The sequence below is a fragment of the Jaculus jaculus genome, unplaced genomic scaffold (genome assembly GCF_020740685.1).
Source record: "Jaculus jaculus isolate mJacJac1 unplaced genomic scaffold, mJacJac1.mat.Y.cur mat_scaffold_110_1_198054_arrow_ctg1, whole genome shotgun sequence".
Classification (NCBI taxonomy): domain Eukaryota; kingdom Metazoa; phylum Chordata; class Mammalia; order Rodentia; family Dipodidae; genus Jaculus; species Jaculus jaculus.
In genome coordinates, this window is record NW_025423392.1 from 36,397 (window position 1) to 180,575 (window position 144,179).

Sequence of the window (144,179 nt, forward strand, 5' to 3'; positions counted from 1 at the left end):
TGGATGGCTAATTCCTATCATCCAATACTTGGGAGGCTGAGGCCAGCAGGTTGCCATCAGTTGGGTGGTCTGGTTTGGTATACATAGTAAGTTCAAGACAGACTAGGCTACAGAGTGATATTCTATTTCAAAAAAAACAACACCACACCATCACAAAAAGTCCCATAAGATATCAAAACAATCCAACCCAAAGCAGAAACAAAAGCTCCTTGAGATCATACTTCCTAGTGATATTTTGGCAGATTAGAATAAAGAAGTTAGCAAGGCATGGTGGCCTTTTATCCCAGCACTCTGGAAACCAAAAGAGGAGAATTGCTGTGATTTAGAGGCCAGCATGAGAATACATAGTGAATTCCAGGTCAGCTGGGCTAGAGCAAGAGCTTCCCTCAGGGGGAAAAGTGGAAGTAAGAAATTAGTAATAGATTCTTGATGATTGCTTAATTTAACTTTAAAACTTATTATTTATTTATGTATGTATGTATGTATGTATGTATGTATGTATGTATGTATGTATGTGAGAGAAGCAAATCCTGAAAGAGAGACAGAGAAAGAGAGGTTGGGAACACCAGGGTCTAGCCACTGCAAAGGAACTCCAGACACATGTATTGCCATCTAGCTTTATGTGGATACTGGGGAATTGAATGTGTGTCCACTGGCTTTGCTGGCAAGCACCTTAACCACTAAGGAACATCTTCAGCCTTTCTTTTATTAGCCTTAGGTATTTTGTATGAAGAACAGCTGTTCTGGTGATTTTACAAGTTCCATTTCATTGCTCCTAATCAAGTACAGTGCAGCCATACTATGCTCTGCAAAGAACTTTATGACAGGGTTGTTGAGGTCATGCAAATTCTTTGCACATATACTTTCGGATGATTAAGGTAGTTGGCAATTTCAGCAAGTGCTCAGTAGTTATGTCAAAAATGTAGTTATGGAATTAAAATTCTAATATTTTAACAAAATCTGACAGAATTAAGTTGTTTTGAATGCTGTAGTTTTATATGGAAAAATGGTAGTTGTGTGTAATATATGCACATGTATGAACTGTTCCCCCTCCATCACTCATCTGTTTGTTTCCTTCCGATGGAGTTTCTCTTTGTACATACAGGTACCTGTAGTGGTTTGAATAGATGTCCCACAATATATTCAGTTTTTTTAATTTGTTTGTAGTTTGCATGTGAAGCCACCTGACTGGAGGCAGTGTCAGTGGGTGGATCTTAAGATGTGGTGGTGGGTGGTGGGTTTCAGATTTCAATCTAAACTTATGCAAAGTGTGCCTAGCTGGAGTTCCTGAAGTGGGCTGTGGCTTTTGGCTTTTAGGCTTGTGCACCTCTCTCTCTCTCTCTTTCTTTTTCTCTCTCTCTATCTCTCTCTCTCACTTTCTCTTTGGACCTCTGAAGGCAGGCCAGCTTCTTCTGCCACTTATGGAACTTCCCTTGGATCTGTAAGCTTCAATAAATATCCCTTTGTCCATAACTATGTCTGGTCTGGAATTTATGTCAGCGAACCTGAAGCTGTTGGCTACAAAACTTTGTACAGAGGAGTGGGGAGATTTGAACCTGACCATGTTGATGTTGATCTTTCATAAACTTTGTTTTGGAGGAATAGACATGGACTTGGTACTTGCAACTGAAGATGCCTTCTGGAGTGTTAAGCCAAGTTTTGTGGACTATTCTGATGAGAGTTTGAGAATGCTAAGTGCACTCATTATTGTGCTTTCTAAGAGGAAGAAAAGAGTACAGAGGACTTTGTTGGAACCAGGCTACTGGCATAAGGGCTGGCTGTGTTCTGCTGCTGAGGCCCAGAGAGTTTGATCAAGGTTCTATTTGTTATGGACTGATGAGCTTGGCTAGAGATATTGGACTGAGGGATTTAAGATTTTTAAGCTGGAAAACTTCAAGCAAGTTAAAATCACTGGTACAGAGACTGGTTTTAGGTTAATCAAGCTGCTATTGTCAACACATTACCAATCTTAAGGAAGATCATCCAATTTCTTTGCATTAAAACACAGAAAGGATGGCTGAGAAAAGATTCCCATAGAAATGCAAAGTCTTGGAAAGGGTTGACTGCAGAAGGAACCTGCTTTTCAGGCTATGATTTGTTTTGTCCCTGAATTAAGAATATGGCTGAATCCTGTACAACTGGTATTGGTTTCAGCAGCATGAAAGTTGTGAGGAGTGGTTGTGAATTGCACACTGTTCCAGGAACTGCTGCTGAGAGGTACCATGATGTAGGGCCTGATGGCCTAATAGGGTGAAAGAGCCTTTGGAAGATGGACCGTGGTTTGGGTGGAGACCTGAAAATATATTGGATATACCAGGACTGTCAAGGGCTACCATGGAGGGCACCATTGGTCTAGGATGGAAGTGTGCCCTGGCTACTCTGCCCAGCTATAGGGGCAAATTGGAATATCTGGAGACTGTCAGTTTCTTGTTGTATTGAACTTAAACTGCAGAAGTTTGATATTTGTTTCATGGTGGTTGAGTTTGCATTGTTTTAGTCTCTCCGTGCTATGCATTATACTAGTTGAAAATGTTAACTTTGTGAGTTAAGGTGTTAGAAGTGTTTAACTTGTTTGATTTTACAGGTCTTAGTATCTTAAATTGGTCAAGACTGTGGGGACCCTTGATTGTGAACTGAGTATAATTTACAATGGATGATGCTTATAAATCTATTGGAGGCCAGGGGCAGAATGTGGTGGTTTGAGTAGATGTCCCCCAATATATTTCGTTTTTTATTTGTTCTGCAAACAAGTTACTGACCTAAGATAAGTAGGCTGGAGTTCCCACGCATGCCCTCTCTGAAATTCCTGTGTGTGTCCTCTTAGAACCAATCATTTTAAAAGTTGAAATATGATATTAAAACAGTGATTTTTTTTCTATATAAACCCCTTCCCTCTGAGGGTCAGGGCTTTCTCACTCACTATCGCTGTGCCAGACTGTGTGGTCAGAACCCAGGCCCAGGCTTGCATTAAAGAAACATGCTGCTTTTACATTCGAGTGACTCGGCTTCCGTGTCAGTTCTCTGGGTGACTCCTGGGTGACCGGGGATCTTGGCTCTTGGTTAGGGGTCTTGGCACAACAGGACTAGGATGGGTCACAAGCATGTGTGGCAATGCCCAGATGTTTATGTGGGCTCTAGGGAATTGTGATCAGATGTTTTCAGTCACACTCAGATCTTCATGCCTGTCTGGGAAGTGCTCTTATTAGAAGAGCATCTCTCCAGTCTTGATAAAGTATTATTATCCCAGTGTGGTGGTGCATGCCTGTGTTTACAGTGCTTGGGAGGTGAAGGTATACAGGAATTATATGAGTTCAAGGGCTACATGAGACTCTATGCTGAAGAAAAAAGCCAGAAACAAAGGACTTCCTTGTTAGGAGAATGTTTCTTTGTTGATGTGGGGGAATTCATCTGGATATAAATTCTGCCACTTGGCTGGGACTTTTGTAATAACTTGGAAGCCAGTAGTTGAGGAAACCTCCCTGTAGAATTCAACTATCACAGACTTCCAGCACCATGGTTACAAGTTCAGCTCCTGAAAATCCTAGGAGTTCTATAAAAACATGGTCAAATGTAAACTATGCTAAGTAAATGACTTAATTCCTCCATAATATAAAATAGCTTTAGTATGTAGTTACATAGAGTTTTCATGAAAACGCTTATTCTGCCAAGGCTAAATTGACTCAACAGGGAGAAATGAATCTCTTTAAGGGTCATACATGTTTTGTGGCTGATGGACCCATATTGACTCAGCTAGTCCAAATACTTTCCATATGAAAGGTATATGAAGTGAAGACTCCTCAATAAAATTTTCTTAACCATTTCAATAGATGCTGGGAAGGTTCAGAACAACCCTTCAGGCTGTGTGGTCCAAGTGTTGTCTGTTGCTTCTACCTACCTCTGCTGTTGTGGATTGAAAGCAACCATACATAGTGAGGTGTAAACTAATAATCTGGCTGTTTTCCAAAGAAGCTTCTTTTAAACATCAAAATCTGAATTGTATCTCATATCCACATTCATGAAATACTATTCATTTTTCTCCAACATATTGAAAAGGTTCATATCCTACAGACATAAAGAAACACGTGTCTAGTCACATTAGGCTTGTGGCTATAATTTTCAATTCTTCCTCCACTTGGAGATGTGCATTATCAATCAATCTTCTATTTAACTATCAATGTATCTGTCTACCATACATTACATATCATCTGCAGATTTGGTAACTATAAATTTTGTCATACTTTCAAATGCATATACCTAAATTTTCCCAAAATAGTGTGGGTCACCTTGCTACATCATCAATTATTCATACTTTCTTATCACTCTAGTGCTTTCTATATTTATATGCATTAGTTTTCTTTTCCTTTCTCCTTCATTCATCTCTCTCCATCCTTCCCTATATCCCTCCCACTCCCCTTCTTTTTATCTCCCTGTTCATAATATCCCTTTTCTGCCCTTTGTCCTCTCTTTTCTATCCTGCCTCTCACCTCTCTCCTCTCTTTTCTTCTTTCCTTTCCCCTCTCTCCCCTGTCTCTCTTCTTTCTCCCTCCTCTCCTCTCTCCTCCTATAAGGTACACTGGTCTGGAATTTACTATATATGCAAGGATGTTCTTCAACTTCTAATGTTCTGATCTCTACCTCCTGAATGTTGGGCTTGCATATGTGTGCCACAAAGCCTTGCTTACATGCTATTTTATTTAAAGAAATATTGAACTCTTTGAGAACAATTCCAACGACATTTCAGTTTCTGGGAGTGCAAGAACCTTTCTAACCTAGGAAAATATGAGCTAATTCATGTTCATTGGTGGCATGCAGTGGGTGCATTTTATTCAATTCTCTAGCCTGGCTCTGTAGAGGACCATCCTTCAGGCTATTGGTCCTAGCAGTGCCTCTTCAGCTGGCTGTCAGCATCCCTCCCCTGTCAGTTCCTCATCAGTGCTAACTCTGCTAGATCTCTGTTCACCATGACATTTTCTGTGCTCATGAATCTCATCTCTGATGGAAACCTGGAGTGCCAACATGGAGTGATAGAGCAAACACACATTCATAATGTTTCTCCTAGATATATTTTATTTTATCCTTCTTCACTCTGTTCTCAGTGGAGCTTTAGGTAAAACCTCTACTTTCTTTTAATGTATTATTGGTATTAAATAGACTTTAATATCTTCATAAGTTGTCAGGAAGTGAAGTTATGTAATAAATCCACTAAACCATTATCTTTCTTCATGGATGAAATTGTGATGTGTGCCTATATAAATTCATACATTAACTCAATTGAGTAGTAATTAGGCTTCTCTAAATGAATTTAATAAAATTTCTTTTGTAATACTGTAAGCAATTAAAATGGTTTTTCCTTTGGGGTCCCAACTTTAGTGTAATTTATGTTAACATATCTTTTAATTCACACGTTACCATCAGCCTACTGAAAACAAGTTAAATAGCATCTCGTATCTGGATTCTAAAGAATTAACTGAAAAAAAATGTTTAGAAAATTCTTTCATATCTTTTGTTGCTTCAACATTTTCGTGAATTTTATGGTATTGTCTTTCTTACATTATTAATGTTTAGCTCATTTGTGAGCATACATGTTTCCACATTTCATGAGGATAATAATGGCTCTGTCAGACATTGACCTTTAAAACTGAGAAGCTAGACTCTAGTATAGATCAGGTATAACTGAATTATTAGGGTGGCTAATTCTTGCATAATAAAATGAGGGGCTTAGTGATGTTCTGATTCTCATTACTGAATGTACTTCTGTAGGAATTATAATAGCACCTGCACTTCAGGTGGAATTTTCCATTTGTATTTGCAAAAATAAGAGAACTCTTCTGAAAATGATGTAAATATTTATGACATTGAACTTTCTATAGCCCCAGATGATTTTGATATTTTGATTTGTTCTTTGACAAGGTTTCTCATAATCTTTGTTATTTTTTTCCACTGCTGACTTTGTAAAATATATTAAAAGGCCAGCTGATGGGCATTAGTTTTAACATTATATGATTCTATGGTTCCAGGTCCACTTGTGTTCAGTTTTGTGTCTCCCCCCACTTACCCTCCACTCAGGCCCTACTCTCCCTATTGCCCAGGCCTCCAGATGTCCATTAGGGATGTCAATATCTCGTGCTGATCCAGTAGCCATCACCTCACAGCTATTCTACTGCATCTTACGTTTGTATGCTGAGATTGAAGGTAAGCACCACCAAGTCTATCGATCATGATTTTTTCCCTCATTGGTGTTAAGACAAATTAGAGGTATTAAACAGAAAAAAATTGTAGTTTTTAAAAGATTATAATTTTTTTAATATAAATACATTTAAAATACAAATATTGAGTCAGGCATGATGACACATTCCTTTAATCCCAGCACTGAGGAGTCAGAAGTAAGAAGATTATCTTGAGTTTGAGACCATTCTGAGACTACATAGTGAATTCCAGGTCAGCCTGGGCTTGAGTGAGGGCTACCTGAATATATATATTTAAGTTTAACTTCATACTTATTTAGGCATATTCATTTATTCATATTTTAATGAGTTGAAAGTTTTTTATCCTCCATCTGTATTGAATGAGTTTGCATGTACAAAACTTTGTCTATGTAGACATCATAGAAAAATGAGAAGGCTCCAAGAGACAGTAACAAATAATTACACTGCTGTTCTTCTTTGTCAGATATAGGATATGTGTTTGTGTGTTTAACTATTTACAGAGTTAGTTGTACAAAGTTGACTTAGATATTTTTCCTGTAACTATTTGAACTTATTAGTCTCTAATTTGTAAATGAGAGTCTGAGAATCATTGTCTTCAAAGTTTTCAAAGACTCATCTGGTTGTGCATTGACAAAAGTACTTGAATTTTTGGGAGTGGTGACAAGTTTCAATAATCCCCACAGAAGATACTTCAGTATTGTATCTTCAAGGCCACTGCTTCTTTAAAAAATATATTTAATTATTTGAGAGAGACAGAGAGCAAGAGATAACAAAATTGCAGATAGAAAGAAAGTTGGAATGAAGGAACAAAGGAAAGAAAGGAAGAAAGAAAGAAAGGAAAGAAGAAAGGGAGAGAAAGGAAAGAATGAAGAAAGAAAGAAAGCGAGAAAGAGAGAGAGAGAGAAAGGAAGGAATGGTGGAAGAAAGAAAGAAAGAAAAAAGATAGATAGATAGATAGGAAGAAAGGAAGAAAGAAGAAAAGAAAGAAACTAAGAAAAAGGGAATGGGTATTCCAGGGCCCCTAGCCCCTGCAAACAAACTCCAGACACATGTCCCCGCCCCGCTGTAACTAGCTTATGTAGGTACTGGGGAATCAGACCTGTATCTTAGGCTAAGCCATCTCTCTAAGCCACCTTGATACTTTTAACCTTAGTATAATGGCATAGCAAGAATTTGTATATTGCTTGTGGTGGGTGTCTCTTTTATAAGGCATTGTTACTACATGCAGTGAGAGTGAAGGCAAGGATATGTGAATGCTAAACAAAAAGTCCCCTGGCCATATAATTTTCAACACAAATGTCTCTCAGTTCTATAAATGGCAAATTCAAGGTATTTGAGTGATAACTAAATTTGGTATAGATTATCTCATAAGTTGTATAACATGTATCTTTGAGTTTACAAACAACATGTCTGAAACAGCTCCATAAATTCAGAACTGGTGGAAGAGGTCTCTGTACTGGGATTATAGGCAAGTGCCAAAATGCCTGGCTTTAAAAATCTATTTTTAGGGGCTGGGAAATAAACCAGCATTAAAAATACTTTCTTGCAAACCCAAGGCACCATTCCAAAGCAGAAGCTTAAGCCAGTTTGCAAAAAGTGGAACACATATCTGACATGAGTGACAAGATGCCGAGTAATGCCCAGAAGTATAAGTATGTTCACACATACACATATATGCATGTGTGAGCACACACTCACACACACCCCCTAATAAATAAATTAAAAACATGAAAAACAAAATTAACTATTTTTAAAATGTGTGTGTGTTTGTGTGTGTGTGTGTGTGTGTGTGTGTATGCTGTTACGGATATATCCCACACAAGTCTGTACCACTGAACTACATCCCCAGCAATATTTGCATTTCTTGGTCACTTTTACACGATGTGGATCAGATCATGTAAAAAGATTTACATAAAAGTAGTATGAAATTATAATCAAGAAATTCATTGATGTGAAACATAGTTTTATCATACTGTTTTTATTTCTCTTTATCAAGTAGACTCCAGAATTTCCTTACAGAATTACATGCACAGAACATAACAGTTATTGTCCATAAAATGTTTGAATATTTACAACATAGCAAAGAAGAGTTCATCACTGTCAATCTAGATGGCAAAATAGCAGAGTTGCAGAGAAATATCATTTGCTTCAACTTGGGTCACAAATTATCTTTCTGTGGTAGCTTTACAATATTTGGTAAAGGCATGGTCACTTGTGAATTAAGTTCAGGGACACAGAAATAACATGAATTCTTGATTTTTAAGCTTTTGGAAAATAGATATTTTTGTAGATTTATTCAGGAATAGCTAGTTTTTTTTTCTCATATCTTTTATTCATTTGGTATTTTTGCAAAGTATGTGCAGGAATGTCTATCACATTGCTTTTTTCTTCTTCTTTTTTTTTGGTGCTGCATATTAAACCTAGTAATTTATGGAAGCTAAACATAACTCTACTTATCAGCACCTGGATCATATAGTCAGTCTCCATGTTCCTGTTTTAAAGCTGATAATACAACATTTCTAATTAAAATACATATAGGGAACTTTAACATAAGAACATTCCTGCTGTGTTTCTTTCCCAAGTAACAGATTATGCTTTGTACACGAAAGTATGGATACAACCGAATTTCAGGATCCAAAAGTGCAACTTTTATGATAGGGCTTTTATTGGAAAGCTTCACAAGTAAATAATTGAGATCTCCACTTAGAGTTTAATTTCCTTCATTTTTCTTATTTTAAAATTTTAAAAGGTATGTTTAATTTTAAGAAAGAATGAATAATTTTTATTTTCAGTTTGGCCTAAACAATGCTATAGCTTAATAGTGCTTAAAGTGTTGTTTAAAATTTACCTACGTAGCCAGGTGTGGTGGTACATGTGTTTAATTCCAACACTCAGAAAGCAGAAGTAGGAGGATCGCCTTGACTTTGAAAAGACTCTGAAACCACCATGTTAAATTCCACATCACCCTTGGCTAGAATGAGACCCTACATTCTAAAAATTGCCTAAATAGATAAACCATGATATTAGCCTCTCTGGACTACATATAAATTTCCCACCATTAGATAGATGGTTCCTATCTCTCTACCCATCTATCATCTATCTATCTATCTATCTATCTATCTATCTATCTATCTATCTATCTATCTATCTATCCATCTATCTACCATCTAGTACCTGTAATAGATAAGCCTGGTGCTAAAGTGATGTAAACTTGGGTAATTGAAGAAGTATTTATTTAGGACCTTTTTTGCATAAAACTGAGCTATGGATCATTTTATGGTAGAAGGTAAAGATCATTTCATAGTAAAGTAAAAGGGTCATGCTAAGATGAATTGGATCTATTTTCTAAAAGGATGCTGCAAAAAGCTTCATTTGAATAAGCAGCATTAAAAGAGTATGTGTTCTTAACACTGTGGACACACATATGCTCCTAACAATACATGGTTTATCCAGATAGTGAACGTTGTGTTTTTAGTGGGAGGAAATGTAATGCATCCGAGTATTGCCAATGACCTTCTGAGATTGTTAGTGGAAATTGCTAAAAGTTTGTAGAAAAGTCACTGTGGAAATGAGAGGACATTAAGTGGCATTTTAGTTGTTCTGTAAGTTGTGATGAAAAATCAGATCAATGGTGAAGACTCTATGCTGTGGAGTTTTACCCCCACTTACTTGACATGGAAGTCATATTCTATCCACACACATTTCTTCAAGTTATGAGATGGGTGAGCAAAGTACATTACATAATAACATTTGTAACCTTTTAAGACTAAGAAAAAACTACATATGAACAGATTTTCTCAGAAAAGGCTCAGTTCTACTCAACTAATTTTTTATTTGTCAGTTTTCTTTCCCAGTGGATAAGTTCCATCTTTGAACTGTTTACCTAGTGAGTGTCTGTTTGTGTATCTGTGCTTACAATTTATTTGTTGTATGTTCTTTTTATTGAGGCCATGTTAATATGTACCTGTGTCATGGATGTATTACAAGTTATCCCCAAGTTAGTAACCTAAAACCACACAAACTTATTCCCTCAGTTTCTATGTGGCAAGAATCTAGGCATGACTTACCAGAATTCTCTGTTCCTCTCCTATCGCTGGGCTACATCTAAGGTGACGACGGGAACTGAACTCTCATCTAAAGCTTGACTGGTGATGATGTGTCTACTTCCAGACCCAGGAAAACTTTCTCATCTCTTGGGTCTGACTTCCTGTGACTGAGGTTTCAGTTTCCTACTATCAGCTTGTAGTCTCCCTACTTGCAAACTGTACTTAGCTCTTTGAGTGTTTTATTTCTATCTATAGCACTTAAATATACATGTCTTATTCGTTTCATGCTTATGCTACACTTTCTTTTATTTATAAATTAGCTTACATAGTAACTCTTTTATAAGGCATTTTCAGGCATATTTAATTTTGGTTACTATTTCTCTCCCTCTAAACCTCTCTGCATCTCTCTGTTCCTCGTCAGCACTTGTCCACTTCGACATCCACTCTTCCTCCTCCCATGTTCACACTTTATATGTTCTATTTCTCTCCCCGTGTCCCTTCCTTAAAACCTCTTTTCCCTCTCATAGGCTACTTTCTACTTCATGGCCTCTACATGTATGCATTCTCATAACACATGTATATAAAAATTAGAAGCTAGGATCTGCATATGAGAGAGAACATGTGCTATTTGTCTTTGTGTATTTACTTAAACTTAATATAGTACTGGCTAGTTTCATTTGTCTTCCTGAAAATTATAATTTTAGTGTTTATTTATTTTCAAGATAGGGTTTCACTGTAGTCCAGGCTTAGCCTGAAGACTCATGTTGGCCTCAAATCCACAATGACCTTCCTATCTCAGTCTCCATAGTGGTTAAATTAAAGTCATGCATTACCACACCTGGCTTATAATTCCACTATTTGAATAGGTGAATAGCATTCAATGGTGTATATGCACTACATTTTCATTATTCAACCATCTGTTGATAGCTGTCCAGGATGGTTGCATTCCTAGCTATTGTGAACAGAGCAGCACTGAACATGAAGGTACAACCTTGTGGTAGGATTGAGAGGCCTTTGTTTATTTTCCCAGGAGTGATATAGCTGAGTAGTTTTACATGAAGTTCTGGTTTTTTTTTTAGTTTTTTGAAAACACCCTCAGATTTGCATAATGGCTGCAACACTTTATACTTTCACCAGCAGTGATCAAGAGCACTTCATACCCGACATCCTCACAGTAGTTGTTGGTAACATATTTTCTTGATGATAGCTAGCCTGACTGGTCTAAGGTGGAATCTAAGGCATTTTAATTTGCATTTCTTAAGCCTGAGGATGTTGAAAGCTTTAAAATATTTATGGGACATTTGTATTTTTATTCTTTTGTGAGCAGTCCAGTTTATGGATCAATTTATTGATTGAAAGTTTTGGTTATTCTTGTTTACTTATTTAATTTTTGCATTCTCTGTGTACAGTACATATGAGGTGGTGTGTAGTGTGTGTTTATGTGGGGTGAATGCACATGTATGTACAGATGTGTGTGTTTATGTAGAGACCAGAGGAGGGCCTTGGGTGCCCCCTCTCTTTCTTTCTTCCTTCACACGTGGTCTCTCACTCAAACTGGGGCTGCCATTTTTCAGTCAATGTGCCCAGAAATTCACAGATTTCCCCTGACTCCCATATATATGTGTAATAGATGTGCATTGGCCACTTCTAGCTGTTCTATGGAAATTGAACTGGAATGGTCTCAGGCCCCCTGATAGCCTTATATTTAAACAGGAAGAGTTCTTCACTGCTGAGCCATATCCCCAACCCTGGTGTTTAACTTTATGATTCTAGATATCATTCATTTAGATAAATTTTGTGTATTCTAGATATTAATCGCTTACTGACATGCATTAGTCACTCATTAGTACACTCATTTCAGGGACTGAATATTTGAAGTAGATTAAGGAAGGAAATATTTATTTTGGCTAACAATTCCAGAGCATACAGTCCATCTAGACAAAGATATAGCAGGAGTGGGTGGTGAGATGTCCATATTACATCCACAGTCAGGAAGAGATATGAATAATAGAAAGTGGGCTGGACTATCAACCCTCAAAGCCCACCTCCAGTGATCTATTTCAGTAAAGTTTTACCTCTTAGAGGTACCAAAACCTTCCCAAACAGCACACCACCTGAACATCAAGTGTTAAACATAAACTATGGGGTTATTTTGCAATCAAACCATAATCTGAAGTATGGCTTCAACATATCTTCTCATTCATTTTGCTCCCTGTTCACTCTGGTGAATATATATGTATATATATATATTCGCCATATATATACATATATACATATGTATGTATATTTGTGTGTGTGTGTTTGCAGACATTTTCTAATTTCATACAATCTCATGAATCAATTCTTTTGGGATATTTCCTAGCCCAGGCAGACCTGAAATTCGCTATGTAGTCTCAGACTGGCCTTGATCTCATGAAGATCCTCCTACCTCAGTATTCTGATCACTAAGATTAAAGGCAAGCTGTACTACACCCAGTGGGATTTGTGTTTACTTTGAAGAAGGGTTTCATTCAAGTCCAGGATGACCTGAACGCACAGGTGAAGCACAGCATGGCATTAAACTCCCCACTGTTCTCCTACCTCAGTCTCCTGAGTGCTAATATTAAAGGTGTATTGCACCATACCTGGCTAAGATGTTCTTTATTATCCTTTTTTAACTGTGGAATATGTTTATTTCTAAGAGATTTTCAAAAGAAAACTGCCCTCAAATGTGATGAAATGTTGAGTATGAAATGAATTTTTTAAATTATTTATTTATTTATTTGTTTAAGACAAAGAAAGGAATAGAGAAAGAGAGTGAGAATGGGCACACCAGGGCCTCTAGCCACTGCAAATGAACTCCAGAAGCAAGTGCCATCTTGTGCATCTGGCTTACATGGGACTTGGAGAATGGAACCTGGGTCCTTAGGCTTTACAGGCAAGCGCCTTAACAGCTAAGCCAACTTATCCAGCTCTGAAATGAATTTTTTATTTTTGATTTTTTGGTTTTTCAAGGTAGTGTCTCGCTCTATCCTAGGCTCACCTGGAATTCACTATGGAGTTTCAGGGTGGCCTCAAACTCATGGCAATCCTCCTACCTCTGCCTCCAGAGTGCTGGGATTAAAGGTGTGCACCACTACGCCCAGCCTGAAAGGAATTTTTTAATGAAAATAACAGGAATGCCAATTTCACATTGTGTGACACATTTTAAATTATGAGTATGGGCTAGAGATATTACTCATTTGGTAGTGTGCTTGCCAAACAAGCATGAAGCCCTGAGTTTAAGCCCCAACACTGCCTAGTTGGACATGGTAACACATAATGTAGCTATTCGCATCTATACAGGGAATTGGAGGTTAGCCTAGGCTACATGGCCCTGACTCAAAATAAAAATATAATTATGAAAAAACTATGTTTCACTGAAGTGTTGGCAGATTTTTTTCATTTTTGTCATGAAGTTCTTAAGAACTCATTATTTTTTCTGTTGCAGTTCTGTCCAATCTACAGTATTGTTAATATATTGCAATGATATATCTCCCAATGGCAAATAAATTGTGCATGTGTGTGCACGCACACACTCATATGTGAGCATGTTCATGTGTGAGGGCAGGCACAGAGATTAGAGGAAAATTTCAGGTATTGGTTCTTGACTTCCACCTAGTTTGAGGCAGAGTTGTTCACGGTCAAGAGATTCTGAGTTTGTAGGAAATTCTTCAATCTCATGGTCAGCATACTGGAATTATAGAAGCTCACCATGGCTGCTGGCTTTTACATAGAACCCAGGGTTGGACTTGGGCACTAAAGTTTATGCTGCAAGACTTTATCTCAACTAAGGACTTTGTATAATAACAAAATTTCACTGGCTTCTATGATGGTTTGATACAAATGTCCCCCATAAACCTAGGTGCCCTGAATGCTAGGTCACCAGCTAATGGCAACTTGGAAACTAAAGCCATTTGTAGGCAGTGCTGGTGTGGGCTAGCTCATGGTTGTTATAACCAGTTTACTCTTGCCCAGTGTTTGATACACTCTCTTGTTGCTTTTGTCCACCCGATGTTGGACAGGAGGTGATGTCCAACTTCTGCCCATGCCATTGTTTTCCACTGTATACATTCTTCTCAAATGTATAAGATAAAATAAATCTGTTTTTTTTTCCCACTAGCTGCTTTTGTCAGGTGTATTTTGTGAGTAATGCAAACCTGACTGAAACAGTAAAATTGGTACCAGAGGTGGGGCTATTACTGCCAGATACCTGATTCTGTGGCTTTGCCTTTTAGAAGTGCTTTACAGGAAGAATGTAGACAAATTTGAAATCTTGTCCCCAAATACACATTGTTAGTATGTAAGTGAAACTTGATGGACTATTTTGATGAGCATTTAAACCCTACATGCAATAAGAACTATAGAATGTGTGGTTTGGCTTATAAGGGTGAGAAAGAACTTTGTAAGGACTGGGCTACATACAGTCAGTTTGTGTGAGAGTGCTGCTGTTATGCCTGTTCCTGTGAACTTGTGCAGGTTTGTATTTCATAGAAATGGACTGGTGGGAGCAGAGGGATATAGCTCAGAAAGAAATGAAATACTTGTCCTAAAATTTCTGCCTGTTCATCTACAATTGTTTGAGATATTAAAAAGCATTGAGAATGGGCAACTTTACCTGCATTGAGACAACAGGAAGAATATAGACTTTTGAAGCGGGTTGAATGCCAACAGAGTGTCTGGTTCTTCAAGGTCTGCTTTATCACCCCCTCCCCTGGATTAACAAATTGGCAGTCCACCTGGTATTGTTGACTATAAAAAATACAAGAAAGAAAGGGTCATTGAATTTGCAACATTTTTAATGGTCATAGGCAGTGTGAACCAGGCTTGTTGGATTACCTGTGTGGCAACCCAATGGAGCCATGAGGATGAACTGTGGGTTGCAGTGGAGACCCAGTGGAGATGCTGGGAATTTGGGATGGCTACCAAGGAGAACTGCCTGCACCAGATGGAGTTTTCCCAAATTGTTATTCAGCTAGCTGGAGGGGCAGAATTGGAGTTCCAGAGAATCATTATTGGTTAGAAATGACTTGGAGATTCATCTCTGTCTAGAGTTGTTGGACTTGGAGCAACAGAGTTTGATGTTTGCTCTGTTTAAATGTAAATCTTTTATTTGATATCCCCAATGTCATCTTTTGCAGTTTGAATGTTTGTTCTATAACGTTATGGGCTGGGGGCTTTTTTAGTATTGCAACTCAGTTAAAAGACCTTGGACTATGGGAATCTTTGAACATCATTAGGATTGATAAACTCTATGAGGACCTTTGAAGTTGGATGAACACATTGCATTTTACATCATGTATGGTTATCAGTTCATGGGGGCCAGGGGAAGAATGTGGTGGTTTGATTCAGAAGAGAACATAAACATAGATGTTCTGAATGCTAGGCCCCATTAAATTAAGTTAAAGCCTCCTGGATACAGGGTATACTTGGGGGTGGGCATATGGGTATTATAGCCAGTTTTTCCCTGCCAGTGTTTGGCACACTCTCCTGTTGTCCATCTAATGTTGGGCAGGAGGTGATGGCAACCCTCTATTAATGTTCTTTTCCCCTGTCATCATGGAGCTTCCTCATCTCCAGTCTGTAAGCAAAATAATCCTGTCCCCCCCCCCCCCACACACACAAGCTGCTCTTGGTTGAGTGATTTATGCCAGCAATGTGAACCTGACTGCAAAGCTTCCTTTTGCTTCTTTAAAAAAAAATGCCCTAGGAGGGCTGGTGGAATGGCTTAGCGGTTAAGTTGTTTGCCTGCAAAGCCAGAAGACCTCCGTTCTATTCCCTAGAACCCATGTTAACCAGCTGCACAGGGGGTTGAATGCATCTAGAATTCATGTGCAGTGGCTGGAGGACCTGGCAGGCTCATTCTCTCACACACTCTCCCTCTTTCTCTGTGAAATAAAAAAATAAAATATTTTAAAAATCCCTAGGGCTGGAAAGATCTCTTAGTGATTAGTTTGCTTGCCTCCAAAGCCAAAGGACCCAGATTTGAATCCTCAGGACCCACATAGGCCAGATGTACAAGGTGGTGCATAGATCTATAGTTAGTTTCTGTGGCTGCATGCCTTGGAACACTATCCTCTCTCTCCCTCCCTCTCTCTCTCTCTCTCTCTCTCTCTCTCTCTTTCTGTCTCAACCTACCTGTTTTCCTCTCCGATAAATAATTAAAAATAAAATAAAAAGCCTTAAATTGATTACCCTTTGCCTATTTATACTTCCAACCAAATTTTGTATCCGAGTCTCCTTCTGCAGCCCATCATACCTTTATGGAAGCTCTTCTGTATTCCCTGTTTTTGGAATATATCCTTTTGTCTTTGCTAGGATGCTTGTCATATCCTGTGCTCACTTGTTGAAAGCAAGTATGTTTAAAACTTACATCAGATGTCTGTCCCTGTACTGATAATTGCTCAGCCCCAGTTGATCTTCTCTTGTGGCAAGACACTTGCTCCCTCTACCACTGGGTAGAAAAGTGAGGGATATATTGAATTCTGGAAATCTCTTGATTTCATAGTCCCATGTTCTTGTTCTTTTTTTTTTTTTTCTAGTGTGTGTCTGTAGTTTTCTGTGATTCAAATTTCTCTGGCATCTGAGTTCCGCTTTAGATTTGGGATTCCATGGGCTGGAGAGATGGCTTAGTGGTTAAGCGCTTGCCTGTGAAGCCTAAGGACCCCGGTTCGAGGCTCGCTTCCCCAGGTCCCACGTTAGCCAGATGCACAAGGGGGCGCACGCGTCTGGTGTTCGTTTGCAGAGGCTAGAAGCCCTGGCGCGCCCATTCTCTCTCTCTCTATCTATCTTTCTCTCTGTGTCTGTCGCTCTCAAATAAATAAATGATTCCAGTTGTTCACACTCTCCCCATGGCCTGTGCTGCTCTTGGTTCCTGGAGTCCTTCCTCAACCTCCCTGGTGGAATCCAATCCCTTGCCTGATGTAGCAGAAATCCCACCAAATTGTGTTTCCATTTTCTATAGATATTTCTCATATTTTTCTTTTGGTATCTTTTGGGTCTTGGATTACTTCCTCCTAAACTGTTTCCAAGTTTCACTGGTACCATTTCTTTATTTATGTATGTTTTTCAAGATAGGACCATACTTTAGCCCAGGTTGGCCTCAAAATCACAGCAATGCTCATACCTCTTCCTCCAATGGTCTGGGATTCAAGATAAGCAGCACCACACACTCCCAACTCTGGTGCTATCATCTTCACAGAATCCCTCAGGAGTATGGGAACCCCAAAGCAGCAGCAGCACTTCAGTGTCTCATCCCACAGTGTATAATGACCACATGGAATGGGTCACATTATAGTGTTCTCAATTGTTTCCTTTGCTTCAAAGCACTTGAAATGTATTACACTTTAATTTTGGTTTGCTAAATACTGGAAATGTTATGTTATTACATATAATTAATAAATAATTATGTTAAAATCTTAAATATATAATGATTTTAGAGCATACAATTTCAGAGTCACCTCTTTCCAAGTACTAAACCTGTATAACTTCTGAGATCAGAAAAGATAAGGTGTGTTCAGGGTGGTATAACCACAGATTGTATCCTATAATTTGGTTAAATTCAATAGATCACGAATATGTTTTTAATATTCCTTGAGAGATGCTAGAGTTTATGCATTTATTAATGTCATGTATGAGACCTATATTGTTACATTGTATCTGCATTTTGCTTTTTTCTCTCTTTATTTTTTTATAAATTTATTTGAGAGAGAGAAACAGGCGTGTTGGGGAGAATGGGCATGCTGGGGCTTCTAATTACTACAAACAAATTCTAGACACATATGCCATCTTGTGTATCTGGTTTACAGGACTACTGGGGAATTAACCTAGGTCCTTAGGCTTCATAGGCTATCATCTTTCCTGCTAATCCATCTCTCCAGTCCTCTGCCTGCTTTTTATATCAAGTTAATGCAGATTTCCTAAAATAAGTTGTAAGCTAGACAGTAAAGTGCTTGTCTACTCTGCTTGAAGCCTAGGGTTTTATCCCCAAGACTGTAAAAGATAAGAAATGTTGGTGTTGCTTTTGTTCATATTTACTGGAAGAAATTGAACAGAATTTCTCCTAATTCCACCTTAATAATTTGGTAGAGTTATGTAGTGAAACCATGTAGAACTGGAGTTTTCCTTCTTGGGACTTCCTGTATCATGAATGACAAGGGAGGTTTTTATTTTGTTTTCTGTGTTTTTGTTTATTTGTTTTTTTTTTTTTTTTTTTTTTTGTTTTTTTTTTTTTTAGACAGTGCCTCATTTGCTATTGGTATGACTGTATTCAGCAGGGTGCTCAGGAAGGCATCATGTCCGGCTCCACATGCAGCTTGTCTCTGGGTGAGTGAGCAGTGTCAATGGTAAACTGGTCCATCATTGGGCTGGTGACAAATTGCATAGAATGTGTACAAACACATGGGCATGTAGGGGAAATTTTATTTGCTGAGCAAAGACAAGATAGTAGGCAGAGTGTCCAGCCCTTAGTGGGCCCGAGTTCATCCTGCTTTGATGTAACTGCTGTGCCATCCTTTGGTAATTTCTATTTGAGGCCCCACCCCAATTTGTATCCACGCGTGAGACTAAGAGCCATGACCTGTGTCATATAACGTGAGCCGAAGCAAGAATGAGTTTCCATGTTTAGCCTTAACCATAAGTAATTGAATGTGGGAATATTTGTTTGGACAGGAATGAACTGTGGTGACTGCAGACCTGTGAGGGTGATGCAAGATGTTTCAGGAGAACTCGGGCATACTGGGAGCAGTTTACCATCACAGTGATCTTGGAACCAAGGCCTGGGGAAGGTCTAGGAGGAGAAACGTGGGCAGTGGAGGGAATCTCAGACTACAGTGAAACTAGCATAATAAGGACTCTGATAGGTGTCATCCCATTAAAAATAAAAGGTCAATGTGTCTAGCATGCAAATACTGTTGGCAGTCATGAGAAAATATGAGAGGTAGTAGCCTTATTTTCTCAGAGATTGGTCAGCTAGTGAGTGTCTTGTTGGAGATTACTGAAAGATTGAAGTAAATCCTTGTAGAAGTTTTCAGTCAAAACTGAAGGTGCTTGCAGGCTTGCTCTTCCCAAACGTTCCATGGAAGAGTTTACTCTGCCTCTTTCAGGCTTCTCTAGCTCCTGGCTCCTCTGGAGTCGGGGATTATAGATTGTCATTACAGATGCTGTTCTCTCTTCCCTGTCTCTGGTACTTAATTTTTAGAAAAGATCTCTTTGTGCATTCCAGGCTGGTTTCAAAATTGAATTCTCATTCTGCAGTGTATCAAATGGGATTACAAGTGTGCACAATCAGGGCTGGAGAGATTGCTTAGTGGTTAAGGGGGTTGGATGCAAAGCCTAAAAGCTCATGTTCAACTATCCAGGTCAAAAGTAAACCAGACACAGAGTAAAGCAAGTGTGCATTGATGCACATGTGCACAAGGAAGTATGCATGCAGTGGCTGAAGTCCCTTGTGTATCAATGGTGTCACTTCATCCCTCTCTCCTCCCACTTTCATAAAAATATAAAATAAAATAAGTGTGTAAATCAGAACCATCTTCATGTGTCTTTTGTTGTTGTTTTTTGATAGGGTACTGCTCTAGCACAGCCTGACCTGTAATTCACTTTGTGTTCTCAGGGTGGCTTTGAACTCATGGAGAACCTCCTATGTCCACTTCCAAGTGAGAGGACTAAAAATATATGTAACCATGCAAAGCTTATGATATCTTTATGTCATAAATTCCTCTTAAAATGATGCCAGACTTATGGGATTTGGACCCGTGCTAATTTAATTCAGCCATCGTTCGGAAGAAACTCATTGCAGTAGTCAGTTCTAGATGCTGGGTTTTAATATATGAATTTGGAAATCAGAGACACAGTTTGGCCCACAACAAAAGTGCAGGCTAAGAGGCAGAGAGGTGTGAGGGAGAGAGAGAGAGGGCTATCTCTCTCCTTCACATTCTCTCTCACCACCTCTAGTGGTGTACAGACAGGTGACAGCCAGACATGACTCCTGAGAGGCACATTGATCTACTTGTCTTCACTTAGTGTCCTGTGATGACCTGGGTGTCATTTTTCTGCTGAGAGAAATGTCCTTTATAAGCTCCACCTTGAGATCTGAAAAGTGTTCATGTTACATACAGCTGTGAACTCAAAGTCCTCTTGTGGAACTGGTCTTGGGCAGTAGGTTAGCTCACTGATATGAACCCTCTTTTACTACCCTAGATGTCCTCTCTCTTCTATATGGCCTTGATATTTCAAGTGTACACCTTTTCTTAATGTTGCGAAACACTCTGGGTACTGCATATTTTCAGTCTCCACAAATACCCTTCTTCCTGCACAATTTATCCAAAGCCCAAGAAACCCAGCAGCTCAGACATCTCTGAGAAGATTGGCCTGCAGGTGGGCATTATAGTGGGCAAGTGATGGGATAAGATTGAGACAGTGACATTATGGTACATATATTCCTGGAGCCCTGCCAGTGCCATATAGGGGCTTCAGAATGGCCTAGAATTTCCCATGCACCACCATTGACAGGACTGATTTTGCACATCTAGTACTGTCAATGGTTTTTTTGTTGAGGCATTCTTAGAAAATTAGGTAGGTCTGCCTATTGGAGACAAAGCAGCTTCTGGTTTGAAAACAGTGGCTGCATTCTTCATGGTATACCATGGCAGAAGAGGGAGAAAAGAAAATAGATGAGGTGGGATATAGTCTCCTGGGAATTTAGCACTTAGGGGGAGCTTAGTTCTGGTAGCAGTGAGTTCCCCAATATTATGGCAGAAAGTAAGGGGGTAACTTAGTTAGATGAGGGATTGGAGGGGAAAGAAGAAAAACACTTGGGCACTGGGGTTGAAGTTTAACATTGTGGTAGGTGTGCTGAGAGGGGAGAAGACAAAGTACATGAAGCCTTAGTCACCAAAGCTATGGAAGCCACAGGGACCCAGAAGAAGTAGGACCATCTTCAGAGGCATGCGAGTGCATACAACTGACCTTAGCACTTTCACTATTACAGATACAATAGAAAGTTTATGAGCAAAGACGTGCTAGAAGTGCTGTCACATTGTCTTCATCGACACACCTCTTCCTGTAACTATACCTCACTTGTCAAGAACAGGCAGCCCTGGGTCTATGGGATGCACAGTGTGTGAGAATTGGGCTTGGGTAAAAGAGGAAGAAGAATTGCCTTTCAATAGTAGAGCAGGCTTGACAGGCAGGAACATACCCTTAAAAGTTTCCTTCCTTCCTCACCTATGCCTTGTCCCTGTAAAAAGAAAGGATAGAATATGTAGGTGGAGTTATTCATATTGTCTCAAGGATGTGTAAATTTTTATTTACCTGGAATGCAGCATGTATTAAATTAACAAGATTTGTTCCTTCATCTTATTAACTTTCAGAGGTGATTGAAGAGATTCTGATTGCTGTATTGTAACTACAGAGAATCTTGCTTCTTAAGTCCACACTTGGTGTTTTCAACCAGAAGTCTTGTGCTCCACCATGGCCAGTAGTCATGGCACTTCACCCTCTGAGGGCACTGGGACCTGGGGACTAAGCTCAGACTCCAGGCTCTGATGGGGGCCTCAGTGGCTAGCACTGCTCTTCTGTCAGCAGGAAGGTGGAATTGTGCACATTATCAAGTGTCAAGAGTTGCTGTTCCCCCTCAGAGGACCTACCTTCCTTAACAAAGGCAATAAAACTAGGAATCATTGTTGTTGGCTATATTATCCTGGCCTTTTCATTGACAACATTAGAGGTAGCTTGTTGGCTCCAGATGAAAAGCTTAGGTCTCCAGTTGTTTCTCACACACATGCATACTTCTAGGCTTCATGGCCCAGGTATATTTATGCCCTCCTCCCAGTGTCCCATCTTCAAGGACAGAAAAATGCATACATTAACACAAGAACAGAAATGAGAAACATAAACATAAAAAAATAAACCTCTCAGAGGGTCATCATGCTTCTTTACCTTTCTGATGTCCTTACATTCCCAGGGTGGTGGTAAGAATGGTGTGGCTATCAGGTTCTACAGGTAATCAAGAAGCAACCCCACTATTCCAAGTAAGTTTCAGTGGGGGGGGGTCTGTGTCCCAGAAAGTAGACCCAAAGCTCAACCATGGTTCAGTATAGCTATTCAGAAGAGAGAGAGACACTTCTCTATATTCTGAATCTCAAGGCTGTCTGAGATAACTGAATTCTGAAGTTGCCTAGGCAGCAGCAGGTCTGCATCATAGTGCAGGGAAGAGTCACAGTGGGTTTCTCAGGGTGGGGAAAGGAGACACCAGCCCCTCCTCCACACCCATAAGCCCAGTTGAGCCTTCTCCCCAATGCTCTTTCTCCATTATGTATGGATATATGTATATGTGTATGTATATGTATATGGACAACTTCATACTTATAGACAACAAACCATGGTATTTCCCTCCCATCCTCTACTTTCCCCTTCATAACTCTGCTCTCTATCATATCCCCTCCCTCTCTCCATTAGTCTCTCTTTTAATTTGATATCATCATAGTTTTTTTTTTGTTTTTTCCTATTATGAGCGTATTGTGTAGGTATTGCTAGGCACTGCCAGGTCCTGGATATCGAGGCCAATTTCTGTCCAGACAGTGGTATGTAAGCAGTGGTACCCTTCCTTTTGTTCTTACATTCTTTCCACCACCTCTTCCATATTGGACTCTGAGCCTTGGAGAGTGTGGGATGTTTCAGTGCTGGACACTCCTCTGTCCCTTTTTCTCAGCACTATGTTGCCTTTTGAGTCATCCCAGTGGTCATCACCATCTAAAAAAAGAAGCTTCTCTAACCAGAAGTGAGAGTATCCTGCTCCATGTCTTCATTCATCTGTTCCTCATATCATGTTCCTCAGGGAACATTTCCATGTGCAACCAGATGTTCCTCAGTCCCCATTACTTTTGTAGCTTTTGATTTGTAAGCTACCAATTCTGTTGCTTAGAAAGTCTGACATTATGCCTGGAAGTTTTGATTTTTGTCATACATTTGAGTGTCAGGGACACAAATGTCCTCCAGTATATCTTACCTGCTTTAAGAATGGTTTTCCTTTTCACTATCTTGAGAAGCACAACACAAATTATTTTACATTTATATATTTTGGTAACTGCACAATAGGAAATGCATGTGATTCAGTTACTCTGCAATACCTTTAGTCAGAATGATGGATTCAAATCATAAAACTAAAATAAATACAGAACTAATGCACCTGATTAAAATTTCAAGCATGCTTGTGTGTCAAGTTATATATTTTTTTCTTGGTTCAGCCAAACTTCAGGCATTGTTCAACACACATACATGGAAGCACACACAAACACACACACACACACACACACACACACACACACACACACACACATCCTTTGGCAGAGCAGTAGATTATTTTCATACCTAAGAAAAATAAATAATTCCCCCTCCACTTCCATTGTTTCACTATTTTGACCCAAATACTACCTAAAGTAAAGAGTTCTGGAATAGTCACTTCAGCAATTTCTAGGAGCTAGATCATTCTGTTACGGTATTATGAACTGACTATAAGCTAAGGGTTACATTCCACAGTTCCTGGTGTCAGCGTTGGGCACAGATGGGTCAAAGCCTAAGGGAAGACCAATGGGATTGAGAAACATTCCTTGATAAACTGTGAGGACCTTGTAACTCTGATCTTTCTTGGAATGCATGTCACCATGAGAAAATGAGAAGATTATGTCTGCATAATCATCCTGTTGATGTCTGAAAGTGAATAGCCTACCAATGACAACTTCTTTAAGCAGAGCTCCTCTGACTTAAATAAACTCCAAATCCTGATCCCAACACTAGCAGACAGGGGCATTGGGAGGTGTGTGTTGGGTGCACTTTGCACATTATAGTGAGGAGAAAAGGATGTTAGCCTGGTTCAAATTCAAATTCAGTTTTTCAGATATCCAAATTCTTATTTCCATTCAAATTCATCTGGGTGTCTATAGACTTAGCCTCCTACGGAAACAGGAAGGGACACAAGAGAATGGGCCCCAGAAGGCAAATCACTGAAACCAATCATATATAGGAAAGAGAAGACAAGGGCAGGCTTGCTCCCATCCTCCTAAAACTGATTTGTTTTTCCCATTCTATTCCCATTCAGGGAATTGCATATTTGAGAATTATCATCTAGAAGTTAGAACCCACACTGCAATAAAATTTCTTTGTTTGGTTGCAAGGTGGGTTGGGAATGGATTGCATTCTACAGTAATATCTTGTCTTGTAAAATGCAAAATTGCTTGATCCCTCCCCAAGCCCCCAAACCAATGGTATATGACCCTTTCTACATGAGTGCATGTAAATGGATAAGTAAATGGCCTAAGGAACTAACTACTCAGTCTGTCCATAATGTCCTTGAGCTCATTAATAAATAGTGATGGAAAATGCTTGCTTAACTCTGATTCACTGGACGAATTCCAGAACTGTTTTGTGAGGAAGGCACTGAAGTGAAATGTATGCCCCACCTTTCTTTCCGCTTTCTCATCTCCAGACACAAATTCACATTTCAAATTTATTTATTTATTTATTTTTAATTTTTTTCGTTTGATTTATTCATTTAAGGAAAGGGGGTGGGAAAGAAAGAGAGCAAGAGCAAGTGAGTATGCGTGACTCAGATTCTAGCCTCTGCAGACAAACTCTAGGCACATGTGCCACCTTGTGCATATGACTTACATGGCTCCTGGTGAATCCAACCTTGTCCTTTTGACTTTTCAGAACAAAGCTTTAACTGGTAAGACATCTTTCCATACCCCATTTCAAATTTAAATAAAACTGAATAATATGAGCCCTTGGACTCAAGGGTATATGCTCTGTGCACAAAAACAATAGCTAGCAATGAAATTATCTTTGACATGTAATTGATCTATACAATCTTCAAAATAAAATGTATGACTTCTCCCTTTCTTCATGTGAATAATTTTTTCCCCCCTTTAGGTCTCCCATGTAGTACGTTTATGTGAAATATAAACCCATATTAACTTAGCATTCCTCCTATTGAGCTGAAGCACTACTCAACTGCTAAGTACAGGAATTACCTGGACTTAGCAGTGAAGCATACATACCCACACAAAACTGAATATATGGTAGCATTTTTCAAGGTGTGTCCTCACCAGCAGCTCCAGAGTCCCCCAGCAGCAGAGGCCACACGTCTTTCTGTGAGGAGATACGTATAGCAGCTTAGAGCAGGAGAGATGGCTTAGCAGTTAAGTGCTTGCCTGTGAAGCCTAAGGACCCCAGTTCAAGGCTATATTCTCCAGGACCCATGTTAGCCAGATGCACAAGGGTGCACATGCATCTGGAGTTCATTTGCAGTGGCTGGAAGCCCTAGCGTGAACATTTTCTCTCTCTCTCTGCCTCTATTTATCTTCCTTTTTCTCTCCCTCTCTCTCTCTCTGTCACTCTCAAATAAATAAATATGAACAAAAAATTAAAAAAGAATAGCAGCTAAATGTTGGAAAGAAACTTCTCCTCCTTAGATGTGACTAGAGGAACACTCTAGGTTAGCATATTCAGACATGCATGGCCAGAGACTCCAAGCTGCTGACCCTCAAATTTCTCTTATAATGTAAATCCAAATATTCTAATGGCACAACACAACTAACCTCAAAGGGCAGAGTTCTGTAACTGGCCCTGTTGAAACTACCCTAGTAGTGTCTATGGTATATAGCTGACTTCATCAGTAATGCCTGACCTCTCACCTTCGCACCAAATGAGAGGGAAAGGAACATTCTCACAATGATGTGATGAAATTATCATAAAAATAGAAAATAAGGAAGTCCTAGTGGTGCATGTCATTAATCTCAGCAGTGGCGAGGCACAAGTAGGAGAATTACTCTGAGTTTGAGGCTATCCTGGGATGACATTATGTGTTCCAGGTCAGCTCAGGCTTGAGTGAGACCACAGCTCATAAAACTTGTCCCCTCAAAATAAATAAATAAATAGTAGAAAATAAATCCAGGTGTGTTGTTACCTGTCTGTTATCCTTCATTGGAGAGGCATAGACAGAAGAATCAAGAGTTCAAGGCAAGACTTCCTACATAACAAGTTCAAAACCTTCCAAGTCTACATGAGAAACTGTCTCAAAACAAAATGAGAGGAGGAAGGGCTGGAAATTTGATAGGTATATCCACTCCTGCAAAGCATAAGGGCCTGAGGGACTCTGAGACTGCTGAGGTTCAAATCTCCAGATTCCACGTACAACAGTTGAGAGTAGCCATGTATGTTTCTCATTCCTGTCCAGCAGAGGTACAGAGCTCCAAGAATCAGCAGAGACCTGAAAGCTCAAGAACCAGTGAATAGGCGACTCTAACTCCAAACACAAGACCTGGCAGAAGAATGATGGAGCAGGATACTTGGTGCTCCACTGAAGAACTGCAAATGATCAACCTCTGCTGCAAGAGGGCACATGCATGTGCATACACACATCACAACTCATTGCAAACACGTGCCCAGAAATAAATGGAAAAATAATTTCTACAAACAGCTGGGTATGGAACTCAGAGTGTCAAGTACTTGACTTGCATGTACAAACCCTTTGGCTCAATTCTCAGCACTGCATAAACCAGACAAAGTGGTGCAGGTCTGTCATCCCAACACTGAGGGGGTAGAGGCAGGAGTCCAAGGTTATCCTCAGCAACATATTAAATTCTTGGCAGCCAGAGTTACATGAAACACTATCTCAAAAGTAAAATAAAATGAAAGTAAGGGGTTGGGGACAAAGAAGAGCAGCTTAAGGCACTTGATTGCAAAGCCTGCTGGTCTGGGTTTAATGCCCTATTACCATGTAAACTCCAGAGAACAAAGTAGTGGATATGCCTGCAGTTTGTTTGTGGAGGCAAGAGGCTCTAGCATCCCTATGTTCTTTGTCTTTCTCTCTCTCCTAAATAAATCAAAAAAGTTTAAAAACAGTAGAGAGGGAGACACAGAGTTTGGCCTGATGGGATGAAAATAGAAAACATGTCTATTCATCTTTCTCTTATCCTTGGCTTACATCTCATTCAATACCACATCTTGTTCATTTAAGTTCTTGGTTTATTCTTTGTTTTTCTTTGAAACAGGTGTAATACTACAGCTTAGCCTGGGTTCTGACTCACAGCACCCCTCCATCCACAGCCTGTGCAGTGCTGGGCTTCAGCCTCTCTCATATGGAACTACAGTAGCAAGACACCTCTCCCAGCTACTACATATCTTTAGGGTTTTTGTTTGGTTTGGTTTGGGTTTGGGGTTTTTGACATAGGGTCTCACTCTAGCCAAGGCTGACCTGGAATTCACTATGTAGTCTCAGGGTGGCTTTGAACTTATAGCGATCCACCTACCTCTGCTCCCGAGTGCTGGGATTAAAGGTGTGTGCCACCACACCCAGATCTTTAGGTTTTTAAATGTTTATTTATGTATTTATTTTCCAACAGTGTGTGTGTGAGAGAGACAAGAGAGAGAGAGAGAGCATTGCAGGCCTCTTGATACTGTAAACAAATGCATTTGGGTTTGTGTGAATAATGGGGAGATGATCCTAGGCACTCAAGCAACTTTAGCCACAGAGACAGCTTCTGAGCCCTTGTGTAATTCATTCAACATTCTGGAACTAATAATTAGGGTGCATAAATACTAACCATGCTCCTATGACATGACTTGACAACACAGACCTCAGCTGCATCCTGACTCAGCCTGAGCAAGGTGTCCAGGTGAAATATGGGCTGTGATTAGTCATGAGATGCAGATGTTCCATCACACTCATTTCTACATGTAAGGAAGTTCCAATTGGGGGGTTTAAACTGCTTCCTTGCAATGCCTGGTGGCCCAGGCTCAATTGCCCAGTATCTGCAAAAAGCCAGAGGCACAAAGTGACACATGCATGTGGTGTTCATGTGCAGTGACAAAGAAGGCCTGGTTTGTGTTCTCTCTCCTCCCTCTCTCTCTCACTCTCCTCACAAATTAATAAATAAATAATAAATATACCTGAAGTATAATGAAGGTTTCTAACATTGTCCACTAAAAGTAGACCAAGTCACTCAGTTTATAAGCAGTCCAATAAGTTATATATGTGTACACCTATATTTCTGTGTATATGTCTTATGTGACCTACATAACACACTTAGATCAAGATATAGGATCACTCTATTACCCTCCAGAAAAATCCCTCATGCCCTTCTCAGTCCACACCTCCACCAAAACCTCAGTGTTGTTCTTACTGATGATGGTTTATATTGATTATCAACTTTATGGGAGCAAGAATCACCTGTAGGGATGACCTGGACTTGGATGAAGTGGGAAAGCTCACCTTAACTGTAGGCAGCACCTTGCCAATGCCAGACATCCTGGACTGTATGAAAAGGAGAGACAGGGCTGTGCACCAGCATTCATTGTTCTCTGCTTCTGCACTGTGGTCATTTGAATCTATGTCCCCCAATAGACTCAAATGTTTTATTAAAACTTGTACCTTGGATTTCCAGCCACCTAGCTTGAAGAGGTGTCACTGTGCACACATCCTCAAGTCCAGCCCTAAGGTGTTACTGGGGCCAGATAGAAAGGCCAAAGAAGCCAGGAGCCTAGAAATACTATCACACTCCATTCCTCAAATTCCAGGCCCTACTCTCTGCTAGAAAGTAAGTAAAAAGTCACTCTTCTTATTGCGTTAGAGCCCGCCCTCGATATAAAACTAGGTAAAGGGCATAAGACAGGCCTTTGAGGTTGGGAAGTGAGTAATGGATTAAACTGCTTATCTGGCTTCTGTAAACTGCTCGCACCATAGGCCCTAATACCCTGTCTTAACCACACTTTGTCACCCCCACCGAAGAGCCCGTGCAAATGCTGACCACTGAGGTTATAGGAAACTGATTGGTCCACAGAGCATGGACTTGAGTAATTTAAAATGATTGGCTTAGAAACTATGGAATGGCATAAACTGACTGGCCTGCACTGCACGGGCTCCTGATGCTAAGAAATGATTGGTTTTAATGCACAGGCTTTGTTAGATATCATATACAAGCTGTCCCGTTCCTGCATTTGTGGCTCTGCAATCCTTACCCCTGCGTGGTGTACGACTGTGGGCCACAGCACGCTTGGAATAAAATTCCTCATGCTGTTTGCATCAAGGCTGTTTCTCCTGAGTGATTTGGGGTGTCGCCATTTCTAGGAGGAGCGTGGCATACTCATTCTGGGGTTCTTACAAGATCAGTTTCCAATTTAAAGTATGCAGAGTGCATGTGTTCTACCTGGGCTCCCCAGAGTGTGCTTGCCTATGGTACTACTGGTCTTTTTTCTCTCTTGGCACATTTGGTAAAAGGGGCCAGCTTCTTCTGCCAATACGGAACATCCCCTGGGTCTGCAAGTCTGAAACAAATCCCTTCCTACCATAAGGTGTGCCTGATTAGACTGATTTATGTAAACCTTTATGAAGACAGAGTAATAGGGCAATAATGGAAAAATCTATTTATTGGAGGACTCATTCATTTTATACAAATATTATTTTCTGAGTTCTGATTTTATTAAATGCAGAAAAAACTCCCTCTACCTGCATTGGCTGCCATCCACAATGAGCTGTTGATCAGAAAGACCTACAGGATGTCCCAAAAGAAGACACATTTCTGTCAGAGCAATTAATGACCCACCATAGAGTAGTGCTAATACCCTACTGCTGAAGACACCAATGCTGTTGGTATGGACAACATGGAATGACTTGGCTGGAATCTGGAAGACAGTCAGTCCCCAGACAGTTGGCTCACCTAGTGCCAGAAGGTGCTACATGAGTGATGGGGGAATATGACTAACATCTGTCCAAGCAGCATGTGGTCTTAGCTACTCAGCATCAAACAACTTGACATGATGCTCACACAATTGCAATAGTGGAACACAGCCATGGTGGGTAACCAACTGTTCATGATTTGTCTAACTGATCAACTCAATGGAACAGAACCCATAGCTGGAGCTAGGAAGCCAGTCAGAATCACATAAAAAAAAAAGTGCCTTCTCAACATTATCAAGCTCTTATCAATTGTGAGCTACAAAGGGCCTACACCTATTAAATTCTCTCTAAAATAACAATGGTTACCCCATTTATCTGGTGCTGACTTCACTGTCTGTTGGAGAATTTGCTTCTCCTGAGAAGAGATTCAGCCCATTGTACCTCAATAGGGCCCAAGAAGAAACCAAGAGTAATAGGGAAAATGATCAAGAGTGCTGCTTTCTTGGTGGAACAGGATTACAGCAGAGAGATCACAACATAGGTAAAACATAGAACCAATATGTTAGTGAAGGCAAGAGAAAAGTTGATGACATTGTTTGTTATAGGGAAACAGGAAATATTATTCAGAACCCAACATCATGGCTACATAGAGTCTACATTGAAAGTAGGATGTTATTCGTAGGGCCAGAGAGATGGCTTAGCAGAAAGCATTCTGGCCTGCAAAACTTGATGATCCTGGTTCAACTACCCAGTACTTATGTAAAATCACATGCACAAAGTAGTGCATGTTTCTGGAGTTTGTTTGCAGCTACTATAGGTTATGGTATACTGATTCTCATATTCTCTCTCTCTCTCTGCTTAGATATAAATAAATTTTTAAAAATCATTCTTTTGCATAAGTGTATTTATGTAGTAAATTACATTTGTCAATTTCCTTATTTTGAACAAACCCTGCTGCCCTGAGAATAAACCTACTTGGTCAAAGTGCATGAAAATCTTGATGGGTACTTCAAAGGGGCAGAAAGATTGTTACAGCCACAAGTTGTACAGAGAGATTGCCTCTCCCCCATAAGTGCATGCTGCCCATATAAGGCATGACCCACAATACCTGTGGGATTGACCTGCATCCCCAATGAGGAAGTCCTCCTCAGAAAAGGGGCAGGGAGGAGGGAAATATGGTACCAATGTGTGATGTTTACATACAAAATATGCCCATATCTAACAATTAAAAAAAGAAAGAGAGCATGAGTGTGAGAAAGGAAGACCGAAAAAAAGACAAAGAATTGGAGAGCAATAGTCTCTAGCCACTGCAGTCGAATTCCACCTTGTTGCACATGTGTAAATTACTCATGTGTCTCCTTAGGCATCTGACTTATGAGGGATATAGTAAGTCAAGCATGGGTCTTTCAGTTTTGCAGGTAAGCATCTTAATTGATAAGCCATCTCTTCTGCAGTAGAAATCACAGGAATTACCTTATGTAAGCAATGTTATTAATAAATAAATAAATCTGGCTTCCAGTCAAGATGGCGACGGCTTCCGGTCAAGATGGCGACCGCCTAGCTGCACTACAAACAACGAGGGAAAAAAAGGCAAGTATTCAAGGGAAATTAGGAACTTTTTGAAGAGGGAGGGCACAGATTGGGATAAAAGAGAGAAGCACACACCCCCGCGACCCACGCCCTGCCACCCCGCCCACCGCGAATAACTGCATTGGGCACGGCCCCACACCCAGAGGCCCGGTGCCCCGGGCACACCAAGCCCCACGCGCCCCAGCGGCCCAGTGCACCCCACAACACCCGTGCCCCACGCCCGCAGCACCCCCCGCCCCCCCAGCGCGCCCCTCCCCCCCAGCGCGCCCCACGCTCCCTATCCACACACGGCAGATGCGGCCCAAGCGAACCAAGGCTTCCCGCGCCCCGGTCACCCAGGCCTGCCCCGCGCCCAAGACCCCTGCGCCCCACCCCCGCGTGCCTCGAGACCACCCCATGCCCGCCCCACCCTCCCGCGCACCCCACCCCCCGCGCGTTCCGTGCTCTCTATCCACACACAGCAGGCACGCCCCAAGCGCCCTGCGCCCCGGGCGCCCAGGTGTGCCCCGCACCCCCGCCACCCCCCCCGCACGCCCGGAGACCCCCACGCCCCACCCCCATGCACCTCGAGCCCCCCCGCGAGCCCCGCCCCCGCCTCCCCCCCCAGCGCGCCCAACGCTCCCTACCCACACTTGACAGGGGCGCTCAAAGCGCCCTGCAGCACCCAGCGCCCGGGTGCCCATGTGTGCCCCGCGCCCCCCCCGCGTGCCCCGAGACTCCCCGCGCCCCACCCCCACGCTCCTCGAGCGCCCCCCCGTGCACCCCACCCCCACCGCGCATCCAGACTGCCCGCAGCGTCCCGCAGCATCCAGCACTCCATCTTACCTCAGCATGCTCCACGCCCCCTGCGCTACCCGCGACCCCCTGGGCCCCCTCACCCCCCCCCCGCGCGATCCGCCCCCTCCCCCCCTGCGAGTCCAGAGCACCCCACGGTATCCCACAGCGCCCCACGCTCCTAGCTGCCCCCCCTCCCCTCATGCCCTGCTGTTCTCACATCACTTGCCGCCGGTCAGTTTCTGCTGTGTCCTGATTCCGTACCCACATCATCTGCCTCTGCACTACAATTGCACGTGCAGTGGGCCCAGTCCCACAGCAAGAGCCACATAAGTCCACACTGAGTCACTAGCGCCAGCGCAGGTACCATCCCCTACCTGTACATCACCACCCATCCCCCACTCCGCTGAGGCGGAAGAGCACAGACTGTTTACAGACCCCAGTGTACCCAGCCAGAATCTAGGCACCTTCAAGGCTTGCTACCTCAGTCCCTTTTCAAGCTCAAAGGCAGGCAGCTTAGGTGCATTACTGGGTGAGAATTCAGGCAACTTTGGTGCCCCTGTCAGGCTATAGGTAGGCGGCTTTGGCAAGAGTGAGCAAAAACCCAGGCTGCTTACAACTGCCCCAGGCTGCCTTGGATTTGCATTAAGCTAGATCCCAGGCTGCTCCACCCACCTACCTGCCCATACACTGACATGGGTAGACCACAGCGCAAAAGAAATAACACGAAAAATAAAATGGAAGAAAATCCAGACAGATCACCCAGTCCAACAAGGATCACAACAAACCAAAACATAGAAGAGTGTTTAGGATCAGAACATCAAGTGGAAGCAATGAACAATGCAACCCTGACCAAACTACTACTAGATCTGACAGGAAAGCTACAAAGGATAGATAATCGTATGGATGCTACCATCACTAAGCTAGAGCAATATGATAAGACACTGGAAGGAATTCAAAGAGAGCTAAGAGAGTTGAGGGAGAATGAAAAAAAAGAGGACCTTAAAAATCAGCTGGCCACACTAAATGAAAACATAAAGAAATGCAAGGATGATTTCCAAGAATCATCAAGAAAATCAGAAAATGAGGCAAAAAGGGAGCTGGACAAAGCGATGGAAGTGATACATAGGAAAGTAGTAGAAAATGCAAACTTAATTGAACAAGTCCAAAAGTCGCTAGAGGCTCTCAAGAATAGAGTCAGCGAAGTGGAAGATAGAAATTCTGATCTGGAAGACAGGATGGAAGAAATAGTTCGAGAGTCCAAAAATTTCAGTAAGTTCAAAAGTTCCTGTGAACAGAACATGAGAGAATTGTGGGATACACTTAAACGTCCTAATATCAGAATCATTGGAATACCAGAAGGAGAAGAATTTCAGACCAAAGGCATGGAGAACTTATTTAACACAATAATTGAAGAAAACTTCCCCTGTCTCTTAAAAGAAAGGCCCATCAAGATTCAAGAAGCAAACAGAACTCCTAACCGACTAGACCAAAGGAGAAACTCCCCAAGGCATATTATCATTAAGACTCTAAACATTGACACCAAGGAAAAAATCCTAAAAGCAGCTAGGGAAAAACAGCACACCACTTTCAAAGGAAACCCCATCAGAATTACTTCAGACTTCTCAATGGAAACCCTGAAAGCTAGAAGGGCCTGGAATGATACTCTTCAAACTCTAAGAAACTATGGCTTTCAACCTAAACTACTCTACCCAGAAAAGGTCTCCCTTATAATAGATGGTGAAAGGAAAACTTTCCATGATAAAACTCAGCTTTACAATTATATGAACACAAAACCAAACCTACAGAAAGTACTCCAGGAAATTCTCCACAGAGAAGAAACAAATAACCAAACACAAATGCCTACAAGAAGAAGATCACAGCAATCAAACCCAGAGTAGATACAAAAAAAAAAAAAAAAAATTCCATGGAAATGCCAACACACCTCTACCACCACAAAATGACAGGGATCAAATCAAATCTCACAGTCATCACCCTAAACATTAATGGCCTTAATTCACCCATCAAGAGACACAGGCTAACAGGGTGGATCAAAAAATTAGACCCCTCAATCTGCTGCCTTCAAGAAACCCACCTTACCACTAAAGACAGAAACCTCCTCAGGGTGAAAGGGTGGAAAACAATATTCCAAGCAAATGGGAATAAGAAACAAGCAAGTGTAGCTATATTAATATCAGATAAAGTTGACTTCAAACCAAAAACAATCAAAAAAGACAAAGAAGGCTACTTCCTACTTGTAAAGGGAACAATCCATCAAGAGGATATTACAATCATAAATCTGTATGCACCAAACACAGGGGCACCACAGTTCATAAAACAAAACCTACTTGACAATAAAACAGAAATAACCACCAACACCATCATAGGTGGGGACTTTAACACACCATTATCAGTAATAGACAGATCATCCAAACAGAAGCTCAACAGGGAAGTAAGAGAGCTCAACAAAACCATAGAGCACTTAGACCTAACAGACATCTACAGAACTTTCCACCCCAAATCCACAGACTACACATTCTTCTCAGCAGCCCATGGAACATTCTCTAAAATAGACCACATACTGGGTCACAAAGATAGCCTCCACATATTTAGGAAAATCGACATAATTCCCTGCATGATATCAGATCATAATGCTATATTCCTAGAAATCAACAACAAAAAAACCAACAAGAGCCCCAACGGCAACTGGAAACTGAATAGCACACTCTTAAACAATAAATGGATAGTGGATGAAATAAAAAATGAAATTGCAAAATTCCTGGAATTGAATGACAATGAGAACACATCATACCAAAACTTGTGGGACACAATGAAGGCAGTCCTCAGGGGAAAATTCATAGCACTCAATGCCTTCATAAAAAAGACAGAAAAATCCCAAATCAATAGCTTAACCATCCACCTAAAGGCATTGGAAAAACAAGAAAAATCCAACCCAAAGAGCTCCAGAAGGAAGGAAATAATTAAAATCAGAGCAGAAATTAATGAATTGGAAACCAAGGAAACAATTAAGGCAATTGACAAAACAAAGAGCTGGTTCTTTGAAAAAATAAACAAGATTGACAAACCTCTGGCCAATTTGATCAAGCAAAAAAAGGAGAGACTCCAAATTAACAAAATTCAAAATGAAAAAGGAGAGATTACAACAGACATCAGTGAAATAGGCAGAATCATCAGGACTTATTTCAAAAACCTCTACTCCACAAAACTGGAAAATGTGGAGGAGATGGATAAATTCCTGGATGCATATCATCTACCAAAGCTAAACTCAGAGCAGATCAACCACCTCAATGAACCCATCACACTCATAGAGATTGAAAAAGTAATAAAAAAAACCTCCCAAAAAAGAAGAGTCCAGGACCAGATGGATTCCCAGCCGAATTTTATCAAACCTTCATGGCAGAACTCAAACCAATCTTCCTAAAACTGTGCCACACAATTGAAGAACAGGGAAAACTACCCAACTCCTTCTATGAAGCTAGTATCACCCTAATCCCAAAACCAGGCAGAGATGCCACAAGAAAAGAAAACTATCAGCCTATTTCCCTAATGAACATAGACGCAAAGATCCTCAACAAAATTCTTGCAAACCGAATCCAACAACACATCAAAAGCATTATCCACCTTGACCAAGTGGGATTTATCCCAGGAACACAAGGGTGGTTCAACATACGAATATCTGTCAATGTAATACACCACATAAACAAGCTTAAACATAAAAATCACATGATCATTTCGATAGATGCAGAGAAGGCCTTTGACAAGATACAACATCACTTCATGATCAAAACATTGGAGAGAATCGGCATGGCCGGTTCACATCTTAATATAATAAAGGCAATATACAAAGCTCCAAAGGCCCAAATAATTCTTAATGGAGAGAGACTGGAGGAATTCCCATTGAGATCAGGAACAAGACAGGGATGTCCTCTCTCACCTCTGCTTTTCAATATAGTTCTGGAAGTCCTAGCCCAAGCAATAAGGCAGGAGAAGGAAATAAAAGGGATACAATTTGGAAAGGAAGAAGTTAAGTTAGCTCTATTCGCTGATGACATGATTGTATATGTAAAAGACCCGAGAGACTCCATCCCAAAACTCCTGAAGGTGATTAACTCCTATAGCAAAGTAGCAGGATACAAAATCAATGCACAAAAATCGGAACCATTTCTGTATGCAAATGACAAAGACACAGAAAAAGAAATAAAGGACACAGTCCCATTTTCAATAGCAAAAAATAAAATAAAATACCTTGGAATAACGTTAACCAAGGAAGTAAAAGATCTATACAACGAAAATATAAAAACTCTCAAAAAAGAAATTGAGGAGGACTTGAAACGATGGAAAGACCTCCCATGCTCCTGGATAGGCAGAATTAACATTGTGAAGATGACAATCCTACCAAAGGCAATATATAGATTTAACGCAATTCCAATTAAAATCCCTACAATGTTCTTCACAGACATAGAAAAAATGATCTCAAATTTCATATGGAAAGGCAGAAGGCCTCGCATATCCAAACATATCCTCAGCAAAAGAAATACCTCTGGTGGCATCACCATACCCAATATAAAGTTATACTACAAAGCCATAGTAATAAAAACAGCATGGTACTGGCATAAAAACAGGAGTATAGACCAATGGAATAGACTTGAGGACCCGGATTTTGGGCCAAGCAACTATAGCTACTTGATATTCGACAAAGGCCCAAACAATATAGACTGGAAAAAAGATAGCATCTTCAACAAATGGTGCTGGACAAACTGGATAACCACATGCAGGAAACTAAAACTTGATCCACACATTTCACCATGCACAACACTCAAATCCAAATGGATCAAAGACCTCAACATAAGACCAGAAACTCGAAAACTACTGGAAGAAAATTTAGGAAGTACTTTCCATGATATAGGAATGCAAAAAGACTTCCAGAATAAAACCCCAGTGGCTCAAGTTCTTAAACAGTCACTCAACCATTGGGATCATATGAAGCTGAAGAGTTTCTTTACAGATAAGCATATAATAAACAAAGCCAATAGAATACCCACAGAGTGGGAGAAAATATTTGCAGTTATCCAACTGATAGAGGCCTTATCTCTAGAATTTACAAAGAACTCAAAAGTCTAAACAATAAGAAGACAAATACCCCACTCACAAAATGGGGCACAGAGTTAAACAGGCAATTCACAGAGGAAGAGATACAAATGGCAAACACACACCTAAGAAAATGTTCATCATCCCTAATCATCAGAGAAATGCAAATTAAAACAACTATGAGATTCCACCTTACCCCAATAAGGATAGCCAACATCAAAAGGTCAAATGAAAATAAATGCTGGAGGGGATGTGGAGAAGCAGGGACACTCATTCACTGTTGGTGGGAATGCAGGATGGTACAACCACTTTGGAAAGCAATATGGAGACTCCTGAAAAAGCTGACTATAGAAATACCAACAGACCCAGTTATACCATTACTGGGCATGTACCCTAAAACCTTCAAACCAAAAGCCAGAGAGATTTGCTCAACCATGTTTGTAGCAGCTCAATTCGTAATAGCTAAAAGCTGGAATCAACCCAGATGTCCATCATTAGAAGAATGGATAACAAAGATGTGGTATATCTACACAATGGAATTCTATACAGCAGTAAGAAAAAACGACATAAAGAAATTTGAGGAAAAATGGTTGAAACTGGAACAGATCATTCTCAGCGAACTTACCCAATCACAGAAAAAAAATCGACACATAGTCTCACTCATGTGCAACACCTAGCCTGAATTTGCCCAAGACGCCTTACATACCCAGGGCGGGGAGGGAATCAAAGGGTGGAAAACAGTAATCCAGACCCAAACGGCAATGGTACCATAAAATTCTACTTCCTAAAAGACAGACCAAATGACTGAACCTTCACTAGTCCCTTACAGGAAACACCTGAACCACAAGACTCTGGAGAGGGTAGGATCAAGACTGACCTAAATCTCCTACATCTTCCTTCCCTCCCTCTCCCCCTCTCCCCTCTATCTCTCTCCTCTCAAACTCTTGTATATTAGTTATCTTTTTCCTCAATTTCTTAGTGGACACTGACCTGTAACCCCCACTTCCAGCTTGGGCCTACAATCCACAATGAGCTCTTGATCAGAGAAACCTACAAGGTTTCCCAAAACAATGACAGACTTCTGTCAGAGTAATTGGTGAACCACCAAAGGCCAGTGGTAAGACCCTATTGCTGAAGACTCCATATGCAGCTGACACGTAAAATGGAATGACATGGCTGGAAGCCAGGAGAGAGTTAGTCCCCAGACAGTCAGCGTGTCTAGTGCCAGAAGGCACTACATAAGCGACTGGGGGAAGTGACCAAGATCTGTCCAAGCAACACATTGTTTAACCTAAGTAGCAACAATTAACCGGATGTGATACCCACACAAGTGCAATAGTGGTACACAGCCATGGTGAGGAATCAATTGCTCTTGATTTGGCTAACTGATCCACTCAGTGGTACTAGACCCTTAGCTGGAGCTGGGAAACAAGTCAGAACCATACCCAAACACAAGCCCACTCTACAATATCAAACTACCATCAATCACGGGGTATAAGAGGACCTACACCTATCAAACTGTCTATTAAAAAAGTAAGTGTTATCTCAATTTTCTGGGTGCTAACTTACTCTCCGTTGGAGAATCTGCTTCTCTTTTCCAGATAGATGCAGATCCTAAGAAGAGAGCTGCCCCAACATACCTCAGAAGGGGCCCAACTGAAACTAAGGACAACTGGCGAAATAAGCATGGGTGATGTTTTCCTGTGAACTGGATACCAGCACAAAGGGGAAGGAGATCAATGCAGAGAAAAATCTACTCCTACCAAATCAGAGAGCCAGAGCCTCAGAGGCCCCCAACACCTCAGCACTGAAGCAGACCAAAAATGAACCCAACATGGCTCAGGGAAATCTTGCGGAAGAGGGGGCGGAAAGAATGTCAGAGTTACATGTTGGGTGATGATTTTCAGAGACATTTATCATACTAATAACTGGGGGCTAACTCCACAATGCACGACCCATTTTCAATAACAAGGAGGGTCTAATGGGAGGGGGTAGATCACAGATGAGCCTAAATAATGGTACCAAACTGCCTGTATTTACTGAAAAGAAAACTAATAAATTAAATTAAAAAAAATAAATAAATCTAATACACTACAAAAATATTTTATTCTTTTTTTTTTGGTTTTTCAAGGTAGGGTCTCACTCTGGTCCAGGCTGACCTGGAATTCACTATGTAGTCTCAGGGTGGCCTGGAAATCACGGCGATCCTCCAACCTCTGCCTCCCAAGTGCTGGGATTAAAGGCATGTGCCATCATGCCCAGCCATTTTATTCTTTTAAGAAAAACAAAGGATCAGGCAAATATATAAGGTAAGTTAAGTGAATAAAATACAGCTTTGTTAGGCTGAGGGGATTGCTCAGCAGTTAAGGCACAGGCATGCAAAACCTAACCAACTCAGTTAAATGACCCATTATACAGGAATGACAGATGGACAAAGTGGTACATGTATCTTGTGTTTGCTTTCAGTACCTAGAGGGTCAGGTGAACATATTTTCTCTTTGTCTCTTATGAATAAAAAAATAATTTTTTAAAATTTATGTTTATATCACCATAATATGATGGTCTTTGTTAGTTGCCATCACCACTATAGAGACAACTACCTTAATTGTCAATATGAACATGGAATACAAGTATGGCTCATCTCTGAGACACTTTTTATGCAGCGTGCCATGACAAAGAAGGCAATGCTACCACTAATCTGATACTATGCATAGTTTTCAAGATATGGATAAATATGTGAAATGCCCAATCAATCAGTATGCCAGCATAGAGAAAAATCACTGTCTCTAAAAACTATGAAGTTTCTGACTTATGAAGATGCCTTGGGGACGGCTCTACTTGTATAGCCCTGTGCTTCTCTACACTTACTGCTCTTGTACTCGGGACTTTTGTGAAGCACCAAGACACACCGATTGTGAAGGCCAATAATCAAACAAACAACTACATGCTGCTCATCTTCCTCAAGGTCTGCTTTTTTGGTCCATTACTCTTCATTGGAATTCGCAACATGGCCAAGTGCATCCTGAGGCAGATCACATTTGCAGTTCTATTCACTGTGGCTGTGTCCACTCTTTTCACCAGAACCATTACTGTGGTTCTGGCCTTCAGGGTAAATTTTCCAGGAAAAGAGATGATGGGGCTGCTGGTATCAAGAGCATCTAACTTCATCATTCGCATCTGTACCTTGATTCAACTTGTTCTTTGTAGAATCTGGCTGGGAACATACTCTCCCTTTGTAAAAGTAAACAATGCACCACATGCTTCTGTATAATAGGTATGCAACATTATATTTATTCTTCTACTATTAGCTAACTACAGACCATAAGTTTCATCATATTGTCAAGGATTCAATGCACATTTCAGAGGCCTTACTTATTTTCATCACTGTCCAGAAATGTTTCATTTTTCACAACTTGGGCTCTTCTCACTCAAAGCAATTAAACTGCTGACCTTTAGTCCCAAAACAGGAATATGATTATTTCAGGCCAACAAATCAAGACCCTAATATTATAGTGTAAATCTTTGTGTGTGTGCGACTTTAACTTTTTAAAGTGTGGTTTGTATTTGATTATGTAACTATGAAAATGATGTACTTTATTGCTGGCAGCAACTGGCAACTTTTAGTGTAAATATTGTAATGGGCCAAAACGCTGATCATTTCAGCGTTGTGCTCACATGGTCTCTGTGTCTGCTGTGAGACTCCACTGCTAGAGTGTGAAAACAGACCTAGGTGATGCAGACTAGAAGGATGTGGAATGTTTGGAACAAATCTTGAGATAGCAGAGTATAACTAAGATTTAAATAGATCTCACATGTTATGAATTTGAATTTGAGAACTTTTTTCACATATGAATATTGATAATCCTATATTAATGATTGAAAGCTGGAGTTCAAATCCTGTTATTCATTTTATGGATAACTATAATTAAAACATATAGCCTTCCAAAATATGAAAAAATTGACTATTCTGAAACATAAATTGATACAAATTTTGAAATATAATACTGCAAAATATCGATATATAACTGTGAATCTTACATTTTTTAAAATTATACATATGAAAATTGTGAATTCGTCAGTTTTTCACTTAAATATGAATAAACTAATCTTACTCATTTGCATAAGTATGTAAAAAATTCACAATTAACAAAACAATCCATAGAAACCAATGTTAGTTTATGAGCTATGCAAAAAAAGGATCCACAATTTCAATTCTACATTTAATAAAATGAAGAGAATTGTATTTGTGTAAAATGAAAGTATTCTCCAGTAAATAGGGTTTTGCCTCATTGATGTATTAGTCAGTCTACACAAAGAGTTACAGATACCAGCTTGTTTCTTAAAACAGAGTTTAGTGACTAACGTAACTATTCAGTAATTTTTATAGGCTGAAAGTTTTGTCTCCAGGACATGATCCTCTTGGAGATTGTCCATTTAAGTGGGGTGATCTGCTGTCATTAGTAAATGATATTTAACTATGTTCTTGCATGGGATACTGTCACACAAACTGCTCCTCTCCCTCTGTACTATGTGGTGGCACATTCTGCCTTTCATTCCACTAAGGATGTGCTGCTGTCGTCACAGCATAGAAGCACTGGCAGCAAACACGTGAACATAGAATAAACGTGCTTAAACTGTGAAACAAACTCACTGCTTTCTCTACATAATTAGGTACTTTCCCATATGCTACTGAAAAACAATGGGTATTGTGTCACATTTGGATGGGATATTCTGTAGAGGTGTAGATTTTACAGATTTTTAAAGTTTTGGAGAGTTATACTTAAGAAATAAAAATGAAGATTTACAACTTGTTTTAGGTATGCAACTGCCATAGCATATATTGTTTTGGTGGCCTATGTATCCTCACTGGGCCACAACTTACTGGCAGGTATTTCATCACTGGCATAGAATGTTTCTAAAGAATTTTATTTTTAAACTTGTAATCAGGGACAGACAGTAAGGAGAAAAACAGCAAGCTAGAGTAAGAAAATGGCTATACCATGCCGTCTTGCCACTTCTCACAAAGTTAGATACATGTGCCAATGTGTGTACCTCGCTTTATATGGGTACAGTAAAATCGATTTAGTGTCATTAGGCTCTGAGTGGTTACCCTGTTGTCATACCATTATTTGGTGAAAAGCCTTTTTTATCATACGGCATATGATTAAATATTTTAAATTTAGATTTTCAAAAGAAGCAAACAGATAAATTAAATAATAATAACAAGATATTGCAATGGAAATTTATATAGAGAAAAAGCAATGAAAAATAAAACTGAAATGTTTCTGGAAAGACGAATTCAAATTAAAAACTGTGGAAATACTCTCCAATTGCATCCTGTGAAACACAGAACAACAGCAGGTAAGACAAGAAAACTGAATTAATGTTTCATTCAAAATTAATAAGGTCGGGCTGGAGAGATTATTTAGCAGTTAAGCACTTATGTGTGAAGTGTAAGGACCTCGGTTCGAGGCTCAATTCCCCAGGACTGATGTAAGCCAGATGCATAAGGGGCCGCACAATCTGGAGTTCATTTGCAGTGGCTGAAGGCCCTGGAGGGCCCATTCTCTCCCTCTCTCTCTCCCTCCCTCTTTCTCTCTCTGCCTGTAGCTCTCAAATAAATAAGTAAATAAACCAAAAAAATTAGTAAGGTCAAAATATGTAAATGAAATAAGGGATATTTGCAACCATACAGAAGGACCAAGTTTACAAATTGTAGGCTTAGAAAGAAAAGAACCCTTGTCTAAAGGTATGGAATGTTTTAAAAATGTAGAAGTTGTTTTCTATTTCATTGGGGAATACTTTCATCTCAATTATAGATATCAATCTATAACTTTCTATTTTGGGGGGTCTCTGGTTTAGGTATGAGACTAATGGTGACTTCATAGAAGGACTTTGGATCATTCTCTCTTTTTCATTTGTGTAAAATAATTTTATAAGAAATATTTTTGTTCTTGAAAAGTTTGGTTCAATTCAGTAGTGGCTCTGACTTGATTTTTTTTGTTGTCCTTTTTGTAAGATTCTTTTCCATTTCCTTGGAAGTAATATATTTGCTTAGGATGTCTGCCTTTGTAATTTGCTTCTGCACTGTGACATGAATCAAGGAATTCATCTTTTTCTTCCAGGTCTTTCAATTTTGTAGAATACAGTTTTTGAAATATGCCCACGATTCTCCAAATATCATTGGTATCAGTGTGACATCTACACTTTCACTTTTAAGCATGTTACGTTAAGAAAGCTTTTTGTTTGTTTGCTTGGTTCATTTGACCATTGGAATATCAATCTTGTTCAATTTCTCAACGAATTGGCTCTTTGTTTCATAAACTTTTTAATTCTTTTATTTCCAATACATTGTTTCTACTGTGACCTTAATAATTTCTTTCTATCTCATTATTGGACTGTTATCATATTTTCAGCATCTTTAAACTGGTATTTAATTTATTTATTTGAAATCTGTTTTTGTAACATGGGCATTTAATTGTATAACTGGGATGTAATGTTTTACCTTATTGAAAAAAGAAAATTTAAATTACTTTCACAATTACAAAGAAATTAAACATTGGACCTAATAAACAAGTTGCAGACATATACAATGTGTTAGTTTATATGTAATCTCCCAAGTTCAGACTGAGTCCCCTAGCATGTTATGGGTCAATTGAACTATGTGCTTGCTCCAGTTCGATAAGAGAAGTTTCACAGGTCTGATGGTCTCACTTTTGCATGATACTGAATGTTTCTAGAATGAGTTCTCAATACACTTCTTAGTTCTGTATATTAACAATTCTCACTATAACGTACCCTGAATAGTTTCTTTTTTGGCTCATGTACATTTGCTATTTATTATACCTTTTGTACCTAGATAGTATCTTCTCTCCGTGAAAGAGGAAAATTCCTTCCACATGTTTTACAGTGCATTCAATATCTTTTATCAAGGGTTCTTTTATTTCTAAGCCTATAATTTGTACACTTGGTCTTTCTGTTGTGTTGCAGATAACCATTATTTCCTTTATACCTTTTGACCATATTAATTTTGACAGAAGCATTAATTCTTTGTCTTTGTCTTCATCTGCTGATATTGTGTCCTCTATAGGATGCAATCTATTGGACAGGATTTCCACAGTTTTTAATTTGACTTATTATGTTTTTTCTTTCCAGAAACATTGGAGATTGATTTTTCATTGGTATATTTCTATTTATAAACTTCCATTAAAATGTCCTATTATGATTATTTTAATTTCCCTGGTTGTTTCCTTTGAAAAGATAATATAACTTTTCAAATATTTAATCAGATATCAAAACCCCAAATGAGGCAGAAAACCTTTTTCACTAAATAATGCTATGACAACTGTGTAACCATTTTCAGCCTAATAACATTAAATTGATTTTACTCTACCCATATAAAGCCAAGTGCACAAATTGGAACATGCAACTGAAATTTGTTTGAAGAGGCAGGAGGAACTGGGGCATCCATTTTTTTTCTCTCTCTCTGTCACTCTCTCTCTCTCTCTCTCTCTTTCCTCACTGTTTGTCTCCCTTTACAAATATATAAATAAAATTATTTAGAAACATTCTATGCAAGAGATGAGATACCTGCCAGTAAGTGGTGGCTCAGTGAGGCTCATAGGCCACCAACACAATATATGCTATGGCAGTTGTCTTGGTTGCATACCTAACATAAGTTGTAAATCTTCATTTTTATTTCTTACATATAAATCTCCAAAGCTTTTAAAACATCTGTAAATCTACACCTCTACAGAATATGCCATCCATATGTGGCACAATACCCATTTTTTCAGCAGCATATGGAACAGTCCCTAATCATGTAGAGAAGGCAGTGCGTTTGTTTCACAGTTCAAGCACAGTTATTCTATGTTCACGTGTTTGTTGCCAGTGCTTCTATGCTGTGATGGGACAGCAGCACATCCTTAGTGGAATGAAAGGCAGAATGTGCCGGCACACAGTACAGAGGGAGAGGAGCAGTTTGTGTGACAGTATCCCATGCAAAAACATAGTTAAATATCATTTACTAATGACAGCAGATCACCCCACTTAAATGGACAATCTCCAAGAGGATCATGTCCTGGAGACAAAACTTTCAGCCTATAAGAATTACTGAATAGTTACTTTAGTCACTAAACTCTGTTTTAAGAAACAGGCTGATTTCTGTAACCCTTTGTATAGACTGACTGATCCATCAATGAGGCAAAAACCTATGTACTAGAGAATATTTTCATATTACACAAATATATTTTCCTTCATTTCATTAAAAATAGAATTGAAAATTCTGGATCCTTGTCTTTGCATAGATCATAAAATAACTTTGGTTTGTATGGGTTTTTAAAAATTAACTGTTTATTTTACATACTTATGCAAATGTGAGTAATTAGTTTATTCATGTCTAAATGGAAACAATTCTTGAAATTATCATGTCTATAATTTTTAAAAAATGTAAGATTACGAGTTACATATAACCCATATTTTGCAGTATTATATTTAGATAAATTTATATTTTAGAATAGTCAATATTTTCACATTTATTTTCACAACGGATAAATGTTTGAATCATTTGTATAATTTTTGTTACAAGAATGGGATAGAACACACAGTAAAAGCAGTCAAAAATAAAACTGCTGATGAGCTATTCCCTTGGCCACTATGATTTAAACTTCTCTACATATTACATTCAGAATTCCATGATCCAGATAGACGTTCGGGCTTGATATAAGTTCAGGTTTCATGAACACAAAGGCTGATATATTCATTCAAGAAAGACAAGGAATATTCAGCAAAAAGATGATAGGGTAATCATCATAGTTGTACCAGGAAGCATATATTGGATTATTCCTATACCTGACTGTCTTTCTTATTGACCATGAACAACATTTGCACTGTCACCAATGTTTTGATGACATTCTTTTGTATATTCCCTACCACAGAACATCAAATGGGGAGTGATTTAAACCATAACAATTCTGTTACAATTTTCCAGGGGATGAACTATTTGCTCCTATGCATGGATAAACCTTAATGTATATTGAAAACATCTTAAGTAAGGCCTCTGCTACTTGCAAAGGGAGCTATTCTTTTCCCTCCTAATCAAACCCTCACTGTATCTCTGAATATTGTTTGAACACTCAAATACAACCTTTTAAGACATTCTCAAAGACATTGCCCTATCCAGCAAACTATAGTAGGTTTCTTTGAAACAATCTGAAGAAGGTATCAGATACATTTCAGGTTATCCAGAGTAATGGGAGTAAAATACACAGTACATTAGCAATGCTTTCTTCTAAGTGTCTTTATTTACTAATTGGAGAGAGATGTGAGAAAATGATTATTCTTGTTACTGCAAACCATCTCCAGAGGCATATGACAGTGTGTGAAATTGGCTTATGGTAGGAGTTGGTAAATGGAACCTGGCCTGACAGCTGTACATGGAAGCTGATAAACAATGTTGGAATGTAAGAGCCAAAGGCAGGGTAGGACTCCTTACAACGTGCTCCTTCCAGACATAAAATGGCCTGGGTATCTATGACCTCATAGTGCCTGACACTATGTACACAAGACCATCATAAGAGGAGGAAAAGATCATGACATCAAAACAACAGGAATACTGATTGAGATGAGGAGGGGATATGACGGAGAATGGAATTTAAAGGGAAAAGGGGAGGGTAGAGCACAGAGGGTATTACCATGGGATATATTTATAATCATGGAAAATGTTAATAAAAATTGAGAAAACAAACAATGTTAGAGACCAAATAATACTTGTACACATGAAGAAATATCTTAACCTCTTTTTAATATTTAGTGTTTACAATAGTGCAAGGGTTTCTACAGGATATAATTTAAGTTAAGACATATGAGGTAAAATTTAAAAATCAATTGGTTGTACAATATGATTTTTCTTCACCCTCTTTAGAGTATTTTTACTGGGTCTTATCAAAAGGATGTAACACTTGGGGAAAAATATGCAACTTATCAATCCTGTACTGGAGGCCATGATAGAGAAGATTTCCACTATCACCATGGCTATCCCCTTGGAGCTGTGATAGACAGGGAGGAAAGTGACCCACACACTGCAGAACACCAGCATGCTGAAGGTCAGAAATTTGGCTTCATTGAATGCATCAGGCAGGTTTCTGCCCAGGAAAGCCACAGTAAAGCTCCCTATAGCCAGAGATCCCAGGTATCACAGGACACAGTAGAAGGCAGTGTCTGAGCCTTTGTTGCACACAATGATGATGTACCCATGTTCTGAGTGTTCATCAGTGTCAACAAAGGGAGGGGATGTTCCCATCCAGATGCCACAGAGAACAAGTTGGATCAAGGTACAGATGGGAATGATGAAGTTAGGTGCTCCTGATACCAGCAGTCCCCTCAACTTTTGTCCTGGAGCAGTGGCCCTGAAGGCCAGAACCACAGTTATTGTTTTGGCCAAAACAGTTGACACAGCCACAGTGAACAGAAGTGCAAATGTGATCTGCTGCAGGATACACTTGGCTATGGTGGGGTGTCCAATGAAGAGTAATGGGCAGAGAAAACAGCACTCGAGGGAAACGAGCAGGATGTAGCTGTTTGTTCGATTATTGGCCTTCACAATTGGTGTGTTTTTGTGCTTCATAAAAACCCCAAGTACAACAGCAGTGAGTGTAGAGAAGCAAAGCGCTATACAAGCCAGAGCTATCCCCAAGGCATCTTCATAAGCCAGAAACTTCATAGTTTTTTGGAGACAGTGATTTTTCTCTAGGCTAGCCTATTGGTTGATTAGGCACTTCACACATTGATCCATATCTAGTAGACAATGCAAAATATCATCAGATTAGTGGCAGTATTTACTTCTTTGTTGCAACATTCTTGTATTCTAGGTCCTATTTACAATTAAGGTAGTTCTCTTTATAGCCATGATGGCAATTAATAAAGACAATCATATTAGGTGAGATAAACAAAGCTTTTTTAAAAAAGAATACTTTATTTACTTGCTCATAGGCAGAGGGAGACAGAGAAATCCAGAGAGAATGGGTGCGCATGAACCTCTAGCCACTGTAAACAAGCACCACATACATGTACCACTTTGTACATCTGTCTTTCTCTGTGCAATGGGGAATTGAACTGAGGTAGTTAGGTTTTGCATGTCCTTGCTTTAACTGGTGAGCCATCTCCTCAGCCTAACAAAGCTGTATTTTATTCACTTATCTTACCTTATATATTCTCTTGACCCTTTGTTTTTCTTAAAAGAATAAAATAATTTTGTTGCAGTGTACTAGAATTATATAGTGACATTTCTTACATGAGGTATTTCTTATGATTTCTGCTACAGGAGAGATGGCTTATCAATTAAGATGCTTGCCTGCAATGCCTAAGGGCCCATGCTTGATTCACCACATCTCTCATAAGTTAGACACACTTGGTGATACACGAGTAAGTCTCACATTTCCACAAGGTGGCACACGTTTGGAATTCAACTGCAGTGGTTAGGGACGATTGCACCCCAATTATCTCTCTTTCTCTCACTCCCTCACACTCATGCTCTCTTTCATTAAAAGAGGTAGTCTTGTCTCAAAAAGAAAAAAAACTCTAGCTCAGAGTTCTGTATACACTGTAGTATGAGATCAGAGAGGTACATGATACTATGTTGATTTTAACACCTTTGTTAGACAACATCCATAAATTTAGATAATAAAATGTGATTTTTCCCTCATACTACAGTTCTCTGTCTTATGAAGCCTATCTGTCTGTATCAGCTGATGTTTTATGGCTTTGTACCCAAATGTCAGTAGGTACATATAATTGTTCCAACACATATTTTAGGGAATATAAATGAAATTGAATAAACCTAGATATAATTAACTCTAATATGATTATTTCTTAAATCTATCTCCTGGGAATAGGTATTCATATACAAATTTTGAGATGACATATCATTTATCTGTTTCTCCAAATTTACCTCAATAATCCTTGGTCTATGTTTTAGCATAATTTCGTCAAGAAGTTTATTCAAAGAAAGGATTATAAACAAGAAAATTTGCCAACTTTAAAAAAAGAATGAACATGACACACAATAAGGAACTTGGAGAATTCTTGCCCCCTATAGGTTGTATTTTCTATCATGGTGCTTTACAGTTTTGATTGTAATTGCATTGAATCATAAAAGAGGACTTATAAGAAATAAATGGTATCTCCTATTGAATATTTACATAAAGGAATATTTTTCCAATAATTATAATATTACTTCTCTTAATCATGTATTGTAAATTTATGCACATATATTTTATGAATCTTATAGTATAAGGCCATACATCCCACCTAATTTGGTAAATATAACATGGCCAACATGTACAAATTAAAAAAAAAACAAAAAACACTTCAATGCTAATACTGAACTTATCCAACACCACTAAAGTTTGTATTTAATTAATTAGTTTGGGGCTGGAGAGATGGCTTAGTGGTTAAGCGCTTGCCTATGAAGCCTAAGGACCCTGGTTTGAGGCTTGGTTCCCCAGATCTCATGATAGGCAGATGCACAAAGGAGCACACGCGTCTGGAGTTCGTTTGCAGAGGCTGGAAGCCATGGCACGCCCATTCTCTCTCTCTCCCTCCATCTGTCTTTCTCTGTGTGTCTGTCGCTCTCAAATAAATAAATAAATAAATAAAATAAATCTATCTTTAATTAATTAGTTTGGATTGCATGTTGAAGTATTACTTGAATGAACACTGTTTTAATATACTTCTAATTATATTATTTTATTCATTTTGTGATATTATCCAATCATACTAAAAATTCATGTCAATCTCGTTCCTTTTTTACATCATGTATCAATATTACTCTGTATCCACTTTGACTCTGGTACACTGAAAATGTTGTCTGGATGTTAGCGTGTGCTCCAGACTCTAATAGAGGAAAATACTGAGGAATTAATATTTATATCATATTTAAATCCTATTGATAACATTTACCACAGCCTTTAGGTTCTACTTTAACGTGCCACTCCCATTGTATTGAGTTCTCACCTGTAATAGAGAGCAACATAAAATATTACCTATTTTTCCATTCTGTGCTCAACCCAGTAGGTTTGACATATGAGATATATGTTTTATTCTTACTTTTTTTTTAAAATTTAATTTATTAGTTTTCTTTTCAGTAAATACAGGCAGTTTGGTACCATTATTTAGGCTCATCTGTGATCTACCCCCTCCCATTAGACCCTCCTTGTTATTGAAAATGGGTCGTGCATTGTGGAGTTAGCCCCCAGTTATTAGTATGATAAATGTCTCTGAAAATCATCACCCAACATGTAACTCTGACATTCTTTCCGCCCCCTCTTCCGCAAGATTTCCCTGAGCCATGTTGGGTTCATTTTTGGTCTGCTTCAGTGCTGAGGTGTTGGGGGCCTCTGAGGCTCTGGCTCTCTGATTTGGTAGGAGTTGATTTTTCTCTGCATTGATCTCCTTCCCCTTTGTGCTGGTATCCAGTTCACAGGAAAACATCACCCTGCTTATTTCGCCAGTTGTCCTTAGTTTCAGTTGGGCCCCTTCTGAGGTATGTTGGGGCAGCTCTCTTCTTAGGATCTGCATCTATCTGGAAAAGAGAAGCAGATTCTCCAACGGAGAGTAAGTTAGCACCCAGAAAATTGAGATAACACTTACTTTTTTGATAGACAGTTTGATAGGTGTAGGCCCTCTTATACCCCGTGATTGATGGTAGCTTGATATTGTAGAGTGGGCTTGTGTTTGGGTATGGTTCTGACTTGTTTCCCAGCTCCAGCTCAGGGTCTAGTACCACTGAGTGGATCAGTTAGCCAAATCAAGAGCAATTGATTCCTCACCATGGCTGTGTACCACTATTGCACTTGTGTGGGTATCACATCCGGTTAATTGTTGCTACTTAGGTTAAACAATATGTTGCTTGGACAAATCTTGGTCACTTCCCCCAGTCGCCTATGTAGCGCCTTCTGGCACTAGACACGCTGACTGTCACTTTTAAATTCAGACTATTTCCCATTATCTCCTTAAATGCTTCAAATTACATCTAAAATGATGCACATGATATTTTAATTGGAATGTTTATGTTTCCTGATAAAGGATTTAAATAGCTGTGATATGCTATTACCTAAAGTCTTGAAACCAGCTGCTTTCTGAATTATTATTTCATAGATGCTAAGGAGATATTATGCTTATATTGAAAGTGTTTGCAAAATTACATATCGCTAAAGCCAGAAAAGGGAGGAGTGGTGGCATACTGTCTAAAGTACTTTCTTGCGAAGACTAAGGACCCAGGTTTGACTCTCCACATCCCATGTAAACCAGTTCTATATGGTGGCACATGCATCTGAACTTCGTTTGCAGTGGGTAGAGGCTCTGGCATTCACATTCTCACTTTATCTCTCCTTCCCTATCTAATCAATCAATAAATAACAGAATGGAATGAATATAAAAATTTATGTCCAAAAATTATATCTCTGAGCATATATTATTCATCAGCAACCTCTTGCATCCTGGGAAGATAAGGATGTGAAAGATTCTTTCTTTTTAACTTCATTTTATGTCGATTCACAGAGGATTATATGAATATGTGACATTCCTTGATAGAAATAATATATTCATTTACTATTTGACCTCAAAGAGTATTTTTATTGTGGGAGAACCAGTATGTACAATGGATCTAGGTACTAAAAATGTGGTTCATGGAGTAAAGTGAGTATTATGTTTATGGTCATGAGTATTTATCATTTCACCCAAGTGATTACATAAGGCAATGAAGAAATATTATCTGTTTTTTTTTCAGATAGATGGATAAAAGAGACAAACTGGAGAAAGACTCTCTAAACCATCAACTTACCCGATTTGTTAGAAATCTCATTTTCTGGGCAGGGGAAACAATCAAAACAACAGGCTGCGTTTCCCTCATGTCGGAACTTCCTGAAACCAAGCTTGCAAGTCTCACTGCACACAGAAGAGGGAACCTGAGGTAAACCAGAAGTGTAGTTGTAAAAGTTGGTAATGTTATATACTCCATTCAAACGATATGTGAAAATAATCACCCTTACTAAACTCTTTATCCACATCTACAATAAAATTGAGGTGTAACACTCTATTTATTACAATGTATGTTGTCATGTCTGTCAAGATGTTTTTTTTTGTTTTTGAGGTAGAGTCTCACTCTAGCCTAGGCTGACCTGAAATATACTATGTGATCTCAGGCTGGCCTTGAACTCACAGCAATCCTCCTAACTCTGCCTCCCGAGTGGTGGAATTAAAGTCATGCACCACAACACCCAGCATGTCTGTCAAGATTTTGATGAAATATTTTGCCATTTCCAAATATTTTTCAAAAGATATAAAGAAAATCTAGGACATTGGTAAAAGAAACATAAACAACATGTTGCACTTGGCCAAATCGTGAGGGCACACATGGGCCCACATGATTTTATCTATTTATGTTGAGAGTAAAACATCACAGTTAGGTAAATATACCTGCCTACTCCATGTGGCCCACTCTATAGCCTCATCAGACAAATACAATTGTTGACCGAAGGAACCATATGATGTAAACTGTCCTATTTTCACCTTGATTCCAAGACCTTGTGGATAATTTGAAATGTGGAAAATATCATAGTCTGCATCACATTTTCTTTTCTCATTAATAGTCACTAGGTCTCCAATGGGGTTAATAATTTCCATATTCTTCATAGTGTGGTAAAACTAAAGGAAACATATCAGTTCCAATTAAGTAAAGACGAAATGGACATAATATGTGATATGAGTAATACCTTTGTTTTTTAACACCCTACCCAGAAAATGAAACTCTATTGCATGTACCCCATAATGTGAAAAAAATGAATTCCCACAGATAAATGGAGAAGCACCCAAATTCAAAAGTACTCCCAGCAACAGGTTTTAAACATATATGCAGCTACTTAGAAAGTATTACTGATGACAATACATACCTTTGAGCAGTCAGGTACACATAGACTTGTTATTGGGTGAACATCTAACTGTTCATAATACATTGCGTGGTAAGCGTATGCCCAGGCATACACAGCATTATATAGATTATAACTCTCATCATTCATGGCTGTCAAATCCTTGACTTGCAAACCATTTTAATGAATTATTGAGTGCACATTTACTCTGTGTTCTACATTTAGATTCAATGTCCAAACAATTAAAGTATATCCATTGTGATCTCAGAACAGAAATGTCTATTGGATATTGAGAAGTGTTCATTGACTGAATAAATTTTTTAAAATTGGGAACCTCAAGTTGGCGATTAGAAAATGTGAAAGCACCATAGAATGAGTCAAAATTGATGTCTCTTCCTGTATTTGTGATGACATCCCACTGTGAGGTGGTGACCCAGATCCTACGGATGCCTAAATTTGCCCATCTTCTAAAGCTCACTTCCAGTGTGGAATTTAATTCACCATAAATGACCACAACATTTGCCAATGATGTCACAATTTGTTTATAATATTTCTCAGCCCTTGTATTGTATAAGTCCATGTTTAATGGGATCACATTCACAAAGGCTAAACAGAGTTCATTTCCTTGCATCTTTTCTCTGAAGTCTGAGAGAAATTGAATACCTTGGTCATCATCAGAGATGGCCAGCCCCATCCAGGTCCAGTTGAAATGAAGCATTAGGGAGACTATGGCAAAAGGCAGCCTTGTTTCCTTGGGAGCAATCTGATACACATAAGGATACTGAAAACGGTCACTCAGAACAGGATTTAATGGGCCATAGTGAATCTAAAGGACACAGAACATAGAAATGAATGTGAGGAAGAACAATGGAAGAAAACTCAAACTAAGATCTGAAATGTTTTAAACACCATTTGGGAAGAATGTTTAGAAGGATGTTTGCTCACACCATTATTCATTGTATTTCACTATCCATAAGACTCTGGAAAAGTTCTGAACAGTTTAAGAGTTGTAGCAAATCCATTTTTATGTCTCCATAGATCCTCCTGTCAATTTTTGAAAGTTAAGTGCTGAAACCCCACTAAGTCAAGGATTATGATCTCTATTAACTGGATGTAACGATACATGAATAATCCAAATATCTACTGGAAATATCCCTAAGCACATGAGATTCATAACTCTACTCTGTACATAACAAAGTCTCACCTGTCCTATATTAAATATTATTGAGAGAAATGTCCCAATTTTACTACTTCTTTCCCATGATAGTCCTGTAAATGATAAGCCACATTCATTTATTTCACATTTATAATTAGGAGGAAAAATCCGTATAGATTCTGTGGAATGTAGGCAAGAGACAATAGTCAATGAATCATCACATGTGGAAGGATGGAATGAAAAATTAATAGACTTGTTGGGTATAAGTTTGGGATTTCTGTTGATCTCTTCAGTGACAAAAATCATTGTGAGAATATATTGATATTTTTTGGCTGGCACACTGAAATGAAACACAGTAATCATTATGGATGAGGCTTCAAACAGGATAATCTTCAAAACAATTTGAATGGACATGTAATACATGTGATAAGTCATGCTTTTCTCCTGAAATTCTCATGTAATCATGCACCTTTTAGTGAGGATATGATCCTACGTAGCATAAAGATCAACTAGGAATTTTAAATTATTAAATGAATGCCAATTCATAAAGGGATTTATGTTATGAATATATAGAGAGAGCTGTATTCACCTTTGGCTAATGAGAAACTGGTGAAAAGTATATATATATATATATATACTTTATTGGTCATAAACGAACATGGAAGTAGACTTCCTCCACACAGAATATCTTGATGCTAGAATTCTAAATTTTAAGAAATGAAAAATAAATGCAGTAGTGATCGAGTTTAAGGTATTTTGGTGGGCATATGTGGGTAATAGTCACCATTTTAGTGGAAGATCACATTGTTTGTGTTTGTGTGTGTGTGTGTGTGTGTGTGTGTGTGTGTGTGTGTGTGTGTGTGTAAGAGGGCCTGTGCTTGTTTCAGTGTGTACACAATAAACTAGTGTAAGTTGTTCTTCTACATTACTGTACATGTCATTATTTGTCTTCAGTTTTTATTTTGACACAGGTTCTGACTCTTGCCCTTTCTGACGTGGGATTCAATATGTAGTCTTAGGGTAGCCTGGAACTCATGGTGATACTCCTACCTCTGCCTCCTAAACACTGAGATTAAAGGTATGTATCACCATGTCTGATTTACATGCCATTATTCTGATGACTTGGAGTTCACTAATTTGGTCATACAAGCAACCAATATCTAGGGATTAGGACTTTTCAAACTCAGAACATGGGATGACATGTGCTCCAAGTCACAACTTTAGGTTAGGGTCATGGATTTGAACAAAGGACCTCATGTTTATGGGGAAATTCCTCTACAAATTCCTATGTTTTGCTACTTTTGTTAAATACCATCCTGCAATGAGTAAAGCAATTCCCTGTTTAATGGTGAATATACAGTCAATCCTATCTATTTACACAAAAACATGGCACTTATAATGCCTTTGAAGGCATGGGTATCTCTTCTAATTGTAATGTGAACTCTATTTCACCAGTAATTGGAAGTGTCTCTTCATTTTTGGAGTTAATTTGCTTCTTCTGTTAAGTAATTCTATTTTGGAAGGACAACATAGCTGACAAAAATCAGGTTAAAGGAAGGCATATTTGTTGCAGATTATCCTTCCAGGTCATACTAAAGAATACTCAAAATTGATAAGGATATTATTGGCAGCCATAGCATGGTATCTGGGAGTGGCGTCTTTCAGTCCAGCAAGGAGGCCCACAGAGCTATATGAATATTGCACATCAACAGTCATGCCTCTTCCTTTTTATACAATAGAGGATCTCTGCTCTGCTATGGTGCTGCCTACAGTAAATTTGGATATCCCCAATTCAATTACCCAGTCAATCTTATCTAACAGGAATTCTCTCCATGGATAACCTGATCCATATAATTCCTCTCAGATGATTATAAGTCTTCTCAAGTTGAATATAAAAATAAAACTTGACAGTTAAAACATCTTTTCCATCTGTTACCTCAAAAATTCTCTCTCACATTTATTGTACCAATAAATGTGGGCTAACTCCACAATGCACGACCCATGTACATCAACAAGGAGGGGCCATTGGGAAGGTGGTAGTCTGTGGATGAGCCTAATAATCATACCAAACTGCCTGTATTTGCAAATAGAAAACTAATAAAAAATAAATAAATTTAATAAAATTATCTCTCTAATGGTAATGTGAAATATTTTAAAGTGAAGAAGTATTCCCTTTGTCTGATATAATCTTCTACTGTAAGTCTTTTGATCAGAGAACTAAGACCATAAATATCCAGAGTTATTGTTGTTCTGTGAGTTAATTTTTATTGAGTGTCAAAGATTTCTTTCATTATGGTGTTTTAAAACAAGGTTTCATTCCCCTCTTCCCCTTTTCTTTTTTCACATCCCTTTAAGCTCCTCCCTGATACTTAGCTTTTCACCCTTCATCCCTCAGGTTTCCTTTGGTTTGGTGGTATAGCACTGTAGTTGTGCCTCTTGTGGTTGGTCAATAGTTGTAGCTCATGTTACCTACCCCTTCTTTTATTTAGAGTTCGTTGAAAAATCACCTATCTTGAAGGGCTTTTTTTTTTTTTTTTTTTTTGTAGCTTTCCATCAAGAGGTGGCAAAGGTGGTATGAAGGGCAAAGAGTTTGCCTCTACATTCTGACTCACAATTGGAACCCTAGAAGTAATTATTTATCTAGGAAGAGGTTCATGGATCTCAGGAAATTGCTCCTATACTCTTATTGGAACCCAGAAATGGGGAGTGTGGGTGGAAATAAGGACATGGGTAAGGTTAAGTATGCCCAAACTAGCATGAGTGCTTCTGTCCACCCGCAATTATGATCCTTGCCACAGGTGATATAGGAGATAGAAAGTGGTATAGTGACTTGGCGGCTATGCTGAGAGTCATGTGTGACATCCAAGTCCATGTAACAGTGGCAGGAGGATAACATTTGAGATCTGAGGATTTGGATACACTAGAGTGAGGATGTGTTGTGTAAACAAAAATCATTTTTATCAATGGAACACAATGATGCTATTGATAATTATTAATGTAATTCTTCTGACATCCTGCTCTACCTTTACGTTACACTTTTCTATCTCTATGTATCATTACTGGACTTCTAGTTGACCAAGTAAGCAGAAAAAACTCAGGACATAATGATATTTCAGATGTTGATAATTTCATGTTCCCTTAAACTTTTGTATCTCTCTGCAAAGAAACCCTTTGATATCCTATATAATTCTCTTATTATTAAGTCTTTTTTATTTATATTTACTAGTATTTAATGTGCTGAATGATTTCTAGCTCATTAGAGGTATTCTGTAGATGCATTTTGACTTCCTATTTAAAATAGTTCTTCATAATCATTTACTCTATGTGGTCTTTTTGTGAACATTTAATATTTAATTATTTGAAGTGACTACAGCAATGTTAAGTAGCAAAAACATAGCATTCTCAACAAATGTTGCTGGACATTTTGAATAACTACGTATAGAAAAAATGAAACTACACCCATTCCTCTTCCCATGCCAAAAAAATTAAACTCCAAATGGATGAAATTCTTCAAAATAAGATCCAGAAATCTAAAGATACAGGATGAAACAAAAAGGGAACTTTCTACAAAATATGACTAGGGCCATACTTCCTGAAAAATACCCCAGTCATCCAGGAAATTAAATAAATCGTTCAACCCATGGCAACTAATAAAGATAAAATGTTTGTCTACAAACAACATACCCTAAACAGAACCCACAAACTACCTACAGATGGGGAGAAAATCTTTGCCAGTTATACCACTGACAGAGGCCTAACTTCCAGAATCTAAAGGAACTCAAAAAAGTAAACAATAGGAAAAAGAAACACTAAGCTCAAATAATGGGGCAGAGAATTCAACAGAAATTTCTCCAAGGAAGAAATTAAATTCCCAAACTCAACTCTGAAAATATGCAACATTCTTAACCATCAGGGACATTGAAATAAAAAATTCTATGACATTCTACCACACTCCCTAAAGGATGGGAATCTTTAAAAAAATTAAATGAGGGCCGGGCGTGGTGGCACACACCTTTAATCCCAGCACTTGTGAGGCAGAGTTAGGAGGATTGTTGTGCGTTTGAGTCCAGCCTGAGACTCCATAGTGAATTTTAGGTAAGCCTGGGTAGAGAGAGACCCTATCTCAAAAAACAACAAAAACAAAAACAAAAAATAAATGACAGTACATTTTGAGAACACCTAGGGAAAGAGGGCCCCTAATTAACTACTAGTGAAAATACAAACTTGTAAAATCAATATATAAATCAATAAGTAGACTCCAGAAAAGGAGTATAATATTGCTACCAACTAACTCTGTCATTCCTCAACTGAGCATCTACCCTAAATGCTCCACTCTTCACTCCAGAAACATTTGCTCAATAGTAGCTGCTCAAATCACCATGACTAAGAACTGGAATCAACCAAGATGCCTATCAGTTGACAAATGAATAATGAAGATGGGGTACATACACACAATGGAATTCTACTCAGCCCCAAGGAAAAAAATCTAATGAAATTGGCAGGGACATTGTAGGACTTGAACAGATCATACTAAGTGAAATCACTCATATGTAGAAATACAAATGCCTGGTTTCCCTCATCCATGCTTCCTAAACTGGAATAGCTTGAATTGCTATCATACCAACAAGAAACTGATGGTCAGATGAGAGGGGTGGAAAGGTTTCTGGAAGGGAGTGGGAAGGCACAGTGGAATGGAAATATAAAGAAAATGAAATCCAAAAATATATTGGTATCATAGAATACTTTCTCATCAGTAGCAGACTAAAAGATATAATCATCAATAGGAGCATGGGGGGATTGTCTGGTAATGATTAGGCCTGAAGAGAATGGAATGGAGGCTTAATGTAAACATGGAATAAAATGCTGTATGAAAGCAGCCAGCAATACTGTGAGAAATCAGGGGACTATGGTATACCCAAGCAACAATCCTGACCAGTTGTACACACCTGAACAATAGTGTCAGTCACCCTAGTTAAGTAAACAATGCCTATCTCATTAGCTAAATGATGCACTCAGTGGAAAAGAAACCATAGGTAGAACTAAAAGTCAATTCAGAATCCTATGGATACCAAGATAATAGACTCTGATGAGAACCATCCATTAGTCTTTGGTCAAAAGTGAGGCTACAGCTATCAAAATCTCATTGCGGCATGGAGGCAGGGTATTATCATGGGCTATTTTTTATAATCATGGAAAATGTTAATAAAATTGTGAAAAGAAAAATAATCTCTTGAAGTTCATAATTCTTCTACATTTTAACCTATCCTGATCCCACTCTACAATGGAGTATCTGTTTGTCTTTCAAGGAAGCAAAGAGAACAAAGCACAACCAAAATATATCAATAGAACAAGAACTACCTACTGTATTTCAGGAGGTAGGGGATAGAGACACTGATAATACTCTGAATGCAATAAAGCAAAAATCCAGAATGATGAGACTTACACACCAACGTAGACATAAAGCACAGTGAGGATGAGTTTGTGGAAACAATGTACTAGCGACAGGTTGGGCAGAAACATCCAGAAGCATTGCATTCCCCTACAATGACAGACTTTTCAACTCACATGTTATTACCAATCATTACATTGTGAATATCAGTAATCATATTTGGAGGGCCCTCAGTGAAATGGGGATAGGGGTGAGGGCAGTGATGGTAACAACAGTTGATATATCCATACAAAGTGTCCACTTAATAAAAAAGAAAATATTATTAGAAGTGAAAAAGGAAATTTCTGTTTGTAACATGTCAGTCTTGCTATTAAATTGTAATAGCTACCACTGGCCAGTTTAGGAACTCAGGAGGGATATAAGTAATCACAACTTTGAGTGACATCTCCTATTCTACCAAGAGTACAAATATTCCCTGGGCTTTCTTAATTGTGTGTTTCACCCTTGTATTAACTGGAATATAGACAAAACACCTGACAGACTATGTTTCAAATTCTTGCTATTTTTTTCCAAATAAAATGCAGTAACAGGAAAATAATGCAAACTTGGCACCTGTCTTCTCCACATACCCTGTTACTAAAGGAAGAGAATATCATGGAATCACATATACCTATTATCTGAGAGATTAGAATCTATGAGAAAAGTCTGTCCAGGGTTAGAAAGACAAAGACAATGGTTCTCTTTTCAAAGACTTTACAAGTTATGTGCTTATGGGTGAAAGATGAGCAGCTACTTATATAATCCTTTGTCTCAGCCACTTAATAATGAACAAATATGAGTGATGTTTATTTTATCAAAGGAGGGTCTAATATGAAGCAAGTTGTAAAGCCCTGTGTTCTCCAAATTCTACCTTTCTACAGAAACAAAATACTGAAGAAAACCAGGAAGAAAGTCTACCTCTGGACAAAACAGTCAGTCAAGTAAAAACCTCTGGAAAATCTCACCAGCAGAATGGACGGAGGAGAGAACAGATGTCAACTAGACAACCAGGAGGCAGAACTAATACAGTCCAACCAAGAGAAAGGCAAGCTAATAGGAAAATATGAATGAGAATTTCAAGATATCTGGGGTACTATGAAAAGATCAAATGTAAGAATTAAGTATATTGTAGAACGAGAAGAATTTCGATCCAGAGGATTAGTAGGCATTTTCAACAAAATCATAGAAGTAAAATTCTCACAAATTGGGAAATTCCAAGGCAGATACAAGAAACTTTTAGAACACCACACGGACAACATCTGGAAAGAACCTCACCTCGCCATGTTATAAATAAACTACTAAACACACAAACCAAAGAAAATATATTGAAAGTACTTAGAGAAAAAGTGTCACCTAGACCAGCTCTGCAGAAACTACTCAAAAGAATCCTTCATAATGGAGAGAATGCAAAACACAAAGAGGAAGAAAAATTTAAAAAAAAATTACTCAAATAACAGTTAAAACAAGCAAGTAAAGGGAAAACAGGAAGCACTACAAAATCAGAAGAATAGAGAAAATAATATGTACATTTCCATAGTAACTGTTAATAAGAATGGCCTCATTTCACCAACCAAAGCACACAGCCTTGTAGACTGGCAGGATCCCGATATTTGTTGCCTTCAGGAGACTCATCTCTCAATAAGAGACAGACACTGTCTTGGGGTGAAAGGTTGGAAAATGGTATTTCAAAAAAATGGTCCTAAAACAAGCAGGAGTTGCTATCCTAGTATCTGACAGGATAGACTTAAAAAAAAAGAAAAAAAGAAAAAAAAATACTAGTAAGGAAAGATAAAGAAGGTCACTTTTTACTGATTAAGGACCACTCCACCAGGAGGACATTACTATCCTAAACATGTATACACCTAATATGGGGACTCCCAATTTTATCAAACAAACACTACTAGACTTAAGGTCACAGATAACAACAAACACAATTTCAGTGGGTGATTTTAATACCCCAAACACATCAATTGACAGGTCAACCCCAGAAAAAATAAACAGAGAGACATCTGGATTAAATGATGTCATGGAACAAATGAACCTAACAGATATATACATAAAATTCCACCCAAACACTGCAGAATATATATTTTCCTCAGAGTACATGGAACATGGTCTAAAATAGACCATATACTAGGACACAAAGCAAATCTTAACAACTACAGGAAAAGTGAAGTAACCCCTTGTAACCTATCTGAACACAGTGGGATTAAATTGCAAATCAGCAACATGAAAATCTATACAATTCAGATGTATTTCACTATGGCAACATTGTAATCAGTGAAATATAAAATAAATTTGAATTCATTCATAAATGATATGTTTGGGAGAAAAACTGCAAGGGATCCAAAATCTGTTACTGTACCCATATAGAGACTTCTTACACATTGTTTATGACTTTCCAATATAAAGTTAAGTAACAAATCTGACAGTTACCGATAAAGCTGGTTCATTGAATCATAGTCTATCATATGCTTCTTTGATGTTTTAATTGAAAACATACAATCCTTGCACATATCTCCATCATTTTCTGTGTTTTGTTTTATTCTCCAAAAGCAGAATTTTTCTGTTGAACAGCAAAAGATGACAGAAAGCATTGGAAGAAATAAGACAAAAATGAAAATGATTAGCTTCCCCATGTCTTAAAACTCATAGTCTGAGCTCTAATGTAGTAGGCAGCATCAGGTAGCTACACACATCACATATGCCTGTTTATGTGTGTGTATCCATCCTTACTACTATTGCTGAATAGAGGAGATATTTTTTTTTAATTTTTGTTGTTCATTTTTTATTTTATTTTTTGATAGTGACAGAGAGAGAGAGAAAGAGTCAGAGAGAGAGAGATTGAGAACAGGCGCGCCAGGGCTTCCAGCCACTGCAAACGAACTCCAGATGCATGCGCCCCCTTGTGCATCTGGCTAACGTGGGTCCTGGGGAACTGAGCCTCCAACCAGGGTCCTTAGGCTTCACAGGCAAGCGCTTAACCACTAAGCCATCTCTCCAGCCCTAGAGGAGATATTTATATCCGTAATTTCTATCTTTGTTGTCTTTGTCTTCCCTCCTTGATGAGTACAGAACACAGCCCTAGGGCTCTGCATCGGAGGTCTACATCAAGGTCATAACAATGAGTTGAAAAACATGTTGTGAGCATCATCTCTTGCTTCTGGTGCAATGAGTTCATGTATCTCCAGGCATGAATTTCATGGGGATAATCTCCTGAGCATACTTGTTTTCAAACTAATTTCAGAATTCCATTTGGATGAACAGGACCTGAAATCATGTAAGTGGATTGCAATGGAATTTCCAAGACAAGATGTAATGTGAAAAGGTCAGAAAGGTTTCCTGCTGATCATAGCTCATGAAGATATGGGCAGCATTGTTCAAGCAGTGGAGAGATCCTCACATACCTCACTTCCATCAGCATCATAGCATTTACTGAGAGGTCCATGCACTGTTCATAACAGTTTCATGGTTGACATGTCCTACCACCCCTTGTTTCCCATTGTCTGAGGACACAACACAGAAAACAATCATGTAAAGTCCAGGATTGCCAGCCAGTCTCCCCATAATGATGCAGACATTAAGCTTCATACTTTAGTTCTGACACATGACCTACATCCTTGTTCCTCAGTTCCCACAGAGTAATAAGCTCTGATCACTCAGATTCTCATCTTTAACATTGTTTTTACCTCATTACAGGATTCCACACAGAATTTTTATTTTATGTTTGTACAATCCACTTCCAACACGTAAGTAAGGAATTATTATTTGTTGTTGCTTTCAAATTATGTGTTCCAGTTGGATAGTAAATAAATAAGTGTGAGGGGCTGGACACATGGCGTAGTGGTTAAGGTGCTTGTCTGCATAGTCAAAGGACCTCAGTTTGATTCCCCAGGACACATGTAAGCACAAGGTGGCACGTGCATCTGGCGTTCCTTTTCAGTGGCTAGACCCACGGGCCTGCCCATTCTTTCTCGTTCTCTCCCTGTCTTCCTCTGTCTCATTCTCTCTCTCAAATAAACAAAAAAATATCTAATAAGTATATGAGTGTATGATAGGAGTCTGGTTTTTATTAATATGAACTGTATAGAAAGTTGCATAAATTTAGGTAATTCCTTTCTTGTGAGTTGAGATTGATCTTGGGACTTGAAATAAGTCTCAACTGTCCTGATTTATTTCCTTATTTCAAATCTAATTAATATTTTAAAATCATTAGCTGGGCTTGGTGGCCCATGCATTTCTTCCTAGCACTTGGCAGTCAATGTTAGGTGGATTGTCGTGAGTTGAAGTCCATTCTGAGAGTACATAGTGAATTCCAGGTCTGCTTGGGCTAGAGAAAGACCCTAACTTGAAAAAAAAAGCAAACAAAAAAAATCATTACTCGACTTCCGGTTAAGATGGCGGCGTAGGTACCACACCAAAGCAGCCTAGGGGGGAAAAAGACCAAAAAAACTCAGCAAAATACACACTTTTACTAAAAAGTGAGGTGTATAGGAAATTGAGGCGGCAGCGGAGAAGTGGAAGAGTTATAGAGCATCCAGAGCCTGCACAGGCGGGAACAGCGGCTCCGGGGCGGCTCGGCCATGGGTGATTGTGGTCTCAGTCAAGTTGCTGCCTGGGTCGTCGGGCTGCTGTTCTGATTTCTGGAGCTGGGCACTTGCTTTTCCTACGGGGCAAACTGAGCCTCTGCTGCCGCCTCTGCTGCTATTGTAGCTGCCACCTCCGGAGCCACCACCGCTGCTGAAGCTGCCGTTGCCGTGTCCACCGCCGCTGCTCACCCCGAAGCCGTTGCTGCGGGATCTGCCGCCGCTGCCGCTCCTGGGTCCGCTGCTGCTGGGGCCGCTGGTACCGGTGCTGGAGCCGCTGAAGTTGCTGCCGAACTCTGCTCCTGCTTGGGTCCCGCCGTCAGCCCAAGTTGGCGTGGCCGGTCTCGGGCCGCTGCTGTGTTCGCTGGAGCTGGGTTCAGGCGGCGGGGGAGGGGAGGGAGCCGCGGCTGCTCTGGTTGTATCGCTTCTCCACGTGTGCTTTTACCTCGCAGTCTGCTCCTCCCTCCGTTGCTCGCTGCCACTCTCCCCTCACGTTTCCTGAGTTGCGGAGAGCGCGGTGTGAAGGGAAAATCCCGCACCTGGCTTGTCCTGCGGCTCGAGCCGAGAGTCCGGCGGCTATATATCTGATAGAGGATTAATATCTAGGATATACAAAGAACTCAAAAAGTTAACCAATAAGGAATCAAACAAGCCAATCAAAAAATGGGCTAAGGAGCTAAATAGAGAGTTCTCAAAGGAAGAAATACGAATGGCATATAAGCACCTAAAAAAATGTTCTACGTCACTAGTCATCAGGGAAATGCAGATTAAAACTACATTGAGATTCCATCTCACTCCTGTCAGATTGGCCACCATCATGAAAACAAATGATCATAAATGTTGGCGGGGATGTGGAAAAAAAGGAACCCTTCTGCACTGCTGGTGGGAATGCAATCTGGTCCAGCCATTGTGGAAAACAGTGTGGAGGTTCCTAAAGCAGCTAGAGATTGATCTACCATATGACCCAGCTATAGCACTCCTAGGCATATATCCAAAGGACTCATCTCATTTCCTTAGAAGTACATGCTCAACCATGTTTATTGCTGCTCAATTTATAATAGCTGGGAAATGGAACCAGCCTAAATGCCCCTCAACAGATGAGTGGATAATGAAGATGTGGTACATTTATACAATGGAGTTCTACTCAGCGGTAAAGAAAAATGAAGTTATGAAATTTGCAGAAAAATGGATGGACCTGGAAAGTATTATACTAAGTCAGGTAACCCAGGCCCAGAAAGCCAAGCGCCACATGTTCTCCCTCATATGGGGATCCTAGCTACAGATGACTGGGCTTCTGTGTGAGAATGAAAATACTTAGTAGCAGAGGCCAGTAAGTTGAAAAGGAGACATAAAGGGTGGAGAAAGGAAGGGAGGAGGATACTTAATAGGTTGATATTGTATATATGTAATTACAATGATTGTAATGGGGAGGTAATATGATGGAGAATGGAATTTCAAAGGGGAAAGTGTGGGGGTGGGGAGGGAGGGAATTACCATGGGATATATTTTATAATCATGGAAAATGTTAATAAAAATTTAAAAAAAAATCATTACTCATTGATTATATATATGAAAAGAATGATCCTGGAGAATTCTGAGAGGCAGGTGCAGAGAAATTAAGGAGAATCTGCCATTAGTGGGAAGAACATAGAGCAACCTAGAAACCTGGTTATTACCTTATTGGCCATCTATCCTAAAATATTTCAAGTCTCACTACGGAAATATCTGCTCAACCATGTGAACATACATAATCACAGGAAGAAAAACAAACAAACAAAAACATGTTTTCATGTTCTCACTCATCGTTGAGAACAGAAAATAAAATTTCTGTGAACAGTGTTGAGCATATTATAATTAGTATTTACTGTCATTATTTCAGTTTTTATTGTTTTATATATAAATCTTCTTAATTAACAACATATTTTATGTGTGTACACCATGTATTTGTTCCCTCTTATCCTTCATTCTTTCCCCCATTTCTCTGGGGGCCTTCTTACATGGGGTTTCAGGTATTCCCCATGGGGTTGTGGGATATGCATTGTGGGAGCAGCAGTCAGTTATTTCTGTGGGGTGGGAGTGCCTCTCATGATGTTACAACATGTGGATCTTAAAATCTTTGTGCCACACATTCCACAAAATTCCCTGAGCCATTGTGGCTGGGTGTTAAATCTACTTCAGTGAAAAGTTCTTAGGAGCCTCTAGATCTCTGTTTTGGTAGGTGTTGAATATCCTCAGATTCTATCTCCTTCACCCTAGTGCTGGTTATCAGGTTGAATATGGAAGTAGTATTCTTGCAAATCTCAATTCCTTTGGCTTTTCATCTGACGTACAAGGGGTAGCTCATCTCCTCGTGTCTCCCTGCCTTCTAACAAAGAACAGATTCTCCAATTGAAAATGAGTCAGTATAGTTTAAACGTGATAAGCATTATTAATTTAAGGACAAATTGATATATGCAACCCCTCTTTTAATCAAAGACTCATGAGATCTTGACACTGGAAAGCATAATGTTTAATCTATAGGATTGTGTTCTGGTTCTCAAGTCCAGATATGGGTTCATTTACACTGAGTGGATCCCTTAGCCAAAAATAAAGCTACTGGTTACCTACCAAGCCTGTGTGCCTCTATAGCACTGGAGTGTACATCGTGTCAGGGTGTTTGTTTCTGACTAGCTTAGACAACTGGTTGCTCAGACCATTGTTGGCCACTTTCTCCCAGTAGTTCAGGAAGCACTTTCCTGCTCTGGACAGGATAACTGTGTGGGTATTGGCTCTATTCCAGATTGCATACAGGACAATTTATGCTCTGTGTCAGCAGCATATAGTGCCTTTGAATTAAAACAACTATGAGATTCCACCTTACTCCAGTAACAATAAAGATCATTAAAACATCAAGTGAAAACAAATGTTGTTGAGGATATGGAAGAAAACGAATCATTATTCACTGTTTGTGGGAATTTCAACTTGAACAACCACTATGGAAATCAATATGGAGATTCCTGAAAAGGAAGAACATAGAGCTACCAAGAAACCCAGTTATTCCCTTATTGGACATCTATCCTAAAATGTCCCAAGTCTCACTACAGAAATATCTGCTCAACCATGTGAACACACACAATCGTAGGAAGAAAAACAAACAAACAAAAAAATCTTTGCATGTTCTCACTCATTCTTGGTTCCTAATCTGGAACAGCTTCAGTTGCCAACATAGCTGATAGGCCACTCATAGCCCAGACAGTAGGGTTAGAAAGTTTTGGGGGGAGAGGAAAGATAGAATAGGTGAGGTTGGTGGGGGGGACACAAAACTAAATCAAAAAATTATCCCTGGAAGTCAAGTAAAAGATATAACCTTCAACAGGAACATGGGGTGTCCACCTGAAAGAAGGGCTCCGGAGAGGATAGGATGAAGCATCACCTTAATTTTGTTGTTGTTGTTGTTCTTTTTGTTACCATGGGCCTGTAACTCTCAGAACCAGAAAGCAGTTGCTATCCACAATAAGCTGTAGGTCTGTCAGAGCTTCAAGGCCTCTGAACCAAAAAAAACCCTCCCAAAACACGTTTCTCTCAAAGTACTTGGATAAATAACTGAGGCAAAGGTTAATTTCCTGCTTTCATATTTAGTTAACATGGAACAGGATGTATTTCTACATGAAATTATTAATTTTATGACAATGAAATTTGAGCTTGATGCTCTTCCATCACCTATGTTTATCCCTTACCGAATTCTTACCATATCCTTTCCTTACCTGAAATATTGCTCATGCCCTTCATGTCATGTGTATTTATTTATATTTTGCATATGAATGATGATATTTGTCATCTTGTTTTGGGGTATCCCACATTACCCTCATGTTCTCTTCACAGGCAGATGTTAAGCACGTGGGTATAACACTTTTTAAATTATTGTTTTTCTAATTGAACGTATTAATTGTATTCTCCTCTTTAAAAAAGACCATGAGAGCCAGGTGTAGTGGTGCACACCTTTCATACTAGGACTTGGGAGGCAGAGGAAGGCTTATAGTCACGAGTCCAAGGCTACTCTGAGACTACATAGTGAATTTCAGGTCAGCCTGGGCTAGAGAGACAGACGGACTGTGGAACAAAAAACACCATAAGAAAAACCTTGATGATCAGCATACCAATTGTGGCTCAGGGACCACTTCACTGGACAATGCTAAAAGATTACATATATTTAACATAGATTTATAACTCAGTTACTTTTCTCAAGATTCCATAGTAACTACATTTCTATTCAAAATCATCCTGACAAGCAGAATCTGTCATGTGAATTTATTGTTTTCCAAGACAGTAGAATATTTAACATTGACATTTTAAGTCAGTGCTCTCTAGTGAAATCTAGATAGATATTACCAATATCTCCACATCACACTGTGGATATATATCCATAAGTGTAACACAAATACTTTTTAGTGGGGACAGAGTAGACATTTAGTTGAGGGTCAATTACTCAAATTTATACCTTAAGAGAACAGATGATCTTAGTCAAAGCTACTCCACTATGCTCTTATCAAATGAAGGTGGCAATACAAAACAGGTACAATAATGGGTATGACTACATTCCAGTAAAACTTTTGAAACCAAATACAGATCCTTGTTCTAAATACAGATTTGATAAATAAAGTATTATGAAGAAAAAAGGCTGGAATGTTGTAGACATGGTTCAGTGGCTAAGACTGTTTGCTGAATAAACATAAGTACTTCAGTTCACATACCAGGCCCAAGATAAAAGGCATGTATGGCTCTGGAACCCCAGAACTGAGGTGAGCATTGACAGGAAAATCACTGAGCCTTGACTCTCAGCCCTAGCCAAAACCAGCTTATGGGTGTTATAGCCAGTTTTCATTGCCAGTGTTTGGCACACTCTCCTGTTGTCCATCTGAGGTTGTGCAGGAGGTGATGGCCTCTCCCTATTAATGTTCTTTTCCCCTGCCATCATGAGGCTTCCTCACCACCAGTCTGTAAGCCAAACTAATCCTGCCCTGCCCCCCACCCAGACAAACCAAAGCTGCTCTTGGTTGTGTGATTTATGCCAGCACTTGAACCTGACTGCCACAGCTTCCTTTTGCTTCTTTAAAAAAATGCTCTGGGAGGTCTGGAGAAATGGCTTAGTGGTTAAGGTGTTTGCCTGCAATGCCAGAGAACCTCGGTTCTATTCCCCAGGACCCATGTTAGCCAGATGCACAGGGGGTGCATGCATCTTGAGTTCCTTTGCAGTGGCTCGAGGACCTAGTGTTCCCATTCTCTCACTCTCTCTCCCTCTTTCTCTGTCAAATAAAAAATAAAAATAAAATATTAAAAAAGCCCTAGGGATGGAAAGATGTCTTAGTAATTAAGGTGCTTGCCTCCAAAGCCAAAGGACCCAGCTTTAAAACATCAGGACCCACATAAGCTAAATGTCCAAGGTGGTGCACAGGTCTATAGTTAGTTTGCAGTGGCTGGATGCCTTAGCACACTATTCTCTCTCTCTCCTGGTCTCTTCCTACCTATTTTCATCTCAGATAAATGACTAAAACTAAAATAAAAAGCCCTAAATTGATTACCCTTTGCCTATTTTTACTTCCAACCAAATTTTTTAGCCAAGTCTGCTTCTGGAGCCCATCATATCTTTATAGAAGTTATTTTGTATTCTCTGTTTCTTGAATGCAGCCTTTTATATTTCCTAGTATGCCTGCCATATCCTGTGCTCACAAATGGAAAGCAAGTACGATTAAAACTTACATCAGATGCCTTTCCCTGTAGAGATGATTGCTCTGCCCCAGTTGAGCTTGCCCTGTGGGCAGACACTTGCTCCCTCTACCATAGGAGATAAATGTGAGGGATATATTGTGTTCTGGAAAACTCTTGATTTCACATTCCTACGTTTTTTATTATTATTATTCTAGTGCATGTCTGTAGTTTTCTGTGATCCCAGTTTCTCTGTCATCTCAGTTGTGCTTTAGATTTGATTTCCAGTTGTACAGACCCCCTCCATGCCCTGTGCAGCTCTTTGTGCTTGGAGTCCTTCCTGCACTTCCCTAGTGGGATCCAATCCCTTGCCTGATGTAGCAGAAATCCCACCAAGTTGTGTTTCCATTTTCTGTAGATATTTCTCATATTTTTCTTTTGGAATTTTTTTTGTCTTTGATTTCTTCCCCTTAAACTGTTTCAAGATTTCAATGGTACTATTTATTTATTTATGTATGTTTTTCAAGATAGGATCAGACTTTAGCCCAGATTGGCCTCGAAATCGCAGCAATACTCATACTCTGCCTCCCATGTTCTGGGACTCAAGATATGCACCACCACACACTCCCAACTCTAGTGCTAGTTTTGATCCATCATCTTCACAGAATCCCTCAGGAGTATGGGAACCCCAAAGCAGAAGCAACACTTCAGTGTCTCATCCCACAGTGTATAATGACCACATGGAATGGAGGTCACATTAGAGTGTTCTCAATTGTTTCCTTTGCTTCAAAGCACTTGAAATGTTTTACATTTTAATTTTGGTTTGCTAAATACTAGAATTTTTATGTTATTATATATAACTAATAAATAATTATGTTAAAATATTAAATATATAATGATTTTATAGCATACAATTTTAGAGTCACTTCTTTCCAAGTAATATCCCTGCATAACTTCTGAAATCAGAAAAGATAAGGTGTGTTCAGGGTGGTATGACCACAGATTGTATCCTATAATTTGGTTAAATTCAATAGATCAGGAATATGATTTTAATATTCTTTGAGAGATGCTAGAATTTATGCATCTATTAATGTCATATATGAGACCTATATTGTTACATTGTATCTGCATTTGTTTTTTTTCTCTCTTTATTTTTTTTTTAATTTATTTGAGAGAGAGAAACAGGGGTGTTGGGGAGAATGGGCATGCTGGGGCTTCTAACTACTACAAACAAATTCTCGACACATGTGCCGTCTTGTGTATCTGGTTTACAGGACTACTGGGGAATTGAACTTAGGTCCTTAGGCTTCATAGGCTATCATCTTTCCTGCTAATTCATCTCTCCAGTCCTCTGCCTGCTTTTGATATCAAGTTAATACAGATTTCCTAAAATAAGTTGTAAGTTAGAGAGTAAAGTGCTTGTCTACTCTGCTTGAAGCCTAGGGTTTTATCCCCAATACTACAAAAGATAAGAAATGTTGGTGTTGCTTTTGTTCATATTTACTGAAAGAAATTGAACAGAATTTCTCCTAATTCCACCTTAATAATTTGGTAGATTTATGTAGTGAAACCATGTAGAAGTGGAGATTCCCTTCTTAGGACTTTCTGTGTTATGAATGACAAAGGAGATTTTATTTTGTTTTATGTTTGTGTTTATTTGTTTTTTTTTTTTTTTTTTTTAGACAGTGCCTCATTTTCTATTGGTATGACTATTCAGCAGGGTGCTCAGGAAAGCATCATGTCCAGCTCCACATGCAGCTTGTCTCTGGGTGACTAAGCAATGCCAGTGGTAAACTGGCCCATCATTGGGCTGGTGACAAATTGCAGAGCATGTGTTCAAACACATGGGCATGTAGGGGAAATTTTATTTGCTGAGCAAAGGCCAGAAAGTAGGCAGAGTATCCAGCATTCAGTGGACCTGAGTTCATCCTGCTTTGATGTAACCGCTGTGCCATCCTGTGGTAATTTCTATTTGAGAGCCCACCCAAATTTAAATCCACCTGTGGTACTAAGAGCCAGGACCTGTGTCATATAACTTGAGCCGAAGCAAGAATGAGTTTCCATTATAAGCCTTAACCATAAGGAATTGAATGTTGGGAATATTTGTTTGGACAGGAATGAGATGTGGTCTCTGCAGGCTTGTGAGGGTGAAGCAAGATGTTTCAGGAGAACTCGCGCATACTGGGAGCAGTTTACCATCACAGTGATCATGGAACCAAGGCCTGGGGAAGGTCTAGGAGTAGAAACGTGGACGGAGGAGGGAATCTCTGACTACAGTGAAACTAGCATAAAAAGGATGGTGGTAGGTGTCAGCCCATTCCAACAATGAAAGATCAGTGTGTCTAGCATGCAAATACTGTTGGCAGTCATGAGAAAATATGAGAGGTATTAGCCTCATTTTCTCAGAGATTGGTCAGCTAGTGAGTGTCTTGTTGGAGATTACTGAACGATTAAAGTAAATCCTTCTAGAAGTTTTCAGTCAAAACTGAAGTTGCTTGCAGGCCTGGTCTTCCCAAAGTTTCCAGGGAAGAATTTTCTCTGCCTCTTCCAGGCTTTTCTAGCTCCTGGCTCCTCTGGAGTCGGGATTATAGATTGTCATTCCAGTTTCTGTTCCCTCTTCCCTGTCTCTGGTACTTAATTTTTAGAAAAGATCTCTTTGTGTATTCCAGGCTGGTTTCAAAATTGAATTCTCATTCTGCAGTGTATCAAATGGGATTACAAGTGTGCATAATCAGGGCTAGAGAGATTGCTTAGTGGTTAAGGTGGTTGGATGCAAAGTCTAAGAGCACATGTTCAACTATCCAGGTCTTTAGTAAACTAGACACAGAGTAACTCAAGTGTCTGCACATGTGCACAAGGGAGTATGTGCATCTGAATTTTGCATGCAGTGGCTGCAGTCCCTTGTGTGTCAGTTTTGTCTCTTCATTCCTTTCTCCTATCACTTTCATAAAAATATAAAATAAAATAAGTGTGTAAATCAGAACCATCTTCATGTGTCTTTTGTTGTTGTTGTTTTTTTTTTTTGTTGTTGTTTTTTTTTTGGTAGGGTACTGCTTTAGCACAGCCTGACCTATAATTCACTATGTAGTCTCAGGGTGGCTTTGAACTCATGGAGAACCTCCTATGTCTGCTTCCAAGTGAGAGGATTAAAAATATATGTAACCATACATAGCTTCTGATATCTTTATGTCATCAATTCCTCTTAAAATGATGCCAATCTTATGGATTTGGACCCGTGGTAATTTAATTCAGCCATCGTTCTGAAGAAACTCATTGCAGTAGTCAGTTCTAGATGCTGGGTTTTAATATATGAATTTGGAAATCAGAGACACAGTTTGGCCCACAACAAAAGTGCTCGCTATGAGACAGAGAGTAGTGAGAGAAGGAGAGGGAGGGATATCTCTCTCCTTCACATTCTCTCTCACCACCTCTATTGGTGTATGGACAGGTGACAGCCAGACATGACTCCTGAGAGGCACATTGATCTACTTGTCTTCACTCAGTGTCCTGTGATGACCTGGGTGTCATCTTTCTGCTGAGAGAAAAATCCGTTATGAGCTCCACATTGAGATCTGAAAAGTGTTCATGTTACATACAGCTGTGAACTCAGAGTCCTCTTGAGGAACTGGTCTTGGGCAGTAGGTTAGCTCACTGATATGAACCCTCTATTACTACCCTAGATGTCCTCTCTCTTCTACACGGCCTTGATATTCCAAGTGTACACCCTTTCTCAATGTTCTGAAAGATTCTGGGTACTCCATATTATCAGTCTCCACAAATACCCTTTTTTCTTGCACAATTTATCCAAAGCCCAAGAAACCCAGCAGCTCAGACATCTCTGAGAAGGTGGGATTGGTAATGAGTGGCCTGCAGGTGGGCATTCTAGTGGGCAAATGATGGGATAAGATTGGGACAGTGACATTATGGTACATATATTCCTGGAGCCCTGCCAGTGCCATATAGGGCCTTCAGAGTGCCCTAGAATTTCCCATGCATCACCATTGGCAGGAGTTATTTTGCACATCTAGTACTGTCAATGGTTTTTGTTGATGAGACATTCTTAGAAAATTAAGTAGGTCAGCCTATTGGAGACAAAGCAGCTTTTGGTTTGAAAAGAGTTGCTGCATTCTTAATGGTATGCCATGGCAGATGAGGGAGAAAAGAAAATAGATGAGGTAGGATATAGTTTCCTGGTTATTTAGAATTCAAGGGACAGCCTCGTTCTGGTAGCACTGAGTTCCCCAATATTATGGCAGAAGGTAAGGGGATAACTTAGTTAGATGAGGGATTGGAGGGGAAAGGAGAAAAACACTTGGGCACTGGGGTTGAAGTTTAACATTGTGGTAGATTTGCTGAGAGGGGAGAAGACAAAGTACATGAAGCCTTAGTCACCAAAGTTATGGAAGCCACAGGGACCCAGAAGAAATAGGGTCATCTTCAGAGGCTTGTGAGTGCATACAACTGACCTTAGCACTTTCACTATTACAGATACAATAGAAAGTTTATGAGCATAGCACTTGCTGAAAGTGCTGTCACATTGTCTTCATCGACACATCTCTTCCTGTAACTATACCTCACTTGTCAAGAACAGGCAGCCCTGAGTCTATGGGAAGCACAGTGTGTGAGAAAGTGGGCTTGGGTAAAAGAGGAAAGAAGAATTGTCTTTGAATAGTAGAACATGCTTGATAGGCAGGGACCTACCCTTAACATTTTCCTTCCTTCCACAGCTATGCCCTGTCCCTGGAAAAAGAAAGGATAGAATATGTTGGTGGAGATATTCATATTGTCTCAAGGATGTGTAGAATTTTATTTACCTGGAATGCAGCATGTATTAAATTAACAAGATTTGTTCCTTCATTTTATTAACTTTCAGAGGTGATTGAAGAGATTTTAATTGCTCTATTGTAAATACAGAGAATCTAGCTTCTTATGTCCACACTTGGTGTTTTCAACCAGAAGTCTTGTGCTTAACCATGGCCAGTAGTCATAGCACTGCTCCATCTGAGGACCCTGGGTCCTGGGGACAAAGCTCAGGCTCCAGGCTCTGATGGGGGCCTCTGTGGTCAGCACTGCTCTCCTGTCAGCAGAAGGGAGGAAATGTGCACGTTCTCAAGTGTCAAGAGTTGCTGTTCCCCCTCAGAGGACCTACCTTCCTTAACAAAGACAATAAAACTAGGAATCAGTGTTGTTGGCTACATTATCCTGGCCTTTTCATTGACACCAGTAGAGGTAGCTTGTTGCCTCCATTTGAAAAGCTTAGGTCACCAGTTGTTTCTCACACACATGCATACTTCTAGGCCTCATGGCCCAGGTATATTTATGCCCTCTTCTCAGTGTCCCATCTTCAAGGACAGAAAAATGCATAAAGTAACACAAGAACAGAAAGGAGAAACATAAACATAAAAAAATAAACCTCTCAGAGGGTCATCATGCTTCCTTACCTTTCTCATGTGCTTACTTTTCCAGGGTGGTGGTAAGAATGGTGTGGCTATCAGGTACTACAGTTAATCAAGAAGCAATCCCACTATTGTAAATAAGGTTCAGTTGGGGTCTGTGTCCCAGAAAGTACAGACAAAGCTCAACCATGGTTCAGTATAGCTATTCAGAAGAGAGAGACACTTCTCTATATTCTGAATCTCAAGGCTTCCTGAGACAACTGAATTCTGAGGTTGCCTGGGCAGCAGCAGGTCTGCATCATAGTGCAGGGAAGAGTCACAGAGGGTTTCTCAGGGTGGGGGAAGGGAGACACCAGCCCCTCTGCCACACCCATAAGCCCAATCGAGCCTTCTCCCCAATGCTCTTGCTCCATTATGCATGGATATATGTATATGTATATATATATGTATAGGGACAATTTCATACTTATAGACAACAAACCATGGTATTTCCCTCCCGTCCCCTACTTTCCCCTTCAAAACTCTGCTCTCTGTCATATCCCATCCCTCTCTCCATTAGTCTCTCTTTTAATTTGATAGCATCATAGTTGGTTTTTTTTCCCCCCCTATTATGAGCGTATTGTGTAGGCATTGCTAGGCACTGCCAGATCCTGGATATCGAGGCCAATTTCTGTCCAGACAGTGGTATGTAAGCAGTGGTACCCTTCCTTTTGTTCTTACATTCTTTCCATCACCTCCTCCACATTGGACACTGAGACTTGGAGAGTGTGGGATGTTTCAGTGCTGGAATTCCTCTGATGCTTTTTCTCAGCACTATGTTGCCTTTTGAGTCATCCCAGTGGTTATCACCATCTGAAAAGAGAAGCTTCTCTAACCAGAAGTGAGAGTATCCTGCTCCATGTCTTCATTCACCTGTTCCTCATATCCTGTTCCTCATGGAACATTACCATGTGCAACCAGATGTTCCTCAGTCTGCTTTACTTTTGTAGCTTTTGATTTGTAAGCTACCAATTCTGTTGCTTAGAAAGTCTGATATTATGCCTGGAAGGCTTGATTTTTGTCATACATTTGAGTGTCAGAAGCACAAATGTCCTCCAGTATATCTTAACCTGCTTTATGAGTGGTTTTCCTTTGCACTATCTTGAGAAGCACAACACAAATTATTTTACATTTATATATTTTGCTAACTGTACAATAGGAAATGCATGCGATTCAGTCACTCTGCAATGGCTTTAGTCAGAATGATAGATTCCAATTGCAAAACTAAAATAAATACAGAATTTATGCTCCTGATTAAAATTTCAAGCATGCTTGTGTGTCACATTATATATTTTTTATTGGTTCAGCCAAACTTCTGGCATTGTTCAACATACACACATGCAAGCACACACACACACACACACACACACACACACACACACACACACACACGTCCTTTGACAGACCAGTAGATTATTTTCATACCTAAGAAAAATAAATAATTCCCCCTGCACTTCCATTGTTTCATTTTTTTGACCTGAACACTACCTAAACTAAAGAATACTGGAACAGTCACTTCAGCAATTTCTTAGGAGGTAGATCATTCTGTTAAGGTATTATGAACTGACAATAAGCTAAGGATTACATTCCACAGTTCCTGGTGTCATAGTTGGGCATAGATGGGTCAAAGCCCAAGGGAAGATCCATGGGATTGAGAAGCATTCCTCAATAAACCATGTGGACCTTGTAACTCTGATCTTTCTGGGAATGCTTGTCAGCATGAGAAAATGTTTGAGAAGATTATGTCTGCATAATCATCCTGTTGATGTCTGAAAGTGAATACCCTACCAATGACAACTTCTTTAAGCAGAGCTCCTCTGACTTAAATAAACTCCAAATCCTGACCCCAACACTAGCAGACAGGGGCATTGGGAGGTGTGTGTTCCATGCATTTTGCACATTATAGTGAGGAGAAAGCATGTTAGCCTGGTTCAAATTCAAATTCAGTTTTTCAGATATCCAAATTCTTATTTCCTTTCAAATATATCTGGATAGCTCTAGACTTATCCTCCTACAGAAACGGGATGGGACACAAGAGAATGGGCCCCAGAAGGCAAATCACTGAAACCAATCATATATAGGAAAGAGAAGACAAGGGCAGGCTTGCTCCCATCCTCCTAAAACTGATTTGTTTTTCCCATTCTATTCTCCTTCAGGGAATTGCATATTTGAGAATTATCATCTAGAAATTAGAACCTACACTGCAGTAAAATTTCTGTTTGGTTGCAAGGTGGGTTGGGAATGGATTGCATTCTACAATAATATCTTGTCTTATAAAAAGCAAAATTGTTTGATCCCTTCCAAAGCCCCCAAGCCAACGGTATATGACCTTTGCTACATGAGTCAATGTAAATGGATAAGTAAATGGCCTAAGGAACTAACTACTCAGTCTGTCCATAATGTCCTTGAGCTCATTAATGAATTGTGATGGAAGATGCTTGCCTAACTCTGATTCACTGGACGAATTCCAGAACTGTTTTGTGAAGAAGGCACTGATGTGAAATGTATGCCCCACCTTTCTTTCTGCTTTTTCATCTCCAGACACAAATTTCCATTTCAAATTTATTTATTTATTTATTTTTAATTTTTTTTCATTTGATTTATTCATTTAAGGGAAAGGGGGTGGGAGAGAAAGAGAGCAAGAGCAAGTGAGCATGCATGATTCAGGGATTCTAGCCTCTGCAGACAAATTCTAGGCACATGTGCCACCTTGTGCATATATCTTACATGGCTCCTGGTGAATCCAACCTTGTTCTTTTGACTTTTCAGAACAAAGCTTTAACTGGTAAGACATCTTTCCATACCCCCATTTCAAATTTAAATAAAACTGAATAATATGAGCCCTTGGACTCAAGGGTATATGCTCTGTGCACAAAAACAATAGCTAGCAATGAAATTATCTTTGACATGTAATTGATCTATACAATCTTCAAAATAAAATGTATGACTTCTCCCTTTCCTCATGTGAATAATCCCCCCCCCTTAGGTCTTCCTTGTAGTATATTTATGTTAGATATAAGCCCATATTAACCCAGCATTCCTCCTATTGAGCTGAAGCACTACTCAACTGCTAAGTACAGGAATTACCTGGACTTAGCAGTGAACCATACATACTCACACACAACTGAATGTATGGTAGCATTTTGCAAGGGTGTGTCCTCACCAGCAGCTCCAGAGTCCCCCAGCAGCAGAGGGCACAGGTCTCTCTGTGAGGAGATAACTATAGCAGCTTAGGGCTGGAGAGATGGCTTAGCAGTTAAGTGCTTGCCTGTGAAGCCTAAGGACCCCAGTTCAAGGCTGTATTCTCCAGGACGCACATTAGCCAGATGCACAAGGGTGCACAAGCATCTGGAGTTCATTTGCAGTGGCTGGAAGCCCTAGCGTGAACATTATCTCTCTCTCTGTCTCTATCTATCTTCCTTTTCCTCTCCCTCTCTCTCTCTCTCTCTGTCACTCTCAAATAAATAAAATTGAACAAAAAATTTTAAAGAGAATAGCAGCTAAATGTTGGAAAGAAACTTCTCCTCTTTAGATGTGACTAGAGGAACACTCTAAATTAGCATATTCAGACATGCATGGCCAGAGACTCCAAGCTGCTGTCCATCAAATTTCTCTTATAATGTAAAGCCAGATATTCTAATGGCACAACACAACTAACCTCAAAGGGCAGAGTTCTGTAACTGGCCCTGTTGAAACTACCCTAGTAGTTTCTATGGTATATAGCTGACTTCATTTACTCAGTGATGCCTGACCTCTCACCTTCTTACCAAACGAGGGGGAAAGGAACATTCTCACAATAATGTGATGAAATTATCATAAAAATAGAAAACAAGAAAGTCCTAGTGGTGCAGGTCTTTAAACTCGGCAGTGGGAATGCACAGGTAGGAGATTCACTCTGAGTTTGAGGCTAGCCTGGGATGACGTTATGTGTTCCAGGTCAGCCAAGGCTTCAGTGAAACCACAGCTCATAAAACTTGTCCCCTCAAAATAAACAAATAAATAGTAGAAAATAAATCCAGGTATGTTGTTACATGTCTGTTATCCTTCATTGAGAGGCATAGACAGAAGAATCAAGAGTTCAAGGCAAGACTTCCTACATAACAAGTTCAAGGCCTTCCAAGTCTACATGAGACACTGTCTCAAAACAAAGTGAGAGGAGGAAGGGCTGGAAATTTGTTAGGTATATCCACTCCTGCACAAGCATAAGGGCCTGAGGGACCCTGAGACTGCTGAAGTTCACATCTCCAGATTCCATGTACAGCAGTTGAGAGTGGCCATATATGTTTCTCACTCCAGTCCAGCAGAGGTACAGAGCTCCAAGAATCAGCAGAGACCTGAAAGCTCAAGAACCAGTGAATAGGCGACTCTAACTCCAAACACAAGACCTGGCAGAAGAATAATGGATATTAAGTGTTCCACTGAAGCACTGCAAATGAGCAACCTCTACTGCAAAAGGGCACATACATGTGCATACACACATCACAACACATTGCAAACATGTGCCCAGCAATAAGTGGAAAAATAATTTTTACAAACGGCTGGGGATGTAACTCAGAGTGTCGAGTGCTTGACTTGCGTGTAGAAACCCTTTGGTTCAATCCTCAGCACTGCACAAACCAGACATAGTAGAGCAAGTCTGTCATCCAACACTGAGGAGATCGAGGCAGTAGTTCAAGGTTATCCTCAGCTACATATAAAATTCTTGGCAGCCAGAGTTACATGAAACACTATCTCAAAAATAAAACAAAATGAAAGTAAGGGGCCAGGGACAAAGCAGAGCAGTTAGAGGCACTTGATTGCAAAGCCTGCTGGTCTGGGTTTAATGCCCTATTACCCATGTAAACTCCAGTGCACAAAGCAGTGGATATGCCTGCAGTTTGTGGAGGCAAGAGGCTCTAGCATCCCTATGTTCTTTGTCTTTCTCTCTCTCCTAAATAAATCAATTCAGTTTAAAAACAGTAGAGAGGGAGACACAGGGTCTGGCCTGATGGGATGAAAACAGAAAACATGTCTATTCATCTTTCTCTTATCCTTGGCTTACATCTCACTCAATAGCACATCATGTTCATTTAGTTTCTTGATGTTTTTCTTTGAAACAGGTGAAATTCTACAGCTTAGCCTGGGTTCTGACTCACAGTACCCCTCCATCCACAGCCTCTGCAGTGCTGGGCTTCAGCTTCCCTCATATGGAACTACAGGAGCAAGACAACCCTCCCAGCTATTACATATCTTTAGGGTTTTTGTTTGGTTTGGTTTTGCTTTTGCTTTTTTGAGGTAGGGTCTCACTTTATCCAAGGCTGACTTGGAATTCACTATGTAGTCTCAGGGTGGCCTTGAACTTATAGCGATCCACCTACCTCTGCTTCCCGAGTGCTGGGATTAAAGGTGTGTGCCACCACACCCAGATCTTTAGGTTTTTTAATGTTTATTTATGTATTTATTTTCCAACAGTGTGTATGTGAGAGAGACAAGAGAGAGAGAGAGAGCATTTCAGGCCTCTTGATACTGTAAACAAATGGATTTGGGTTTATGTGAATAATAGGGAGATGATCCTAGGCAATCAAGCACCTTTAGCCACAGAGCCAGCTTCCGAGCCCTTGTGTATTCATTCAACATGCTGGAACTAATAATTAGGGTGCATAAATACTAGCCATGCTCCTTTGACATGACTTGACAACACAGACGTCAGCTGCGTCCTGACTCAGCCTGAGCAAGGTGTCCAGGTGAAATATGGGCTGTGATTAGTCATGAGATGCAGATGTTCCATCACACTCATTTCTACATGTAAGGAAGTTCCAACTGGGGGGTTTAAACTGCTTCCTTGCAATGCCTGGTGGCCCAGGCTCAATTGCCCAGTATCTGCAAAAAGCCAGAGGCACAAAGTGGCACATGCATGTGGTGTTCATGTGCAGTGACAAAGAAGGCCTGGTTTGTGTTCTCTCTCCTCCCTCTCTCTCTCACTCTCACAAATTAATAAGTAAATAATAAATATACCTGAAGTATAATGAAGGTTTCTAACATTGTCTGCTAAAAGTAGAGCAAGTCACTCAGTTTATAAGCAGTCCAATAAGTTATGTATGTGTACACCTATATTTCTGTGTATATGTATTATGTGACCTACATAACACAGTTAGATCAAGATGTAGGATCATTCTATTACCCTCCAGTAAAACCCCTCATGCCCTTCTCAGTCCACAACTCCACCAAAACCTCAGTGTTGTTCTTATTGATGATGGTTTATATTGATTATCAACTTTATGTGACCAGGGTCACCTGTAGGGATGACCTGGGCTTGGATGAAGTGGGAATGCTCACCTTAACTGTAGGCAGCACCTTGCCATGGCCAGACATCCTGGACTGTATGAAAAGGAGAGACAGGGCTGTGCACCAGCATTCATTGTTCTCTGCTTCTGCACTGTGGTCATTTTAATTTATGTCCCCCAATAGACTCAAATGTTTTATTAAAACTTGTACCTTGGATTTCCAGCCACCTAGCTTGAAGAGGTGTCACTGTGCACACATCCCCAAGTCCAGCCCTAAGGTGTTACTGGGGCCAGATTGAAAGTCCCAAGAAGCCAGGAGCCTAGAAATACTATCCCACTCCAAAAGGAGCTTTAGTGGGGCCCTGCATTCCTCAAATTCCAGGCCCTACTCTCTGCTAGAAAGTAAGTAAAAAGTCACTCTTCTTATTGTGTTAGAGCCCTCCCTAGATATAAAACTAGGTAAAAGGGCATAAGACAAGCCCTTGAGGATGGAAAATGAGTAATGGATTAAAATGCTTATCGGGCTTCTGTAAACTGCTCGCACCATAGGCCCTAATACCCTGTCTTAACCACATTTTGTCACCACCATCCGAGAGTCCCTGCAAATGCTGACCACTGAGGGTATAGGAAACTGATTGGTCCACAGAGTGTGGGCTTGAGTAATTTAAAATGATTGGCTTAGAAACTATGGAATGGCATAAACTGATTGGCCCGCACTGCACGGGCTCCTGATGCTAAGAAATGATTGGTTTTAATGCACAGGCTTTGTCAGATATCATATACAAGCTGTTCTGTTCCTGCATTCGGGGCTCTGCAGTCCTCTACCCCTGCGTGGTGTACAACTGTGGGCCCCAGTGAGCTTGGAATAAAAATCCTCTTGCTGTTTGCATCAAGGCCATTTCTCATGAGTGATTTGGGGTGTTGCCCACAGGAGAAAAGAGTTCAATGCCTTGCAACTTGAATCACAATATTAATTGTTTAAATCACCATTCCTTTGTTGTGCTGAAGAAGAGAAAATGTGCAGAGTGCCTGCAAAACTTATGTGACAGTGACAGTGGGCTCCTCGTTCTGGGGTTCTTACAAGTTCAGTTTCCAGTTTAAAGTATGCAGAGTGCTTGAGTGCTACCTGGGTTCCCAGAGTGTGCTTGCCTGTGGTGCTACTGGTCTTTTTTCTCTCTTGGTACATTTGGTAAAAGGGGCCAGCTTCTTCTGCCAATATGGAACTTCCCCTGGGCCTGTAAGTCTGATACAAATCCCTTCCTACCATAGGTGTGCCTGATTAGACTCATTTACGTAAACCTTTATGAAGACAGAGTAATAGGGCCATAATGCAAAAATCTATTTATGGGAGGATTCATTCATTTTATACAAATATTATTTTCTGAGTTCTGATTTTATTAAATGCAGAATATAAAATTGTGGACCATTGTCTTTACCTAGCTTATAAAAAAAATTGGTTTTATCCTTTTTATTAATCGTGAATATTTATTTTACATTGTTATGCAAAACATCGCATTTAATTTATTGAAGTCCATATGAAATAACATATTCATGAAATTATCACATATATCTTTTGAAAAATGTTAAAAAAGTAACAGCTAAATATTATCCATATTTTGCGGCATGATATCTCAAAATTTGTGTAAATGTTGTATATTTCAGATGTCAATATTTTCATGTTTTTTTTAATATATTGGAAGGCTATATGTTCTAATTTCAGTTATATATAAAATAAATAAAATGTTATTTAACTCCATCCTCCAATTAGTATTGAAGGATTGTAAACATTCATGAGTGAAAAAATTCTGAAACTCAAGTAATTCATTACAAGTGAATGCTTTTCAAAGTCAAATGATAGTGTGCCCATTAGATATTTGCTCAAAATATGTCACATCTATCCATTACACATCACCTATGTCTGTCTTAACACTATAGCAGTGGAGTGTCACAGCAGCCACAGAGACCATGTGACAATAAAGCTGAAATGATCTACCTCCTGGACCATTACTAATAAATATACTATAGCTAATTTACAGTGAATGTTGCAAGTTACTGCTTGCAATAAAGTAAGTCATTTTCACAGTTAGCTAATCAAATAAGAACCACAGTTCAAAAATTCAAATCACAAAAAAATAAATATGACTGCTCTAATATTATTGTCTTAATTTGTTGGCCTAGAATAATCATATGTGTTTTGGGGTGTTTTTGGAGGAAGGATCAGGCAGTTGATTGCTTTGATTCAGCAGAGAGTCAGTTGTGAAAGATAAGCATTTCTAGAGGTGGTGGAATGGAGCTAAGGCCTCTGAAATGTACACCCAGTCACTGAAAGATGAGAATTATATTGTGTGTAGTTTAAATAGTTTTAGAAGAATAAATATATTGCATACCTATTATAGAGAAGCACGTGGTACATTATTTACTTTTACATATAGCCTATGAATGTCTTCTTCCTATTATTTCATAATAGTTTGGTGGGTGTAGATCCTTATCTTACTCATAAAGGAGAAGCATCCTAGCACAAATATATGCACAGTTTTATAAACCAGCAATGGATACATTATTTAACCTTTTTTTTTTTTTTTACTATGTTTTCAAGAGTGGGATATAACTACAGTAGTCACACAAGTTAAAAATTGCAACAATTAAATGATGCTGACCTATTCCATTGGCCACTATTATTTACAGCAATCTAAATATCACATTCAAAATTGTATTGCCCTGAATAATATTCAGGCTTGATATCGGTCTGTGTTTCCTTGAACCAAAATTTTGCTATATAGCTTCAGGAAAGACAATGCAAAATATTCAGGAGAAAAACAAGAGGATATAGTAAATCATTATCTTATTTTTATCAGGAAGCTAACACTAATGCCAAGGCTTATCTCATTCTCTTGGATATTCCTTATGCCTGGCTCTCTTTCACATGGACCAGGAAAAACACTGTCACTGTCACAGAAGTTTTGCAGGCACTCTGCACATTTTCTCTTCATCAGCACAACACAGGAAAGGTGATTTAAACAATTAATATTCTGATTCAAGTTGCAAGGCATTGATTTCTTTTCTCCTGTGCATGTATAAATCTCTAACCCTCACATTTGAGTTCTAGGTTATGTAACTTTGGATAGTAAGCTAAGAGTGTTAGATGAAAGTATCCAAATGTAAATTCAAAGGTTTTGGTGTGGTGCCTTGTTTTTGATGTGTCTTGATGAATGTCATCAAAAATGCAGATAGCATGTATAAGGACAGAAAACAAGGATAAAAGTAATCTATCTTCAAGAAAGTGGCAAGCAAGGAAGTTCTACTAGGACCAAGTTCTTAACCACATTTCTTCAAAACTACAACATTGAGATGTCAGTCCCCAGCTGTTGAATTTTGAGAGACAACTGGTATCTGTATAACAAGTAATACTCAGGAGAAGTTACATTAGTTACAGTGATGCACCAATAACTTTAGTAATTACTATTTCATAAACTTTTAAATTAGAAACACAAAGAGTTTATTTCATGAGAGATTTTATAATTGTCCAAGTTTTCATGATCTGCAATCCACTAAACTACAAATGTATTAAGAAATATCACTGTAGCAACAAATTTATTTACAACATTGTCAGATTCTCAATGGCATCCTTTTCTTCTTAAATAATAGACTAGGACCTTTCATGGTCCTCACAATCTTACCTATAGTTATCATTCTTTAAGTTATCCAGGAGATTCCACACACTTTGACAATACTAATGTATATTGAAAACACGTTAATGTAAAGCCTTTGCTTCTTAAGTGTAATATTCTTAGATCTCTTAATCATACCCTCAATGTATCTCTGAATATTCTTTGAGCACTCAACTAAAACTTCTTATAATCTCAAAGATATTTGCTCTATTCAGCAATTTATGGTAGGTTTCCATTAAACAACTTGAAGAATGGAACAGATATATTTCATTTGATTAAGACTTTAGGAGAAAAATACATGGTGCATTAACAGTGATTTTCTGAATGTTTTCTTTACTAATTTTAGAGAGATTGAGAAAATGATTATTCTTGATACTGCAAGTGAAGTCCAGAGGTATTTGCAACTTTGTGAAACTGAATTTCAGTAGGTGAGGTGCATTGGAAACTGGCCTGAAGGCTGTGCAAGGAAACTGCAAAACATTGTTATAGGACAAATATACATTAAAGGCACATTAAATTAACACACATGAATTAAAATTTAAACATCAGTTGGTTGGAAAAATATGATTTTTCTTGACCCTCTGAAGAGGATTTCTACTTGCTGTTAATAAAATGTTGTAGGGCTTAGGAGAGAAAATTCAACCTAGCAGCACTGCACTGGAGTCCACGACAGAGAAGACCTCCACTATCGCCATGGCCTTCCCTTGGTGCTATGGTAGACAGGCAGGAAGGTGACCCACACACTGCAGACTACCAGCATACTGATGGTTAGGATCTTGGCTTAATTAAATGTGCCAGGCAGGTTTCTGTCCAGGAAAGCCACAGTGAAGCTACCTACAACCAGAGGTCCAAGGTGTCCCAGAATACAGTAGAAGGCAGTGTCTGAGCCTTTGTTCTCTCTCTGTATCTTTGTCTTCTTAATATAGAAAGGTAACGGATGTTTGTGCTATTACACTGTATCCTGCTACTTTGCAGAAGGAGCTAACAACATTTATGAGTTTTTAGATGGAGATTCTCGGGTTACTTATGAAGAGAATAATGTCATCTGCAAATAGAACTAACTTAATTTCTTCCTTTCCAATTTGTATCCCTTTTATTTCTTTCTTCTGTCTTATTGCTTAATATAAGCCTTCTAGTACTATGTTCAAGAGCAAAGGTAAGAGTACACCACTATCTTGTTCCTGATCTCAATGAGAATGCCTTCAGTATCTCCATATTAAGTATTATTTGTGCTTTAGAAGCTTTATATACAGCCTTTATTATGTTGAGATATAAGCAGTCTATGCCTATTCCCTCCTATGTTTTGATCATGAAATGATGTTGTATTTTATCAAATGCCTTTTCTGCATCTATTGAAATGATCAGGTGGTTTTTGTGTTTAAGCTTCTTTATTATGTGTTATAAGACATTGACAGAATTCTATATGTTGAGCCAAACCTGCATTCCTGGGATGAAGCCTACTTGATAAAGGTGGATAATGCTTTTGAGGCCTTTTTCTGCATCTATAAGTAAATTAAAATGAGTAAGCAGTGTGGTGGCGCACATGTCACTGTTGCACTCATGGCCTGGATGCAGGTTGGCAGCTATAGGCCACATCCAGGTAAGCAATTCTCAGGGAATATGCAAATGCTGTTGTGGAATGTTTTTAAAATGGCAGCAGAAAATTTATTATTGTCTCCTGATATTTTTATTTAACACTTTATCTCCCCTGGTTTTCTTCTGTGTGTGTGCCTGCCTCTTCAGCACAGCTTCTGCTGTGTCCCTGTGGTATCCACCATCCATTCTAAAATGACGATCCTTGTGGTAAGCATGTTATTTTCATAGGATACTATTTATCAAAAGCTTTCCTTCACTGTTTCTCACTTGATCCTACATGTGTCTTATGATCTGAAATACCTGCTGGTAAAAATTTTGAGTCATTAAATCATCTTTCTGTAGGATTCCAGATCTGTGCACCCTCATCTCAAGACATGTTATATGATGTCATGACATGTTTTACTTTATCACAGGTGTCCTTGGACAGCTATTAACGTCTTCTCCAAAATCTCAAATTCCCACTGCCTTATCATTTTTCTTGCTCTCCCAGCATTTGGGTATCCTTCAACTTGTTTCAATGGGAGATTATCTACTCAGAGGAAGATACTTTGGGTAGAATAGCATTTTATTTAATAATTCACTAAACCCGTCCCAAAATAAAAGTGTTAATTCATTTACTTTCCCAACTATTGAGAATGCTAAAGAAACACTTAACTTCATACATATTAAGGTGCACAGTCAAAGATAATCATAATATATGCAAATCAGGTTATGAGGGATATTAACTAAAGCCATTGCTTGAGCAAGATCATTATAGGCATTTATCATTTAAACAAGTACTGGAGGAATATTTGAGGGGGTTTTATTATCCAATTTAACTTGTACTAAATGTACAAAGAAAAAATGATGAGGAAGGACTAGTAAATCATAAAAGGGTAAAGCTGATATTAAGTACCCAATTTATAGACTTGGACATTTTTAGTTTCTGCTTTTTTGCTGATTAAAATGCATACTCTTTAGTTGTCCACATGAACAAACACTTCAACTCTAATTTTTTGTTCCAAAATGCATTAAAAATCTTTTTACATATTACTTAATGATGTGAAAAGTTAGCTTAAGTAAACTAACACTTAAAGGGTATGAGGTTAGCTTCCCTGTTTAAAACCATTTATACACGTCTACATCTACATTTGCAGTTTCCTTGGATCTCTAGCAAAATGTTGACTAAGCATAGCACACTTTGATGTGTATGAACTGAAACACATACTTTAGATTTCTGTGAAATCCAAAATGCAGGACAAATACCTAAAGAGCCAATAAAATGATTTTTAAGAAGTTACAGGGAAACTATATGTTCAAAATCTGAATTGCCTTGAAAAACAACAGCCTGAGGGCTGTGTTAGAAAACTAGATCAAGCACATGAGAAAAGTAGAGTCTCTTTTGTTATCTTGTTTTGAACACTGACTTATTGAGAGGATATTTTAACCAAGCACACACACACACACACACACACACACACACACACACACACACACACAATCTCATAATGGTTTAAGTAACTTTAGAATTCTGTCTTGTCCCACATTCATAGTTATATGGGGATATGACTGCAGCTCATAGGCCAAAAGCTGGACACAAATGCAAGATATACAGGAGGCAGTTTCTGTTCATCATTGTTAGTTCAGACCCGTCCTCTGCTTTTTAGAGCAACCAGAAAAGTACAGTTATAACAATAAAGGTTGATGAATAAGATGAAGGGAAAATGACTTATATCCAAGCAGGATTTTTATAAATATGAAGGCAGTTATGCTGCCTTGTTTCTGTAAACTATTAACTAAAAGTTAGAATTAACATTTTGAATATTATTTACAGTTGACCTGATCTTTTCTTCTTCCTGTCCTGTCCTACTGATCCTGAAGGCCACACATTCCAGATGTCAGAAATATAGGCTAGGGGAAACTTCCTGAGCCAGTGTGAAATTGGACAAACAGTGCTGCTTACCCATGAAGACACAGGGCAAACACTCAGCCAAACTGGGTGACACTGCTTACTATAGAGAATGCTCTAATTGAAAAGAGTTTTAGAAAAAAACTGTTCCAGCTTTAATTGCAAATGCCTAAAAAGGTATCAGACAATGTAATACAAATGACATTTTCCTTAGAATTTTCCTATTGTGCAAAATTTCTTTTTGTAGGAAAATAAATCTGTTTACTTTTTGAATTACATGTCAGAGCGTAACTGTACAGTTTCAGGGTGATGGTCCCTTACACTCTTTAGCATTAGCATATCTCCAGCTCCTGGAAACCTGAGCACTATATCCCTCCTCCAAACCTCATTTACACTACTGGATATGTGCCAATCTGAATGCCAGAGAAAGAGTTCTGCATAGTAATGAACATAGGAAGAGGTAAGTTGGGAAGACAACAGAAATAAAAGCTATAGGATTAATTATGGAAAATTAAATACAATCACTCTCAGAACTGGCAAAGGTAGAGTTAAAATGAAACAATAGATGAGCAAAAGCACTGGTGTGCATCAGACCCCACAGCATCTCATGGAGTTCAAGGAGAAGTCTCTGTTAGAATCAAGAGCAGGGGCAGATCCCATGGGGACTGGAAGCAAGGTAAACCCAGGTCCCATAGATAAAAGAATGTGTTCTACAATGTTTAGGGTCAAGCAACCAAAACAAGATTAGACTGCTAGAGTAGAGACAATGTGTGGTAAGTCCCTGGAATGCAGTTCTTTGAGGGTATATATACTCATTGTATTAGTCAGGGTTCTCTAAAGGAACAGAACTGATACAATGAATTATTTTAATAAGGAAATTTATTGGATTAACTTATAGTACTCCAATAGAAGTTGCAGGCCCAAGAATCAGGGAACCTGGCAGCTGCTCAGTCCATGTGGCCAGATGCCACAGCACTCCTGATCTGCCACTGCAGATGGTGCTGGAAGGCCTGGAGGCTAACTGAGGAGCCACTGGGTTTTGATTCACATAGGTCTTCAGTTGATGCTGGCCTTCAATCAGTGCTGGTCTTCAATCCATGCTGGAAGGCAGCGAGCAGCTCAGGTAGCCAAGTGGGAAGAAGGAAAGGGCTCTTTTCACCCACAGCTTCCTTATATGAAGTCTCCCTCTGTGCAGGGCCACCCACTCTGCGAGAAGGGATCACTCAGAGGGAACGACTTCCTCCTTTAGTTAATCCTTCCTGGAAGCAACCTCAAGGATACACTCAAAAGGGGTTTCTGTGGATTACTAAACAGATCAAGTTGACAACACCCTAATGATCACAAGTCCACCCCTGTCAACTTGACACAAAACCATATCTCCTTACATCATACCAAATTTCCAAATGAAAATAGTAACAGGCTCATAATTTTTGCCTAATGTGGTATCATTATCCCAAGTACAACCGTAACCACAAAATCTTCCCCCCAACACAAAGCTTGGCCTCTCATAAAATAGATCTACTATAAATTCAACAGCAGTTAACTAGTTATATAATCTTAATAATACTTGTATTATAGTGCTTGTAGATATGTACAAGCACTCTGTGTCAAGGGAGGACAGAAATATTGCAATTAAGGTCCACATTTTTGTAACTGGTCACATGGCCTTAGATGGTATTTGTAACTGCCTTCTTCTATTACCCTTTCTGTATTTCTTCCACCTCCAATAAGCACCTCAATAGGTCTTTGTTCTTTACCTGGAGAGGTGACCCATACCTTGAATGATCTGTGCCATTTATCACATTTCTTTTATTGGGTTTTTGCAATCGTCCAGTGACTTTAATAATAGGACAAGGTAATGTTAAGAGATGTCCTAAAGGATATCCTGCACTCCAGACATACTCTTCCATACCTCAATTGTGGAGGAGCAGTCCAATTTCCCTCTGGTAGTCTGGATCAATCATCCCTGCGATCAATGTAACTCCTTTCTCATCCTGATCACTCAAGGGCTTTAGGACCTCAATGCGACCAGGGTGATGTCTTAGCTTCCAGTTTAATGGAATGTTCTTTGTATCTCCTGACAAGAGCATACCCCCTCTTGAACCAAGAGTTGTAGGCCAGCAGAGTAGGTATTGGTATCAGGAAGCAAAAGTATAGCTAATGGGATACTTGGGGTGATGGTAAATGGGATCATTCCCATTTCCACCCCTTGATTCCTGGACCCATGAGTCTAGGCTATAGGAGAAACTGTACCAACAGGATACTGATTCAGGGCATATACACCCTGCTGGAGGACACTCCACCAGCTCTCCAAGCTATTTCCATGTAGTTGTCACTGTGTGTCATTAAAAGGCCATTCCACTGTTCTATCAAGCCAGCTGCTTCAGAATGGTGGGACACATGGTAAGAACAGTGAATTCGTGATCATGAGCTCACTGCTGTACTTCCTTGGTGGTGAAGTGAGTTCCTTGGTCAAAAGAATGCTGTACAATGCCATGATGGTGAATAAGGTATTCTTTAAGCCTAAAGATGGTAGTTTTGGCAGAAGCACTACATGCAGGAAAGGCAAATGCATACCCACAATAACTGTATATTCCAGAATGGACAAAACACTGCCCTTTCTAAGGTGGAAGCCAATGTAGGCAACCTGCCACCAGAATACTGACTGGTCAGCCCAAGGAATACTACCATATGAGGGGCTCAGAGTTGTTCTCTGTTGCTGGCAAATTTGGTCGTCAGCAGTAGCAATAGCCAGGTCAGGCTTAGTTAGTGGAAGTCCACATTATTGGGCCCATACACAGCCTGCATATCTGCTACCATGGCCACTTTGTTCATGGGCACATTGAACAATGACAGGGATGGCTGAGGAAAGAGGTTGACCACTATCCACAGAATGGGACAGCTCATATACTTGATTATTAAAGTCATCCTCTGATGAAGTCACCTTCTGATGAGCATTAACCTGGGACACAAGTATCTTTATATCCTTTGCCATTCAGATTTTTATGCACATACACCATTATCAGGTGTCATTCTCACCAATTTCCCAATTGTGCTCCTTCCAAGTCCAGGACCATTCAGCCAAACCACTGGCCACAGCACATAAATCAGTGTATAATCACACATCTTGCCATTTTTCATTCCAAGAAAAATGCACAACCATGTGCACTGCCCGATGTTCTGCCCATTGTGAAGATTTCCCTTCACCACAGTCCCTCAGAGTTGTTCCAGAAAGAGGCTGTAATGCTGCAACTGTCCACTTCTGGGAGGTGCCTGCATAATGTGCTGAACCATTTGTGAACAATGCCCTAGTAGTCTCCTCCACAGTCAATTGATCCAAAGGCACAATCCATGATGCCATAGGTGCATTCTTGGGAACAGATGGCATTGTAACAGTAGTAACAACCATACGCATTTGGGCAACTTCCTCATGTAACTTACTTGTATCTTCAGTGCCTGCATGAGCCTGATCATGTATATACCACTTCCATGTAAAGATCACTCCTGCTGTACACATCAAAATTTATAGCCTTGACTGACCTGTAACCCCCACTACCAGCTTGGGGCTATCATCAATAATAAGCTTTTGATCAGAGAAACCTACAAGGTTTCCCAAAACAATAACAGACTTCTGTCAGAGTACTTGATGACCCACCAAAGGTCAGTGGTAAGACCCTATTGCTGAAGACTCCATACACAGCTGACACATAAAATGGAACGTCATGGCTGGAATTCAGGAGAGAGACAGTCCCCAGACAGTCAGCGTGTCTAGTGCCAGAAGGTGCTACATGGGCGACTGGGGGAAATGACCAATATCTGTACAAGCAACTTATGGTCTAACCTAATTAGCAACAAATAACCTGATGTGATGCCCAAACAAGTGCAATAGTGGCACACAGCCATGGTGGGGAACCATCTGCTCTTGATTTGGCTAACCGATCCCCTCAGTGGCATGAGACCCATAGCTATAGCTTGGAAACAAGTCAGAACCATACCCAAACATAAGCCCACTCTCCAATATCAAGCTCCCAACAATCATGCAGTACAAGAGGGCCTACACCTATTAAACTCTCTATCAAGAAAGTAAGTGTTATCTCAATTTTCTGGATGCTAACTTACTCTCTGCTGGAGAATTTACTTCTCTTTTTCACATAGATGCAGATCCTAAGGAGAGAGCTGCCCCAACATACCTGGAAAGGGGCCCGACTGAAACTAAGGATAATTGGCAAAAGAAGCAAGAGTGCTGTTTCCTGATGAACCGGATACCAGCACAAAGGGGAAGGAGATGAACACAGAGAAAAATCAACTCCTACCAAATCAGAGAACCAGATCCTAAGAGGCCCCCAATGCCTCAGCACTGAAGCAGACCAAAAATGAACCTAACATGGCTCAGGGAAACAAGAAAGAAAATTCCTAAAGTTCTTTAGAGGTATACCTCACCTCCTCTTGTGTCACACCTTCTATCTTACCTTTAGGGGCCTGCCTAGCCTTCCTTCTGGTTATAGGCCTAGAAGCAAAGATGGGTGAGAATTGAGAAGCACCAGCACCTTTGCTGCTTGCTCAAAGAGGTACTAGTTCCCCCAGGCAAGGGTGAGGAGGGTAATAATTCAGGTTGTGGAGGTGGGGATACAACTACTTCTAAGTGAAGGAAGGTCATAGCTTTATCCAAAACAACTTCAGAATCTGACACATTAATGTCCCCAGATTCTTCAGGGTCTTCCCATACATCACCATCTGAAATCACAATATCCCACTCTTTTCCAATCAATGCTCTCACTTTCAATTCTGATAGCCAGAGAGCCTGGAACTTGAGTTTACATTGCAAGTTGGCCAATCTCACAATGAGACCTTGGGGTTTTGTTTTCTGCAATCTGAGTCCCATTCTGGCTAGATGCCTCAGCAGTCCTGATCTGGCACTGCATATGGCATCAAAAGGCCTGGAGGCTTCCTGAGAAGCCTCTGGATATTGATCCACGTGGGTCTTCAGTTGATCCTGGTCTTCAGTCCACACTGGTCTTCAATCCATGCTGGAAGGCTGCGAGCAGCTCAGGCAGCCAAGTAGAAAGAAGGATGGGGCTGTATTTCCCCAGAGCTTCCTTATATGAAGTCACCCTCTGAGCAGGGCTGCGTGCGCTAGGGGAAGGTCTTACCCTGGGAGAAGACTTCCACCTTCAGTTAATCCTTCCTGGAAGCAACCTCAAGGATCCACCCAAAAGGGATTTCTGTGGATTACTAAACAGATCAAGTTGACAACCATTTAACTATCACAGTCACGGTGATACAAGGGTCTGTGGTGCCTTTATACTTCCAACCACATGACTGTATTGAGCAAGTCTGCCATGCCAAGAAGAGAATGAATAAACTGCCTAACATGTCTAACTCCCAGGAAAGGAAGCTTCTAGAAGGGGATGAAGATATAATGGCTGTTCTAAGAATCTGGGTCCAGGCCTGGCACAAGGTGGCACTCCCCAGAAATGTGTTAAATAAGAAAATACATGCATGAAAGGAATCATAATTGCTGTTCATCCCAACATCAGAACTATGCAATGCTATGCACTACAACAAAGGTGTTGGCAGAGCCTGAACATGAAACCCCCACCAGGTACTCACATCTGTGGCCTTGGACAAATGTGTGGTGGAGCTAGAAGAATTCCTTAAAGAATAATAAGCTCTTCTGTGAGGTGCGGAGTAAGTACCTTGGAATAAACCTAACCAAGGAAGTAAATTACCTCTACAATGAAACCTTTAAAACACTCAAGGGAGAAATTGCAGAAGACCCTAGGGAATGGAAAAACACAGCTGTTCCTGGATCAGAAGAATCAATATTGTGAAAATGGTAACCTTACCAAAAGCAATCTACACATTTAATGCAATCCCCATCAAAACTCCAACAGCATTCACAGAAATAGAAAAAAAAATCCAAAAATTCATTTGGAATCACCAAAATACTTGAAGATCTAAAATAATACTGAACAACAAAAATAAGGTGGAGGTATCACCATACCTGATTTTATCCTATACTACCAAACCATAGTAACAAAACCAGCATGGTACTGGCACAAAAACAGATATGTAGATCAATGGAACAGAATAGAGGTCCCAGATTTAAGTTCAGATAGATATAGCTACCTGATATTTGATAAAAATGCCAAAAACACTCATTAGAGAAAAGACAGCCTCTTCAGTAAATGGTGTTGGGAAAACTGGATATATATCTGTAGAAGGAGGAAAATAGATTCTTCTCTCTCTCCATGCACAAGAACTAAGTCCATATGGATTAAAGACCTTAACATCAGACCAGAAACACTGAAACTGCTAGAGGAAAAAGTAGGGGAAACCCTTCAACATATTGGTCTTGGCTACAACTTTCTGAATACACAAGACAGATAAAAACTAATCTATCATATGACCCAGCTATAGCACTCTTAGGCATATAACCTAAGGACTCATCTCATTTCCTTAGAAGGTCATGCTCAGCCATGTTTATTGCCGCTCAATTGACAATAGCTGGTAAATGGAACTAGCCTAGATGTCCCTCAACTGAGGAGTGGATAAGGAAGATATGGCACATTTATACAATGGAGTTCTACTGAGTGGTAAAGAAAAATGAAGTTATGAAATTTGCAGGAAAAAGGATGGGTATGGAAAGGATTATACTAAGTGTGGTAACCCAGGCCCAGAAAGCCAAGCACCGCTTGTTCTCTATCATATGTGGGTGCTATCTACGGATGATTGGGCTTCTGTGTGAGAAGGAAAAAACTCAGTAGCAGAGGCCAGTAAGATAAAAAAGATATACAAGGGGAAGCAAAAGGAAAGGAGGAGGGTACTTAATAGGATGGTATTATATATGTAATTAGAAGAATAGATTAATAGGGGTTAAAAGGCCCCAAGTGAGATCAGGGGAAGAGATTGAGTAAAGTAAAGGTGGAGGGAGGGCTAATCAAAATCTACCTCTAGCTGTTGAAACAGAATAGATATCTTTTGCACTTCTCATTTGGTTGTCCTTCATTATTTTCTTGATGATTCATCCAGTTTCTCTTCCCACATGCATTCAGATTGTAAGATTTGCCTCTCAGTGTTGTGGAGGAGGCACTCAGAGCTTTCAACACAGATTATGAACATTTCATTCATCTACTTCAGATAGATGTTGTGAAGTCCTACAGGTGGTCTTAGCTGAATACATCAAACAATCCCAGCAATAATAACCAACAGAGTTCCTACCAGGTCTGTAAAATCTGTGTGAAAAAAATAGTGTAGTGAGAATGGATGATAAAGCGATGAATTGAGGACGTTCTGAAAATACAAAACTGCCACACGAGGGGTGCAATGACGAATGTAACACCATTAACAGAGAGCTCTAGAGTAGAGACAATGTGCAGTAAGTCCCTGGAATGCAGTTCTTTGAGGGTATATATACTCACTCTATTAGTCATTAGTCAGGGTTCTCTAAAGGATCAGAACTGATAGCATTAATTATTGTAATAAGGAAATTTATTGGAATAACTTACAGCAGTCCAATAGTTTTTGCCAGCCCAAGAATCAGGGAAGCTGGTAGCTGCTCAGTCCATGTGGCCAGATAACACAGCATTCCTGATCTGCCACTACAGATGTTGCCAGAAGGCCTGGAGGCTAACTGAGGAGCCACTGGGTTTTGATTCACCTAGGTCTTCAGTTGATGCTGGTCTTCAATCCATGCTGGAAGGCAGCGAGCAGCTCAGGCAGCCAAGTGGGAAGAAGGAAGGGGCTCTTTTGACCCACAGCTTCTTTATATGAAGTCTCCCTCTGTGCAAGGCAACCCACTCTGTGAGAGGGACCTAACCAGTAACAGGATGTTGATTATGTTTCCCCTTCCCTATTGTTTAGCACCATGTTGGTCACATCTCCTCATGTCTCATCCCTAATACAGTGATGATCATGTGTCCCCAAGCCACATCTCTAACACAATGATGATGAGGTCATCTTGCCAGGCCATATGTGTATGACAGTGATGATCATGCTTCCCTAGGGGTCATCCATAACACAATGTGGATCATGTCTCCCCAGGACTCACCTGTAAAACAAGGATGATTATGTATCCCCAGGCCATATCTGTAACAAAATGAGGATCATATCTACCCAGGCCCCACCTCTAACACATTGATGATTATCTCTCACTAAGCACCGTCTGTAACACAATGATGATCATGTCATCCCAGGCATCAAGCGAAACACATTGATGATCATGACTCTTCAAACCTGATCTCTAGCACCCTGATGATCATGTATCCTCAAGCCCCATCTAAACACATTGCTGATCATGTCTCCCCAGGTCTCATCTGTAAAACAATGGTAATCATCATATCTGCACAGGCCACATCTGTAAGACACAGAAATTTATGTCTCCCCAGGCCTCATCTGTAACACAATGATGATCATTACTTGCCAAGCTTCATCTCCAAAGCAATGATTATCAAGTTTTTCCAAGCCTCATCTGTAGCAAAAAGATGGTAAAGTCTCCCAAGGTCTCATCTGTAACAAAAAAAAAAAAAAGATTATGTCTCCTCAGGCTTCATATGTAACAAAATGATGATCATGACAACCTTGGCCTCATCTGCAACACAATGATGATCAAGTTCTCCTGGCCTCATCTGCAACAAACTGGTGATTATGATATCGCAGTCCTCATTTGTAAGTCAATACTGATCATGTCTCCTCAGGCCCCATCTGTAACACACTGATAATCAAGTCTTCTAGTTCTCACCTCTAACACAGTGATGATCATGTTTCTCAGAACTCATCTATAACATATTAATGATCATGTCTCCACAGGCTTCATCTGTAATACAATGATGAACATGTCTCCCCAGATATCATCAGCAATCTAATGATGATCATGTCATTTCCACAGACCTCATCTGTAGCACAATGATGATCATGTCTCTCCATGCCTCAGCTGTAGCACAATCATGATCATATCTATCCAGGTTCCTTCTGTAACACAAGGAAGATTATACCTCCAGGCCTCATCTGCAACACAAAGATAATCAAGTGTCTTTGGGTCTCATCTGCAACACAGTCATGATCAGATCTCAACAGATCACATTTGTAATATATTGAAGATCAATGTTCCACTAGCTTCATCTGCAACACAATGATGTCCATGTCTCTACAAGCCTCATCTTTAACACACGGATGATCATGCCTCCTAAGGTCTCATCTGTAACACCATAAAGCTCATTCTTTCCAGGTCTCATCTGTAACATGTCTTCCCAGACTCTTTCTGTAACACAATAATGACCATGTATCCCTAGACCTCATTTGTAACATCACATTTTTTTTTTTTTTTGCTATTTCTCCCCAGGCCTCATTTTTAATGCAGTGATGATAGTATCTATTCAGGCCTCATCTGTAACAAAATGATGATCAAGTCTTCTCAGGCCTGAACTCTAACATAATGATGATCATATCCTGCAGGCCTCATCTGTAACATGATGATGGTCATGTCTCCTGAGGCCTCATCTCTAACACAGTGATGATCATGTTTCCCTAGGCCTCATCTGTAACACAATGAGAGTAAAGTCTCCCCAAACCTCATCTTTAACACAATGATAATCAAGTCTCCCCAGGCCTTGTCTGTAACACAATGAAGATCATGTCTCTCAAGGTGTCATCTGTAATATAACCATGATCATGTCTCCCCGGTCTTGTCTGCAACACAATGATGATCATGTCTCCTCAGGACTCCTCTGTATCACCATAAACATCATTTTCCCCAGGCCTCATCTGTAAGAAAGTGATGATCATGTCTTCCCAGGTTTCTTCTCTAATGCAATGATGACCATGGTTCCCCAGGCCTTATCTGCCACATCTTTATTGTCAGGTTTCCCCAGGCCTCATTTGTAACATAGTTATGATCATATCTCTTCAGTCCACGTCTGTAATAAAATGATGATCAAGTCTTTCCAGGCCTGAGCACTAACAAGTGATGATGATGGCTCCCCAGGTTGCATCTCTAAAGCAAGGATTTTAATATCTCCCTAGGCCACATCTCTAACACAATGATGATCAAGTCTCCCCATGTATCATATGTAATACAGTGATGATCATGTCTCCCAAGGCCTCATCTTCAACATGGTAATGTAAATTTCTCCCCAAGCCTCCTCTGTAATAACATGTTGGTCATGTCTCCCCAGGCCTCATCTGTAACATGATGATCATGTCTCCCTAGGACTCATCTGGAAAAACATATTAGTCATGTCTCCTCAATCCAAATCTATAACATGATGATGATCATGTCTCTGCAGGTCTCTTCTGTAACAACATGATGGTAATGTCTCTCTAGGCCTCATCTGAAAGGAAAATGTGAACATTTTTACCCCATGCCTCATCTGTAGCACAATGTTGATCATGTTTACCTAGACCTTATCTGTAGCACAGTGATGACCATGTCTGCCAGGCCACATGTGTAAAATAATGATGAGAATGTAGTCTCACCATGACACTTCTGTAGCACAATGATGATCATGTCTCCTTAGACCTCATCTGTAAATAAAAATGATGACCAAGTCTCCCCAGGTATTATCTGTAACACAATAATGTTCACGTCTCCCTGGCCTCATGATCTCTAACAATTATGATGACATCTTCCCTTACCTCAACTCAAACATACTAATGTTCCTGTCCCCCCAGGGCTCGTCTGTGGCATGACAATGATCATGTCTCTCCAGGTCTCAACTGAAACATTATGAAGATTATGTTTCCTCAGGCCTCATTTGTAAAACAGTGATGATCATGTCTCCCCATTCCTCATCTTTACCAATATGATGGTCATGTCTCCCTAGGCACCATCTGTAACACAGTGATGATGATATCTCCCTAGGCCTCATCTGAAACACAAAGATGATAACATCATCCTCCCAGGCTTCATCTGTAACCGAATGATGATCATGTCTCCTCTGGCCTCATATGTAACATACTTAGGATAATGTCCCTCATGCCACATCTGTAAAACAATGATGAAAAATTTGTCTCACCATACCACTTCTGTAGCAATATGTTGATTATCTCTCCCCAGGCCTTATCTGTACAATTATGAAGATCATACCTCCTCAGGCGTCATTTGATAAACAATGAAGATCATGTCTGCCAGTGATTGTTGGTAATACAATGACGATAATTCTTCCCACACCTCACCTATAACACAAAAATGATCAAATTGCACCAGTGATGATCATGTTACCCAAGCCTCATCTGCAACACAATGGTTATAAGTCATCTCTATAGGTTTCATTTGTAATAAAATGATGATCAAATCTCCCCAGGCCTCATCTGTAACACATTCCTGTTCATGGCTCCCCCAGCCTCTGCTTTGAAACATTGATGGTCATGTTTCCTCAGTACTCATTTGTATCACAGTGATGATCATGTCCCCCAGGCCTCATCTTTAACACAATGATGATTAGGTCTCCCCAGGTCTTGCCTATAGCACAATGATGATCATGTTACCCACACACAATCTGCAACACAATGATGATCAAATCATCTCCACAGGCCTCATCTATAACAAAATTAACATGTCTTCCCAGGCCTCATCTGTCACACATTAACATTTATGTCTCCACTGGCCTCTTCTCTAAACATTGATGATCAAATCTCTTTATGCCTTATCTGTAGTACAATTATGATCATGTCTCCTCAGGCCTCATCTGTATCACAATCATTATCATGACTCCTTATGTCTTATCATTAACACAGTGATGAAAATGTCTCTTCAGGACTTGACTGTAACAAAAAGATGATCTAGTCTCAACAGAACTCATATAACACAGTGATGAGCATGTCTCCCCAGGCTCCTTCTGAACACAATGATGATTAATTCTCCCCCATTCTTATCTCTAACACAATGATGATCAAGTTTCCCCAGACCACAGCCCTAACAAATTGGTGATTATGTCTCCTCAGGCCCCTCTATAAAGCGATGCTGATTATGTCTTCCCATGCCTCATCTATAAAAACATGATGATCATGTCTTCAAAGGCCTCATCTGTAACACAGTGATGATTATATCTTTCTATGCCTCATATGAAACACAAATATGATCATGTCTCCCCAGAACTCAACTCTAATACATTGATGATTAATTTTCCCAGTCCACATCTGTAACACCATAATGATGATGTCTCCCCAGGCCTCATCTCTAACACAATGATGGTCAAGCTGCCCCACTCCCCTATGTCTAACACATTGATGATCATGTTTCCTCAGACCTCTTCTGTACCAACATGTTGATTATGTCCCCCGAAGCGCCATCTGTAACACAATCATGATCATGACTCCCCATGTCTTATCTGTAAAGCAGTGATGATCATATCTCTTTAGGCCTCATCGGTGATCTAGTCTCCACAGGCCCCAACTGTAACACAGTGATGTTCATGTTTGTGCTGGTATCATCTCCAACAAAATTATGATCCAGTCTCCCCCATCCTCAACCCTAACACAGTGATGTTCATGTCTCCCCATGCCTCATTTTTAACAACATGATGGTCTTGTCTTCTCAGGCCTCATTTTTAACACAGTGATGATCATGTTTCCCTATGCCTCACTTGTAACACAAACATGAACATGTCATCTCCCAAGGCCTCATTTGTAACACAATGAGGATCATTTCTCCCCAGTCCTCATCTGTAACCCAATGATGATTATCGCTCCCCAGACCTGATCTGTAACACAGTGATGATCATATGTTAAAACAGTGATGCTAAATTCATCTCACCACACTAGGTCTGTAGCAAAATATTGATCATGTCTCCCCAGGCCACATCTGAAACATAGTGAAGATTCTGTCTCCTCAGGCCCTCATTTGTAACACAATGATGATAATGTCTCCCAATTCCTCATCTCTCATTCAATGATGGTAAAATGTCCCCAGATATCATCTGCAACACAATGAAGATCCATTCATCTCCACAGGCTTCATCTGTAACAAAATGATGACCAAGACTCCCTAGGCCTCATCTCTAACACATTAATGTTCATATCAACCCTGGCAAATTCTCTAAAACATTGATGAACATGTCTTCTCATGCCTTAGCTGTAGTACAATGATGATCATGCCTCCCCAGGTATCATCTGTAACACAATCTTTGTAATGACTTGCCAGGTGTTATCTGTAAAGCCATGATGATCATGCCTCCTCAAGCCTGATCTTTATTAGCATAAACATCACTTGCATCAGGCCTCATCTGTAACACACTGATGATCATGTTTTCCCAGACTTCTTTTGTAACACAATGATGATCATGTCTCCTCAGGCCTCATGTGCAACATCATGACAATTATGTCTTCTTAGACCTTATTGGTAACACATTGAAGATCAAAGCTCTTCAGGCCTCATCTATAACAAAATGATGATCAAGTCTCTCCAGGCCTGAACTCTAACATAGTGATGATCGTATATCTCCAGGCTACATCTATAACCCAATAATGATCATTTCTCCCCAGACATCATCTCTAACACAGTGATGATCAAGTCTCTCCAGACCTCACATATAATACATTGATGATCATGTCTCCACAGGCCTCAACTTTAACAAGATAATGATCAAGTTTACTTGGGCCTCATCTTTTACAACATGTCAGCCATGTCTCTCCAGGCCTCACCTGTAAGACAGTGATAATCATGTCTCCCCAGGCCTCATAGAATACACAAAGTTAATCATATCTAACCCAAGGCCTCATCTCTAACCCCATGATGATAATGGCTCCCAGGTCTCATCTGTAACATGGTGAAGATCATGTCCCCCAGGTGACATATGTAAAATAATGAGGATAAAGCCATCTGGCCATATCACTCTGTCACACAGTGATGATCATGACTCCCCAGGCCTCATCTCTAACAGTGAAGATCATGTTTCCTCAGGCCTCATTTGTATATACAATGATGATCATGTTTCTCAGACCTCATCTGCAACACAATGATGATCCAGTCATCTCCATAGGCCTCATCTGTAAAAATATGATAAAGTCTCCCCAGGCTTCATCTGCAACACATTGATGTTCATGTCTCCCCTGGCCTCTTTTCTAAGACATTGATGATCTGTCTCCACATGTCTAATCTGTAGTACAGTGATTATCAAGTTTCCCAGACCTCATCTGCAAAACATTGATGATCCAGTCATCTCCATAGGCCTCATATGTAAAAATATGATAAAGCCTGCCCCCAACAATACACTGCCTCCAGGAGGTGTTAATTCCCAAATATCCATCAGGTGGGAACCTAGCATTCAGAAGACTTAATTTATGGGGGACCCCTGAATCAAATCACTACATGATCATGCATCCCCAGACCTCATGACTAATATAATTATGATGTATATCTTCACAGGCCTCATCTGTAACCACATGTTGGTCATATCTCCCCAGGCCTCATATGTAACACATTAACATGCATGTCTATTCTGGCCTCTTCCTAAAACATTTGTTTATTTATATATGTGTGTGTGTGTGTGTGTGTGTGTGTAATATATTATTTGTTTATTGTTGCACCAGGTCCTTCAGCTGTCACTGCAAATGAACTTCAGACATGTGTGCCACCTTGAACATCTGCCTTACATTGGCCCTGGGGAATTGAACCTGCGTCCTTTTGCTTCACAGGCATTTTCCATAAACCCTGACCCATCTCTCCAACCCTTCTTCTCTTTCTTTTATTCCCTCCCTACCTCTCCCCCCCTCCCCACTTCTCCCTTCTCTCCCTTTTCCTGTCATTTTTCCCCCTACTCCTTCCTTCCCTCTTTCTTCATAAAATACACAATGTGAATTATAGCAACAGACATGACTTATTATTATTTTCAAACACAATGCCTTCCTATATTTATTTATGGTTAATAATTATTCTGTTTATTTTCTCCAGGGCTGAAACTCGGTGTTCAGGGTTCACAATCATACCCAACTATCTCTTCACTATCCATTGTGCAAATTTTTATTAGGAGGGAAGGCTATCAGGATCAGGAAAATATGGTGTCCATTTGATTTTGTATGGGTGAGCATGCCTCCCAGAGGTGCAAATATTCGATGTACAATGTAGGTCCATTTTTCCAAATGTGGGTTACATTATCTGTCAACCCTGTCTTTGGGGAAAACTGGAAAGCATTATGTCCTGCATGATGTTAAAAATAGGACATGGGTGCTGAAGGGATGGCTCAGAGGTTAAGGCACTTGCCTGAGAAGCTCTAAAGACCCTGGCTTAATTACCCAGTACACACATAAGCCAGATGCTCAAGTTGGCACATGCATATGGAATTGTTTGCAGTGGCACCCATTCTTTCTGTGCCTCCCTCTGTCTCAAATTAATAAATAAAATTTAGAAAAGTTAAAATAAAAACCTGACTTGGTTGCTTCAGATATTTTTCAGAAACAAATCCATTGCATAACGAGTATGTTAATGTTGCTCTGATGGTGCAGAGGTGGGAGGATCATCTGTTCATAGGAGATGTTCATGAGGAGATGGGGAAAGAGAGCCTTGATTACTATCTCACAAAAGAAAATGTTGGTAGCTTATCCAGAATTGGGCAAAAATAGGTTGATAAATGCAGAAAAGATGGAAAGACACTATTTGAAGACTGGATATGATTTACATTTCTTCTGATGTAACAAAGTAATTGAAAGCCATCACTTATTTGGAAGTTATTAATGTTAGTCAAACAGCAGCTAATGTGACTCGTCAAAAATTAAATTTAAGATGCTTTTAAAACTGGAAGAATTTTTATAAATCACTACATTGACTGACTCAAATTAGATTCTCTGAGAAAATAAGAAGTTTTAATATCCTGTGAGTGGATATGTGATGAATCTGTAGGAGAATGGGTTTAGAAACCCTGTTTGGTTTTTTTGTTTTTTTTTTGTTTGTTTTGTTTTTTAACCTAACAGTCTCAGAATGAATAACATTGATCATGGCCCTAGAGAGCTCAGTAAAACATTTTTCCCTTACAAGTAACTTTCTAATGGGTTATTTTGTTATCATCTAATTTTTATTATTTTTATAAGTTTTATTCCAGTCACTGGTAACAAACTAGCACTCAAACATAGTTCCTTAAAAGACCCATAAACAGTTTTAAAAAAATATAGCAGTTTTCTAGAAGTTTGTATGGATCCATACCAAATGTGACGGAGAATTTGATTCTATAATGTTAAGACATGGGAAGGTATGCTGGTTAATTTCTTTATTGTCTCTGTGTCTTATAATTATGTTGATTGAAATGCTCAGGCAGGCAAAGGTTTGGAATTCTCTCTCTCTCTCCATATATATATATATATATATATATATATATATATATATATATATATGTGTGTGTGTGTGTGTGTGTGTGTGTGTGTGTGTATAGTATGTTTGGTTTTTCTATATATAGACTCAGTCTAGCTCCGGCTGACCTGTGATCACCACATAGTTTCAGGCTGCCCTCAAAGTCACAATGACCCACCCACTTGTGAATCCTGAGTGCTGGGATAAAAGGCATGTGCCACCATGCTTGGCTGGTGTGTATGACCAAGAGGCAGATATATAGAGAGAATGGGTGCATCAGGGCTTCCAACCACTGCAAACAAAGTCCAGACACATTTGTTACTTTCTGCAGCTGCCTTAGGTGGGTCTTGGGGAATTGAAGCTGGGTCCTTAGCCTTCATTCAAATTTTTACAAAATGGTATATTCTTCAAGTGGTGTTGTTAGAGCTCACTGACAGGCTCAAGGAAAATTTTCATATTTCCTTCCTCTTTCCTTCTCCTTTGTAATTCCTTCTTGACTTTCCCCCTTCTTTTCTGCCTTTCAATCTTCCTATCTTTCAAAAAAAATTTCATTATTTTTTATGAGAGAGAGGTATGCAAATGAACACCAGACACATTCGCCACTTTGTACATCTGGCTAATGTGGGTACTAGGAAATCAAACCCGGATCCTTAAGCATTGCAGGCAAGCACTTTAACCCCTGAGTCATCTCACCAGCTCTCAGTATAACTGTTTAGTTTGTTTGTGTGTTTGCATGTTGTTGGTTTGTTTATTGAGGTAATATCTAGCTGTAGCCCAGACTAACCTGGAATTTACTAGGTAGTCTCAGTCTAGCCTTGAACTCATGGCAATCCTCCTACTTCTGCCTCCTGAGTGCTGGGACTAAAGGTGTGAACCACCATGCCCAGCCACTATATTCTAATCCTTTCTCCCTTGCTTCTTCTTCCTTCCTTCCTCTGTCCCTCCTCTTTATTTCTTCCTCCCTCCTTTTCTTTCCCCTTTCATCTCTTTCATTTTTTCCTATATCTTGTCCCTCCTTTCCTTCCTTGTTGTTTTCCCTTACTCTTCCACACTCCTGTTGGTATCTGTAATTCAGCGGAGCAATAATGAAGCTGTAGGGGACTGGAGAAATCGCTTAGCAGTTAAGATGATTGCCTGAAAAGCCAAAGAGCCAGGTTCCATTCCCCAATATACACATAAAGCACCAGATGCACATAGCGATGCATGCATCTAGAATTCATTTGCAGTGGCTGGAGACCCTGACACATCCATTCTCTGTCTGTGTCAAATAAATAAATAAATAAATATATATATTTATATATTATATATATATATTTATTTATATATATATGTGTGTGTGTGTGTGTGTGTGTGTGTGTGTGTGTATATATAAAAATATATAATGTGTGTGTATATATATATATATATATATATATATATATATATATATATATATATTGAATGGGAGCTGGAGAGATGGCTTACCAGCTAAGCTGTGCTTGCCTGAGAATTGTAAGCATCCAGGTTGGTTCAAAGGTTTGATTCTCCAGATTCTACATAAGTCATATTCACATGGCAGCCCATGGGTCTGGAGTTTGTTTAAAGTGGCTGGAGGCCCTGAAGACTCCATTCTCTCCCCCCCCCCCTCATTCCCTTCCTCCCTCTTTCTGTCTTCATTTTAATAAATAAATGAATAAAACATTTTTTAAAAAAATAATGAAGCAAAGGGAATGGTCCATGCCTCCTGGGATGTTGCATCCACATTGTAGATGGGTTTGCATTTTCAGGAGGAAGTCCCTCTATGTGCCATTTGCAGGGGAAAGCTTTGTTCCCGAACACACTTTCGTCAGTTCAACATGACATTGGCTGTTGTGAGAGGAAAGGAGGCAAGGAAGGGAAGAAGACATCTCTATGTTCCTATTCCACTGCCCTTTCAATTACCTTGTCTAATTTTGGCCGTTGTTTCTGCTTTTTTGAGAAAGAGTCACCCACTCTAGCCCAGATTGGCATTGAACTTGTAATGTTCACTGCTTCCCTCCATCCAAGTGCTCATCTTGTACCTATCCTATCTCTTCCCTGTCCTGGATACCTATCTGTCCATCCCTTCCTCCCTTTCCACTTCCTCTCTCTAACTCTTTCTTTTCCTGGACATCTCTCTTTCCCTCAACCATGCTCTCTGTTTATGATGTCCCATTTAATTTTAATTTGTTTTTTCAGGGATATGGAGAGTTCAACATGGGTCCTTAGGCTTTGCAAGCAATCGATTTAACCACTAAGCAATCACTTCATACCTAGATCTCTTTTCTAAAATATTGTATTTATTTATTTGCAAGAAGAGAGAGAGAGAGATAGAAGAGATAAATGCAGAAAAATGCGCATGCTGGGGCCTGCAGTCACTGCAAACAAATTCCAGATGCATGTATCACCTTGTGCACCTGGCTTACATTGGTACTGGGGATTTAAACCTGGGTCTTTATGCAGCACAGGCAAGCACCTTAACTGCTGAGTCATCTCTCCAGCCCTACTTCTCTTTTTGATTGTTTGGAATGCTCCCATATGTGTGTGGCATAAATGCTACGATGTGTGGTGCCATGAGAGAAGCATATAAATAAAGGCTGGAGGTTGACTGTGGTGGTTTGAATAGATGGCCCCCAATATATCAAGTTGTTTATTTGTTTGTAGATTGCATCTGCAGTCACCAGGCTGCAGCCAATGTCACTCTTAAGGGTGGCTCTTAAGGTGTGGTGGTGGGTTTCAGATTTCAACCTAAAGATATGCAAAGTGTGCCTAGCTGGAGTTCCTGAAGTGTGCTCTGTGGCTTTTGGCTTTTTGGCTTGTACTTCTTTCTCTCTGCTTGGACCTCTGAAGGTAGGCCAGCTTCTAATGCCATTTATGGAATTTCCCCTGGATCTATAAGCTTCAATAAATATAACTTCCTCCATAACTGTGCCTGGTCTAGAAGTTTATCTCAGCGAACCTGTAGCTGTCTGCTACATTGACATTATTTTTACACTTTAATTTATGCATTTGAGAGAGAGAGAGAGAGCCAGGAGGTGATCTTGAAATATAACTAGCATGGAGTGCAGCTCCAGAGATAAGTCCCACCACCTAATGTGACACCTCCTCCCATGAATCCTATAGGAAACAGGACATCAAATGTATAATCAGGAGAAAAAGTGAGAACATATTTATTACAGAGAGAGGGGGGATAGGGAGGGAGAGACAACAGGTACACCAAAGCCTTTAGCCATTGCAACTTAACTGCAGACACACATGCCAACTTGAGCATCTGGCTTACATGGGAACTGGGGAATCAAACCTTGAACCAGGGTCCTCTGGCTTCTTAGCCAAGTGCTTAACTGCTAGGCCATCACTCTGACATTCTTATTCTTATTCTCAGGGTGTCTTCTGGACCTGGAGCTCATCAATTCAGCTTGACTCACTGGCTAGTGAACATCAGTATTCCCTGTCTTTATAGCATTTTGATGACAGACATGCACCAACACTCCTAGGATTTTACATGGTTGCTGGATATTCGAACTCAGTTCCACATTCCTGTGTGGGCAAGTATTAACCCACCCTGCCACCTCCCTGGGCCCCAGGATTGCTGCTCAACACAAAGGATGCATTGAAAAATTGTAAAGCCACGCAGGTAGCTCATGCCTTTAATGCCAACACTCCAGAGACAGAGCTGGGAGGATCATTGTGAATTTGAAGCCAGCCTGAGCCTATAGAGTGAATTCCAGATCAGCCTGTGTTTGAGCCAGATCCTACATTAAAAAAAAAAAAAAAAAAGCACTGTATGGACCTTGGTGGAAGAAAGTGAAGAAAAATCCTTGAATTTTTTATTTTATTTTATTTTTGAGAGAGTGTGAGAATGGTCATGCCAGGGATTCCAGCCACTGCAAATGAACTCCACATGAATGCACCACCTTGTGCATCTGCCTTTATCTTGGAGAATTGAACCTAGGTCCTTAGGTATTGTGGGCAAGTGCCTTTATCACTAAACCATCTCTCCTGCCCTGTTCTTTTTTTCTTTAATTATTTGAGACATGGTTTCCAGGCTGCCTAAAACTGTTCATCCTCATCCTTTAGCCTTATGGTAGTTTTGATTACAAGCTTAAGCCTCCATGCCCTTGAACGTTTCTTTATAGGATTTACAAAGTGAAATCAGAGATATAAAATGAGGTTCAGTGACATAGTGACTGAGTTTCTTTACAACATGCTCCTACAGACATAAAATGGCCTGGATATCCATGACCTCACAATGCCTGACACTACCTATACAAGAACATCATAATAGGAGGAAAAAATGTGACATCAAAATGAAAGAGAGACTGATTGAGCTGGGGAGGGGATATGATGGAGAGTGGAGTTTCTCAAATATGTAAGTGGGGGTAGGGAGGGAATTACCATAGGTCATTGTCTACAATTATGGAAATTGAGTCAGCCTGGGAACCATGTCTCAAATAATTTTAAAAAATTAGGGCTGGAGAGATGGCCTAGTCACTTTCCCACGATGCCTAAGGACCCAGTGTCCTACCCTTCATTTGTCTCTTACATTCTTTCTGCCACCTCTTCTGCAATGGACCCTGGGCCTTGGTAAGTGTGATTGAGATGTTTCAGTGCTGAACACTCCTCTGTCAATTCTTCTCACCACCATGGTGCCTTCTGTGTCATCCCAAGGTCACTTCGATAGGGAAAAAGAAGGTTCTCTACCAAAACTGAGAGTAGCATTAATGTTTTGGTAGGAAAATTGAGAGAAGCGCTTTCTGGGCAGTTTGGTGAGCATAGTATATACATTTAGCCAGATAGCAGCAGACATTACACCCCTAAGGCTCATAACTAATCCTGTTGGAGGTTTTCAGTATCAAGGATATATTCTCTCCCATGGAGCAGGCCTGCAGTCCAATTATAGAACAGTGGTTCTCCTCAATTGCAGATGTGCCACTATTGCACCCTGTGGTGGTTTGATTCAGATGCCCTCCATAAATTTAGGTGTTCTGAATGCTAGGTTCCAGCTAGTGGAGATTTGTGAATTAATGCCTCTTGAAGGTAGTGTATTGTTGGGAGGAGTTTTATGGGCATTGTTGCTAGTTTACCGTTGCCAGTGTTTTGCACATTCTTCTGTTCCTGTTGTCCACCTGATGTTGGCCAGGGAGTGATGTCCATCCTCTGCTCATGCCATCATTTTAACTGCCATCATGGAGCATGCACTCGAGTCTTTAAGCCAAAATAAACCTATTTTCCCCCACAAGTTGCTCTTTGTTGGGTTACTTATACCAGCAATGTGAACCTGACTGCAACTGTAAAGTGGTACCAAGGAGTGGGATTGCTGCTAGACACCTGTCTGTGTGGTTTTGGCATTTTGGAGCTGATTTTCAAGAAGAATGTGGAAGGATTGGAAATCTTGGCCTAAGAGATGCCCTGTAGTGCTGTATGTAGTTTGGTGGACTATTCTTGTCAGAGTTGAAAGAGTTGAATGCAGTAATAACTATAGACCATGACGTTTGGATTATGAACATGAGAAAGAGCTTTGCCTGGTCTGTGCTAGCAGTTTGCGTGAGAAGCTTGCTGTTGTGCCCATGTCCTGAGACATGCAGGGTTGCTTAGAAATGAACTGCTGTGAGCAGAGGGATGTGGCACAGAAAGAAATCTTTAGGCCAAAACTGCTGCCTGTTCAGCTGAAATTGAGAGATTACAACCTTTGATATTGGGCCAGTTTACCTGGACTGAGGCAACAGGAAGAACATAGACTCTTGAAGGGGCCTGAGTGCTCATATATGTCCTGCTTTTAAAGTCTGCTTTATTCGCCTTTGGATTAACAAATTGGCATTGTGGAGTATGAGAAATTTAGGAAAGAGAGGCTCATTGAGTTTGCAACATGGTCTTGTGTTTTGTGAATGACCATGGGCAGTGTGAAAAAGATTTGCTGGATGCCTGCATGGAGACCCCCATGGGGCCATGAGGATTAACTGTGGGTTGCAGTGGAGACACAGTGGAGAAGCCGGGGCCACAAAATGACTGCCAAGGAGAGTTGCTGGCCCCGGATGGAGTTTTGCTGGATGGTGAGGAGTGTAGCTGGAGGAGCTGAATGGCAACTGCAAAGACTTATGGTTGGTTAAAATTATTGGACTTGGAGATTTGTTGTTGGACATGGAGCTACCTAATTTTATGTTTGCCCTGTTTAAATCTTGTATTGGTTTAGTATTTCTCTGCTATTCCCAATGCCATCTTTTGCAGTGTGAATGTTTACTCTGTGTCATTATGGTTTTTTTAAGGTATTTTTTTTGGTGTTATGACTCAGTTTATCCTCCTTGGATATGGGGATATATGAACGTTATTGGAATTGATAAAAACTATTGGGACTTAAATTTGGATGAATGCATTGCATTTCACATTATGTATGGCTATGAGTTTATGGGGCCCAGGGGCAAAAAGTGGTGGTTTGATTCAGGTGTCCTCCATAAATTTAGGTGTTTGAATGCTAGGTTCCCAGCTGATGGAGATTTGGGAATTAATGTCTCTTGGAGGCAGTGTATTGTTGGGGGCAGGCTTATGGGCATTGTTGCCAGTTTTTCTTGCCAGTATTTGGCACATTCTCATGTTCCTGTTGTCCACCTGATATTGACAAGGGGATGATGTCCATCCTCTGCTCATGCCATCATTTTCTTTGCCATTGTAGAGAATCCCTTGAAGTCTGTAAGCCAAAATAAAGCTGTTTTGCTCTCACAAGATGCTCTTGGTTGAGTGATTCCTACCAGCACCATGAGCCTGACTACAACAAACCTGTTGGCTCATTTAGCCTGGCTGTTCAAATGTAAGGCTTGCAGTGTCCATTGTATTAATGTCTCCACTGGTGATTTCTTTCTCCCATTGAACTTCATGCAATGTAGCTTTTTCAAGCTTTCTGTCAGCCGTTCTACATGGAGGAGGCTTCAAGCTCAGCTTCAGGAGGGTTTCTCCATGACCTGGCAGCCCAATTATGTGGAGTTCAGCAATAGGGTCTTACCATCTATTCCTGGTAGGAAACAAAGAATCTTGGCAATAGCCTGTAACATTTTGGGAGTATTGGTGACCTTCCCTGGCCAACAACTCACTGGAAAGTATCCCATACACGGCACTGAATATTTTCTAATAACAATCTATGGCTTCTGAGTGTTCCATTGTCCAAAAAATGTAGGTTTCCATATGACTTACTTATATCTTCTTAAATTTTAATTAATCTTCCCTGAATATTTTCTTTACTCAATCTCTTCCCCTGACCTCACCTAGGCCTTTCACCCGCATTAATATTTTATTACACTTACATATATTTAGACCCCCTCCCTCCCTTTCTATTCCCTTTCTAGCTTACTGGTCTCTACTACTGAGATTTATTCCTACTCACATAGAAGTCCACTCACTTGTAGCTAAGATCCACATATGTCTGGAGTTTGTTTGCAGTGGCTAGGGGCCCTGGTGTATCCATTCTCTCTATCTGCCTGTTTTTGTCTCATTAAATAAATAAAAAAAGAAGCAGGCATGGTTTCATATTTCTTTAAATCCAGCTCATCAACACATTGGAGGCAGAGGTAGGAGGATCATGGCTGTGAGTTCAAAGCCACCCTGAACTACCATGCAATTTCCTGGTCAGCCTGGGCTTTAGTGAAAACCTACCTCAAAAACAAACACACACACACAAAATGAAGAGCATAGTGTTAATTAAAATTAATTTTTCTTTCTACTCATTCTTTCTACTCATTCAGTTCAGTTCCAACTTATTGCTTTCAACAGCTCGCATGTCTAGGGACCTGCATGGAGCTAGAAATGAGTCTTAAGTAGTTAAATCAAGGGAGGAAATCTTGGAGGAGGAGAGTTGGTGCCTCTGTGAAAAATTATTTGATGTCAAGTCCCCAGCTTGTACAGGTACTTTCATATCTTGAAAGGTGGTGTATGCTACGCCATTCCCACTTGTCCTCCACTCCCAGCTTCCCTCCATCCTCAACTGTCCTCCATGGCTAACTCTCTTGTGACTCTCCTCCATGTCTAACTCTCTTGTGATTTTCCTCCATGTCTAACTCTCTGGACACTCTCCTCCATGTTTAAGTCTCTCGTCACTCTTCTCCATGTCTTATTCTTTTGTAATCTGGCCCTACCCCTAATGCTCTACATCCCGAGCCCTCCTCCATCCTTAACCCTCATGCATCCCTAACCCTGATCCATCCTTAACTCTTCCTCATCCTTAAACCTCCCCCAACCCTAACCCTCCTCCATCCCCATCTCCTCTCCTGCCTGTATTTGGCAAGTATCCCTGCACTTGCAGATCATCCAACATCATCCACCCACTTCAAAATTATTGACATATCCACATGTGCAAAGCCTTTTGGATAGGCAAAGTAAAGAAAAAGCTCCAAGTTCTGAAGATCCATGCATAGAACAGGGCAGTGCAATTTGTCTGCCTTTGAATGCAAGGATCTTGTGTTTCTGTGTGTTCTAGAAGGTGCTTCTCTGAGGACTTAGAACTAACTGGACACTGTCACAAGTATCCTGCTTTCTGTATTTTCCTGCCATTCCCCCTTCCTCCATCTTTCCATTTAAATATTTTATTTATTTGAGAGAGAGAATGGGTTCACCATGGCCTCAGGCCACTGCAGGGAAACTCCAGATGCATAAGCCACCTTGTGCAACTAGCTTCACATGGGTACTGGGGAATCAAACCTGGTTCCTTTGAATTTTCAGGCAAGTGCCTTAACCACTAAGCCATTTCTCCAGCCCCCTCTTTTCTTTTACACAAAAGATGCTTGTGTCCCAACTACCTTTCTTGCTCCCTTGATGCCTGTCTGTCAGTCATCAGTGAAGCTCATCTGTCCCTGAGCAATTTCAGGAGATTGAGCCAGGATAGTTGTGGCATATGTGAACCAGGCATGATGTCTTCAATACTGCATCCCCTAGAACTCATATGAGGCCAATTTCCAAACACATACTCCAGACAGCATCTTCACCATTTGCAGAACTTCCCATGGCTTTTGGCCAACTTTTCTTCCTGCCCTTGCATTTTTTTCTCTCTTTTTTTTTAAAAAAAGTATTTATTTAACGGGGGGAACAGAAAGGGTGCAGCAGGGCCTCCAGCCACTGCAAACAAAATCCGGATACATAAGCCACTTTGTATATCTGGCTTTACATGGGTTCGGGGGAATTGAACCTGGACTTGTAGTCAAGTGACCTCATGGCTAAGTCATCTGTCCAGCCTATGCCCTTGCATTCTTGATGAGCAGATACTGAATAAAAATTCAATGCTTTGGAAGTCTTTCGTGATTTGATTCTCACTAGCTGCTTTTTAAAAAGTTATTTACTTATTTGGGAGCAGATCGAGATTGAAGAGGGACACAGAGACAGTGTGTGTGCACCGAACCTCTAGCTGCTGTGGATAAACTCCATATCCATGCACCACCTTGTGCATCCATGCTTACTTGGCTCCTGGGCAATCAAACTTGGGTTGTTAGGCTTTGTCCTAACCACTGATCATCTCTCCACCCCTCTCTAACTCTAATTATCTGAAAGCATGTGTTCATCAGGCTGGTAGCTATCTATCTTCTTAGTACTTTCACACACTACGACAGACAGATGTGATGGATATAAAAAAGGTTTAACTCGTCTTCCTTGGAAGTGGATGTTTGAGGATAATGTATGGTGACTGTGTTTTCACTGACAAGAGTTCCAAGTTGACTTAGAAACAGGAAAAGCAAAGAAAGTATATTGACAAAAAATATATTGAATATGCTTCCTGTTGTAATGAATGTCTGTGTCTAGGTCTGTCTGTCCCTCCTATAAGTCCACGATAGAGATTTCCAACCTGACAAATTAATATAAATTAATTAAATTAATCTAAGGTCCCACCCCATAGATACCCTATAGATAATAACTGCCTTTATTTTATTTTTTTAATTTTCTTTTTGTTGTGGTTTTTGTTTTTGTTTTTTTTTTTTGAGGCAATATCTTGCTCTAGCCCAAGCTGACTTAGAACTTACTATGTAGTGTCAGGCTGGCCTCAAAACAAACCACAATCCTCCTATGTCGGCCTACCAAATTCCAGGATTAAAGGTGTACACCACTGCTCCTGTCCTTTCTTTCCTATTTTTGTTTACAGATTTAATATATTTATTTTTTTGTGTGAAAGAGAGACCGACAGACTGACAGCATAGGTGTACAATGGCCTCCAGCCACTGCAAATGAACTCAAGATGCATGTGCCACCTTATGCGTCTCCCTGTGTGTGGGTCATGGGGAATCAAACCTGAGTCCGTAAGCTTTACAAGCAATCACCTTTAACGACTGAGCAATCTCTCCATTCCTCATGTCAGAGTTCTTGTGTGCAGAGAGATAAATATTTTCCCCAGTAACTTTTTCAGCAGATTAAACTTTCTGAAGGTCTTGTGAAGTGCATAGCTTGTATACATTGGAGCCCAAAGCTGCTCTTTAATCCTAGAACTTGGAAGGCAGAGGTAGGTTGATCACCGTGAGTTCGAGGCCACCCTGAGATTTCATAGTGAATTCCAGGTCAGCCTGGGCTACAGTGAGACCCTACCTTAACCCCCCGCAAGCAAACAATTTCATAATAATTAGAACATTATCCTTGGCTTGTGGTATTGATGGCTAAGTGTATGCTGACAATAAAGTTAATGGTGAATAATTGTATATTATGCATTTGTAAACATATAACAAAAATTTAAAATATATAATATGGATAAAAATAATATAATAATTTGGGGGGCTCTGTTATTGAATTGAGATTGAAGATTGAGATAATGTTGTGATTTGATGCTATGCTGGTTTGAGTTGATGTCCCCCAATAGATGCAGGAGTTTTATTCAAGTTTGTAATTTTGATCTCCAGCCAGAATGCTAGGGGAGCTGTCAATGTGGGTGGATCCTGGGGTACAGAAGATTTGGGGTAGTTTGGGAGCAGATTTATTTCCAGCTAAAACTATGCAAAGTGCTTGATTTCTGTCATTAGGGAATTCGTGAAGTGTGCTTGCTTGTGATGCTGGTGGCAGTTGCCTTTTTCCCTCTCTGTGTGGATCTGTGGAAGTGGGCCCAGCTTCTTCCACCATGATGGCACTTCCCCTGAATCTGAAAGCTTCAATGAATTCCCTTCCTCCCATACACTATGCCTGGTCTGGGGAATCATCCCAGCAAATGAAGCTGACCAGGACAGATGCTCACAGATAATTTTTAATTTTTTTCTTGTATTTTGAGGCAATGTCTCACTCTAGCCCAGGTTGATCTGGAATTCACTATGTGGTCTCAGACTGGCCTCATGCTCAGAGTCCTCCTACCTCTGCTCTCCTGAGTGCTGAGGTTAAGGGCATGCACCCCCATACCCAGATACTAATAACTTTTTTTGGTTTTGAAGCAAGCCCAACAGAATGGCCTTTTAATGTATGAGAGATAGACGAGAGAGAGAGAGAGAAAGAGAGACAGAGACAGAGACAGAGAGACAGAGAAAGAAAGAACAAAAGAGAGATTGAATGGTTGTTTCAGGTCCTCTAGCCCCTGTAATTAATCTCCATACATGTGAATCATCTTCATCAGATGTACAAGCTTTTGTGTCATCTTGTATGTCTGGCTTGCATGGGATTTGAAGAGTTGAACATGGGTCTTTGGGCTTCTCAGACAAGTGCCTTAACCACTAAGCCATGGTTAAGGTGCTTGCTTGCAAAGCCAAAGGACCCAGGATTCATTCCTCAACACCAACTTAAAGCCAAATGCACAAGGTGATACATGTGCCTAGAGTTTGTTTGCAGTGGCTGGAGGCCCTGGTACACCCATTCTCTTTCTCTCTCTCTCATATTACCTACATACACTACAAGCCGGTGCATGTGTTTGATAGGTTTGCTTAATTCACTTTTTTCTTCCGTTATTGAAAATATTTATGCATGTATGTAATATTTATCACAAGTCTTAATACATAGCCCAGGTTGGCCTCTAAGATGTAAAGAATCTCCTGCCTCAGTCTCCTAAATACTGAGACCATAGCTGTGCACCACCACATCAAACCTGAATAGTAACTTTTAAATTACATTAAGTTTATTTTTTTGAGAGAGAAAAAAAGTTTTCATTTGTATTTTTAAATTTGGTTTTAATATTTCTTTATTTATTTTTATTTATTTGGAAGCAGGGCAAGATAGAACAGCATGGGCATATCAGGGCTTCCAGCCACTGGAAACAAACTGGAGACACATGCACCACCTTGTGTAACTGACTTGATGTAGATCCTGGGTAATGGAACCTGCATTGTTAGGTTTTGTGGCCAAGCACCTAGTTGTTGAGCCATCTCTCAAACCTTTTTTTTTTAATTTTTATTTTTATTTTTATTATTTATTTATTTATTTATTTATTTGAGAGCGACAGACACAGAGAGAAAGACAGAGGGAGAGAGAGAGAATGGGCGCGCCAGGGCTTCCAGCCACTGCAAACGAACTCCAGACGCATGCACCCCCTTGTGCATCTGGCTAACGTGGGACCTGGGGAACCGAGCCTCGAACCGGGGTCCTTAGGCTTCACAGGCAAGCACTTAACCACTACGCCATCTCTCCAGCCCAATCTCAAACCTTTTTTATTTATTTTTTATTATTATTATGTCAGATGTGACTGTGGGTTTGTACAGTTGTATCTAAGAAGGTGAACTGTTATTTGAGGTTCTTTAAATAGCAATTGTTTGGTCTTTAGGATTTCATGCAAGCCATTCTTTGCAGAATTATTTTTTTTTCTTTCAGAAATACATAATGAGGGCATGATTCCATGGAGTCTATGTGAATATTCTCTTTAAAGCAGCCTTTGAAATTTATTGGCCTTGTGGATCACTGTGAGAAAGGCCCATGTTTGATTTTTTTTTTTTTCTGAGTAGATCAGTTCATTAATCATTATTCTGACCTTTAAAATGATATTGCATTGTGATATTTCCATTCCCCTCTCTCCTTCCCTTTATTCATTCCTTCATTCCTCTCTTCCTTATTGCTTTCCTTTCTCCCTTCTTCCATCTCCTTTCATTCTCTCTCCTCAAAGCTTGAGGACCCAAGTTTGATTCCCTAGTACCCACATAAGCCACATGCACAAGGTAGCACCTGTGTCTGGAGCTTGATTGCAGTGGTTGGAGGCCCTAGCATGACCATTGTCTCTATTTGACTCTCTCTCAAATAAGTAAATAAGTAAAAAATGTTTTTTTAAGAAGGATAAAAGCAAACTTGGGATTTAAGGGGACCACATTCAGGTTAAATGCCAGAAGAAAATGCAAGTGGCTGGCTTTTCTTAAATGTTAATGTTAGTCCTGTCCTTTTAAAAAAAAAAAAAATCAAGTTTAATGCAGAGCATACTGAACAGAAATTTTAAATTCTTTAAATCATTTTTTCAAAAGTATTAAACATAATACTTATCTGCAATCTGGAATTGGCTTTAGAAGGGGAGATTGGTTTTCATTTGCATTGGGCTTTACATGGGTACTTTACATGGGCATTGTAACCATGGTGCTGGAAGTCTACCTGCTTGTGACTTTCCTGTGGTCAGGTTCCTCAGGATCACCTGACTTCCATGAGTCACATGGTGGGAAACAATAAATGACTTGTGTTGTCATGCCTCTTCATGCTAACAAATCTACCGGGATTCCTACTTGATGACATATTATCTCCTACTGATCATATTGGAAAATCTGCCCCACCCCCCCACCGCAGGGCTGAAACAGTTAAAGCACACACCTGCAAAGCCTAAGGACCCAAGTTCAATTCCCAAGATCCAGGCAAGCCATATGCATAATTTAGTGCATCCATCTGAAGGTCATTTACTATGGTTTAAGTCCCTGCACACTCATTCTCTCTCTCTCTCTAAAATATATAAATGCATAAAATATCTTTTATTTTAAAGATGCCCCCTCTTAAAACTGTCTTTGCTTTGAGATACACAATGTTGATTAATGGTTTAACCAGAGAAACCTCGAGGGAGACACAAATCTGACCCATCATAGGATGTTTTCCTTCCATTAGGAAAACTACAGTAACATTTGCAACTTTGAAATTCTTGTTATATGTTCCCTTCACATGTGTGATAAAGGGGACAATGTGGGTATGGGTTCAGATGCTGGAGGGTTACCAATGGCTGGCATAAATTTTTGGAAAGTAAATTCCAGTCACATGTGGTAGTGAGTTAATTAACTTTTACACCTGAGCTGGGAGTGAGAGCCAAGCACACATTTAATCCCAGCACTCATGAGACAGAGTTAGGAGGATCATGGACATGAATTTGTTGCCAACCTGAGACTACATAGTGAATTCCAGGTCAGCCTGGCCTAAAACAAAACCTTACATAAACATAAATAAATAAATAAATAACATCTGGAAGCTCTCTTCCTATATCAACTTGTTGAATTCCAAATGTATTTGAGATTAACTGTGTCTTTTTGTGTTGCTTTGTTTTTAGTTTTTAGAGAGAGTGAGGAAAAGAGAGAATTGGGATGCCAGAGCCTCAGCCACTGCAATCAAACTGTAGACACTTATACCATATAGTGGGCACGTGCAATCTTGTACTTGCCTCCCCTATGTATGATACCTTAGTGGGATCTGGAGAGATGAACATGGGTACTTAGGTTTCATAGGCAAACACTTCAACCACTAGGCCATCTCTCTCTAGCCCTCTAGATATTATTGAAAAGAGTTTTTTGTTTGTTTGTTTGTTGTTGTTGTTGTTGTTGTTGTTGTTTTATTTTTATTAGTTTTCTATTCAGCAAATACAGGCAGTAAGGTACCATTATTAGGCTCATCCATGATCTACCCCTCCGCAATGACCCCTCCTTCTTGATGTATATGGGTCGTGCATTATGGAGTTAGCCCACAGATATTGGTATGATAAATATCTCTGCATATCATGACCCAACATGTGGCTCTGACATTCTTTCCACACCCTCTTCCTCAAAATTTCCCTGAGCCATGTTGGGTTCATTTTTGGTCTGCTTCAGTGATGAGGTGTTGGGGGCCTCTGAGGTTCTGGCTCTCTGATTAGGTAGGAATTGACTTTTCTCTGTGTTGTTCTCCTTACCCCTTGTGCTGGTATCCGGTTCATCAGGAAAACAGCATCCTTGCTTGTTTAGGCAATTTTCCTAAGTTTCAGTCGGGGCCATTTTGAGGTATGATGTCCTGGCTCTCTCCTTAGGATCTGCATCCATCTGAAAAAGAGAAGCAGAGTCTCCAATGGAGAGTAAGTTAGCACCAGGACAAAGGGGTAACCCTTACTTTTTTTATAGAGAGTTTAATAGATGCTGGCCCTCTTGTACCCCATGATTGATTGTAACTTGATATTGGAGAGTGGGCTTATGATTCGATATGGTTATGACTTATTTCCCAGCTCCAGCTATGGGTCCTGTACCACTGAGGGGATCAGTTAGCCAAACCAAGAGCAGATGGTTCCCCACCATCAAATAGAAGCTATGAGCAATGCAACCTGGACCAACCTACTGCTAGAACTTGCAGGAAAGCAACAAAGGACAAATAATCACGTGGATGCTACCATCACTAAGCTAGAATAATTTGATAACAGATTGGAAGGAGTTCAAAGAGAGTTAATAGTTTTGAGGGACAGTGAAAAAAAAGAGGACCTTAAATATCAGCTGGCCACACTAAATGAAGATATAGAGAAATGCAAGGATGAATTCCAAGAATCATCAAGAAAATCAGAAAATGATGTGAAAAAGGAGCTTGACAGAGTGATGGATATGATACAAGGGAAGAGTATTAGAAACTGCAAACTTAATAGAACAAGTCCAAAACTCTCTAGAGGCTCTCAAGAATAGAGTCAGCAAAGTGGAGGATAGAAACTCTGATCCGGAAGACAAGATGGAAGAAACATTTGAGAGTTCAAAAATCTCAGTAAGTTCAAAAGTTCCTGTGAACAGAACATAAGGGAATTGTGGGATACACTTAACCGTCTTAATATCAGAATCATTGGAATACAAGAAGGAGAAGAATTTCAGACCAAAGGCATGGGGAACTTATTTAACAAAATAATTGAAGAAATCTTCCCCAGTCTCTTGAAAGAAAGGCCCATCAAGATACAAGAAGTGAACAGAACTCCAAACAGACTGGACCAATGGAGAAACTCTCTAAGACATATTATCATTAAAACTCTAAACATTGATACCAAAGAGAAAATCCTAAAAGCAGTTAGGGAAAAACAGCGCACCACTTTCAAAGGAAACCCCATCAGAATTAATTCAGACTTCTCAATGGAAACCCTGAAAGCTAGAAGGGCCTGTAATGAAACCCTCCAAATTCTAAGAACCTATTGCTTCTAACCCAAACTACTCTACCTGGCAAAACTATCCCTCATAATAGATGGTGAAAGAAAAACTTTCCATGACAAAACTCAGATTTACAATTATATGAACACAAAACCAAACCTACAGAGAATATTTCAGAAAATTCTCTACAGAGAAGAAACAAATAATCAAACTCAAATGCCTACAAGAAGCAGATCACAACAAGCAAACCCAGAGTAGGCACAAAAAACTTCAAAGCCCTTGAAAACACCAACACACATCTACCACCACAACATGGCAGGGATCAAATAAAATCTCACACTCATTACCCTAAATATTAATGGCCTTAATTCACTCATCAAGAGACACAAGGTAACAGGATGGATCAAAAAATTAGACCTCTCAATCTGCTGCCTTCAAGAAACCCACCTTACATCTAAAGACAGACACCTCAGGGTGAAAGGGTGGAAAACAATATTCCAAGCAAATGGGAATAAGAAACAAGTAGGTGTAGCTATATTAATATTGGACAAAATAGACTTCAATCCAAAAATAATCAAAAAAGACAAAGAATGCTACTTCCTACTTATCAAGGGAATGGTCCATCAAAAAGATATTACAATCATAAATCTGTATGCACCAAACACAGGGGCACCACAGTTCATAAAACAAAACCAACTTGACAATAAAACAGAAATAACCACCAACACCGTCATAGCTAGGGACTTCAGCACACCATTATCAGTAATAGACAGATAATCCAAACAGAAACTCAACAGGGAAGAGAGCTAAATAAAACCATAGATCACTTAGACCTAATGGACAACTACAGAACTTTTCATCCCAAATCGACAGAGTACACATTCTTCTCAGCAGTCCATGGAACATTCTCTAAAATAGACCATATACTGGGTCACAAAGACTGCCTCCACATATTTAGGAAAATTGACATAATTCCCTGCATGATATCAGATCACAATGCTATATTGCTAGAGGTTTTGTTTTTATTTCTATGTAAGCAGAAAGGAAAGAGAAAGAGAAAGAGAGACCACACCAGTGCCTCTACCTGCTGCAAACCATGTCCCAATGCATGCTCACCGTGTGCATCTTGCTTTAAGTGGATACTGGGGAATTAAACCCCAGTCATTCAGCTTTGCAGGTAATCACCCTAACCACTGAACAATTTCTCCGGTTCCTCAGATAATTTTATACAAAGCAGTTCTTTTGCAGTTTCCTACCTGGAAATAACCTTTATTAGTTTCAAAAATTGCCAAGAGTTCAACTACCTAGGTTAGATGATGTAACACATCTAAGTTCTTAAGAGTCAATGGCTTATTTATTTATTTATTTATTTTTAATTTAGTTGAGAGAGACAGAGTAAAACCAGAGAGAGAGAGAGAGAGAGAGAGAGAGAGAGAGAGAGAGACAGAGAGATAGTGAATATGGGCATGCCAGGGCCTCTATTGCTGAAAACAAACTCTAGAAGTATGTTCCACCTTGTGTATTTGGTATTCTGTGGGTTTTGGGGAATTGAACCTGGTTCCTTTGGCTTTATAGACAAGCAACTTAACTTCTGAGCCATCTATCCACCCCTTTTCTTTTTCCTTATATGTGAGGGTTTATTTTATGGGAACACAAACTCAGATGTCTTTGGATCTGAAATATTTCCTAAGGGTGGTCAAGTCTGCTCACCTGAATCTGAATTTCTAAGAGAAATCACATATACTTTCAGAGATCTTTGTGGCATTGGCAGACTTCACAGTCTTGGAGGTGATGTCCAAATGACAGGACACCCTGTATTCCCAATAGTAGTTTGTGTTTACTGCTGTGATAATCTCTTTCTTCCCGCCAGGTCACTGAGAGAGGCACCTGGAAAGATCTCCCTCACCTGGAAAGGTTGGCCAAGCAAAAAGCACCCCAAGTGGAAGTCAGTTTATGGGTTAGACAAAGTCCTGTACATGATAGAGTATTAAAAGTCACTGGCCAGTGGGATGTGGTGTTTCTCATGCCTTGAATCCTAGCATTGGGGAGGCAGAGGTAGGAGGTCATGGCTGTGAGCTCGAGGCCATTTTGAACCTAAAGAATGAATTCTAGGTCAGCCTGGGATAGAGAGAGTCACTACTTCAAAACACACACACAAAAAAAAGTGACTGACATTGGGGCTGCAGATATGGTTTAATGGGGAAATCACTTGCCATGCAAGCAAGAGATGTGAGTTCAAAGCCCCAGTACCCATGTAAATAGCCAGGCAGAGTAGTGCCACCTTGTCATCCCAGTGCAGGGGAGGTGAAGACAGGAGGATCCCTGGTGCTCACTGGCTATATCATCTAGCTTAATTCATGACCTCCAGGTTCACTGAGAGACACTGTTTCAAGGAATAGGTCAAACAGAGGTTGAGGCAGAGACCTAACTTTGACATCTGGTCCCTGATACATGAAGAGATAAGCAGGTGTATGACACATGTATGTGTCCACACACCTGCACATGCATGCACAAGTACACACACACACACACACATTGCATGAAATTAAGATACGTGAGCACATATAACCCCAGAACCCATCCTGAACTCTTTTCCATTAATGTCAAAGTTCACAGTGGTTGAGAACAAGTGCAAATGAATGACTGATTTTCTCACCAATTAATTCTTTTTGAACTTTTTATTTATTTGAGAGAGAGAGAGAGATGAGAGAGAGAGAGAGGAGAGAGAATGGGAACACCAGGGCCTCTAGCCACTGCAAATGAACTTCAGATGCAAGCACCACCTTGTGCATCTGGCTATAGTTGGGGAATGGAGAATTGAGCTCAGGTCCTTGGGCTTTGCAAGCAAGTCATCCCCCCAACGAAACCACACATTTCATATGGAGGAAATATACTAAGGAGGAAAAGGAGCTGAAATTTCACCTTGACACTTCCGCCATGGCAGTCTTGCTTCCTACGGTTCTGCAACTGTTGCTCTGCTATTCAGTTTCCTGTCCTTGGTCCCAAGTTTTAGTCATTGACACCTTTTTTTGTTTACTGTTTATTATTATTTTTTATTAAATAGTTTTGTATTCAGTAAATACAGTCAATTTCATACCAACATTAGGCTCATCAGAGACCTACCCCCTCCCCTTGGCCCCTCCTTGTTGAGGTATATGGGTCATGCAGTGTGGAGTTAGGCCACAGTTATGGGTAAGATAAATGTCTCTGTATATCATGACCCAACATGTGGCTCTGGCATTCTTTTTGCCCCTTCTTCCTCAAAACTTCCCTGAGCCATGTTGGGTTCATTTTTGGTCTGCTTCAGTGCTGAGGTGTTGGGAGCCTCTGGGGTTCTGGCTCTCTGATTTGGTAGGAGTTGATTTTTCTCTGTGTTGGTCTCCTTCCCCTTTGTGTTGTTATCCGGTTCGTCAGGAAAACAGCAACCTTGCTTGTTTCGCCAATTTTTCTTAATTTCAGCTGGGGCCCTTTGAGGTGTGATAGGGGGGCTCTCTCCTGAGGGTCTACATCTATCTGAAAAAGAGAAGCAGATTCTCCAATGGGGAGCAGATTAGCACCAGGACAAATGAAATAACCCTTCCTCTATTTTATAGAGAATTTAGTAGGTGTAGACCCTCTTTTAGCCCTTGATTGATGGTAGCTTGATGCTAGAGAGTGGTCTTATGTTTGGATATGGTTGACTTGTCTCTGTACTCCAGCTATGGGTCCCGTACTACTGAGGGAATCAGTTAGCTAAATCAAGAGCAGTTGGTTCCCCACCATGGCCAGTATTGCACTATTGCGGGCATCACACCAGGTTATTTGCTGCTAAGTAGTTTAGACCATGAGTTGCTTGGTTGGATATTGGTCATTTTCCCCCCGTTGCCCATGTAAAACCTTCTGGCTCTAGACGTGCTGACTGTCTGCGGACTGACTCTCTTCCAACTTCCAGCCATGCCATTCCATTTTACATGTCAACCACATAATGTGTCTTCAGCTACCACTAACCTTTGGTGGGTTATCAAGTACTCTGACAGCAATCTGCCTGACTTTTAGGAAAACTTGTAGGGCTTTCTGATCAAAAGCTCACTGTGGAAGATAGCCACATGCTGGTACTGGGAGTTACAGGTCAGTGCCCACTAAGAGAAGGAGGAAAAAAAAAATAACTAATATACAAGAGTTAGAGAGAAAAGAGAGAGAGAGGGAGGGAGGGAGAGGGAGGGAGGGAAGATGTAGCAGTTTAAGATTAGACTTTATCATACACTCTCCAGTGTCTTGTGGTTCAGGAGTTCCCTGTAAGGGCATGGTGAAGGTTCAGCCATTTGGTCTGCCTTTTGGGAAGCAGAATTTTATTGTGCCATTGCCATTTGGGTCTAGATTTGTGTTTCCCACCCCTTCAATGCCCTTCCCTCCCTCCCCATCCATCCTACTGTCTATTCCACAAGATGCTTGCTGGGTATGTAAGGTATCTTGGGTAGATTCAGGTTAGGTGCTGTAGATGAATGAGACTATCTGGCGACATTTTTTTGGGGGGGGGAATTGGGTTAGTTCACTGAGAATGAACTGTTCCATTGACACCTTTTGTAATTAATTAGTTTATTTACTTAATGACAGAGAGACAGAGAGAGAGAGAAAATGGGCATGCCAGGTCCTACAGTCACTGAAAATGAAATCCAGGCACATGTGCTATGGTGTGCATTTGACTACATATAGGTACTGGGGAATTAAATTTGGGTCCTTTGTCTTTGCAGGAAAGTGCCTGAACCACTAAGCAATCTCATCCAAGGCTAGAGGAAGACTGCCTCAAAAGAAAGATTAAAAAATATGGGCTGGAGAGATGTCTTAGCGGTTAAGCGCTTGCCTGTGAAGCCTAAGGACTCTGGTTCGAGGCTCGATTACCCAGGACCCACGTTAGCCAGATGCACAAGGGGTCTCATGCATCTGGAGTTCGTTTGCAGTGGCTGGAAGCCCTGGCTCGTCCATTCTCTCTTTCTCTCTGCCTGTTTCTCTTTCTGTCTGTCGCTCTCAAATAAATAAAAATCAACAAAAAAATTAAAAGAAAATAAGTTGAAGAGTACAGCATTGTGTTTGTGTTTATGTGGTTTTGGGGGAAATGAACATGTCCCAGTGTGTACATAGCACTCAGGGGGCAATCTTGGGATGTCAGGCCTAATCATTCACCATGTTTGAGAGAGAGAGAGAGAGCAAGTGACAAGATTTTTGTGGTACCAACCATCTAACCACCCATGCATGCTTTGGGTTTCCCCAAACTTTGTCACCCATTGGTGTAGATACTTTTGGATGACAGATGCAGGCCTTATGACATCCAGTCTTTTGTGGGTCCTGGGGGTTCCAAACTTCAATGCTCAGGGTCTTACCCTATTTGTAAACTTGAAAAATGTCCCAGTATTTTTGGCTACTAAGGATATAAGATTCTCTCTATCTCTGTCTCTGTCTCTCTCTGTCTCTGTCTCTCTCGCTCTCTCCATATATATATATATATATATATATATATATATATATATATATATAATCTATATATCTATCTATTCACACACGTATGTGTAGGAAAATATGTGCATTCATATATATACACATGTACATATATATGTACATATATATATACATTTAATGATCCAAAAATGTTCAATGTAAAACACTAGAAATAGATAACTAAAATTGAAGCTAGTACCATGTCCTTATATGAACTGTAGTATTTCCTCTTTATACATGTGTGAGACAAAGTTTAATTTATTTCTTTATTTTATGTATGTATATATATTTATATATTAATTAGTAATTAATAATATATATTAATTAATAATATATAATATAATTAATAATATATCTACACATATATTATTAATTAGTTTTGTGCTCAGCAAATACAGTCAATTTGGTAGATTGTTAGGCTCATCCATGTCCTACCGCCTCCCCTGGCCCCTCCTTGTTGAGGTATATGGGTTATGCATTCTGGAGTTAGTCCACAGTTATGGGTAGGAGAAATGTCTCTGCATATCATGACCCAACATGTGCCTCTAAAATTCTTTCTGCCCACTCTTCCACAAATTTTCCTGAGCTATGTTGGGTTCATTTTTGGTCTGCTTCAGTGATGAGGTGTTGGGGGCCTCTGGGGCTCTGGCTCTCTGATTGGTAGGAGTTGATTTTTCTCTGTGTTGAGCTCCTTCCCCCTTGTGTTGATACCTGGTTCACCAAGAAAACAGCACCCTTGCTTGTTTCGCCAAGTGTTCTTAGTTTCAGCCAGGGCCCTTTTGTGGTATGATGGGGTGGCTCTCTCCGTAGGATCTGCATCTATCTGAAAAAGAGAAGCAGATTCTCCATCGGAGAATAAGTTATAACCAGACAAATGAGATAACCCTTACTTTTTAATAGAGAATTTAATAGGTGTAGGCCCTCTTGTAGCCCATGGTTGGTGGTAGCTTGATAATGGAGAGCAGGCTCATTTTTGAATATGGTTCTGACTTGTTTCCCAGCTCCAGCTATGAGTCTCGTACCACTGAGGGGATCAGTTAGCCAAATCAAGAGCAGTTGGTTCCCCACCTTGGCTGTGCACCACCACAGCACTTGTGTGAGCATCATGACAGGTTATTTGCTGCTAAGTAGGTTAGACCATGAGTTGCTTGGACAGATATTTGTAATTTTCCCCTAGTTGCCCATGTAGCACCTCTGGTACTAGACACGCTGACTCTCTGGGGACTGACTCTCTCCCAGCTTCCAGCCATGCCATTCCATTTTACGTGTCACCCACATAAGGTGTCTTCAGTAGTAGGGTCTTACCACTAATCTTTGGTGCATCATCAAGTACTCTGACAGCAATCTGCCTGTCTTTTAGGAAACCTTGTAGATCTCTCTGATCAAAAGCTCATTGTGGATGATAGCCACATGCTGGTACGGGGAGGTACAGGTTAGTTCCCACTAAGAAAAGGAAGAAAAACATAAATAATATAAAACAGTTAGAGATAAGAGAGAAAGAGAAGCTGTAGATGATTAAGGTCAGTCTTCATCTGTATTTTATTTTTTGTTTTATTTTTTGACATACAGTCTCGCTGTAGCTCAGACTTACCTGCTATTCATTACTATGTAGTCACTGGCTAACTTCAAACTCATGGCCATCCTCCTACCTCTGCCTCCCCAGTGCTGGGATAAAAGGTGTGCACCACCACACCTGGCCAGTTTTTGAAGATAATTATTTTATTTGCATTTTGGCACTTTCATATGTGGATATCATGCTTTTGATTTTATTGCCCTCAATTATTCTGTTTGTTTTTTGTTTTTTGTTTTTATTTTTTGTTTGTTTTTTTTGAGGTAAGATGTGGCTCTACTCCAGGCTGACCTGGACTTCACTGTGATGTCTCAGGCTGGCTTTGAACTCTCAGCAACTCTCCGATCTGTGCCTCCTGAGTGAGTTCTGGGTTTAAAGCCACATACTGCAGCACCCATAAGTCTGCTCTCCTATCCCCACATATGACATCTTTCTTTTCTCCCTTTAGTACTCATGTGACTTCCATGTTTTACTCATTGATAAAATTTCTGGAAAAGGATGGTCAGGTTTATCTCTTTTATAACGACTGGTTAATTTCCCATTCCCTTTAAACAGTCTTCCACCCCTAATTTAACACAAAGCATATGCCCTATTTATCTATATTTCACAACATTTTATTTATTTGATTAATAAATTAAGAAATTTGAGAGGGAGAGAGAGAGAATAGGGCCACCAGGGCCTCCAGCCACTGCAAACAAACTCCAGTTGCATGCGCCACTTTGTGCATCTTGCTTATATGGGTCCTGAGGAATCAAATCTGGGTCCTTTGGCTTCACCAACAAGTGTCTTAATCACAGTGCCTTCTCTCCAGCCCCCATATGCCCTATTTTTCTATTTTGATGTCAAATTGTTTTGCATAATGACTGCACACATCTTCAACAGTCTTATGTGGTACTGTAGATTGGAGCCTGGCTGTCCTGAGCCCAGGAATTTAACCCTTATCAAGCATCGCTTATGATATCTGCTGGCTCTGTGTCTTGTCTTGCCTTTGTTTGGAATTTTGCTTCATCCCAAACTGCAATTTCATGTGCTTTTTTTTCCCCAGTAGTTAGTGACATTGATCCTGGAATTGCATGCTGAGGAGTTCTGTGTACATGAGGAATCAACTCAGTATGGCATGATGCAGGGAGAGGTTGGCCTGGAAAGGTTTTAATGTTATTGATTTGAGGTAGAGTCACAGATAGAGAGAGAGAGAGAGTGGATTTCTAGCCACTGCAAACGAAGAGCAGATGCATGCTTCACCTTGTGCATCTGGTTTACATGCAAACTAAGGAATTGAACCTGGATCCTTTAGCTTTTGGGGCAAGTGCCTTGATTGCTGAACCATCTCTCCATTTGTTCTGGGGAATAGAACCTGGGTCCTTTGACTCACAGGCAAGCGTGTTAACCACTAAGCAATCTTTCTAGCACTAAAAGTATTTTTATTTCTTTATTTGCAAGAAGAGAGAGATAGGGAGAAGAAAGATAGAAGGAATGGACATGCCAGGACACCAGCCACTATAAATGAACTCAAGACACATGTGCCACCTTGTGCTTCTGGCTTCCATGGGTCCTGGGGAATCAAAGCAGGTCCTCTACCTTTGCGGGCAAGTACCTTAGTGGCTGAGACATCTCTCCACCACCCCAAGTCTGTTTTTAGAGACCCAAACATATACCTTGATTGAATATTTTCTGTGCTGTTTCTCCTTTAAATATGAGTTCTCACAAAATAGGTAGAATAAGGCAAATGCATTCCCTCTCATCCACAGGACCGAGGTTTATGTTGATTAGGTAACCAAGTGGTGGTAAACCTGGTGATGCACACCTGTAATCCCAGCAATCAGTAGGTTGAGGCAAGAGGACTGCAGATTTAGGCTAGTCTGAGCTGCACAGGGAATCCCTTGTCTCCAAACCACCAGCCACAACAACGTAAAGAACAGTCATCTCTTCCCAGGAGGAGGGTTCCAGAAATAGGAGTGAACAGCAGTTGGTTTGAAAGCAAAAGGTGTGGGGGGTGTTTTCAGGAAAACCCAACCCTCCACTCTCATCCTGCCACTTCATCACACTCACCCGTGTCCGAGTGATGCACAAATGGAATCACTCTCTGTGGCAGACAGCCACATACTGTCTCTGGAAGAATTCAAAAAGACAGAAGCAAAGACATAAATCAGCCTTTTGCTGCAATGCTGTTTTGTTTTCTCTTCAGTTGCAAAGTTACAGTGCAGAGTTTTGGTGCATTTTCATGTGACTTTGATAAAGTGTATCCAGGAGGGTCATCCACCATGTATTTACCCTCAATGTTATGAGTGTCACCTGGTCTATATAGTGATGAGATGTTATTTTTATTTTTATATGTGTATGTATGTGTATGTTGTGTGTATATATGTGTGTGGTGTGCTATGTGTGTGTGGTGTGGTGTGAGTGTAAGTGTTAAGCGGTTTTTGTGCATGTGGTGTGCTGTGTGTGATAAGAGTGTGTGTGTGTGATGTGTGGTATGTGTGTGTTGTGTGGTGTAGGGTATGTGTGTATGTACATTTCTATGTGTAGGTGTGTTTAATGTGTGTGATATGTGTGCATATGTGTGTGCGGTGTGTGTGTATGTGTCTGTTTAGTGCATGATGTGGGGGGTGTCTGTGTCTATGTGGTGACAGGTTTATGGGTTTTGGTTTGTACTTGTGTGTAATGTATATGTTATGTGTGTGTGGTAAGAGTCTCTCCTCTGTATGTGTGTGTGTTGTGTGTGTAAGTTTTTGTGTATGTGATCTGTCATGTTGTATAGGGGTGTATGTGGGGGGGGAAGGTGGTTTGTGTGGAGTTTATGGTTGTGTGTGGGATGTGTGCATATGTATAGGGTGTATGTTTAGTGTAGGGGTATGTATATGTGTGTGTTGGCTGTGTCTGTGTATGTGGGGACAGGTGTATGGGTTTTGGTTTGTATGTGTGTGTGGCATGTGTGTGTGTATATATGGTGTATGTGTAGTGGGGGGGTGTATGTGTGTGTAGTGGGTGTGGGGTGTGTGTGGCATGTGTGTGAAGGTAGTGTGTGTATGTAGTGTGGTTTGTGTGTTTGTGTGTGGTGGGTGTATATGTGTGGTGTGTGTCTTTAGTCCAGAGATTGACATCTGCTGTTTGTTTTTAAGGCTCTACATTGTATGATGTGAGACAGGGGTTCATTCAGCCTGGAGCTACCCAGTGCAGCTAGACCAAATGGCCAGTACATTTCAGGGATGTTCCTGCCTCTGCCTTCCCAGCGCTGGGATGACAAGTGAACGCCATGGTGGGTGTTTTTTAAGTCTACGTTAGTGTGGAACTCTCAGTAGGTTCTGGATTTCTGCTTCGGTGTGTTGTGAGTCTCCTCAGTGCCTGTCTCCATCACCCTGGTGCGGGTTGTCAGGCCCACTGTGGAAGCAGCTTTCTCACTCCTCTTGCCAGTTCCTCTCTTTGGTTTCACCTGAGCCTACTGTTTCTTTCTTTTCTTGGTTGGAATGAGGGTTTTGTGACCACACAATCGATTCAGATTGTATTTGCTGAGTATCTAGTCCACGGTGGGAGGAAGGTTTAGGTCTTGTAGTGACTTCTTTCTGACACAATGAAGGTGTTACATTGAGTATTTATTTGGTGTGAATCTACAGTGGTGGAAAGGCTATGTCTGAATCTTTGGTAGAGAAAATGGAGTCAGTGCAGAATAGCACAATTCCCATAGCAACTTCCTAACGTAGTATTGATCTCATAGCCTAAGTCAGTGTAAAACCATGGCAATGAGGACTATGTTGATTCTTCCTTAAAGGAATGGATATATAAGTTCCTACATTTGAGTACATTGAGATGCTGCAACATTTCAAATGAAAGGGATACTTTATTTTTCAATTTTTTTTTATCTCTATTGTACTCAGTGAATACAGTTAAGTTGGAACCATTGTTAGCCACCTCCTGTCTTCCCCCCTCCACCTGGCCCCTATTGTTGGGGTATATGGGTCATGCACTGTGGGCTTAGCCATCAGTTATGGTAGGAGGAAATGTCTTTGTATATCATCACCCAGTGTATGGCTCTGAAATTCTTCCTGTACCCTCTTCCACAAATTTCCCTGAGCCATGTTAGGTTCATTGTAGGTCTGCTTCAGGCACGAGGTCTTGGGAGCCTTTGTGTCTATGAATATCTGATTTGGTAGGAGTTGATTGTGCTCTGTGTCAATCTCCTTCACGCTTTTGGTTGTACCAGGTTCATCAAGACAACAATACACTTGCTTGTTTTGCCAATTATTGCTAGTTTCAGCTGGAACCCTTTTGAGGAATGATGGGATGGTTATCTCTCTAGGACCTCCATCTATCTGAAATAAGAGAAGCAGATTCTCTGATGGAAAGCAAAGTTAGCACAAGATAAAAGGGATAATCATTATATTTTAGAGGGAATTTAATAGGTGTAGGCCCTCTAGTACCCCACAATTGGTGGTAGCTTAATAGTGGAGAACGGGCTCATTTTTGGATGTGGTTTTGACTGTTTCCAAGCCCCAGCTATGGGTTCTGTCACTGAGCTGATCAGTCAGCCAAATCAAGAGCAGCTAATTACACACCATGGCTGTGTGCCACTATTGCACTTGTGTGAGATTCACGACAGGTTATTTGCTGCTACATAGGTTAGACTATGAGTTGGTTGGGCAGATATTGGTCATTTTCCCCCAGTCGCCCATACCTTCTAGTACTGGACACAGTAATTATCTGGTTACTGACTCTCTTCCAGCTTCCAGCCATGTCACTCCATGTTACATGTCAACCGCGTATGGTGTCTTCAGCAGTAGGGTCTTACCACAAACCTTTGGTGGGTCATCAAGTACTCTGACAGAAAACTTTCATTCTTTTAGGAAACCTTGTAGGTCTCTCTGATCAAAAGGTCATTGTGGATGATATCCACGTGTTGATACTGGGAGTTACAGGTAAGTGCCCACGAAGAGAAGGAAGAAAAAGATAAGTAGTATAAAAGAGTTAGAGAGAAGAGGAAGAGAGAGCAAGAGAGAGACAGAGAGAGGGAGAGGAAAAGACAGAGAGAGAAAGAGAGAGAGACAGTAGAAGATTAAGGTAAATCTTTATCATGCACTCTCCAGGGCCTTGTGACTCAGGTGTTCCCTCTAAGGGCCTGGTGAAAGTTCAACCATTTGGTCTGTCTTTTAGGATGTAGAGATTTATGGTACCATTGCCATTTGGGCCCAGATTTGTATTCCCCCTCCCTTACCTTCCCTTACCTCCCCACTCACCCTATTGTCTGGTCCTTGAGATTCATGATAGGTATGTTGGCATCTTGTGTAGATTCAAGTTAGGTGCTGTAGATGAGTGAGACTATGTGGCGATTACCTTTCTGTGATTCGGTGAGTACACTGAGCATGATCTGTCCAGGTTCAACCATTTTTCTTCACATTTCATTGTGTCATTTTTCCTTACTGCTGTGTAGAATTCCATCGTGTAGATATACCACATCTTAGTTATCCATTTGTCTATTGATGGGCATCTGGGTTGATCCTAGCTCTAGGTAGTGTGAACTGAGAGCTATAAACATGGTTGAACAAATTTCCCTGGACTGAGGCTTGAAGGTTTTATGGTATATGGCCAGTAAGGGAATAACTGGGTCTCTTGGTAACTATGTAGTCAGCTTTTATAAGAATCTCCATATTGCTTTCCAAAGTGGTTGTAACATCTTACACTCCCAATAAAAGTGGATGAGCATTCCTATCTCTTCACATCCTCACGAGCATTTATTTTCATTGGATTTTTAAATGTTTACTATCCTTACTGGTGCAAGGTGGAAGTTCATAGTTGTTTTAATTTGCATTTCCCTCATGATTCTGGATGATGAACATTTTCTTAAGTGAGTGTTTGCCAATTGTATTTCTTCCTCTGTTAACTGCCTGAACAGTTCTTTATCCCTTTTGGTCAGGGGGTTGTTTGACTTTTTATTGCTTAAGTTTTTGAGTTCTTTGTAGATTCTAGAGATTAGGCCTCCTTCAGTTGGATATTTAGTAAATATTTTCTTCCATTCTGAGGGTAATCTTTTGGCTTTGCTTATTGTATATTTTTCTGTGAAGAAACTCTTCAGCTTCATGTGATCCCACTGGGTGAGTGATTCTTTAACATGCTGTGCTACTGTGGTTTTGTTGAAAAAGTCTTTTTCCATTCATATATCATGGAAATTTCCTCTTATATTTTCTTCTAGTAGTAGTTGAGTTTCTGGTCTTATTTCATGGTCTTTGATCCATTTGGACTTGAATGCTGTGCATGGAGAGATGTGTGTGTCAAGTTTTAATTTCCTGCATATTGTTATCCAGTTTGTACAGCGCCATTTGATGAAGATGCTGTCTTTTCTCTAGCCTATATTGTTAGGGCCTTTGTTAAATATCAAGTAGATGCAGTGGCTTGACCCTAAATCCAGGTCCTCAATTCTATACCATTAATCTATACTCCTGTTTTATGTCAGTACCATGCTGTTTTTATCTTATTTTATTTTAGATCTTTCACTTCCTCAATGTTATTCCAATATATTTCATTTTTTGTGCTTTTGAAACTGGGACAATGTCCCTTATTTCTTTCTCTGTATCTTTGTCATATGCATATACTGATTTTTGTCCATTGATTTTGTATCATGTTGCTTTGCTAAAGGAGTTAATCATGTTCAAGAATTTTGGGATGGAATTTCTCAGGTCTCTTATATATAGAAATATGTTATCTGCCTATAGAGCTAACTTAATTTCTTTCATTCAAACGTATCCCTTTTATTTCTTTCTCCTTATTGCTTGATGTAGGTCTTCCAGTAGTATATTGAAAGCAGAGGTGCGAGTGGACAACCCTGTCTTCTTTCTGATCTCAATTGGAATTCATCCAATCTCTCTCCATAAAATATTATTTTCTTTGCTTCAGGAACTTTTATTTATAGCCTATATTATATTAAGATATGAACCGATCATGACAATTCTCTCCAATGAATCAATGATCATGAAGTGATGTTGTATTTTGTCAAAGGCCTTTTCTGCATCTATCAAAAGTATCATGTGGTTTTGTGTTTAACCTTGTTTATGTGGTACATTTTATGACCAGAAAATGGGAGGGTGGAGTGGGAGGGGAGGGTAGTGTGGAGGTGGGGTACACTAAACTGGACCCAGATGGCAATGGTACCATAAAATTGTACATCCTAAAATACACACTGAATGTTTGAAATTTCATCAAGTCATTAGAGGCAATACCTGAATCACAAGGCCCTGGAGAGGGTATGATGAAGAATAACCTTAATCTTTGCCTCTCTCCTCTCTCTCTCTCTCTCTCTCCCTTTTCTCTCTCTTTCTCTCTCTCTGTCTCCCTTTTCTCTCTCTCTCTCTTCTCTCTATCTCTTTTCTATAACCTATATTTTTCTTCCTTCTTTTCCTTGGAGCTGGCCTGTAACTCCCACTACCAGCATTGGCTAATATCCACAATGAGCTATTGATCAGAGAGACCTACAAGGTGTCCCAAAAGAAGACATAGTTCTGTCAGAGCAATTGATAACCCACCTTAGAGTAGTGCTAATACCCTACTGCTGAAGACACCAATGCTATTGGTATGGACAACATGGAATGACTTGGCTGGAATCTGGAAGAGAGTCAGTCCCCAGACAGTTAGCTCACCTAGTGCCAGAAGGTGGTACATGAGTGATGGGTGAGGGGGAATATGACTAACATCTGTCCAAGCAACATGTGGTCTTAGCTACTCAGCAGCAAACAACCTGACATGATGCTCACACAATTGCAATTGTGGTACACAGCCATGGTAGTTAACCAACTGTTCATGATTTGTCTAACTGATCCACTCAGTGGAACAGAACCCATAGCTGGAGCTGGGAAGCAAGTCAGAATCATATAAAAAAAAAAGTGCCTGCTCTACATTATCAAGCTCCTATCAGTTGTGGGCTACAGAGGGCCTACATCTATTAAATTCTCTCTAAAATAACAATGTTTATCCCATTTATCTGGTGCTGACTTCACTGTCTATTGGAGAATTTGCTTCTCCTGAGGAGAGATTCAACCCATTGTACCTCAATAGGGCCCAAGCAAAAACCAAGAGTAATTGGGGAAATGATCAAGAGTGCTGCTTTCTTGGTGGAACAGGATTATAGCAGAGCGATCACAACATATGTAAAAAATAGAACCAATATGTTAGTGAAGGCAAGAGAAAAGTTGATGATATTGTTTTTTATAGGGAAACAGGAAATATTATTCAGAACCCAACATCATGGCTACATAGAGTCTGCATTGAAAGTAGGATGTTAGTTGTCGGGCCAGAGAGATGGCTTAGCAGAAAGCATTCTGGCCTTCAAAACTTGATGACACTGGTTCAACTACCCAGTACTTATGTTAAGCCACATGCACAAAATAGTTCATGTGTCTGGAGTTTGTTTGCAGCTACTATAGGTTATGGTATACTCATTCTCATATCACTCTCTCTCTCTGCTTAGATATAAATATTTTTTTTTCTTTTTTGCTGACCAAATTTAACAGTGTATTCAAATGATCATACACTATGACCAAGTTGGTGTTTCTCTGGGGATGTGAGGATGGTTAAGCATAAACAAATAGGTAAATGTCCTACAGCACATGAATGTACTCCAACAGACATGATAGAATCAGCTTAACAGATGCAGGTGTGGCTTTGAAAACATTCCCCCCTCTTCATAATGAAAGCCCAAAGAAACTGGCATTAGAGTAAACATACCTCAACAGGGGCTGTCTATGGCAGACCTATACCCAACATAATCCTAAGTGGAGAAAACTAAAGGCATTCCCTCTTTTTTATTTTTTTTTTAATTCTTTTTTTTTAATTTAATTTATTAATTTTCTTTTCAGCAAATACAGGCAGTTTGGTAGCTTTGTTTAGGCTCATCTGCTATCTACCCCACCATTGGACCCCCATGTTGATGTAAATGGGTAGTGCATTGTGGAGTTAGCCCACAGTTATTGGTACAATAAATGTCTCTGCATATCATGACCCAACATGTGACTCTGACATTCTTTCCGCCCCATCTACCGCAAAATTTCCCTGAGCCATGTTGGGTTCATTTTTGGTCTGCTTCAGTGCTTAGATGTTGGGGGCCTCTGAGGCTCTGGCTCTCTGATTTGGTAGGAGTTGATTTTTCTCTGTGTTGGTCTCCTTCCCCTTTGTGCTGGTATCCAGTTCATCAGGACAACATCACCTTTGCTTGTTTCGCCAATTGTCCTTAGTTTCAGTTGGGCACCTTTTGAGGTATGTTGGAGCAGCTCTCTCCTTAGGATCTGCATCTATCTGAAAAAGAGAAGCAGATTCTCCAATGGAGAGTAAGTTAGCACCCGGAAAATTGAGATAACAATTACTTTTTTGATAGAGTGTTTGATAGTTGTAGGCCCTCTTGTACCCTGTGATTGATGGTAGCTTGATATTGGAGAGTGGGCCTATGTTTGGGTATGGTTTTGATGTGTTTCCCAGCTCCAGCTATTGGTCTCGTACCACTGAGGGTCATGATCACTGAGGGTATCAGTTAGCCAAATCAAGAGCAGTTGGTTCCCCACCATGGATGTGTGCCACTATTGCACTTGTGTGGGCATCACATCAGGTTATTTGTTGCTAATTAGGTTAGACAATGAGTTGCTTGGACAGATATTGGTCATTTCCTCCAGTCGCCCATGTATCACCTTCTGGCATTATACACGCTGACGGTCTGGGGACTGAATCTCTCCTAGCTTCCAGCCATACAATTCCATTTTACGTGTCAGCTGCGTATGGAGTCTTCAGCAATAGGGTCTTACCATTGGCCTTTGGTGGGTCATCAAGTACTCTGACAGAAGTCTGTCATTGTTTTGGGAAACCTTGTAGGTTTCTCTGATCAAAAGCTCATTGTGGATGGTAGCCCCAATTTGGTAGTGGGGGTTACAGGTCAGTGCCTACTAAGAAATTGAGGAAAAACACAACTAATATATAAGAGTTACAGAGGAGAGAGAGAGAGGGAGGAGACGGGGAGAGGGAGGGAGGGAAGATGTAGAAGATTTAGATTAGTCTTGATCCTACCCTCTCCAGTGTCTTGTGGTTCAGGTGTTTCCTGTAAGGGTCTAGTGAAGGTTCAGCCATTTGGTCTGACTTTTAGGAAGTAGAATTTTATGGTACCATTGCCGTTTGGGTCCAGATTACTGTTTTCCACACTTCAATGCCCTCCCTGTCCTTCCCATCCATCCTATTGTCTAGTCCATGAGGTTCTTGCTGGGTATGTAAGGTATCTTGGGTAGATTCAGGTTAGGTGTTGCAGATGAGTGAGACTATGTGTCGATTATTTTTCTGTGATTTTGTAAGTTCACTGAGAATGATTTGTTCCAGGTTCAACCATTTTTCCTCAAATTTCTTTGTGTCATTTTTTCTTACTGCTGTATAGAATTCCATTGTGTAGATAAACCACATCTTTGTTATCCATTCTTCTAGTGATGGACATCTAGGTTGATTCCAGTGTTTAGCTATTACGAATTGAGCCACTACAAACATGGTTGAGCAAATTTCTCTGGCCTGTGGTTTGAAGATTTTAGGGTAGATGCCCAGTAATGGTATAACTGGGTCTGTTGGTATTTTTATAGCCTGCTTTTTCTGGAGTCTCCATATTGCTTTCCAAAGTGGTTGTACCACCCTGCATTCCCACCAACAGTGAATGAGTGTCCCTGCTTCTCCACATCCTGGCCAGCATTTATTTTCATTTGATTTTTTGATGTTGGCTATCCTCATGGGGGTAAGGTAGAATCTCATAGTTGTTTTAATTTGCATTTCTCTGATGATTAGGGATGATGAACATTTTCTTAAATGTGTGTTTGCCATTTATGTTTCTTCCTCTGTGAACTGCCTGTTCAGCTCTTTGCCCCATTTTCTGACTTGTGTGTTGGACTTGAGAAGATGGAAAGACCTCCCATGCTCCTGGATAGGCAGATCTAACATTGTGAAGAATACAATCCTACCAAAGGCAATATATATATTTAACGCAATTCTAATTAATATCCCTACAGTGTTTTTCACAAGGATAGAAAAAATTATCTCAAATTTCATATGGAAAAACAGAAGGCCTCGATTATCCAAACATATCATCAGCAAAAGAAATACCTCTGGTGGCATCACCATATCTGATCTAAAGCTATACTACAAATCCATAGTAATAAAAACAGCATGGTACTGGCATAAAAACAGGAGTATAGACCAATCAATAGACTTGAGGACCCGGATTTTGGGACAAGCAACTATAGCTACTTGATATTCGACAAAGGCCCGAACAATAGAGGCTGGAAAAAAAGATAGCACCTTCAACAAATGGTGCTGGACAAACTGGATAACCACATGCAGGAAACTAAAACATGATCCACACATTTCACCATGCACTACACCCAAATCCAAATGGATCAAAGACCTCAACATAAGACCAGAAACTTAAACACTACTGGATGAAAATTTAGGAACTACTTTCCATGACATAGGAATGGAAAAAGATTTCCGGAACAAAACCCCAGTGGCTCAAGTTCTTAAACATTCACTCAACCAATGGGATCATATGAAGCTGAAGAATTTCTTTACAGACAAGCATATAATAAGCAAAGCCAATAGAATACTCACAGAATGGGAGAAAATATTTTCAGGTTATCCAACTGATAGAGGCCTAATCTCTAGAATCTACAAAGAACTCAAAAGTCTAAACAATAAGAAGACAAATACCCCACTCACAAAATGGGGTGCAGAGTTGAACAGGCAATTCACAGAAGAAGATATACAAATGGCAAACACACACTTAAGAAAATGTTCATCATCCCTAATCATCAGAGAAATCCAAATTAAAACAACTATATCAATAAAAAATTTAAATAAAATATCATTATTTTGGTTAAGTGTATTTAGGTAGTAAATTACATTTGTCAATTTCCTTATTTTGAACAAACCCTGCTGCCCTGAGGATAAACCTCCTTGGTCAAAGTGCATGATAATCTTGATGGGTACTTCAAAGGGGAGAAAGATTGTTACATCCACAAGAAGGGACATTTTGCACAGAGATATTGCCTCTCCCCCATAAGTGCATGCTGCCCATATAAGGCATGACCCAAAATGCCTGTGGGATTGACCTGCATCCCCAATGAGGAAGTCCTTCTCAGAAAAGGGGCAGGGAGGAGGGAAATATGGTACCAATATGTGATGTTTACATACAAAATATGTCCATATCTAACAATTAAAAAAAGAAAGAGAGCATGAGTGTGAGAAAGGAAGACCGAAAGGAAGACAAAGAATTGGGGAGCAATGGTCTCTAGCCACTGCAGTTGAATTCCACACACATGTTCCACCTGGTGCACATGTGTGAATTACTCATGTGTCTCCTTAGGCATCTGACTTATGAGAGATATAGTAAGTCAAGCATGGGTCTTTCAGCTTTGCAGGTAAGCATCTTAATTGATAAGCCATCTCTTCTGCAGTAGAAATCATAGGAAATACCTCATTTAAGCAATGTTATTATATAAATCTAATGCACTACAAAAATATTTTATTCTTTTAAGAAAAACAAAGGATCAGTCCAATATATAAGGTAAGTTAAGTGAATAAATACAGCTTTGTTAGGCTGAGGAGATTGCTCAGCAGTTAAGGCACAGGCATGCAAAACCTAACCAACGCAGTTAAATCTCCCATTACACAGGAATGACAGATGGACAAAGTGGTACATGTATCTTGTGTTTGCTTTCAGTAGCTAGAGGATCAGGTGAACACATTTTCTCTGTGTCTCTTATGAATAAATAAATAATTTTTTAAAAGCTTTGTTTATCTCCCCATAATATGATGGTCTTTATTAGTTGCCATCACAACTATAGAGAGAACTACCTGAATTGTCAATAGGAACATGGAATAAAAGTATGGTTCATCTCTCAGACACTTTTTATGCAGCATGCCATGACAAAGAAGGCAATGCTACCACTAATCTAATACTTTGCAAGATATGGATAAATATGTGAAATGCCCGATCAATCAGTATGCCAGCATGGAGAAAAATCGGTGTCTCTAAAAACTATGAAGTTTCTGACTTATGAAGATGCCTTGGGGATGGCTCTACTTGTATAGCCCTGTGCTTCTCTACACTTACTGCTCTTGTACTTGGGACTTTTGTGAAGCACCAAGACACACCGATTGTGAAGGCCAATAATCAAACAAACAACTACATTCTGCTCATCTTCCTCAAGGTCTGCTTTTTTGGTCCATTACTCTTCATTGGAATTCGCAACATGGCCAAGTGCATCCTGAGGCAGATCACATTTGCAGTTCTATTCACTGTGGCTGTGTCCACTCTTTTCACCGAAACCATTACTGTGGTTCTGGCCTTCAGGGTAAGTTTTCCAGGAAAAGAGATGATGGGGCTGCTGGTATCAAGAGCATCTAACTTCATCATTCGCATCTGTACCTTGATTCAACTTGTTCTTTGTGGAATCTGGCTGGGAACATACTCTCCCTTTGTAAAAGTAAACAATGCACCACATGCTTCTGTACAATAGGCATGCAATATTATATTTATTCTTCTACTATTAGCTAACTACAGACCATAAGTTTCATCAGATTGTCAAGTATTCAATGCACATTTCAGAGGCCTTACTTATTTTCATCACTGTCCAGAAATGTTTCATTTTTCACAACTTGGGCTCTTCTCACTCAAAGCAGTTAAACTGCCTGAACTTTCCTCCCAAAACAGGAATATGATTATTTCAGGCAAACAAATCAAAACCCTAATATTATAGTGTAAATCTTTGTGTGTGTGCGACTTTAACTTTTTAAACTGTGGTTTGTATTTGATTACATAACTATGAAAATGATGTACTTTATTGCTGGCAGCAACTGGCAACTTTTAGTGTAAATATTGTAATGGGCCAAAACACTGATCATTTCAGCGTTGTGCTCACATGGTCTCTGTGGCTGCTATGAGAGTCCACTGCTACAGTGTGAAAACAGACCTAGATGATGCAGACTAGATGGATGTGAAGTGTTTGGAACAAATCTTGAGATAGCATAGTATAACTAAGATTTAAATAGATCTCATATGTTATGAATTTGAATTTGAGAACTTTTTTCACATATGAATATTGATAATCCTATATTAATGATTCAAAGCTAGAGTTCAAATCCTGTTATTCATTTTATGGATAACTATAATTAGAACATATAGCCTTCCAACATACCAAAAATATGAAAAAATTAACTATTCTGAAACATAAATTGATACAAATTTTGAAATATAATACTGCAAAAGATCGATATATAATTGTGAATCTTACATTTTTTAAAATTATACATATGAAAACTGTGAATTTGTCAGTTTTTCACTTAAATATGAATAAACTAATCTTACTCATTTCATAAGTATGTAAAAAATTCACAATTAACAAAACAATCCATAGAAACCAATATTAGTTTATGAGCTATGCAAAAAAAGGATCCACAATTTCAATTCTACATTTAATAAAATGAAGAAAACTGTATTTCTGTAAAATGAAAGTATTCTCCAGTAAATAGTTTTTGGCCTCATTGATGTATTAGTCAGTCTACACAAAGGGTTACAGATATCAACTTGTTTCTTAAAATAGAGTTTAGTGACTAACGTAACTATTCAGTAATTCTTATAGGGTGAAAGTTTTGTCTCCAGGACATGATCCTCTTGGAGATTGTCCATTTAAGTGGGGTGATCTGCTGTCATTAGTAAATGATATTTAACTATGTTCTTGCATGGGATACTGTCACACAAACTGCTCCTCTCCCTCTGTACTATGTGGCGGCACATTCTGCCTTTCATTCCACTAAGGATGTGCTGCTGTCGTCACAGCATAGAAGCACTGGCAGCAAACACGTGAACATAGAATAAACGTGCTTAAACTGTGAAACAAACTCACTGCTTTCTCTACATGACTAGGGTCTATTCCATATGCTGCTGAAAAAAAAATGGGTACTATGTCACATTGGGGTGGAATATTCTATAGAGGTGTAGATTTTACAGATTTTTAAAGCTTTGGAGAGTTATACTTAAGAAATAAAAATGAAGATTTACAACTTGTTTTAGGTATGCAACTGCCATAGCATATATTGTTTGGGTGGCGTATGTCACCTCACTGGGCCACAACTTACTGGCCCAGTGGTATAGAATGTTTCTCAAGAATTTTATTTTTTACTTGTAATCAGGGACAGACAGTGAGGAGAAAAACAGCAAGCTAGAGTAAGAAAATGGCTATATCATGCCATCTTGCCACTTCTCACAAAGTGAGATACATGTGCCAATGTGTGTACCTCGCTTTATCTGGGTACAGTAAAATCAATTTAGTGCCATTAGGCTCTGAGTGTTACCCTGTTGTCATACCATTGTTTGGTAAAAACATTTGTTATCATGTGGCAAATAATTAAATATTTTAAATTTAGCTTTTCAAAAGAAGCAAAAAGATAAATTAAAAAAAATAATAACAGGATATTATAATGGAAATTTATATAGAGAAAAAACAATGAAAAATAAAACTGAAATGTTTCTGGAAAGAAGAATTCAAATTAAAAACTGTGGAAATACTCTCCAATTGCATCC

General features: G+C 39.9%; 1 protein-coding gene across 1 annotated transcript; it reads right to left on the bottom strand.

Moving 5' to 3' along the window:
- Positions 1-47,292: 47,292 nt before the first annotated feature.
- LOC123457243 (vomeronasal type-2 receptor 116-like) lies at positions 47,293-92,458 on the bottom strand. Its single transcript, XM_045141212.1, is given in 7 exon segments — positions 47,293-48,212; positions 52,258-52,381; positions 52,893-53,120; positions 53,366-53,495; positions 53,497-54,167; positions 90,801-90,880; positions 92,251-92,458. Coding segments are annotated over 7 exon segments (2,361 nt in total).
- Positions 92,459-144,179: the final 51,721 nt, after the last annotated feature.